Source organism: Plectropomus leopardus, chromosome 22, assembly GCF_026936395.1.
Source record: "Plectropomus leopardus strain MGB_pleo_1.0 chromosome 22, ASM2693639v1, whole genome shotgun sequence".
In the NCBI taxonomy this organism is placed as follows: Eukaryota; Metazoa; Chordata; class Actinopteri; order Perciformes; family Serranidae; genus Plectropomus; species Plectropomus leopardus.
Window position 1 is genome coordinate 13,376,358 of NC_142197.1, and position 128,270 is coordinate 13,504,627.

The 128,270-nt window shown below is 39.2% G+C and overlaps 8 protein-coding genes and 2 long non-coding RNA genes across 15 annotated transcripts; 7 read left to right on the forward strand and 3 right to left on the reverse strand.

Moving 5' to 3' along the window:
* Nucleotides 1-9,825: 9,825 nt before the first annotated feature.
* LOC148185877 (uncharacterized) lies at nucleotides 9,826-11,657 on the forward strand. The gene is made up of 2 exons (XR_015775573.1): nucleotides 9,826-9,894; nucleotides 10,456-11,657. It is a non-coding gene; the product is annotated as an uncharacterized LOC148185877 (long non-coding RNA).
* A 1,370-nt stretch (nucleotides 11,658-13,027) lies between these two features.
* On the reverse strand, nucleotides 13,028-36,848 carry LOC121961640 (uncharacterized). 4 transcript variants are annotated; one of them, XM_042511694.2, is made up of 24 exons: nucleotides 36,742-36,848; nucleotides 31,023-31,225; nucleotides 29,756-29,860; nucleotides 29,263-29,358; nucleotides 28,582-28,692; nucleotides 26,949-27,072; nucleotides 26,054-26,525; nucleotides 25,322-25,389; nucleotides 24,611-24,857; nucleotides 24,306-24,484; nucleotides 23,073-23,295; nucleotides 22,837-22,985; nucleotides 21,879-21,970; nucleotides 20,896-21,053; nucleotides 20,663-20,808; nucleotides 18,552-18,804; nucleotides 18,348-18,463; nucleotides 18,040-18,271; nucleotides 17,561-17,700; nucleotides 17,201-17,450; nucleotides 15,850-15,968; nucleotides 14,925-15,177; nucleotides 14,691-14,797; nucleotides 13,028-13,859 (listed from the first exon to the last, which is right to left on the reverse strand). In XM_042511694.2, the coding sequence occupies exons 1-24, from the start codon at nucleotides 36,749-36,751 to the stop codon at nucleotides 13,852-13,854; spliced, it is 3,861 nt and encodes a 1,286-aa protein (XP_042367628.2). In that variant the 5' UTR covers nucleotides 36,752-36,848; the 3' UTR covers nucleotides 13,028-13,851. The 4 variants fall into 4 exon arrangements, with proteins under 4 accessions (XP_042367628.2, XP_087929057.1, XP_087929058.1 ...); XM_088072931.1 differs by lacking the exon at nucleotides 36,742-36,848 and adding an exon at nucleotides 33,335-33,643 and having other exon boundaries at nucleotides 17,561-17,697; XM_088072932.1 differs by lacking the exon at nucleotides 36,742-36,848 and adding an exon at nucleotides 33,335-33,643 and having other exon boundaries at nucleotides 14,925-15,168.
* On the forward strand, nucleotides 36,430-41,870 carry LOC121961642 (uncharacterized). Of its 2 annotated transcripts, XM_042511695.2 has the most exons (8): nucleotides 36,430-36,924; nucleotides 37,856-38,070; nucleotides 38,252-38,356; nucleotides 38,442-38,537; nucleotides 39,110-39,220; nucleotides 39,511-39,628; nucleotides 39,723-39,992; nucleotides 40,712-41,870. In XM_042511695.2, the coding sequence occupies exons 1-8, from the start codon at nucleotides 36,507-36,509 to the stop codon at nucleotides 41,617-41,619; spliced, it is 2,241 nt and encodes a 746-aa protein (XP_042367629.2). In that variant the 5' UTR covers nucleotides 36,430-36,506; the 3' UTR covers nucleotides 41,620-41,870. The 2 variants fall into 2 exon arrangements, with proteins under 2 accessions (XP_042367629.2, XP_042367630.1); XM_042511696.2 differs by lacking the exon at nucleotides 39,723-39,992.
* Nucleotides 37,856-43,247, reverse strand: LOC148185878 (uncharacterized). Its single transcript, XR_015775572.1, has 3 exons — nucleotides 42,262-43,247; nucleotides 38,425-38,514; nucleotides 37,856-37,995 (listed from the first exon to the last, which is right to left on the reverse strand). It is a non-coding gene; the product is annotated as an uncharacterized LOC148185878 (long non-coding RNA).
* Nucleotides 43,248-44,122: 875 nt separating this feature from the next.
* Nucleotides 44,123-64,535, forward strand: mapk11 (mitogen-activated protein kinase 11). Its single transcript, XM_042510938.2, has 12 exons — nucleotides 44,123-44,412; nucleotides 54,483-54,612; nucleotides 54,729-54,787; nucleotides 54,969-55,080; nucleotides 56,475-56,504; nucleotides 57,464-57,511; nucleotides 57,591-57,705; nucleotides 57,842-57,913; nucleotides 58,863-58,942; nucleotides 59,163-59,241; nucleotides 59,432-59,605; nucleotides 61,251-64,535. Exons 1-12 carry the CDS (start codon nucleotides 44,300-44,302, stop codon nucleotides 61,322-61,324), a joined length of 1,086 nt encoding a protein of 361 aa, XP_042366872.1. The 5' UTR covers nucleotides 44,123-44,299; the 3' UTR covers nucleotides 61,325-64,535.
* Nucleotides 64,536-65,470: 935 nt separating this feature from the next.
* Nucleotides 65,471-71,868, forward strand: mapk12b (mitogen-activated protein kinase 12b). The gene is made up of 12 exons (XM_042511142.2): nucleotides 65,471-65,813; nucleotides 67,168-67,297; nucleotides 67,483-67,541; nucleotides 67,621-67,732; nucleotides 67,880-67,909; nucleotides 68,586-68,633; nucleotides 68,722-68,836; nucleotides 68,935-69,006; nucleotides 69,123-69,202; nucleotides 71,115-71,193; nucleotides 71,284-71,457; nucleotides 71,686-71,868. The coding sequence occupies exons 1-12, from the start codon at nucleotides 65,695-65,697 to the stop codon at nucleotides 71,748-71,750; spliced, it is 1,083 nt and encodes a 360-aa protein (XP_042367076.1). The 5' UTR covers nucleotides 65,471-65,694; the 3' UTR covers nucleotides 71,751-71,868.
* Nucleotides 71,869-71,999: 131 nt separating this feature from the next.
* LOC121961588 (uncharacterized) lies at nucleotides 72,000-77,501 on the forward strand. Its single transcript, XM_042511647.2, has 6 exons — nucleotides 72,000-72,826; nucleotides 73,963-74,043; nucleotides 74,461-74,706; nucleotides 74,818-75,075; nucleotides 75,722-75,970; nucleotides 76,455-77,501. The coding sequence occupies exons 1-6, from the start codon at nucleotides 72,748-72,750 to the stop codon at nucleotides 76,544-76,546; spliced, it is 1,005 nt and encodes a 334-aa protein (XP_042367581.2). The 5' UTR covers nucleotides 72,000-72,747; the 3' UTR covers nucleotides 76,547-77,501.
* Nucleotides 77,502-79,242: 1,741 nt separating this feature from the next.
* Nucleotides 79,243-87,186, forward strand: LOC148185879 (cell adhesion molecule CEACAM5-like). The gene is made up of 13 exons (XM_088072387.1): nucleotides 79,243-79,314; nucleotides 79,444-79,494; nucleotides 80,168-80,416; nucleotides 80,499-80,765; nucleotides 81,499-81,795; nucleotides 81,893-82,162; nucleotides 82,627-82,875; nucleotides 82,959-83,222; nucleotides 83,632-83,877; nucleotides 84,001-84,315; nucleotides 84,743-85,018; nucleotides 85,153-85,401; nucleotides 86,638-87,186. Exons 1-13 carry the CDS (start codon nucleotides 79,266-79,268, stop codon nucleotides 86,658-86,660), a joined length of 2,805 nt encoding a protein of 934 aa, XP_087928513.1. The 5' UTR covers nucleotides 79,243-79,265; the 3' UTR covers nucleotides 86,661-87,186.
* rpap3 (RNA polymerase II associated protein 3) lies at nucleotides 87,185-95,110 on the reverse strand. Of its 2 annotated transcripts, none has more exons than XM_088072389.1 (17): nucleotides 94,953-95,110; nucleotides 94,609-94,769; nucleotides 93,429-93,584; nucleotides 92,473-92,583; nucleotides 92,255-92,382; nucleotides 92,050-92,171; nucleotides 91,729-91,799; nucleotides 91,511-91,645; nucleotides 90,757-90,884; nucleotides 90,546-90,667; nucleotides 90,045-90,115; nucleotides 89,722-89,814; nucleotides 89,068-89,267; nucleotides 88,760-88,931; nucleotides 88,222-88,319; nucleotides 88,043-88,143; nucleotides 87,185-87,945 (listed from the first exon to the last, which is right to left on the reverse strand). In XM_088072389.1, exons 2-17 carry the CDS (start codon nucleotides 94,759-94,761, stop codon nucleotides 87,860-87,862), a joined length of 1,947 nt encoding a protein of 648 aa, XP_087928515.1. In that variant the 5' UTR covers nucleotides 94,762-94,769; nucleotides 94,953-95,110; the 3' UTR covers nucleotides 87,185-87,859. The 2 variants fall into 2 exon arrangements, with proteins under 2 accessions (XP_087928515.1, XP_087928514.1); XM_088072388.1 differs by having other exon boundaries at nucleotides 93,429-93,587.
* Nucleotides 95,111-96,103: 993 nt separating this feature from the next.
* On the forward strand, nucleotides 96,104-99,219 carry atp23 (ATP23 metallopeptidase and ATP synthase assembly factor homolog). The gene is made up of 6 exons (XM_042511464.2): nucleotides 96,104-96,359; nucleotides 96,582-96,627; nucleotides 97,469-97,550; nucleotides 97,637-97,774; nucleotides 98,342-98,425; nucleotides 98,518-99,219. Exons 1-6 carry the CDS (start codon nucleotides 96,212-96,214, stop codon nucleotides 98,719-98,721), a joined length of 702 nt encoding a protein of 233 aa, XP_042367398.1. The 5' UTR covers nucleotides 96,104-96,211; the 3' UTR covers nucleotides 98,722-99,219.
* The last annotated feature ends 29,051 nt before the right edge of the window (nucleotides 99,220-128,270 follow it).

Here is a 128,270-nt window from a genome sequence, read left to right on the forward strand (position 1 = left end):
AAATGTCTAATAGATGATGTTTAAGCGAAGAAAAGGTGATTTTTTCAGGTTTTTTTCTAGTGAGATCTAAAATCACTAATAATCTTTTATACCATTATATTGGTGAAAATAGGCTATTGATTTATTGATTAATTGAGGAACACTTTAAAAGCAGCAAAACTATCTCAAAACTCTATTTGCAAACTTTCACACAACTCATGCTATAAATTCCAAGTCTCATTTATCCAGCTGTATGCTCAGGACTTAAAAATGACCTGAAAGCGAAACTTTTCTTTGCTGTCTTTAAAGTCAAATTCCACTTTAAAGTTTTTAGTGAAAATGCACGTGTTTTCATGTTTTTGCAGTCTATAAACATGATCCCCAATCAATCAATTAATCAACATGTTCACTGTTTTCGGTGGAGCCATGTGAAAAAAAATGTTTTCTTTTTTTTTTATGAATTCAAGGTAAGACAGCATGAAGAACTGATTCACAAATGGTCAATGTGTGGGTAAAGTATTCCTCCAAGACAGTCATGTTCATAATGTGGCCCTGGGGGCCAATTGTTGCCCAATTTTAAATGGCTCTCTGCTTGTCTTTTAAATATGTGGCTTGCCACACGATATTGGTTTGTCAAGCAAGATCCCTTTGCTGTGTTTTCCTCATCAGACGATAAACAACACAGCAAAGAAGCATCGACAGTGAGGACTGACGCTTTCAGGAGCGACGAAAAGTTGAAAACATTTTCACTTAAAGATTAAATTGTTGCGCCTGTCTCATTTGTTTGTATTTTTCTAAATAATTCATTTGATGCTAGAGGCAGCTGCCACCCAAGTATTTTTACATCATCTTATCTGGCCCCCACTCAAAAGAGTTTGGAGACCCCTGTTTTAAGAGATCACTGGAAGTAAACCAAATTAATCATACATGTTCATGCATTTAATTTTTTTTGTGTGTTATGATTTTACCAACATATTGTATGCTTTTATTAATTGACTTATAGTGGCTTATTTATGACTTTTTCATTTGGTTATTCCTGCATTTTTATTTGAACATGCCTTTATTGATTTAATCTCTTCGTAAAGCACTTTGGTCAAAGTTTGTTCTTTTAAAATGCATCTGACTTGATTTGACTTAACATTGCATTGCATTTTGTTGTACTGTCGCTGATGCTGAAGTATTGCCTTAATAATAATACTTATAATTCATAACCTGCCCAGGGATCACAGTTGAAAATTAGCCACATGAACTCTTGCACATTTACATTGAGGTTGAAATGGAAATAAATATGTGAATATAGATTTATTAATGATGATACTGTTACAGAAAGGGGCAATATGTGCAAAAACAAACAAAACAATGACTTTGAAAGAACGATAAACATTGAAGATGTCATATTTTCTGAAACTAAAAGTGATGATTGAAGCTCTTCTCATAATGGGAACAGTCTTAGTGATTTATTGTGTGTTTTAACTGTTATTTTTGTCACAGTTATTTGCATTTATTTTCTGTTTGTTTTTAAACCTGCTGATTGGGACTCAGTGGAATGTGGAATCAGAATGTACACATGGAATGGAATGTTGAGGGTGAGTTGATTCCACAGCATCCCTATCCTGTGTAACCAAGATTAACACTTCATTACTGCACATTCACAGCCACCGAACACATCAAATCTGCAAACTGCATATTGATTGTGATTTTCTGTGAGAGACTTTCTGTGAGAGACACTGTACACTCTAACTGAAGCCATGAGTGACAAAAGCAAAGGTAAGAAATCCAGTAACGAATCTACAAGGTCCTAATCCTTCACCAACCTTTTACCATCTTACTTATGAATTACTTTTAAAATGTAAAATAATAAGCAATTTAACTATTTTACTGTGCTTATGTAATGTACAATGTGAAAAAAGACTATTTGCTTTAAGTTAAAAAGATAAAATTTTAGCTTGTCTGAATTGGAAGAGACAAATCTAGGTAATTTTGTAATAATTCAACTTGTCTTCTCAAATTCAGTCAACTTAAAAGTTCAAGGCACTAACTTTTTTTTGTTTTTTAAGTTAAAACCAATAGATTCATTTTATAGTGAAACTTCTCTAATAAGTGTTTTAAACTGGTCAATAAGGCTGACATTTTTAAAAACATGAATTTCTAACTGTTGCACTCAGATTTGTCCCAACAGCTTTGCTGACCCGCATATTTTTACTTGGTTATTTTTTACATAAATATTAAATATGGATGTAACCTCAATAGTATTTTGATTAGTCAAATACAAATTACATATTTTTTTGATTCAGTAACTGTTACCAATAACAGTCAGCTAGTTGCTCCCTAAAACTGACATCAGTATCAGGGTTGACCTCTCTTAACTTTCTCACCAGGCGACTGCCGATACTGTTGAAAAACGAGAAAAAAACCAGGATGGAATGGATATGAACCGAAACAAGGTATGCTATAACCTTCAACACTGTAGCTCTCTGTATTTCATCTGACCTCTGTCTGAAAATGTCCCACCTTTTCAACATACCTTTTATCTTGTGTTGTTTCTTTAACTTTCTTTTTCTACATAAGTTTTTACTCATAGTTTCAATATAGAATGGGTTTTTCCTGGAATATTTTCCCCTAAAATCCATAATTAAGGCCAATTTGATCTCTGTCTTTTGAAGCAGTAAATTATTATAACACACAGTAACCTTAGCTGTGTAGGTGTAACTCTTTGAAACCGGATCTATTTCAGTTTTCTTGTGCTGTGTAGTACTGACACTTGAGCAAATCGTTCTGATTTCCTTTGTAAACATGAAAAAAAGACCTAAATATCTAGAAAACTGATCATTCAAATTAAATATTCATTTAACTTTTTTATTTTAGCTTTATTTTTCTTTGTTGCGCTATAATTTGACTTCGAAAATTGGCCTGAATTCTTCCAAGTGTTTTAATTTCGTGAAATCTCACTCTGAAAAATATTATATTTTGTGACATAGGTTCGTGCAGGAGGTGACCTCTTGACTTCACAGAAGTCCAAGCCTGCTTATGGATGCACTCTGCCACCAATTGGCAATGGCCGGATGATGAGTCAGCACACTGGTGAACAAGATTCAAACCACATCCCCCCATTACCACGTGTTGCCTGTAAGCAGGTGAAGCTGCTGAACAAACGTTTCTCAGCCCCTGGCCCCAGATTTGACTCTGAACATCCACAGCAGGACAGACGTGGATTTGGGACACTGCCCAAGGTGTCTGCAGGTAAGATATCTGAGCTGTTTGATTATACAGTACTGTGCAAAAGTCTTAGGCCACCATAGATCTCTTGCTTTAGCAAAGTTGTAAAGAGGATATATATATATATATATATATATATATATATATATATATATATATATATTTCTCTGTCCTTTATTAATGAATCCCTTCACTCTTTTAATATTAATATTCAATATATTTAATATTTTAATATTGCATGCATATATCCTCTTTCTGCTGGTTGTATTTTAGTAAAAAGATTACTGAGAAATAAATATGTATGATTATTATAACCGTACCAAATTATCAAAGCTTAAGGTGGCCTTAGACTTTTGCACAGGGCTGCATATCAATCTGAGGCACATTTTTAACAGACACAAACCCAGACTGCCTCACCATCTTCAAATAGGCTGAAAAGTTACAGGTGGACCACTGAAATGAAGTAGCATTTGCACAGGCACTGCAGTTTTCGGCATGTGCACATCAGCTTCATTTTTGCCGCTTGATTATTTGCAGTATCTCACACTTCAAACCTTTAAAGTTGTACTGACCTATTTTGTCTTAATTGTCATGCAGTTGTCCTACAACACCTCGGCAACAAGGAGGACAGTCAGCTCAAACGTGACAGACTGGCTGTGCGTCTGCCCCCAGTTGACAACAAGCCCCGTCTGGCTGCTGCAGCGACTGGTTAGCAGGACCCAAACATCAGCCTGCTGTCCCCACGAAAATCACAGAGGTGACCAATGCCTTCAAGCTGCCTGACATCAACAGCGCCCCAGTTATCAAGCGCCCCAGGCCGAAAACCGGAAGGCCGCAGCGACTGCTTCCAGTCTTTGCTAATGGAGAGGACAAGATCCTCAATCTGCCTCTACTTATTAACACCAAGAGGGCACTGAGTCCCATAGTGGACAAAACAAAGAAAAATCGAATGATGTAAACATTTACATCATCTCTATGTATATTACTGTATTGTTAGTCACTGTTTTTGTTGTGTATATACACTGATCAAACACATCATAAAACCACCGACACAAGAGGAGACTAACAGCGATCATCTCATTACGGTGTGATGTTACGCGACAAAATCTTGGATCCTGCCATTCATGTGGATACTACTTGACATGCTCCACCTACTCTAACACTGTAACCTCCTCTATGACAACAGCAAGACGATGCACCATTCTACATCCAAAAACTGCTCATGGCCCGAGCAACATGACTTAACCCTCAAGGAGCCTTGTCTCTACATTCCCTCGATCCTAATCTGATCAACACCCCCAGAGGTCCTGTGTCCATGTCTTTCCAAGCTTGAAGCTACACCGAATGTGGCTCTGACCCTGCCAAGTCAGAGACCACACCATGGATCGGACGTGGCTTTGACCTGTCAAGGCATGGACACAGGCATCAGGACGTTGTCCTCTGAGTTTGAGGTGGTGTACCAGCACATCACACCGATGTTTGGATCAGGATCTTGGTAATTAGGTGACCGATTCGGCAACTTGAGCTTTTTGTCATGTTCGTCAGGCCACTCCTAGGCAGTCATTACGGTTGTGGCATGGTGCATTGTCCTGCTTTGGCATACTCCAAAACAGTGTTTAGGTGGGTGGTTTGTATGAAGTGGCTCTCCATGAATGTCTGGACCCAAGGTTTTCCAAGTGAACATTGCTACGTAAGCACATGATCAATGTTTTTCACCTCACTTGCTGGTGGTTTTAATTTTGTCGCTGATCGGTGTGTATCCAACTTAAACCTTAATAAATTTGCAAACCTTACATAATACAGCATCATTATTTCATTTTTATTTTTATCCATAAAATGTGATGTTTGTTTGCAGTTTCCTATATAAACAGTCTTTTTTGGTTTCTTTTAAAGGGGCAGTTCAACCACAAATCAAAAAGACCTATTTTTCTGTTTACTTGTGGGGCTGTTTATCAATCTAGAGTATTTTGGTGTGAGCTGCACAGTGTCGGAGATACCTGCAGCTAGCGGTGGGCCATATGGTCGAAATCGTCTATCACAGTATTTGGAACTTTATATCACAGTAACTTTATGCATCATGATACAGTAACTGTTCTGTAAATTCAGTTAAGAAATTGTTTAGAAATGACCATCGCATTTGATTATTTTCTCCTTTTTTTAAACTAACAAACAAAAACAACAAATGCCTCACAAGAGACAACACAGTTAAAGACAAGACTCAAAACAGTAAAACTAAAATTCCTGTAAAATGAAAGCTTTCAGGTTCCTGAGAGCAAATATTTCAATACAGGTTTCTGTATTTGCAACTTCACTCTCCTCCTCCATGTCTGCCCAAAACATGCCAGCTTTTGAGGCAGCTGGATTTTGAGAAATCACAAGATCATGTGAAAATTCAGCCCTAATTGGCTACACAGCCCGCCTCCAACAGCTACTTCTAGCAAGTTTCTTCTGGTGGACAAATTTCTGCCATAGCACGACATGTATGTCATTTTACCCGAGCTGCCAGCTGTGGAAAAGTCTGTGTTTCTTCAACATAATGAACTAGATGCCGCTCTGCTTGTGGTGCTAAAAACAAACTAAACTAAAAAACAAACTGAAAAATGGGGAAAAAAATGAAAAAAGGGGGAAAAAATGTTCTTGCTACCAAATTACACCCACCAACCATATCACGGAGACAGAAGACGTACCAGGTAAGTACATGATGCTTGCTTTATGGTATTTGGGTCAATGCACTGAGTTACTTTCCAGTTCTGTACGTCTAGATCGAATCTTGATTGATCATCAGAAAGCACCAAGGTGTCAGAATTCAGACTGTCAAAGCATCATGATTTGGTAAAATTACTGCCTGGCAGGTTTATGCTTCTGCAAACTGATCAAGTTACAGTTTATATCCAAAACGACCCAAAAACATGCCTTCAGCCACAGCTATCGCTGGCACAGAGGCATAAAAACAGATAGGACACTCTGGTAAAATCGCTCCGTTCCTGTTATTGCTTTAGCTTGACCTTATCTCGACTTTTAAGCATTTTTATTTTACTCTTATTGTTATTGTTCTGTTTCCATTATGGTTTTTGAGTTCAGATAAAACCCTACTAGCATGTCAATGAACCTTTCACATGCAAAATAAATAAATTAATAAACAAACAACAAATCACAGAAGTAAATCCTCAATTAAATATTTCAAGTTTGTTTTAATGGACGTGATAAAACCTTGACTAGTTTGTGTGGAAAAAAAGTGCTTCAATAGAATTTGAAGAGTAACAGATTTAAAGTAAATATTAAAACTTTGGAATACATAGGAAGACAGTAATTTAAATAAATAAAATTCTGGACAATATCAACTCACATCGTGTAAAAAATAATAATTAGCTTCATGAATCCAACTTTTATCATATCGTAAACAAGTGCAAAAACAAGATTTAACAGAGACCTGAATTTAAAAAAAAAAGCAAATGTACACTGTGGTCACAGTAGGAGAGGCCTTGCGTGTATTTCTTTTTGCGTGTGCTTTGATTCACTCAAGTACAAAATAACTAAACGCTGGCAAAAACATGTTTTCTGGAGGAGCACAGCTTTTTTCTGTGACTCCCACCGGGTCGAGATCAGAGATTCATTTTTGTCCCCCGAGCCCTGAGCTGCCTGGAGTTTAGTGTCATGGCTCTATTGTAAATAATACAAAGACACTCTGGTGGAGGGACGCAAACACACACACACACACACACACACACACACACACACACACACACACACACACACACACACACACACACACACACACACACACACACACACGAATGCACGCACACAAACGCACACACACTACCACATCCAGTGTGTATGAAGAACGTAAAAGAATCTGAAATATGTACTGAGGCAAACGTCATCTGTAAAGAACTGCACACCACAGCCATTAATGTAACAGTTTCTGCTCAATTGTCCTTGTTTTTTTCTTCTGGATGTCCCCCCTGTCTCTGCAGCTGCTGCGTCTCTGTGATTCGACTCAACAATGATGGATAGTTTCAGGTCTCTGGATTAGAGAAAGTAAATTTTAGATATTAAATTGTGACTATGACTTACAAGCTACTGTGTATTGTTTAGTGTTAGTACAAAATGGGAATTTAAATGAGCTGGTTTGGAGTTGATTTTTAGCATCGACAGTGAGGACTGACGCTTTCAGGAGCGACGAAAAGTTGAAAACATTTTCACTTAAAGATTAAATTGTTGCGCCTGTCTCATTTGTTTGTATTTTTCTAAATAATTCATTTGATGCTAGAGGCAGCTGCCACCCAAGTATTTTTACATCATCTTATCTGGCCCCCACTCAAAAGAGTTTGGAGACCCCTGTTTTAAGAGATCACTGGAAGCAAACCAAATTAATCATACATGTTCATGCATTTAATTTTTTTTTGTGTGTTATGATTTTACCAACATATTGTATGCTTTTATTAATTGACTTATAGTGGCTTATTTATGACTTTTTCATTTGGTTATTCCTGCATTTTTATTTGAACATGCCTTTATTGATTTAATCTCTTCGTAAAGCACTTTGGTCAAAGTTTGTTCTTTTAAAATGCATCTGACTTGATTTGACTTAACATTGCATTGCATTTTGTTGTACTGTCGCTGATGCTGAAGTATTGCCTTAATAATAATACTTATAATTCATAACCTGCCCAGGGATCACAGTCGAAATTTAGCCACATGAACTCTTGCACATTTACATTGAGGTTGAAATGGAAATAAATATGTGAATATAGATTTACTAATGATGATACTGTTACAGAAAGGGGCAATATGTGCAAAAACAAACAAAACAATGACTTTGAAAGAACGATAAACATTGAAGATGTCATATTTTCTGAAACTAAAAGTGATGATTTAAGCTCTTCTCATAATGGGAACAGTCTGAGTGATTTATTGTGTGTTTTAACTGTTATTTTTGTCACAGTTATTTGCATTTATTTTCTGTTTGTTTTTAAACCTGCTGATTGGGACTCAGTGGAATGTGGAATCAGAATGTACACATGGAATGGAATGTTGAGGGTGAGTTGATTCCACAGCATCCCTATCCTGTGTAACCAAGATTAACACTTCATTACTGCACATTCACAGCCACCGAACACATCAAATCTGCAAACTGCATATTGATTGTGATTTTCTGTGAGAGACTTTCTGTGAGAGACACTGTACACTCTAACTGAAGCCATGAGTGACAAAAAGCAAAGGTAAGAAATCCAGTAACGAATCTACAAGGTCCTAATCCTTCACCAACCTTTTACCATCTTACTTATGAATTACTTTTAAAATGTAAAATAATAAGCAATTTAACTATTTTACTGTGCTTATGTAATGTACAATGTGAAAAAAGACTATTTGCTTTAAGTTAAAAAGATAAAATTTTGGCTTGTCTGAATTGGAAGAGACAAATCGAGGTAATTTTGTAATAATTCAACTTGTCTTCTCAAATTCAGTCAACTTAAAAGTTTAAGGCACTAACTTTTTTTTGTTTTTTTTTGTTTAAAACCAATAGATTCATTTTATAGTGTAACTTTTCTAATAAATGTTTTAAACTGGTCAATAAGGCTGACATTTTTAAAAACATGAATTTCTAACTGTTGCACTCAGATTTGTCCCAACAGCTTTGCTGACCCGCATATTTTTACTTGGTTATTTTTTACATAAATATTAAATATGGATGTAACCTCAATAGTATTTTGATTAGTCAAATACAAATTACATATTTTTTTGATTCAGTAACTGTTACCAATAACAGTCAGCTAGTTGCTCCCTAAAACTGACATCAGTATCAGGGTTGACCTCTCTTAACTTTCTCACCAGGCGACTGCCGATACTCGTTGAAAAACGAGAAAAAAACCAGGATGGAATGGATATGAACCGAAACAAGGTATGCTATAACCTTCAACACTGTAGCTCTCTGTATTTCATCTGACCTCTGTCTGAAAATGTCCCACCTTTTCAACATACCTTTTATCTTGTGTTGTTTCTTTAACTTTCTTTTTCTACAAGTTTTTACTGATAGTTTCAATATAAAATGGGTTTTTCCTGGAATATTTTCCCCTAAAATCCATAATTAAGGCCAATTTGATCTCTGTCTTTTGAAGCAGTAAATTATTATAACACACAGTAACCTTAGCTGTGTAGGTGTAACTCTTTGAAACCGGATCTATTTCAGTTTTCTTGTGCTGTGTAGTACTGATACTTGAGCAGATCGTTCTGATTTCCTTTGTAAACATGAAAAAAAGACCTAAATATCTAGAAAACTGATCATTCAAATTAAATATTCATTTAACTTTTTAATTTTAGCTTTATTTTTCTTTGTTGCGCTATAATTTGACTTCGAAAATTGGCCTGAATTCTTCCAAGTGTTTTAATTTCGTGAAATCTCACTCTGAAAAATATTATATTTTGTGACATAGGTTCGTGCAGGAGGTGACCTCTTGACTTCACAGAAGTCCAAGCCTGCTTATGGATGCACTCTGCCACCAATTGGCAATGGCCGGATGATGAGTCAGCACACTGGTGAACAAGATTCAAACCACATCCCCCTATTACCACGTGTTGCCTGTAAGCAGGTGAAGCTGCTGAACAAACGTTTCTCAGCCCCTGGCCCCAGATTTGACTCTGAACATCCACAGCAGGACAGACGTGGATTTGGGACACTGCCCAAGGTGTCTGCAGGTAAGATATCTGAGCTGTTTGATTATACAGTACTGTGCAAAAGTCTTAGGCCACCATAGATCTCTTGCTTTAGCAAAGTTGTAAAGAGGATATATATATATATATATATATATATATATATATATTTCTCTGTCCTTTTATTAATGAATCCCTTCACTCTTTTAATATTAATATTCAATATATTTAATATTTTAATATTGCATGCATATTTCCTCTTTCTTCTGGTTGTATTTTTAGTAAAAAGATTACTGAGAAATAAATATGTATGATTATTATAACCGTACCAAATTATCAAAGCTTAAGGTGGCCTTAGACTTTTGCACAGGGCTGCATATCAATCTGAGGCACATTTTTAACAGACACAAACCCAGACTATCTCACCATCTTCAAATAGGCTGAAAAGTTACAGGTGGACCACTGAAATGAAGTAGCATTTGCACAGGCACTGCAGTTTTCAGCATGTGCACATCAGCTTCATTTTTGCCGCTTGATTATTTGCAGTATCTCACACTTCAAACCTTTAAAGTTGTACTGACCTATTTTGTCTTAATTGTCATGCAGTTGTCCTACAACACCGCGGCAACAAGGAGGACAGTCAGCTCAAACGTGACAGACTGCCTGTGCGTCTGCCCCCAGTTGACAACAAGCCCCCGTCTGGCTGCTGCAGCGACTGGTTAGCAGGACCCAAACATCAGCCTGCTGTCCCCACGAAAATCACAGAGGTGACCAATGCCTTCAAGCTGCCTGACATCAACAGCGCTCCAGTTATTAAGCGCTCCAGGCCGAAAACCGGAAGGCCGCAGCGACTGCTTCCAGTCTTTGCTAATGGAGAGGACAAGATCCTCAATCTGCCTCTACTTATTAACACCAAGAGGGCACTGAGTCCCATAGTGGACAAAACAAAGAAAAATCGAATGATGTAAACATTTACATCATCTCTATGTATATTACTGTATTGTTAGTCACTGTTTTTGTTGTGTATATACACTGATCAAACACATCATAAAACCACCGACACAAGAGGAGACTAACAGCGATCATCTCATTACGGTGTGATGTTACGCGACAAAATCTTGGATCCTGCCATTCATGTGGATACTACTTGACATGCTCCACCTACTCTAACACTGTAACCTCCTCTATGACAACAGCAAGACGATGCACCATTCTGCATCCAAAAACTGCTCATGGCCCGAGCAACATGACTTAACCCTCAAGGAGCCTTGTCTCTACATTCCCTCGATCCTAATCTGATCAACACCCCCAGAGGTCCTGTGTCCATGTCTTTCCAAGCTTGAAGCTACACCGAATGTGGCTCTGACCCTGCCAAGTCAGAGACCACATCATGGATCGGACGTGGCTTTGACCTGTCAAGGCATGGACACAGGCATCAGGACGTTGTCCTCTGAGTTTGAGGTGGTGTACCAGCACATCACACCGATGTTTGGATCAGGATCTTGGTAATTAGGTGACCGATTCGGCAACTTGAGCTTTTTGTCGTGTTCGTCAGGCCACTCCTAGGCAGTCATTACGGTTGTGGCATGGTGCATTGTCCTGCTTTGGCATACTCCAAAACAGTGTTTAGGTGGGTGGTTTGTATGAAGTGGCTCTCCATGAATGTCTGGACCCAAGGTTTTCCAAGTGAACATTGCTACGTAAGCACATGATCAATGTTTTTCACCTCACTTGCTGGTGGTTTTAATTTTGTCGCTGATCGGTGTGTATCCAACTTAAACCTTAATAAATTTGCAAACCTTACATAATACAGCATCATTATTTCATTTTTATTTTTATCCATAAAATGTGATGTTTGTTTGCAGTTTCCTATATAAACAGTCTTTTTTGGTTTCTTTTAAAGGGGCAGTTCAACCACAAATCAAAAATACCTATTTTTCTGTTTACTTGTGGGGCTGTTTATCAGTCTAGAGTATTTTGGTGTGAGCTGCACAGTGTCGGAGATACCTGCAGCTAGCGGTGGGCCATATGGTCGAAATCGTCTATCACAGTATTTGGAACTTTATATCACAGTAACTTTATGCATCATGATACAGTAACTGTTCTGTAAATTCAGTTAAGAAATTATTTAGAAATGACCATCGCATTTGATTATTTTCTCCTTTTAAACTAACAAACAAAAACAACAAATGCCTCACAAGAAACAACACAGTTAAAGACAAGACTCAAAACAGTAAAACTAAAATTCCTGTAAAATGAAAGCTTTCAGGTTCCTGAGAGCAAATATTTCAATACAGGTTTCTGTATTTGCAACTTCACTCTCCTCCTCCATGTCTGCCCAAAACATGCCAGCTTTTGAGGCAGCTGGATTTTGAGAAATCACAAGATCATGTGAAAATTCAGCCCTAATTGGCTACACAGCCCGCCTCCAACAGCTACTTCTAGCAAGTTTCTTCTGGTGGACAAATTTCTGCCATAGCACGATATGTATGTCATTTTACCCGAGCTGCCAGCTGTGGAAAAGTCTGTGTTTCTTCAACATAATGAACTAGATGCCGCTCTGCTTGTGGTGCTAAAAACAAACTAAACTAAAAAACAAACTGAAAAATGGGGAAAAAAATGAAAAAAGGGGGAAAAAAATTTCTTGCTACCAAATTAAACCCACCAACCATATCACGGAGACAGAAGACGTACCAGGTAAGTACATGATGCTTGCTTTATGGTATTTGGGTCAATGCACTGAGTTACTTTCCAGTTCTGTACGTCTAGATCGAATCTTGATTGATCATCAGAAAGCACCAAGGTGTCAGAATTCAGACTGTCAAAGCATCATGATTTGGTAAAATTACTGCCTGGCAGGTTTATGCTTCTGCGAACTGATCAAGTTACAGTTTACATCCAAAACGACCCAAAAACATGCCTTCGGCCACAGCTATCGCTGGCACAGAGGCATAAAAACAGATAGGACACTCTGGTAAAATCGCTCCGTTCCTGTTATTGCTTTAGCTTGACCTTATCTCTACATTTATGCATTTTTATTTTACTCTTATTGTTATTGTTCTGTTTCCATTATAGTTTTAGTGTTCAGATAAAACCCTACTAGCATGTCAATGAACCTTTCACATGCAAAATAAATAAATTAATAAACAAACAACAAATCACAGAAGTAAATCCTCAATTAAACATTTCAAGTTTGTTTTAATGGACGTGATAAAACCTTGACTAGTTTGTGTGGAAAAAAAAGTGCTTCAATAGAATTTGAAGAGTAACAGATTTAAAGTAAATATTAAAACTTTGGAATACATAGAAAGACAATAATTTAAATAAATAAAATTCTGGACAATATCAACTCACATCGTGTAAAAAATAATAATTAGCTTCATGAATCCAACTTTTATCATATCGTAAACAAGTGCAAAAACAAGATTTAACAGAGACCTGAATTTAAAAAAAAAGAAGCAAATGTACACTGTGGTCACAGTAAGAGAGGCCTTGCGTGTATTTCTTTTTGCGTGTGCTTTGATTCACTCAAGTACAAAATAACTAAACGCTGGCAAAAACATGTTTTCTGGAGGAGCACAGCTTTTTTTCTGACTCCCACCGGGTCGAGATCAGAGATTCATTTTTGTCCCCCGAGCCCTGAGCTGCCTGGAGTTTAGTGTCATGGCTCTATTGTAAATAATACAAAGACACTCTGGTGGAGGGACGCAAACACACACACACACACACACACACACACACACACACACACACACACACACACACACACACACACGAATGCACGCACACAAACGCACACACACTACCACATCCAGTGTGTATGAAGAACGTAAAAGAATCTGAAATATGTACTGAGGCAAACGTCATCTGTAAAGAACTGCACACCACAGCTGTTAATGTAACAGTTTCTGCTCAATAGTCCTTGTTTTTTTCTTCTGGATGTCCCCCCTGTCTCTGCAGCTGCTGCGTCTCTGTGATTCGACTCAACAATGATGGACAGTTTCAGGTCTCTGGATTAGAGAAAGTAAATTTTAGATATTAAATTGTGACTATGACTTGTTTAGTATAAACGTATTGTTTAGTGTTAGTACAAAATGGGAATTTAAATGAGCTGGTTTGGAGTTGATTTTTAGCAATGGTTTAGCAAGCAGCTGTATTTGCCGGTTGAGCCAGTCACTGAGGTGTTTGTGTTACGATATTGAGAAATCAAACTGATAAGACGTTCCCCCATTTAGGCAGCAAGTTAGCTGTGACCTTGAGGTATGACATCAAAGGGATTTTCATTGGCCACAAATGTATTTCTGCTGATCTGCTAAAATCGAGAGTATTTTCCCTCTCATACACTGTTCCAAACGGGTGTGCAAGCATTTATAAAAACCCAAGAATCAGTTTTTTTATAAATATTCTTGTAAACTTTTCAGAAAAATCCATGCTTAAACAGCTTTATACCTCATCTGTACAATAAACCTAAGTAAGAACAATGATACATAACTCCCTGTAAGACCACATGGTCATGTTTTTGAACTACTGACTATGACTAAAATACATTTTAAATAAGGCTATAAGTTGTTAATTACTGCATGTTTAGGTTGTCAGACACGATACAGTTGACTACAAAAAGCTCCATTTTCTTAAAATAATAAACCTTAATTATTTCTAGCTTTTGAAATAACTGAAAGATCTTTTCTTTTATTCACATGACAAAAAAAATGAAAGAAACTAAATATAACAGTAATGTAAACCAGTCATTGCTCACTAGCTACCAGAAGCGTTATCCGGTGTATAAAGTCATTGCATAACACTAACATGATGGACAACAGTGAGGCAATGTGACTTCTTACCTACGCTATCAGCTGTGTCGTCGGCCAGGGGGTCAGAGTTTATTACATACTTGCTTCCAAATATTTGCACCAGCTGGTCAAAGAACTTGCATTCCTGTTTATCTCCTCTGGAAACACGAAACAGAATTTCAGAGCGTGTTATGGAGACGATAGATGGAGATAAAAATGTATTCAGATGTTTGCACCTGCAGCGGGAGCTAACCACATCTCCTAGCAACAAACAAAAGTACTTACTTCCTGCCCTCTAGGAATTGTCGGAAATTGGCCCTCAGCCTCTTTATTCTGGTCTGACACTGTTCAGGAGTTCGCATGTAGCCCTGGCTGGCCATGACCTCAGAGATCTGGATGAAGATGTGTTTGTTCTTGGTGCAGCCCTTCAGGTTCTCCTGGATCTCCTCGCTCCCCCAAATGTCCAGGAGGGCCTCGGTCTCCCCATCGCTCCAGGCCAGCTTAGAGCTGTCGGCCATCCACTGGGTACCTGAGGCAACTAACAGTCAAAGTCTCAGAGTTAAAAAAAAATAAAAAATCTGGTTTATGGCATTATTATAATATGAGAAAAGCTATACTGGCATATGTATACACTTGTAGATCTACTTTATTGCTAAAAAAAACTGTGTTATCTGACAAAACACAAAGGTAAAAACATTCGGTAGATTCAAGTCACTTGTACATAAGAACCGGAAATTGAATGACAAGCACAAAAAGATGCGGCTCAAAATGTGAAACTTGAATGCAACACAAACAATACGGTCAAAAAATGGCTTTTTGACTATGATTTTTGGGGAAAATAAAAACAGACGACTAAAGAGATAATTGGGAAGTGGGAAATTTCTAAAGACTTTCCTCTAATGGAGCTCTTTTACTGTTAGTTTTTTAACACAGGCTCAAATTCTTAACTTCTTCTTAGATATGTTTATCAAACTGTATCTCTCTCCTGTTTTGATTTTGGCCTTAAAGTTAATTTATTTTGTCTGTTTGGTTTTGATTCAACTTTTTATGATAAAAACTAAATAAATGAGACATGAGAGCTAAGTCCTCACTTGATGCCACCACTGACACTCCTGCTGTGATGACTGCTGTCATGAATGAAGAATAGTTAGTTTGATGCAGCATTCCTGACATCCAATGGTGTCACTTAAGTGTTTTTGTGAAGTTTCACCTTTCTTCTGCGGGGGGTCGTCTGACTCATCTGTGACTGATGTGTCCGCGACTGAGCCGTCAACTTTCAGCTCCTTCCTGAAGATTTCGTCCATCTCACTGAAGAATTTAAAATCCTCCCTGAATTTAAATGGACAAAAAAAAAAACACTGACAGTTAGGCAGTGATTAACTATTAATTCCCAAACATTTCGCATGGTAATTCAGCAACGCACACAGCAATTTTAACATCAAAAATTGGTAAAATTCATAAATCATGTGGGTCATGTCAAAACAAACTCATATCATCATATAACTGCTACTTTATCACAGCAAGTGCCCATTACAGGGTTTGTTTTAGAGCAGACATAAATTACTGATGGTGCAAAGGAAAAGCTGAGAGATTTTGATAAATTGTCCTAATTTTACGAAGAAGCTAGATTCAAGGCCTTTCAATCTGTTGTATTCTGGAGATTTTTTTTGGCCTCAAAGTATTATCTCATGGTTCTGGCTATTAAAGGGTAAGCTCATCATTTTTCCAACTGGGAATCTATTTTCCCATTTTGTTTCGAAGTGACTGACGGAGACAACGATTTTTGAAATAAGTGCAGTATTGAGCAGGAACACTGCAACCTTCTGCTACAAAACAGGCTGCGAATAACCACTAGGGACTGTATGCGTCATCAGTTTAAATCTGCTTAAAATGCTTGTTTTTGCCACTGACATGCTCAGAGTGTTATTATAAGTGTTTGACAACATTTTGGGCAGGATTGCTTAAGAGACCAAACCTTTCGTTTTAGAGTAAGATCCTTCTTGTTTACGCTGAAACAGCCTCAAAATTGCAATAGCAATCAGACGCCATTAAAATTAACAATAATTGAATAATATAGTAAAACATACTTCATTCACAGTCGACAAAAACAAAATAAAACTCACAAGAGCCGTCTTGGTTTATATGTCCGCTGTTCCAACAATCAGCAAGTCTGGTTTGTTTGCAATAAACCCTTAATTCAGCCAGTTTGATGTGAAAATATGCTGGCTCCAGATGCTCTAAAATCACTGTTTATTTAAGTGGAGTCTGGTGAGTTTGGCGATGGCGTTTTTTGTGTGGTTTCTGGTTAAACAGAAAGGATCTTACTCCAAAACAAAAAGGTCTATTTTTGTAGGGATCCTTTCCATAAAGTTAGCAGACCCTTCTATTAACAATCTGAGCCTGTCAGCGGCAAAAACACTTTTAGTGGACAAACAAACGCAAAAAACATAGAAAATTAGGTCAAGGTTGAAAAAAAAAAACTTTGTCTTTTAACAATACCATTAATATAATTAATACATTTGTTTTGAGGAGAAAAAAATCTTTGTTTTGTCTTCACTGACTTTTCATGGAGGAAGCCATGTTTAAGGCGCTTCATTCGGGTGTAGCACTGCTCTGAGGTCCTTGTGAATCCTCTGTCGCTCATCCTCTCAGAGATGTACTCGAACACGTGGCGGTTCTTCAGGCAACCCTTCAGGGTGAGCTGGACATTGTCTTCCCCCCAGATCTTCAGCAGGGTGCGAGTCTCCTGGTCCGACCACGGCATCTTCCTGCTTAAGTCGGCCAAGAGGTGGCTGCCTGACGGCTGCTCGTCTATGTGCAGGAACAACAGATTTAGGGTTTTTAACCAAAATTATTCCTCAAAATAACGCTGTGCACAATTTTCCAAAAGGTGTGATGGCTCAGATCATATTTGAACCTACACATGTCAGGATCTTTGTCCATGAAGGGCTGCAAGGTGGTGTCAGCAGCAGTACTGTCCACGTCAGCATACATGGAGTCGTCACCGAGCACCGGAGCCAGGAGGTGGAAGTATCGAAACGCAGCTGGACGTCCTCCACTTCTGGGACACAAAAATGCAAAAGCAAGTTGTGAAACAGTCTACTGCGGCGGAAACTGTGGCCGTAATCTCAATCAAAATGAACAATGAAGCAATTTGAAAGATTCAAGGAAGCTTTGTTGTCACATGCAGCAAACACAGTAAAACTGAGTCGCCCTGATCCACCGACTGTGCTGATAGAACAGATTACATTTTAATAAATACACATAAAAAATTAAAAGCAGCAATACACGAGAAAAATCTCTACGAGTAAAATCTGCATAATTTAAACAAAACTGTGTGCAAAAAACACCAGGTGTGGGTTTTCTGTCCTACAAACAATCACTCAACCAATTTATTTACCTGCGGCTGTTGCAGTAGCGCCTGTAAGTCTTCTTCAAACGTTTGATGCGGGAGTGGCACTGCTCCGCCGTCCTCAGGTATCCTAAGGCGGCCATTTTCTCCGACATGTCTGCAAATATGTGCCCGTTGCGGACGCATGTTTTCAGGCTGTGCTGCACATCGTCTGCAGCCCAGATCTCCACGACAGCGGCAGTCTCCTGCTCCGTCCACGCTGTGTTTGCACCGTCTGCACCTGTTTTAGAAATGGATGCAGTCCTTAGAAAGACTGATTGTTGTGTGAACACAGTACGACGTGAACATGACTGTACCTGGATCCTGGTCTGCCTGTTCGTCTCTTTCATCATACTCATCGATAGAAACTGCCTCCTGTCCGAGTATTTGTTCCAGCTGGTTGTAGAATCTATAATCGACTCTTCTTCCACATCTGGAAGGCGTGAAAAGACGTGAATATGAGCAAATAATGTCATTCTGCATTTGAACAGAAAGCAAACTGATAGAAAGATTGATCTCACTTCTTCCTGTCGTAGCACTGTCGAAAGTTTGTCCTTAGTGATTTGACTTTCCAGCGGCACTGCTCCGAGGTCTTCAAGTAGCCGAGGTCCTGCATTCTCTGTGAAATGTCGGCGTAAACGTGTCCGTTGTGGACGAAACCCCTTAGCGCCCTCTGAACGTCCTCGTCGCCCCAGATCTCAATAAGCGCCAGGGTCTCGTCATTGGACCAGGAGCTGGATGTGTTTTTTTCTGCTGACATGCTGATTTCTCCATCTAACAGCAGAAACACAGCACGTGTCAGTGTCTGCACCGATTTGATTTGAACTTAGCGCACAGTTTCAAAAGTTAAAGCCAAGTAATGTGATTTGTCTCTGTGAAGCACAAAAAAATACTGTTTGCTTTCATGCTGATTGTTTTTTTTTTTCTGTCTCTTCATTTACAAATGCTTCATTCATCAACTCCACAAGTATAGTTTGTAGGTTGTTAATGAGTTAAATTAATGCATTAAAGAAAGCCGGTGTCTCTTTTGAAAGACAGAATGACAATTATTCCTCTTATAAACATAAAGTTACTCTAATAAGCAATAAAATGCACCCCTTTAAATTGAAACACTGCTTTGGTGCTACAGCCTCTCTTGGTCTGGTAGCATCTATTGTGAAAACATGCTCACTTTCACATGACGAAGCGGGCTGCCAAATTTTAAGGCCCCATGACTGGCTGCCACGCCGCTGAAAGAGACTGCTGCGAGCTCACTAACCCAATCCATGTTCCCTCCACCTCACTCCTCGCTGCTCGGAGACTACAAAGCCGAAAAGTCTGCTGATCCAGCAAGGAGCGGTTCATGATCAAACCTCTGGCCCTGAGGTTTGTACTGGCTGCATTTCAGTTGCTGCAGCCACTGAAGGTCTGTCTCCACTAACTGTGACAGCCACAACAGCTTGGAAATATAGCGATATTTGTAGATAAAGGAAAACCTTGGCGATTTTTAACCGGTCTATCGCTGCAGTGTGTGTAGATGAACGTTGTTTGGCCTCCCCCTGTGCACTGCAAAGACAGAGCTAGTTTAAAATCAGCAAAGTTTCCCTTTGATGGCTACAGCAACTCAAATTCAGCTGGGACTATTACAAACAGATATATACCAGGAGGCATTCACATGTAAACAAGACACACATTTATGACGAAGCACCCAACAAGGAGCTCCCTTGCGACTTCTTAGAAAATGGAACAACGATTGCAACACTAAAATCAAACTAATCCGCCTGTTGGAGTACAGCAATTACACATATTTTTTTACAGAAAATTAGAGCTGCAACTCGTGGTCACTTTCCAATTTATGGGTTAAATGTTTTGTCTGTTTAAAAACAGTGAAAAATGCCCATATGTCATTTATAAAATGTCATTAAATATAGACTTTTTTTTACTCACCTGAATGTATTAATAGATTGCATTATTAGAATCAATAAACATATATTTACTATCAATCACATATGTGTTTTGTTACCCTAGAGCTGAGCTAAAAGAAAACGGTGTGTGCGTTTGCCATCTCTGCTCAAGTAGGTGTGTGCCCTCCGGCGATGTCATGGGGTTTTCAAGAAACAATGGTTGCAAAAGTGGGGAGCAGTGATCAGAGGGCGTAACGACGGGGCTCTGCCAACAAGGCCCACGAGAGGACGGTGAAAGTAATGTCAGTCTGCTCCAGGAGACAGCTCAGTTTTTTGTGTGTTATGTTTGAAGACAGTAAACTGACTTGGATATATGTGTGATTAAAGATGTAATAAAACTGGCCCGAGGGAGGATTTTTAATCACACATCCCAAAACTTACGTCTACAAATCTGCAATTAAATGTGCAAAATTTAACAAAGAGAAAAGCAGCAAATCATCAAGCTCAAACTAAAAAATACTTTACAAAAAAAGTGATTCTAAGATTACTGATAACAAAATTAATGTGAAATAATAAGCTGCATGTTTCAGCATGCTTCAGCTTTTGAACTGCTTCAAAGAACACATCTGAAACGCTGCACATGTCAATCACAATAATATAAATGCTGTTATTGTAGCTATAATCAGTAATAAGTGTAATCTTGAGTGTTTCTGCCTTTTTAATCACGAGTTGATGATGATTTTTTTTACCTGTTTCCATCACTGATTCACCGTTGGAGTCTTCTGATATTTCGATGTGGTCCGTCACCACAGCGGAGGATGTGGATGGCTGCTTGTCCAGAATTTGTTCCAGCAGATCATAAAACTTAAAGTCGACTCTATCCGTCCCAGAGGAGCTGCGGACAGCAGAGGCAGCTGTTTTAAAAACACACATCCTGCCTGAAGCAGAGTGCACAACATGAATATACACATGCAGCCATCACCTCATGTTTTCCCGGCACTGCCGATAGCTGGCTTTCAGCCGTTTGATCCTGGTGTGGCACTGCCCTGCGCTGCGGGAGTAGCCGTTGGCGCCGAGTTTCTCTGATATTTCGGTAAAAATGTGACCGTTGTGAGGGTATCGTCTCATGTTCTGCTGGACCTAAATGTAGGAGAAGTTTGTAATAAAGGTGGCGATATAATTAAAATATTTAAAATTTGTTTATCAATCAAACTGAAGATGATATCACACATGCAATGTGCATTTTAGGATTGAATAGATTTCTCTTTTAATTTTTAGAAATATTATTCTTTTTGTTTGTCTGTATGTTCCCGGAGCTCTCTTCTTACACTCAAGAGTTTCACTTTTGAGCAGGAGAAAAAAAGATAACTTGATAAATTCATGTTTTTTTTTCTAACAATTGAAATTATGAAGGATGTGATGAAGAGAAATGAGGTGGCAGTTCAGCCTGATTATCGGAAAAGTTAAAGCTGTGGTGTGGTACTTTTACATATAACTCAACAGCTGCTGCATTCAAGCTCTTGAGTTCACACAATGCTGTTTCACTGCCAGGAAAAGCTCTCTGTATTATATATTATTTTGTACTATATATTGTGGTGACTGTGGTAACAAGAATTGAGGTATTTTACATCAGCCAGCCTAAGCTAAAAGGGGTGGGAAGGAGGGAGAGTCCAAAGAGACAAAGACGCAGCTAAAGTACAGCAGAAGCTGTGGTGTAAAATCCTAAGAAATGTCAAAGAGAAGATTCTGGAGTGGATGCTTGACATAAAAAAGAAACTCGGCCCTCAGAGGCAGGATTTAAACTTAACAAAATAAAAGAAAGGCAGAGATGCGGCAAGCTCTTCTGCTGTCATACATCATAAGCACATGTTGATGTTACTGTTTGTATTATTAATTTCACTTCAACACAAAAGTTACACACTGCAGCCCTAAAAGTAAGTCTACATATGGCCATTATAAAATTACCTGTGGGTCTCCCCAGATCTCCAGGAGGATGATGGTCTCTTTGTCAGACCAGGGGACTTTCCTGCTCTCTTCCTGAGCTCCCACAGCAGACTCTGAGGAGACACAAATACAAAATTAAACACCTTATTTAATAACTTTTGTGTTGATTCTGTCAGCATCTACTCACTGGTCACTACTAATAATATTAGCCAAACTGCATCTCTAGTTGTATTTTTGTTCTGAATATGATATGCTGTTAGTTTGTTTCTGCAAAGTTTAAAAGAACTATACTCATTGAAAAACACAACTGTTCATTATTTTCTTTTTGCATTACGGGGCACAACATATACTAACAATTAATTTCCAAAAAAAGACATCAATGACAGAATTTATTTGAGAATATATAATATTGACAGTTACAAAATATGGAGCAGTAAACTTTAGTAAGAGATAAAGGCATAAGTATATAGAGGACAGAAGCTGCAAAAAAACCCAAAAAATTCTTTCAATAAATTAATATACCATTAAATGTACCAAAATGGCTAATAAATAATAATATATACATAAATTAATTAATCAATAAAATAAAATAAAAATAATCAATCAATCAATCAATCAAAAACAAATGCAAAAAATGCAAGAATTTAAGTATTAATAAAAATGTCTAAATAAATAAAAGGGAAAAATAAACAGATAAGTAAACAAGGTAAATAAATCAAAAAGAAAAAAAGCAAAACAAATGAATTTCACAACTCATCAATAAATCTAAGCCTACATTTCTTTTTAAATATTGGTACATTTAATGGCATATTAATTTATTAATCAATTTTTGATTTTGGCATTTTCTGTCCTCCATATAAGGGTCAGTCAGTGTCTCATCATTAGGTGGAAGGGTGACTAAAGGTAATGTGATTAAAACCACCTCAGCTTGTTGTCTGAACTCCCCTCCCTGCTGTCTGTAGAGGACATTAGCGTTTACCGATATCCTGATGGGAGAAGGAGGGAAAGTCGTTGTCTTCGGGCTCTCCTGTTATTTCCTCCAGCTGCGGCACTGACTGAAAGTCCTTCACTAAAATTCTTCCCAGTTCATTGTAAAACTTGCACTCTACTTGCTCCAGTCCCTTCATGCTACATCAAGAAATAAGAAGAGAACAGATATTAAATTAACAAACATTAACGTTTCCTTTCACTATGTTTTGCTGTGAGCATGCTTACTTGTTTTGGTAGCACTGTCTAAAATTTGATTTCAGCCTTTTCAGTCTTGTTTGGCACTGCTCGGGTGTGCGGGAGAAGCCCTGCGCAGACATCTTGTTGGATATGACGGAGAAAATGTGTCCGGTTCTGTGCATTCCTCTCAGGTCCTGCTGCATCTTGTCCTCTCCCCACGTGTTGATGAGGGCCAACGTCTCGAAGTCTGTCCACGGAACACTTCTGGTTCCTAAAATAAAAATATGAATCATATTGTTTGTCCAGTATAATAATTTTACTGGAATTTGTTATGTAAATATAACTGAAAAATATGATTAATGGGATAGTTTGTTTTTTTTGAAGCATGTATGTGGTATATAATACTTATAATCAACAAGTAGTCAGTAATGAATACGTAAAACACACATACTGTAAAACTTTATTTATTTGCTATTATTTGCCTAATTCACTGACCTCAACAGGCTTATATTTGGGGTCTATATGGGACGGGCTTTTAATTCCTTTCACACAAAAGTGTTGCTCAGCAAGGACGTGAAATTCATCAAATTATTTATTTAGCCTTTTGAAACCTGGGCAAATCATCTTTCTTCATTCATTTATTTATCTAAAAAACATGTGAGGTAGGTGATGAGCAACAAAAGAAGAAATTACCCAAATACAAGAAAATTACCAAAAAAAAAACATTAAAAAAAGAAAATGAAACACAGTAAAAAAAAAACAAGAAAGAAAGAAAAGAAAGTGAGAGATGAGATAAAAATATAATAATTCTGTAAAATATTTTTTGATATATAATCATGACAATTATGAATATAGTTCACTGGACATTTTACCCTAACTTTAAAAAAAAAATTACATCTACTAATCTCTCTCTTGTTTTTGCGTCCCTCTTGTTAATTATGCCGGTAATATCTTCTTCTTTGGTGCTCATGGTGTCAGTTAATATGGAGAATCTTTACCAAGCTAATATTGTGAGTATTATGTCCATTTTAACAGCAGTTTTAACACATATACATATTTGTATCCATGATCTAAGCAGCTAACTGATGTTAACTCCAGCAAGTAGCCAAAAACAATAAAAACAAACTGCATGACACCAGACCAGGCCTCTGATTATTTGTGAAAGGGACTGGGCGTTTAACTGGGACTAAGCTTTTGTTTGAAGTTTTACAGTTTATTATAACAGACATAATTATTTTCTGTTGTAGACCCAAACTACACTAAAAAAAAATAGCACTGTACCGATTTCCAGTCGACTCGTCTGACCAAGAAACTGCAAGTCTTCATCTCCGTCTTGGGACTCGTCCTCATCGATGACCTCTTCAACATCATAGGTGACCTCAGGAACAGCTGAGGGAGCTGAGGAGCCGAGAACCCGCTTCAGCTGCTCGTAGAATTTATACTCCAGCCTGGAGTTCCCTCTGGGGTTTGACAGAAGAGGAAGAAAATGGACATTTTGCCTCTTTTATGATGTTATCAGAAATACTGTCAAACTGCAATGATTGGACAGAAAGACAAGCAGAAAGGACATTTCATGTAACACCCACTTGTTGTTCTGGCGGAAGCTCTTCTTCAGCCGTTTGATCCTGGTCTGACACTGTTCCACCGTTCTCATGTAGCCTCTCTCTGCCATCTTCTGAGCGATCTGTGTGAATATGTGGCGGTTTTTTAAACAGCCCTTCAAAGCTCGCTGCACCGAGTCCTTCCCCCAGATGTCGAGCAGATTGAGCGTCTCCTCATCTGACCAGGGAACTTTTGTGTCCGTCACAACTGGGAAAGAACCTTCCTGAGAGTCTGAAATGAAACGAGAAGAGTTCTTGAAAAGCTTAAGCTTAGACTGATATGCTAGATAGATACTTTTGACGATATGTTAATCTAAACAAAGAAAAGCCAATCTGTGCAATGTGCTGTCTAAAATATATAGATAATGATTCCACACTGTTTTCTATGGTACTTTTTATTGTGTACTATGCGATGCACTGTGCAGTAAGATAAAAAACAAATTTTTGTTAATATGTAAGATGCATAAATACTTAGTTAAGAGAAGAAAAAAAAGGTCTTTATCAAGATAATCTGTTAATATTTAGTAGTTACTCCTGTGGACAGCTCATTTGGGATATATACAAGACCAGAGGATGCATTAACATTATGGTGTGGGATTGCAAATGTTTGGCATGACACAGAAATAAAAAAAAAATTTAAATGAATAACATAATGCACCAAAACAATCTATTCACCCATATATAAACTGTACAAACCTGTATATTCTCCCCATATGGAGATCAGAGGAGATTCTCCTGAATTCTCATCGTCCACTGATGAATCCCTGCAAACATGGAAAACACACAAAGTAGTTAATTGACAGATTACTTTGCACAATTCTTTTCTAATCCAATCAAGGCGATTTCTTTACCCACAAATTGTTTAGCACGTTTGCATGCTGAAAAAGTAAAGCTGAGGTTGATGGAAATGTCTCTGGTTTGACGTCTGTGGGATTGGACAAATTCAACATTTAACCTGATGATGGTACTATATGGAGAGTCAGGTGATTACTAGAGTCATTAGGGTTGATTGTCTGGGAACGACGACTGCTTGGCTCAGCAGTAATGGTTCTTTAACTACAAATTCTTGAGCTTTGGTTGCCATCAGTGGAAACTGTTTTTTAGCATTTAAAAATAGAGGGAAAGCAAACAGTAAACCGTGCATCCCAAAATAATTTTATAAATATGTATGTTGAATTTGTGATATTTAAATATTGCTGTTATAGTCAGACCACACAAAGCTGTACGCACAGGCATCTTCTGGTACACTGTAAACCAGATATCGTGGAGGGACATATTATCTGATAAGTTCCAAATTCTATAAAATATCAGAAAAAACGAAGAATTTTGTATTGCTATTGTATTAAAGCTTTTAAACATTCTTTCACATTTTCATTATTAAGCCCACCTATAACTACAAATGTAAAAAAACATTTCTGGTAATCTTACAAGAAAGGTGTCGCCTCGGCAGGCTGTTTTGCAGGAATATCCACGCCTTCGCTCAGCTTCCTCTTCCTGAGAACAGGCCCTCCTCTCAAGCTTTGGCTGTTGTCATTGGCTGCTGAGTCTGTATCCGCAGTCTCATTAGGCGTGGTGAGGTCTATGGTTTCATCACATGGTCGTGCACTGACTGAGTTTTGCATCCTCCCCTCCTGAGAAGTGTTTCCGCCTCTAACCTGCAGCTGCCAGCTGCCCGAGTCTCTCGTCTCCTTCAGTGTTTGTCTCAGCGTCTCAGAGCTCCTCCTGATCGCCCTCTCTAGACGGCTTGTGCTGAAGGGAGCGTCGAGACTTCCTTTGTGCTCTGGAGGGTTTGACTCTTTGAGAGCAGGTGAGCATGAGGAGGTGTCAGTGACAGGTTTGCTCCCAGGAGGCAGAGACAGGGAGGAGAGAATGCAGTCATCCATCGGTAATAATCTAGGATCTACAATTTGGAAAAATATAGTTAATTAGACTCCAGCTGGCTTCAATCATAAATCAACAGGTAAAAACTGTCAAATTTAACAAAATGTAAAGACAACAATGACTATTTTTTCTCACTGCAGGTTCAACTTCTTCTTAAATACATAAATACTGAATATATAATAATAATTATTATTATTACTATTATCATTATTTTTTAAAATTCTTTTTATAATTATTATTTTATTATTTTATCATTATTATCAAAAAAAGTTCTGCTGTGTGATAAATAATATTTGCTTACAGCGTCATCTATCACAAATGTTTATTAAAGGCTACTATCCAGGATCACCATATTAATTTTGGTGACGACTGTCACTTTGTGGTCGCACTTATGTTACAGCGTATGATTTAAGTACACAACCACGAGCCTACAGTGCAGCACCTTTCTCTTCAAAATGACCGAGGTTCCTGTGGTGTTCCAGCACAGCCTTCACGTCGTCTGGCGGAAAGAAGGATTGTAAACAGTCATCGAGGAATGACGGCGCATCTCCGAGCAAAGCTGCCAACTGAAAAGAGAGATCAAGTTACTTGCTTTAGTAATCCCGCATCCATTCATTTTTTTAAAATTGCCAAATTAATTAGATAAGGTGTTGTGTTTTTCTTGACATACATGCGTCACTTTGCGTTCCACTTGTGTTACTGTCATGAATATGAGGAGCGTTACATAAAAAGTCTTTCTGACCAACAGAAAATGAGCTTGATGAACATTTTTTAGACTTTATTTTGTAGCATTTAACTGCTACTAATCTGATTTTGCTATATTACTACTGCGCCACTGTTCGGTACAGAAAAGGAGGAGAAGGAAACAGTCCACTGGGAAAATGTGTTGCACCTGTACCCAGTTAACCCTCCTCCATATCAGCCTCTGGGTCAGTGGTGCACACAGATGAGCCCCTGCAGTGAGACAGTACACAGTCAGCCTGAAAAAAGCAGCTCAATTTGGTATAATGCCAGAGCTATTTTCTGGTGATTCACTTCTCTGTTTTACATTCGGGTTATTCTGATGGTGGAATAAAAGGCAGAAGCAAAACAAGTAGTAAAGACCTCCCACAGCGCCTGGTTACCTCCCCTGGTAGCTTCACATCAACACCGCAGAGGGCAGGTAACACAATAGGGATGTAACCTTGGTCAAAATATGGCCTGTTACGTGAGTGTGAATGTCAGCAGCTCTGTGACTGTAAAAAACCTTGGCAGCAGCAATAGAGTAAAAGGTCATAGGCGTATAAAAATCAGTATGTTTTTCTCTTTAAAAAAATGGAGACAATTATGACTTATTAGGACCTTTGAATTATCATAAGTTGGTTTAAAGGAAGACTTCACCCCCCAAATGACCATTTGTATTTCAAACAGGGACTCCCACACAATCATTTATTTATGACGGCCTGCCATAATTAAAATATCTTCTGCTTTGTATGGACTTTTTTTTTTTGGAGCTGGACCATTCATTAAGAGGGCTATTCAAACACGGGTAAACCCACTGAGCATAGGCGATAGATTGTATTCCAACTGCCAGAGAACACACCACTGCAGCACACGAGTCTGCCTTTCTGTCAGCTTTTATGTGTGCGTGTTGGTTGTTTTTTTTTGGTGTGTCCGTGCAACATCACCAAGACAGGCAGGAGAGCAGGTGAACAGTAGACAGCAGCAGGAACAGAGGTCTTTGCAAACTTTTCAGTTGTTTCTTCTCTTTATATATCTCTTACTTATTCAGTCTCTCTTTTAAACTAGGTGCAGAAGTAGTTGGATCTGTGTTTTAGTGCACTTTAGGAGGAGACGGATGGTAATTAGTGGCAGCACGTCACCGGTTAAAGAGCTGAAATTGGCGTTTTCACCCGGTAATTTGTACAAATTTAGAATGTAATATGTATGTATGTATGTTTTAATGGGGTTGATGTTGTTTTACCTTAAGCTCTTGTAATGTATGGTTTGGTTTTGTGAAGCACTTTATAGCTTTAGTTTAGAAAAGCACTATACAAATAAAATTTGTTATTTTTATTATAAAAGAAACATGGCACCTGTGTGAAGTCTGGAACTGGCAGCAGCTCCTCCAGTCTTGATATGAACTCCCACACCAGCATCTCGAGTGCAGCATCATACTTTGGCCCAAAATATACAGGGAAGATTTCCTGCAAATGAGAAGACATAGTAGGGATGGTTTGTTGTTTGGAAAAAGTCAGAAATGTCACTGGACGTTCTTCTATCTGATGAACTGATGGTACAGCATATATTAGAGTATACGATGCAGTTAAATCAATGTGAGCACTGATGGATTGTCTTCTCTTTTCATTTTAATGTTCATCATTAAACACATTTTTCATTTCATTTTACAAGGAATAGTCCCACTGAGATTCAGAATTTCTTTTTCAAGGGAGTCCTAGCCAAGACAGCAGCATAAGGAATTTCACATAAAAGAACGAACAGACTAAAAACACAACAGCAAAAGTTCAAACGAACAGCATAAAAATTCACGCATGTGAAACAAGCAACAAACTTACAACATTCGCAAAATTCGCAGCGTTTGCAAACCAAACGTGTATTCAGTGTTCAAACAGACACTGTTTTGAAAATCTCCCAGGCTTAAAATAGAGTCTTATTTAACGTGACCCTGCAGCTGACACCCAGATAACATTTTAAAAGTTTCCTGCTCAGCTAAAAGGAAAGTAAAGCAACACAATAAAGACTGAGTGCCGTCTCACCTGGAAAAAATATTTTCTTTCAGAGGGATCCTCCAGTAATGAATGCACCAACTCCACAAAGTTCACCTCAGATTCCTCCACCTGGTTTATGGTTACCTACGGTTACACACACGCATGCACAGAGTCCTTTGATTAATCATCTTAAACATCCAAAATAGGAAGTATACTGGTCAGCATAGTGAATTTCGAGTTGACTGATTTACTCCTCTGCAAGATGGAAGCCTGGCATACGTTACTTCATATTAACTGTATGATGGACTGTATTTATTTTTTATGTATTTTTGTACACATTTGTCTTGTGTATGATTGTAAATGATATAGTTATGCATCATTTATGTTTTCTGAAATTCTAATCAAGTGTACTCTTGACATAAACACAGTTTTTTATAAGGTTTGAAGTAAACCAGCAGTCATGAGACTAAATCAATCAAAACTGTAAACTTCCACACCAGGAAGAAAACAGCTGCGTGTTTGCCAGCGACAGTTTACTTACATGGTGATCCTTGGCAGTGCTGACGGGAGCTTTAATTCTGTCCAGATGAGGCTGAATGGTTTGCATGTCCACCGGGTGCTCACCTCGACACATCTCCAGAACCAGCTGAATGTACACACACAAAGAAAACAGTCCTGGATTATGCATCACTGGACAACAACAACTGAGGAACTTATTTTCATCTTTGCTCTCTTTTCTACAGAAGAGTAATGCATTCACTTGAGACAAATCAAATCAAGTTTACTGTCATTTTACCATGCTGTACATTTCTGTCCACGGCAGACTGGCTGAGCGTTTCACTGGGATCAAGATGCAACATAAATAAAACTATATACAGAAGCATAGACATATATACAGAACATCATAGTACCTGAGCTTGCATGTGCAAGTAAAAATAATGCAATTTAATTCAGAAAAACAACAATTTGTGAGATTATTTTCTGCCTAATTCAGAAAAAAAGACAAGAGCACAATGTCGCGGAAAACTTTTCTTATAATTCTAAAATAATAATCTTGTTAATAAAACAAACAAACAAAAATAACAACAGGGAAAATATTTTGTGGTCAAGCGAATGCATTACACTTACACTTTTTTTGTGTTGCATAAAATTAAGCTGCCATATGAAAGTATTTGACCTGTTGCTAATCTGTTTAAAGTGGAAGAAATTCAATAATAACAAAGAAAAGTGAGAAAGAAAACTTACATCACTAATCATCTACCTATTAGCGACTTAAAACTGTTTATAAATTTGCCTCTTTATCCCTTTGAAACCTGAGCAAATTGGCCTTATTTCTTTCAAGACCATTAGAAGGCAATAAGCAACTTTATAGGAAATCCAATCCAAAACAACCCCCCAAAATCAGCAAAACAATTAGTTAGTTACATGAAAATTTCTTAAATTAAAATTAAAATTTCATCGAAGAAAGGTTTAAAAAAAATATTAAAATAAGGAAAATTAGATGGAAAACAGTGCTAAAATGATATATCTATTTTTATTTTTTTAACAGTTTTCTAATAATTTTCTGTCTTTTCTTTTATCAGTTTATGTTTCTTGTCACGTTTTATTCATTCTATTGGGAATTGCGGGACACTTCTTGCCAAGTTGCTCATTGCCTTTTTTCCATGTTTTCGAAAGAAATCAAACCAATTAGATCATCGTTATAAGAGAGTACGTTATAAGAGAGCGTAAACTTGTTAAAAAGAGACAAACATTTAAAATAAGTACAAGCGTTGCCTCGTTCTGGTTAAACAGTGCTTATTACTGACCCTGGCCCTGAGTCCCAGTATGAGCTGAGCCCTCTGACTGTAGCTCATCAGCTCTGGGACCAGTTCTGTCACCATGGTAACAAACTCCTCCAGCATCCCATAGTGGTCCACAAGTCCCTGCTGCACGACTTGCCACACTGCGGCTGACAGGAGCTGCAAGGGAGGGGCCAGGAGGCGTAGATAGTGGACTGGAAGATCATTACCTGAAAGAGAGAGGAAAAAGTAAAAAGACGTTTGAATGCTTCATGTAACAAAGACAATTAAAACTGTTTTGATTCAGCTGGTTGTCCACAGAGGATTACTGTGCTTTAACAGTGTTTCAAATTACCTGAGAGAAAACAGGAGCAGGTGTAAACAACCCAAGACAGGTAACCCAATAACCAGGTAACATGAAGCACCTGCACTACAGTTCTATGCTTCATATTCCTTATCAGAGAACTTTAGGCAGGTTTCTGATGTTATAAACACATCTATGGCTTACTGATCTGGCTACACCAATGAGCTTTTTTAATGGAAATTGACAATATTTAATATTAATATAACTTCTGCATTATTGCGATGAAGGGCTTTTATCAGGCAAAGGCAAAAAACACACATGATCAACTGGTTATTTTATGTATGAACAATTTCTCAAACTGTTTCGGCCCTTTAAAATGGTATCTCAACCCACTGCTACTTGCAAAAGGGAAACACTTCATTGTTCAAATAAAGATTGATGGTTAAATAATGAAGCTTTTCTAAAAAAATAAATGCAGTTCGGGGTGGGGGGAAAATCGATATGGCATAGTATTGTGATATTTTTTGCGTGGCAATATTGTATCAATACACAAACACCAAGTGTCTATTTTTTATTGTAGAGATTATTAGTATTGCAAATACAAATACAACTTCTGTAAGGATAAAACGAATTGCTTTTTCAGTCCACCAGACACATGTTGTTGTCGAGAATGAAAACTCTCATATTTGATAAAAACTGATTTTAAAAATAGGTAAAAAAAAAAAAAAAAAGCTGAAAAGAGACTTACAATGACTATGAAAAGTGGCAAAACAACAACTACAAAAAAAAACCAAGAGAAAAAAAACGCGTTTCTCATTTGTCCAAAAAGAAAAGCACGTAATACGTACGTATGAAATGCAGTGCCGAATTGTTGTTCATGTTTTCAACATTCAACATGCATCCTGTTTGCCGCTTGCTAACTTGTTTGGTAAGTGATGTCATCGATCAAACAGAAAAAGGTCTGATAGCAGCTGTGGTTCGATAGCTAAAGTGGGACATAGCGCCACCTACAGTTGCGGTGTCAAACATACTTCCACCAATAAATCAATACTCCTCCATTGCTTGTATACTGGGACAATGACAGTAGTCCAATAAAATGTCCTAATCGAGCTGTAACTGAAGCTAAACTTAACTGTACATGTAAACGTACTGTGTGATTTGGAGCTGTCACTCCCTCTGTTTCCGGTTTTAAGGTGAGACAACTCTGTCCTCGCATATCACAATAATACCTTTTTATAAAGAACGGCTAGGTGGCGTGATATTTCAGCCTTAAAGAGGCAGTGTAACAAGGGCTTGTGTGCTTTGCCCTTAGGGTGGTGGGGCCTTTTGCACATCTGTGCCCAGGGACCCATTATTTCGAAATCCGCCCATGGCTGCAACCGAAGCAAACCGTTTCTATACTACTATCTGTTGTATTAGCTGTTGTGTTAAAAACAGACCTGCTTTTACATGTCTTTTTATTGTTTTGTACAGTAAATAGGTAACATTATAACTGTTGTTCAGACAAGGACAAATGAGCCAAAGCCCCCTTCAGAAAATGCAAACCAGCAGTGGCAGCGTACTTATTACAGTTCATATAATTCATCAGCACTTCAGAGTCGACAACATCCACCTGACACTTCACATGCCGGCCAAGAGCACACTGTGCATAAGTGAACTTGATTTATCGATGCAAAGTGCCTGCAGAAATCATGACATGACAGTGGTGCTCTCAGGTGCTCTGACAGCAGCATCCATCAAACTCACCACAAACTCACATCTTGTTGAATGCTGCACAACCGAGCAGCCCACTGATATAGGAAGCTACAGGAAAATAACTATTAATAATGTTCAGATCAATACTGAAAGCAAAGTATTCTAGCAGATCAATAAGTGGAGTGATGGAAATAAAGCAAGCACTTGATGCTACAAGAACACGCTCATTGTGGATCAAGTCTATACAGAAACACTGCAGGAATATTAAAATCAGTTAATGTAAGGTCCCTGTAAACTGACAGCACACACATTATTATATACGTGATGTTTCATTACACACCTCGACTGCCTCCACTTTCAGCTCCCCGTTTTATTTCCATTTAGCAGCTGACAGGAAAAAAACGAGCAGATGTCCCCCTCGGGTTGTAGCGATCGGGAAAAATATCAGAAAGCCTGTTAAACAAATTCAGCTAATTTCTGATTAATAAAACGTCCATCAGCGATCGCCGACCCGCAGAAACGCGCAGTTTTGCAGGAAGCATGGACAGGCTCTTGTTTTTAAATCTCGCTTCGGGAGGAGAGACAGAACAAAGGTTTCTGGTCCCATCCGCCTCAGTCCAGATCACGGCAAGCCCTCTTTCCTGGTTGGCTGACGAAGACCGGATCAAGCAGATCTTATAGATTTTAAAACACTAGATGGCGCCATTTACCAAAGTCTGACCTGTGTGGAGCAAAGTGGACGTGTGTTTGTATCAAGGTAAGAAAAAAAATATATTTTGAATTTCTTTTTTACTTATAGTTGAATTTGTATTTTTTTTTAATATATATTATTGATATATTTATTGTTAGTATTAATACACATACATTTATTCTTAATGAGAACTTTGAAAGTAGAAACAAACAAGGCCCATTTTCAAATCTTGTCCACCAAATATTTTTTTCTCAGGTTGAATAACAAAAATAAAATAATAAAGTATGCTTGATGAATAGTAACACAAACTTGATGATTAATTAAATAAGTTCGATGAGTTATTAAATAAACTCTGTAAGCCTCAGTTGTCCTTACTTAAATATATCTTTATTACATAAATCTGATCAGAGAAGCTTTTGGAGCGACACAAGTACGGACGGAGACATATCAAAAACTTCCAAGTAACACAAGAATCACTAATTTAAACAGTAACATTTCACAGGTCAGTGTAGTCTAAACATCTACAAGGTCTTGCTCTTGTAGTACCCTAACACTCAGACTTCCTGGAGACAGGGAAGGACTCTAAGGTCCTAAATAAACTCATTACATTAATGAATCATATAACTCCATACCATTACTCATGATATATTTACATGATTCCATAATATAAAATAATAATTTTCTACAACAGCAGATAAGAAAATGTACACAGTATAATAATCTTTGCCTTTATTATAACTAGGTGTTGATAGATTATCGGCCTGGCTGATTATTGGTGCCGACATCTGGCATTTTGCCGATTATCTGTATCGGCGTTTTATTTTAATGCTCGCCAATAAAGTTAATTAATTAAAAAGTGCAAAGAAAGTGTCAGCATGGGAGGAACTTTTACTTGTCAAACCCCAGTGAGCTATTTTTATTTATTCATTTTTTATTCAAATTTTCACTTGCATTTATTAAACAAATAATTCAATAAATTTGCTGGTAACTTGCTGTATATGATGTTAGAAGTTTTTAGTTCTGATGAAACATTTGCTAATGGTATTTAAACAAAGTTTTGTGTTGGAGTTTGTTATAGTCCAAATTCGAAACATTGACAGAAAGATTTTCAATTCTATTGTAAATGTAGATTGGTTGTAAATATCAGTTACTGGTCTCATTAACCAGTGGTTGGTATCACTCCAACCATCAAAAACCAATATCAGTCGACCCCTAAATATACTTTTAAACTGGTATATCACTGCAACCCCAGTGAGGACACATTGTGTAGAGTGAAAACTGAAAATAAACTAAACTGAGCTGGAACACTGAAAGCCTCTACGAGGGCAGCCAGAGTTGTACTTTCTGAGGAGGCCGAGGTCTTTCCATAGGGTCCTCAAACATCTGCTGGACAATGCAAAGAGTCATTTCTGAATCTGATGATCAGTGCTATCCGGTTTGCTGTTGCATGCTGGGGCAGCAGGTTGAGGTTACTGGATGTCAACCGACTCAACAAACTGATCCACGGGGCCAGTAATATTGTGGGGGTGGAGCTGGGCTCTCTCGTATCAGAGAGGGGAGTGCTGTTTAAGTTACGTGTCATCTTGGTCAATGTCTCCCACCCACTCCTGGTCAAACACAGGAGCACATTCGAGCACATTGTTTCCTCTGAGCCGAACCACAGAGCGCCAAAAGTTATTCCTGCCTGCAGCCATCAAACTTTTCAACTCCTCCCCCCCGACTTATTTACCCGTAAGCAGCTGCTATCACCAATAATTTATTTTTTGATGTTTTAAACTGTGCAATACTTTACTGTTTCAACTGCAAACTTTTCCACTATGCAAGACGGATTTGAATCCCTCTACATCACCGTGCAATAATAATTAAACTGTATCATACACTGTGCAATATTTTATTTGTATAATATTACCTATTCTACTCTTGTATTTATATTTTGCACACTCTTAGTATGACGTGCATCTTTGTAGTTATTATTTGTAGTTATATATCTATATATAAAAACATATTTTTTTACTTTTATATTTTTATATTTACATGTATATTTTGTAGCAAAAGGCATACTTTTTTTTTTTTTGCATACTTCTTATTCTCATTTCCTCTTGATTTCTCTATGCCTACTTATATATAGTAGGGATGCATGGTAATATCCGCACATCATGGACAGACAGATAGTTGCTTTAAAGTTTCACATCCAAAAGAAAAGATGGATGGACAATCAGACTTTGGACTTTTTTTTAACAAGAACTTAAACTATATGGCATCACAATAAGAGGCCTTAAAAACAAAAAGGCGGTTAAGATGAACAATATTTTTGAAAAATTTCTCATGAACTAATATTTTGATTTTGCATTAGGCAACATTTTTATTATTTATGTTAATTTTGGTTTTCTTTCGCTTTTTTTCTGTATACACGTACCCCTGGCATGTTCAGTTTGTTGTATGTATGTATGGTTTTAATAAAGAATTTAAAATAAGTAAGTTAATGTAAACTTTAAATGAGCTGACTGATCTCTCAAAATGTACACTACCTGTGTGTTTTCATACTTTTTGGGGGGGGGCATCAGGTTTGTAGCTACATGTCATTATTGTCATTTGTAAATTTAGGGATTGACCATTAAATGTACTGGTTTCAAAACTGTTAAAGGGTTAAAAAAAAAAATTTAAAAAAAAGTCCGCGTGGACTGTACGCGACGCCTGCCAAACGCGCGGACTGCGCGTCATCAATGTGTTATAGGGAAGTCTGCGCGTGCTCTCCAGTCCAGTTGGTGGCGTAAAGCTCTTGTAACGGTTTTGCGAATAAGTAGTAGAAGAAAATAACAAAATGGATTCTTGTTTTGAAGAAAGATTGTGCGAGGAGATCCGCCGTCACCCACATTTATATGACTCGTCTTTAAGGGAATACAAAGACGGCCAAATGGTGCTAAACTCTTGGAGGGAAATCGCGCAGTCGCTTGGGAGAGATGAAAACCACTGCCGGTACAAGTGGAAATATCTGAGGGACAAATATGTGAGGACCAAGAGGAAGCAGAAAGGCAGGAGAACAGACATTGGCCTACCTTCAATCATTTCCAAGTTAGACTGGCTCTCCAGTTTTATCAAACATCGTGAAGCACCGACAGGAGCGGAAAGTGAATCCGGACATGCGCATGCGCGGAGCGCCAGACCAACGCGCACCAGCAGCGACGCCGCGTGCGCGTCCGCGCGACCAGTACAAGTCCGCCGCTGTCCGCGTTCAGAAAGTATGTCCGATTACCGCCACCTTCTGCTGCGGAGTGTATACCAGAAACTACCCATTAAATCTGTCTGTCCAATAAAATATAATGAAAATATACTGCATGCACTATTTAACAAGTTAATCATCGTTATATCATGTTTGTTGTCTTCACAATAAAATGTATTTTCAGCTGTCCAGCATACCTAAATTATGACAGCCTTAAATAATTTGTATGACAGTTCTTGAATGTGAACAATAATTATGCAGCTTTTTTTAAACCTACAGTAAAAAAGCTACAAGAAAATTACCTGAAGATAAGCAAAAAAAAAAAGAAAAAGAAAAGGATGTAATGTATATCATGTTACACATAACACATTTTTCACAAAAGTTAAAAGTATTATAATTTCTAGTTATGATATAGTGTTCTGGACATTTTCCCTTTACCCCCCTTATTAAAATATATTTTTTCTTGAGCCTCCTGAAGTGACTGGGGGAATATGAATGACCATCCCTCTACCGCAAATATATATATAAATTATTTGTCACTCCCCAGTGCTTGAAAATTGGTAGGAATGTCTCCCCTGTTTTGCCTCCCCCCATAAATGACTAACAGTCCCTTATACCAAACAGCAATCAAAAGTCACAGCAACATATTGCATAGTCTATGACAGCACTGCACACCATATGAAACATAAAAAGTTGTAGAGCCATAGACACATTAAAACACGTTGAATGTAACCAAATTATTTTTCACTTTGCCCACTTCAAACACTGAGTCCTGCATACTAGTACAATTTTACAATTTTAGTACTAAACTGTGCCTTTTCTGCATCAATTTATGGAGTAAATTTCTTTAATCATGATAAAAGTCCTCTGCTTATTTTATGTTTTTATTAAGTTTTGAGACAGTACAAGTTAATAACACAGCATTTCTTTGTTTGACTGCTTGCTTTAAGGCCTGCTGTCTGAGCCTCATCTTCCTGTGTCATCTCTGCACCTCCTGGTTCCTCCACTGAGGCTGATGTCAGCTTGCATGTGGCAGGTTGCCCAGGAGCGAAATGTAGACCAGTATGACAAACTGGCTGAATTCATCACACTGGTGACAGAGATGGTCCCAGAGCTTCTCAATTACAAACAGAAGACTCAGCTGATCCTGGGACTAAAGGCGCGGGTAAGTTAATGTGGGTGTCAGGACTATTTGTGGGGCATGTTTTTCTGTTTATCATTTATTATTAAGCAGTCAAGGTCCCCCAAGTGAGGCTAATATTTAAAGAATTATGCATCACATTGTCTATTCTGTCAAAATGCCCTTTTTTAAAGTCAAGCCTAAAAGGTTTGACTGTGTTTTTCAGCTGATCCTTGAATCCTTAAAGAGGACGGATAATGTTGATGATAAAACTATCCAGTATCATCTGAACAGTTTCCAAAAGATGACAACAAACATCATGCATGAAGAGGTGGGCAATGTAGCTTGAGTATTTCTTACCCTGAAATATTTATCCTTAATGCATGTAAATAAACTTACCCTGGGCTTCACGACAGGACGAAGATGAAGAGGTAGAGATTTCAAAGTCGGCATTTGTGGAGCTGGTTCAAACACTGCTGACAGACCAGTCTGAAAAAGAGCATTTTTTCAAGGTGAGTGTTACCACAAGTTTTTAAAAAATGTCGTTCCTCTTAATGCTATTTCTCAGTCTAGATTGTTTTTGTGTGAGTTGTCAAGTGTTAGAGATATTAGCTGTAGAGATGTCTGCCATGTTTCCAATATCATGGAACTACGTGACACTTGGCTTGTGGTGCTCAAAGCGCCAAAAAATTACATCTCTTTCCAGAAATCATGACTCACCTATTCAAAATAGTCCACTGACCTTGTTGTCTACAGTTTCATGAAGGAACTATTCCATGATTTCTGGGAAGAAACATTGCTGCTGAGTTTTTTAAATGTATTTTTTGGCACTTTGAGCTCCACAAACTGAGTGCCATTGAGTTCCATTATATTGGAGAGAAGGCAGATATCTCCAACACTCGGCAGCTCACACCAAAACAATCTAGACTGACTAAAAACCACTAAAGGTAAGAGGAAAGGTATGCATTTTTGATTTGGGGTGAACTGACGCTTAAAAGCCATTAATATATGCTTCTAACTTATTAGTTTATCTTCTGCATATATGACACATTTACATGTTAATGATATTTTTTCCTTGTCATAGGAGATTTATTTGGTGCTTTATGGGGCTCGTTTTGATACAGTGCTGCAGATCCTGGTGTGGGAGTTCTTCTGCCGCCTGGAGGAGTTCCTCCCAGTACCAAGTTTTTCACAGGTAGGCAGCAGGATAACAACAAACTGACCTTCCATCTGCTCAATTCCTTCATGCTGGTTGGCGAATTATGTTTGTGTAGTTAGTCGTTGTGGAGTAATGGCTATTAGAGTAAACATGTTTCTGAATAACAGAACTCTTGTGGCTTTTTTCAGCATCACTTGTAAGTTCTTTCTAAACTTCATGTCAGCGTAGATTATAAGTGTAGATCCAAGTATTAAAGAAGAAGTATAGAGATAGACTTAAACTTATACGATATGCCTTTTGTTAAATATCCACCCTTTCTTTTCCAGGTATTCTCCATGTTTGACGTTTCTTCCCTTGATTGTGAGTTTGAGCAGTTTGTCTCCGACCCTGAGGATCTGAAGAGGATTTTGCAGCACCAACAAGAGCGACAAAAGTTGAATAAAAGTAAGAATCTGTTAACAATTAAAGTCAAGGTGTACTGAACCCCCTTTTCCCCCACTCTAATTCCTCTAACAAGAACATTGTGTCTGTTTCTCAGGTGAATTCACCTTCATGTCAGACACTATCCTTGCCACTCTGGCATCTAAACAGACTTTAGTGGCCGCTGAAGATCACGTTGAGCAAGGTGGAGATGGGAAAATACAGGAAAGAAATCAAGAAAAGCTAGAAGAGGACGTTTGTGGGGATGATGAAGTAACTGACGACAGTTCTATTGAAACTAACCTGAACTCTCGGCTGCACAAGTACGACTTGTCACCGCTCACTTCCTCTCTATGTTCTGAAGAAGATGGTGCGGCAGATGATGGCAGTGAGCATCTCTGACTTCATACATGATTTTATGGAAAATCTGAAAAGTATTCTTAGGTCGGTGGCGGTGCAAGTGTTTTCTTTAGCCCCCTCTACACTGCTTGTTAAAGGCGGAAATATCGCGCCGTTATACCACCCCACCACTCTGTACGATCGTGGATTGGGGAACAGAGTTATTATTTGATGTTAGTAACAGCACCGAAATGGTCCATGGAAGGGACCATGAGCAGAAGGGGTGTGACGCAGGAGATTTAAAAAGCAGTTAGCAGCAGTAAGCAGCTCAGCTGCCATTTAACAGAGACAGTAAATAAATATTATTACCATGTTAATGCCATTGTTATTGTTGAGAAAACATTTCTGAAACATACATTGTATGTCACACTGGAAGCAGACACTGTTGTGATAAAAGTCACACCCATCAAGCCTCTTTGGCTTCCATGATGCCAGCATGCTATCTACAATCAGACACAGGAGCAGCACGATGCCACCGTCATTTGGTTCTGTGTAAAAATGCAAACATGGGACAAATTAGGTGCCAAGCAGTGTGATCTCTGTGTTAAAGGGCTACAGACTTTACAGTTGTTTAGCCTCTTTTTGTTGTTTTGCATCACTTTTTACTCTTTCTACATCTGTGTGCTTTTGCCTCTCTTTGCTGGGAAGTCATAGTCATGTAGATTCTGTTGAGTGATTTTATCATTTATTCTCGTTTCCTGTTTGCAGAAACAGCTGATGAAGCCACGTTACAGCCAACCAAAAGCCCGGTGGAAAGTCTGAGGGAACATCTGGAACTAAGTAGAAAGAAGGAGCCATCAGAAAAGAGCACGATGCAGTCCTCAACAGGAGACAGAGCCGATGTCTCTCTTGTCTCAGATGATAACACCTGCTCGGAGTGTGGCAAGACTTTTGCAAATCGCTCCACTTTGAAACAACATCGTGCTGTTCACTCCTCTGCACGGCCGTTCAAGTGCAGTCAGTGCAGTAAGACGTATAAAAACCAGAGAGACCTGAACCGGCATTTGCTTAGTCACTTTAACCCTAAAATCCTGTCTTGCAGCCTTTGTGATAAGAAATACAGCTCTCAGGCTTCGCTCACAGTTCACCTGCGTCATCACAGCGGAGAGAGGCCGTTTGCCTGCTCATACTGTGACAAGAGGTTCTTCAGGAATGAAGTCTTGAAGTCTCACATGCGCATTCACACTGGTGAGCGCCCGTACGCCTGCAATTATTGTGACAAGACATTCACACAGCCGGGTGTGCGCGCTGTGCACCAAAGGGTGCACAAGAAAGAGAAGCCGTACCTGTGCAGCACATGTGGGATGTCATTTTGTAGCTCTGGGGAATTGCTGGTGCATTCACGCACTCACACAGGAGAGAGGCCTTATCAGTGCGACTCCTGTGGAAAACGTTTTGGCAGAGCAGGACAACTGACACTTCATCGGAGATCCCACACGGGGGAGAGACCATACCCTTGCTCAGAATGCGAAAAATCGTTCCACTGTAGTTCAGGACTGAGGAAACACATGAGGACACACACAGGAGAGAAACCTTACCAGTGCGTGACATGTCACAAGACATTTTCTGAAAAATCCAACATGAGGATACACCTCAAAGTCCACAAGAACTTCTAGCTTGCTGTTGTGTGTTTTTGGAGAAGATTTTTGCATATTGCTGTATCTCTGTGGTAGATTTTTGATGCATCTTCATGTCAGTAAATCACCAACATGTATGTTTGCATGTAAATGTTGCCTTTGAACACTTGGAATATTACATGTGTGAAATAATGGTTATCTCATGTTTTGAGAGACCATAATTAAAGAGTATATGTTTACAATACACTAAGGTTAAAGTTTTCTCAATAAAAATACATACCAATATTAAAGAGTGCTCGTGTGTGAAATAGTGACAGACTTATGTGACTGAAAATAATGATCCTTTTTACTGTAGAGTGTGAATATGTGGGTGTGGCATTTGCTGGAGGATACTGCTTTTCTTTACACAACCCATAACTTAAATGTTTTGATAAGATTCCTGTAAATTCATTTTTAAATTTTCAACCAAGAAATGATCTGGACAGGAGATTACATCAGAAAAAAATCCTAACAAATCTTTGGCCTTTCTGCACTGTCATATTTTAAGGTATTTTGAGTCCATGAGGCTGCAGCCCCACTGTGTGGCCTGCAGTAAAACAACAATCACAGCCTTTAACTTTTACCAGAAACAATCCTAACTAAAAGTGAGAAGTACAAAGTATATTTAGATTTAGATACGACCTTAGATTACTGTAGAGGAATTGAAATCACAGTTGTGCTCATCTTTGGTTCCTCAATACTGATGATCAGGAAATAAACTGGATGAGTAGCAGAGACAAGAATCTGTGGCTTAGGTGTCAATGTCAGTGTTGACTGCTGTTTGTTGGACCAGCAGTTCTCAATCAGAGGTGATTGAGTGCAGAGGTGTGTCCCTGCTGCACTTGGGGCTGGGTTTGGCTAAGACAGAGCAGCCAGCAGAGACAGAGCTGAGCCTTTCCAACATGTGGTGGCACATAAGTTTTCACTGAATGGGAATCGAACCCGGCTGTGGCAGTAAGAGCACTAAATCCTGGTATCAATGAACGCTGAAGGAATTCCAAATGGGAGTTTCAGCTGGTTGCAATAAGCAATCCTCACCACTAGATGCCACTAAATCCCATTAAATCTTACACATTGTTCTATTAAGTAGAAATGTTCTTAACTAAAACACTACTACAGTGTACACTATTTCATTCATATTCAACAATATGTTATAATTCTAAACCCATTATTTATAATCCAAAGCAAGGATAGGCACAGCCCGTGATATAACTTTAAATAAAGTACATCAGTCACACTTCAATGGGCATAAATACCTCAGAGTTATGGCATGTGTGGTGAAGTCTGTATTCACCACAGTGTGTGCTCAGATGGACAGAGCAACATCTGAAGCCAAAATATGAGAATTCAAGCTCTCCTTTGAAAGTTGAATGGTTTAAACAGCAGTGCTGCTTTTGACACCTCTCGCACTGGCAGATGTCAACCACCAGATGACAGTAATGGATTTATATCAAGATATGTTTTGTTTCATCAGAAGCAGATTTTCCTATAGGCAATGTATGCAGCTGCCAAGGGCGTCAACCAGAAAAAAAAAATAGATAAATAAGGGAAAAGTGATCCACACATCTAATGCTAACGGTTGTTCTGTAGTAGGAGAACCACCTCTAGTTCTCGCAAGTTCACCTTAATGTGAACATCACAATCTGATGCTTTAGAATTCATATGGTGAAGCAAAGAGTATGTGAAGAGCATTAGAGTAAGAGGGGATGAAAATGCAAAAGGCATCCATTCATGTCTGTATACAAGTGCATATGTGTGTGCATATATATATATATATATATATATACACACACACACATTTATATATTGATGTATAAATATTTGTTTACAATTACCTCACAGTTTTTTCTCTTGCTTGACTTATCTGCTGTTATTGTTTTGTGAGGCACTGTGTAACATTGGTTTTGAAAAGTGTTGTATTAACAAATGTATTATTATTATTGTTGTTGTTGTTACTTTATTCTTTCTTATTTTATTTTACTTATTATCCAGGGTGCAGGAGGAAAGGAATTTTCAAATTTGCACATTTTATTGTTTTTAATTTATTATTATTGTTTGTTAGCTTGGTTGTTTATTTGTTCTGATTTCCCATTAGCTCTTGTTTTTGTTTGTAAGACATACGACAGACTTTTTTTAATTTTGTGGTGGTTGGGGGGGCACCAGGGGATGCTTGTCTGGGTGCCGAATGTCTTAGGTCCAGCACTGCATTCAACATAAGAATTTTCTTTCTGTGTCTAGTTTCATGTGTTTTTGTTGTATTCATGTTACATAATTTTGCATGACACTTTATTCCTCGACATCAAGGGTCTTTACATAGGCTTTTGTGTATGTTAACTCCACATGTACCTGCGTATATAATGAAAGTATAATATGCCATATTTGTGTTATCTCTGTTATAATGAACTTTTTTGACAATGTATCCAGAGGGAGGGGTGGGGGTGGTGAGAGAGAGAGAGAGAGAGAGAGAGAGAGAGAGAGAGAGAGACAGAGAGAGAGACAGAGAGAGAGGGGGAGACAGGCTGTCACTGCTCGGTCTCTGTGTGCAACAGCAGCTCGGCTCAGGCAGCAGACGGCGGCTCGCGCCTCCGGTCCCATCTAGCGTTTTCCTCCGTTTATTCCCATTCTCCCTCTTTTCCTGTTTTGCACACTCCTTTCTCTGTTTTTGTTTTTGTGTGGAGAGATGTCCGCCAGACCAGGTTTTTATCGTCAGGAGCTGAACAAGACTGTGTGGGAGGTTCCGGAGCGGTACCAGAACCTGACGCCGGTGGGCTCCGGCGCCTACGGCTCGGTGTGGTGAGTGTGTGTGTGTGTGTGTGTGTGTGTGTGTGTGTGTGTGCGTGTGTGTGTAGGGCGGGTGGAGGGGCGAGGCTGCACGGCCACAATATTTACCGTATGTTGGTCATGATGCATCAGAATAGCGATGCGTACGTGTCGGGATGAAGCAGCTTCCGTGGGTTTTATTGTTGTCATTGCCGGTGTATTATTATCATCCAACTGGCTTCATCGCTTGTTTGTATCATTATTAAAGGGAGGAAAACGTTTTATAACAATAGCATTCCTGTGTTTTAATATGCAGATTAATGTTCTTTATATGGTCTGCCATACAGAAAAAACCCTCAGCCTGTTTTAACCCCCCAGCTCACTGTCTGCTGTCCTATATTTGTGGGAGGGAAATAAAGAATGAGACAGCATCAGCGCAGGAATTTCCCAAATAACCACCCTGCATACACGCGCACGCACGCGCACACAGTCTGCTCCTCCAAATTTGAGGAGCAACTCTGCAGAGGCTGGTGTAGCGGGACCCTAAAGATGGCATGTCACATCTGGGAAGGGGAAGCCCAGCTGCTCTCACACAAAGCAGGTCTGACACTTTGAAGCCTTCAGCAGCAGCAGCAGCAGCATGCATTATCATCATTTAGCATATATCATTCACCTGCACACACACCCTGCTCTTTGTATGTCCCTCTCTGATGCAGACATATCCTGTCTTTCAACATGCTTTAATTTTGTTCCAGTTTGGTATCAGCTAGTGGGATCACGTTGCCATGGTGATTTGTCATGGTGATAACCACCTCCAACAGTCAATATAAATTAAGCTGTAATAGCCAGCTAATGGTTACCCAAGGAAATGTGGAGTGAAGGGTTTTCATGTCTTATTTTCAAGACATGAATAATATATTACAGCTTTTTGATGCAGCATTGCATGTTGGCAGTGAGAAGTAGGGGTGACTGGGAATGGTTGCAACACTTTCTCCGTTTCTCTCAGTTGCTCAGAGACTATTTGGAATAGAACAACTACTTTCATACCGCCAAAACATTTTTTTTTCAGTAAATGCAGCAGCAGATTTCAGTATGAGTAGCCCTTTTTACACAGAGATTGTATCATTGGGCTGTTACAGAATCCATTCTTTATACCTTTTTGGCATTTTTACTCAGAACCAAACAACAGCGGCATAATTCTGCCCCAGCGTGTGATTTTAGATAGCATGCTGGCACCTCAGAATCAAAAGAGAGGCATGACATGTGACACAACAGCATCTGCCTCGAATAATGTGTCGGCAGTACTTTCTAAACAAAACCAACAGCATAACATGGCAATAACAATCATTTATCATCCTTGTCAAAGGATGACTGATCTTGTCCTCTGTTTGGAGAACAAGATCAGCAAGATATTTTTTTATATAGAGAGATTTTCAGTTTATCAGACAAGATATTAAAATCAGGTATAATTTAGAGTCTAAATATGAACAGAAATGTAAAGAGACATGGTAGGGGAAAAACAAAGGAAAAAACAAGTTGAAAAACAACAAAATAAGATGTGTGCATCATAGTGCATTTTTATCACATATTGGACAGACTGCTTGTGGAGGAATTAATTAAAAATTCCAGGCCAGTTAGATTATTCACATAATATATCAGTGGGTCCCAACTTTTGTAAAATCTCTTAATGGAGCCAGCTTGGAGCCAGCTTGGAGCCAGCTTTTCAAGTTTGATGTTCTGCATCACATTTTTGATCCATTGGTCGTGTGATGGAGGGGTTATATCCATTCATTTAAGAACTGAACATCTAGCTAATAGGGAGGAAAAGGCATTGACCTTCTGTAAGAGAGCAGGGATATTGGAATTATCCGTAATAGAGAGGGTGCCAAAAATAGCTAGCAAGAAGGAATAATATTACAGCTGTAAGCCTTGGAGATGGTTTCAAAAAAAGGAACTTTCACAAAGATTTGATTGATCCCGGCAGCTTGGCCAAATATAGCTTTGTAGATGTAAAATAATCTCTTTAATTAAAATTCCAGTTGAAATGCCCCCTTATCCTCTCACCTGCAAAGTAAATTCAGACTTCCTCAATGACGACAGCCCTTAAATCTTGATTGTGATCATGAAAATCTAAATTTGTGGGCCAGCTTTGCTTCACTGCATGTTCCAAAATTCTGCAAGTCCAAATTCTGTGATGCTTTGTACAAGGAAGATGAGAGAGGCGAAAGATTTAACGTTGGTGAGTCCAACTCTCTCCAGATGGAGAACTCACTCTCTGCAGTTTAGGACAGAGTCTGGAATTGGCTGTTAAATTTTGATTCATTGTGTTTTGTTGTCGGTGTCGGCAGAGAAGTATCCCTAATCGACGTCTACAATTCGGGCTGCTAGGCTGAATTGACTGCATCTTATTCTCTTTTGTCACACCTTTCTTGTCTCAGAAATATTGATGAGTGGCTTTTTTTGTAGAAGGATCATTCTACTGCCACATTTTTGGAATATCATCAAGAATGTGTGCATTACAAACTAAAACGCTCTGGCAGATTGGCCTGTTAAGCCACACCCCTGCATCCTTATAAAGAAGGTTTTATCCTGACAGCTGATTTCCTGTCAAGTCAGGTGTTAATTTAGACACTGACTGAATGTGCTTGTTTGGGGCTCCAGTCTATGATTCGGGCTCCCACAGGAGTATTAAGTGCATAAACATCTTGCCTATATTGCAGCTTTAAAGCTCAGAATAGCACAATAATAAAAATGTTGAGAGCTGAATGACGAGCTTGCTTTCAGCTGTTTCACTTACCCTTAGGAAGATTATATGCACACGGGCTGTTTTGGAGCAGAAAATAGCCAAGGTTGAGGTTTTATTCTCATTGTGGGCACTCATGCTACATTTATAGTGTTATCAAAGCATTCATTCAACGGTGCATAAAGCTCATCTTTGTTGACAGAAATAAAGTAATATGGTATGATCCCTAAAGGTTTAGCCAGTTTGTGTAAACATGGAATTCACAATGCCTGATCTTTGTAATAAAACACTTATTTATTGCTCTGAATAGTGCTTTCTGGAAAATCTCTGATTTTATAATAGGATTATGAAGGAGGGTATTTTCCTGAGAGTGTAGTTACAATGAGATTTGTGAGTGGAGGCTCTTTATGACCCCTTGATGACAAGAAAGTGGCTTTATATAAGACCTAACAGTGATCAGAATATGAGTTTTCCATTTGTGTACCAGTAGCCTCCTGTCATGTCCAAAATGTGGTCATCTGAATATATACACAATTTTTTATTGTATAAAAGTGGATATTGTTACAATATTTCTCAGACAACTGTTAACGTTTTACTTCATTATTTTTTTTATGTTTAAGCGAACTAGTCCATAATCTGTCCATGTACCACTGGTTGAGGATCAGTGCTCTAAATCATTGGTGTCAAGAGGCTGTTTGGATGGGAATGAATAAGATCGTATTGATACAGATAAAATGCTATTATCGAGTCTGCGTATGGGCTTGATTCGTTATCGATTCCCTTATTATGGTCAGTTCTCTGTGTGGAAAAAAAGTCTGTTTTATTATCTCATTGTCTACAATGGATGAAATGAGAGAATACATGTCCAGCATATCTTTTCATTTAGATTTTAAAAAACAAACAAAAAAACACCAATGGCATTAATGCTATTAAAAACTAGGATATTTACCCTTGGTAACGTACCTGCTGTTTAGGGCTACAGTACTCATATATAGAGTTTCAAATACATGGCAAACCTGGAATTTAAACCCAGGTTTTAAAGAAAGCATATTACTGGTGTTTCTACCCTGATCACTTTACAGACATCACAAATGACACTGTCATCTTTCTTCATGAAATGAAGCCACACTTTGGCATGCTTTTTTCTCTCTTCCATGACTCCTTCTTGTTGCAGATTTCCTGTAGCACTGACGCATCGTTTGACATCACTGTTTTGCGCAACTATCAGAAAACCATGCCAGCATGAAGTGGTAGACACATATTAGGGGATTAGCAGGTGTTTTTCTCCTCCTGTTTTATGAACTGAACTTTTTAAGATGTTATATCATATGGTGAGTGCATAAGTTGAATGACAGCACTGGTGAAATGCCTGGACTTGACTGAAGCTCTTACTTAAACTATACACACACAGACACAAAGGACATTCCTCTACACACCACCCAGCATTGCCCTGCATTGTTAATGTCGATCTCCATCCATTGTCAGTGACTTTCTCATGGGAAGACATCATTAGAATGGGGGATGGGGCTCCAGAAGACGACATATGTATGCTTGTCGTGATGGGGGGTTAGGGTAGTCCCACCTCTTGAGATGCACAGTAAAACAGCTCTCATCATTTATCTCAAAGAGTGTCTTGTTCTCTCGGTGAACCCTCTTGAGGCTGCACGCCTGAGGTCAAGGATCCAACAAGCTCATATAATCCTTTATAGCTAGAGATGAAGAACTTATACCCCCGGCACCCATGGGAGATGGAGAACCGAGGACACAGACAGATAGTTTAGAAAGAGAATAGTACAGTAGGTGTGAGGGAGGATATTAGACAGTAAGGAAGGAGGGATTTTAGACGCAAGAGAGCGAAGCATCAGAAATACAAATCTGCTTTAAGACTTTAACATGCACTGCCTCTTGAATTTTGATAAGTCATGAGAGAAAAAGTTTCGGAGGACTGTCATATTCCCAGTCTAATCCAGACTCATTGTATTCTCAGCTTCTCGCTGTCGAACCCTAATCCCATTGAATGTTCTCTTCCCTGCGTCTGGAGTCAAAAAGTGGGCCAATTTTGGTCTGGCCGAGGCTGAACATCAAGTGAGAATATGCACAAAGCTGATCAAGGCTGCTTTCATCTCATGTCCCCATATGTAACATCTGTTCAGTGAAGCAGAACTTTGGCATGAAGCCTCTCATTTGGATGATGATGAATAAAACATGACTGCTTCATTTTCTCCTGTCAAAACTGCTATGTTTGTGCTTGTAACATTGTTGATTGGAAATAAGTTGAGCAGAAAACGAGATTGGGGTTTGTTGCTGATCTTGTTTTGGTAGCTGGGGGTTATCATGTGAGTGCAGCACAATTTAAAAGAGACAGATGCATGTGGGCTGTAATGATAGAGTGCATGTTTGTGTGGAAAGTGTGTGTGTATTAGGGTGTGTACTGCTTGAAAAAAAATAGTTTGACATTTTGGGAATATGTTAATTTGTTGTGTTGCAGAGAGTTGCATGAAAAGATCAATACTGCTCTTAGTCTGTCAGTCAGGACACAATTACTGAGACTGGACACAGGGGGGAAATAACCAGTTTAGCCTTATATGAATGTAACAAAAATCTATGGAAATCATTGCATCTTGCCAAGAAATAGTCCATCATGTGACCCCACATAAACTTGTAATTTTAACCAATCTTGTTTTAGTCATTTCAACAAACAAGATATAATTATTAATTAGGTTTAGTTATATAAAAATTCACGCCTTGTACGGTCGTCATGAAGGGGGAAAATAAGCTATAGAGACGACACATGTTTTTATCAGGCTGTAAACATGTTTGATCATTTAAAGTTGACATTTTAGCATGGGGTCCTGTGGGGACTGACTTGCTTCTGGAGCCAGCCTCAAGTGGTCATTTGTGGAACTGCAATTTGTGGCACTTCTTTGTTGGCTTCATTTTTCAGCCTTGGAGGTCGCTGATTGTTTTAGACAGAGCATGGCTGGCTGTTTCCTGTTTCAAGTCTTTGTGTGAGGCAATGAAAGACATCATTTTGGGTGCAGTGTTGGATGGAAGAAACAAACCCTGTGTACAAAAGTCTGGAGAATAAATCATAATTTCCTCTCTGCATTTACAAGAGTCAATACTCTACCCCTGTTTAGATATATGTAACCATAGAGGTTGTCCTCTTGATTTATTCAGAATGAATCACAACAACTGATATGATCAGAAAATATGCATAAAAACAGTTTCCTCTGTAGATTAACAGTGTGCTTGAATCATCTTACACTGAATATTAGCATCCCCTTCCCCCTCTTCCTTTGTGAAACTGACAGTGCATTAAGAGCTCAGATATACATAAAAAAAAAACCTGAGACAAGAGACGAGGAGTGAAAACCGATGCCTTGGCTGCGGTGTGTGTGCTGACAGCAGTGCAGTCAGAGCCATGTATGGAAGATGGCAGGGAGGAAGGTATGTGTGAGGTAGCAAGGCCTGCTTCATGTCAGAGATGGAGGAGACTGGCTGCTGTCCCGGCTTCAGCCCGGCAGGGACATCCGGTCTGACAGCAGGTGATTTCAAGACACATGGATGCACGCAACCATGCAAGAGTGTAGTGTAATCAGGCGTGTCAGCATTATAGGTTACCATGAAGTGATACAGTAATATTTACAGTGGGTTTCATCCTGTGGAAGAAACAGGAAACATGCATCATTTGTTGGGCACTTCTGTTAATTGTCTGAAGCTGACCATAAACCAGATCCTGTACCTGCTGCGAACTGAAGTATTGCAGGTGTTTTGGAAAATGGAAAGCGAAGGTTGGGTTGATGGCTTCTTTCTAGGGCTTTTTACAGTAGTGCAGTCACTGAGCATTGTACAGGGAGAAATCCATAGATGCAAGAGTCAGTTATTGCACCCACATTAATAAAACAGATCAGAGTGCTGCGGCAAGACAAGTTGGGTTTTGAGTAAGCAGGCTTCCAGTTTTAATGCCTTTGAGCTGGTGATAGCCTGGGCGGGAGGCATTTTGTTTTCCCATCCATCCCATTTTCCCTGGTGTTGGTTGAGTTTAATACGCACACTTTTTCATTATTTAATTTAATCGACGATCATCAAAATACAACACTGACATAGTTAATCAGCAAAATGCCAAATATCAGCCCCATTAATCGTCCAGGCCGATTATCTGTTGACCTCTAATGTCTGGAGGGAATTTATTCAAATTTGGCACAGATGTTGGACTCATCAATGAACTGATTAAAATTGAGAGGTCAAAAGTCACTGTGACCTCGTCTCTCACATTTTTGTGATTGCAATAACTCAAGAACGACCTCTAGCTTTCCTGGTGGAGTGTGCAGAGGTCTTAGCAGCGGTCTGGTTTTGATACCGACTCCCATGGCTCTCTGCAGCATCTCAACCCCTGTCTCTCTCCCCACTGTTTCTGCCACCCTTCAGCTGCACTATTAAGAAAAGCAACAAAAGGCCCAAAAAGTAATCTAAGGGAAAAAAAGCACACCATGATGGAATTTCTTCAAATCTGGCAAAACTGAATTTTGGTCACTGTGATATCCCGTTTGTGAATTTCGTGAATTCGATATCTTGCATGCACTCATCATCTGAATTATATCCAGAAGGTCAAAGGTCAACTTCACTGTGACATCATAATGTTTTCTGTCCATTATTCACGGACATAACTCAATAACTCAAGAACAGAAGGGGGGGTGTTTGGTGAGATACTGAATCAGTGACACTAATCTTGAAACTGCGCTGACTGTATAAATCTTCTGTGCTGCTGGAGAGATGATGCATGTGAAACAGTGGTGTAGTGGAGGGTATTTGCAGATAAATGGGGTGTCCTCTTTTCTAAATGTTTTGAGTATAACCACATATAGGACAAAAAGGCCCCCCACCACATCATCTATCATGTTTTTTTGTAGCTTCTTTGCAACGACATCCATATTTGAAGCTTTGTTGTCTGTCGTTGCTGCATAGAGTCTGGACAGACATGAATGTGAACTGAAACTACAGCTTGACTGCTTAACTCAAGAGGCGGTAATCCTGCTTTTATTTTATTTTTTTAAAAAGCTCTATATTGCATTTAATATACAGTGTCACTATCTCTGCCTTCATCTAAAACTGACAGCTGGATACTACATGTGAAGTATTTTGCTGCACAGACTTCAGTAAAAGATGACAAAGCAGGTTATGGTCTCCCCAAAACTACTGAGAAATTCCTGAAATAAACATGATACATTTTGAGGAACTTCAAGTGTGAGCAAGAGGGGATTCTCCCTTTAAGTGATCAGAAATCAGCAATAAAAACTAATGGGATTTCCATATAGCAATGAGTTTTATACCCTATATTGAGTAAGTTCTACATGTTATTGTACAGTATAAATCTTCTTTTCAGTGTCCTCTGTTACTCGTTTTTTTCAGTCATTGTTTCACTTCTTGCTTTTGGCTCTGTTTCTGCAGTGTTGCCTGGTATTTCACAATTCTCGTTTCCTTCCTGTTTGTCTGTTCCTCTCTCTGTTGTTGGCTGTATTAATAATACTACAGTGAGTGTTGAAAAGCCAGCAGGACTGAAAAGACACTGGCACCACAAAGACAGTGGCGTCAGAAGCTGCAGGGCTCAGTGTTCGATGTACGGAGTGGCATTAACGGAGTGGCATTTACATTTCAAAAGAGGCAGATGAAATGAACCGCTGCACTTTTACAATATCCGACAACCTCACTTCTCTTGTTCTACCACATCCTCTTTCACACTCTCCTGCTGTCTCTGCATTAGTCTCTGTCTATCCCTTTCCCCACTCCCAATCATAATATATAGACATACTCTCAGTATCTCAAGCTAATGCCAGTTTTTTTCCAAATCTGTCCACCAACACTTCTTAAGGTCACTGAGACAAACAGGATTGAAAGGCTTTGACACACCTTTATAGGTCTGAGCAGGTGATTAGAGTAATGAGGCACAGATGGTTGAATAAATGACTTGCAGGTGACTGACTTAGTGGGAGAGAGACGTGTGCTCTTGTTTCTGAATTAGTTAAAATACCTTTATTGATTAACATTATTTTTTTAAAGTGTGTTGTTTTTATTTTTATACAATATAAAATACACAAAATGAAAAAATAGCATAGTATACTGTGCCGTGAGAGGCAACAAATGAGTAAGTTTACTTGAAGCCTCCACCAAAAAAAGGTTTAAATTTCAACATGTTATTATAATGATAAAGTTTCTTAATATAGCACTTATCTAAACCAATGTTTCAAAGTGCTCTGCACTTAAAACTTCAAAAAACACACACAGGAACAATGTTTAAACACAACACAAAAGAAAAATATATGAGCAACACACAACATTTTTAAATAGCAAAAATTGTTATACACAATTTAACACTAAGAGATTGAAATGATAAGTTAAAAGCGCTCAGCAAGCCTAAGTCCTTTATGAAAGTGGTAAAGGTGACTGCTAGGAAAATTGTCCTGTCTCCTTATCCCTCTGACCTGTAGTGCTATTTAAAAATTATAATAATACAAATAATAATAAAAATTGATTTAAAAAGTCAGCAGCAATGTCTTTTTCCAGACATCATGACCCTGTTACTCAAGATAATCCACAGACCTTGTTGTGAACATGTCTGAACTAGTTTCTTTCCACCAAACACTGGCCAACCGTATCGCTACACAGAAAGAAGTGTGCATTTACTGCCACCTCATGTAGCACCACTGAGGTATCTAACGTTACAGCTCAGCTGAGGAGGATGCCATTAATGTTAACAAGTAGGAGCCTCCTGTCCATGAGTAGATGCACTCTTCCTTCTGCACAGTGATACAGCTGATAGGTGCAGTTTGGTAGAAAGAATCTAGTTCCTACATGAAAATGCTCACAACAAGGTTTGTGGATTATCTTGAATTACCGGGTCATGATGTCTGGAAAGAAACATTGCTGTTGAGTTTTTCAAAAGTATTTTTTGGTGCTTTGAACACCACAACGTGGGTGCCATCTAGTTCAATTATACTGGAGAGAAGGCAGACACCTTTATGTCTGATATCTCCAACACTCACTCACAAAACAATGTAGGTTGATAAATAGCACTACAGGAAAGAGGAAAAGTGTGTATTTGTGATTTCGGGGTGAACTGTCACTTAAGTAAGCTGTAAGAGTGGTGGAAGGTGGATTTATGCTAAGATAAGCTAACTATTGGCTGGTTTTAGCTTCATATTTAAAAGAATAGATGCAAGTGGGAACAATGTCATGATTTAACTGTTGGCAAGAAAATTAAATTTCCCACGTGTCAAACAATGGCTTTAAAATGGCAAACAACTCAGGTAAACGGACAAGTTTTTAACAATTATTAATTCTTTCTGTTTTCTCTCTCCAGCTCAGCGTATGATGTCGTCTTGCGGCAGAAGGTTGCAGTGAAGAAGCTGTCCCGGCCCTTCCAGTCTCTGATCCACAGCCGCCGCTCGTACCGCGAACTCAGGCTGCTCAAGCACATGAAACATGAGAATGTTAGTGATTCTCATGAAAATACTCAGAGACAGACAGACAGACAGACAGACAGACGCAGCTCTCTGCATGTTTCCGGCCTGTTATTGATCGTCTCTCTCTGTCTCTGTCTCTGCAGGTAATAGGACTGCTGGACGTCTTCACACCTGCTGCAACATTAGAGGACTTCAATGAACTGTAAATCTGTTATGTTTACTACACGTTATATAGCTGTCCACCTTTCACTGATGATTCTGTTATTGGAGGGCAGGGTGGTATTGCAACTGAATCACAGACGTCTTACGGTTGCCATGGCAGCATGTTCTCCTCTAAGTGAGACCCCCCCCCCCATTCACTCATACATTCTCCCCTTTTCCAGCTACCTGGTGACGAACCTGATGGGCGCAGACCTCAATAACATCGTTAAATTTCAGAGGTTGTCAGACGAGCACGTGCAGTTCTTAATTTACCAGCTTCTCCGCGGCCTCAAGGTAATTTGCTGCAGTGTGATACACCTGCTGCATGCCATACATACATAATATATGAGTTAGCATGCAGATAGTACACCCGTGATTCTTTGTCTGATGTTGTACCCTCACAGCCACTGACTCCATCTGCCATGGCTGAAATGTGTGATTTGAGTTTAAGCTGGATGTTATTTAACACTATTGATTATATAAATATTTTTTTCACACAATTGAACTGTCAGTGTTTAGGTTGCAATAGTCAAGTTTGCCTTCATACTGCTAACTGGGAGTGACAGAAAATGGTAATTTAAAGCATTTATCTATTACTTTTATCCATCTGTTTACCTAACTATTCAGCCCATCCTCATTCCTACATCATCGAATACAGACTTTTTGTCACACCACTCGGCATGAGATACTGACGTTAATGTCACAATTTGGCGTCTTTTTGAGCTTTGAAATAACTCCAATGCAAATCCATCTGGGGCAATATTTGTTGCTCAGGGAAACTGACGTAGTATAAAGAGTGAAAAAGAAAAGTTGTACATGATTTGGCCATTGTCAAACTGTCTTCAAAGTCCAGTGCAATTCTTAGGGGGCTGTTTGTGTCCTGTTTGAAACCAAGGCAGTTTTGATGTAAAGTCAATGCTATTTCAATTTAAGGTTATATAAATAATGTCTGTCCATCAGATACTAATGTCACATATTTATGTCATATTATGTTGTTATTTTAACTTAAAACAAGATGTTTTTATAATCTTTACCATGTAGTTTTGTTGCCTTAACCTGACCTAACCATGACCGTTTGACAACTTCAGCCTCATGTTACAGTTGGTTTCACCCAGCATGCAGCTGTGCGTCATATATAGACGTTAAAGGGTGTGTTTCGTAATGATGCCAAAAGTGGCGGCATTTGACAACCTGGAATGAGAACTCATTGAACTATTTAATCTTACATTCTTTACTTTTAGCTATCTGTTATCGTTTTTTGTAAACAAATCAGAGTTTCTATTTTTCAAATATTTCTTGAGCTACAATTTTTCCATGTATCTTCCTAGCATCTACTGACCACTGGTTGGGAATCAATGTGGTATACTATGCTTAAAGTGAACACAGCCTGTCAAAAATCTGAATTTGGACTCCACAGCCTGTGTTTAGCAAACACTTGCTGTATTTATATTGAGTCTGACATGCTGTTATTCTGTCTGAAGTTTGCATGCTCACTGAATCAGTCCAGCAGCCGGCAGGACCGGCTGTTCGGCCTTCATGGTTACTATGGGACAGACAAAGGCAGTCTCCCTTTTGGCAGGGGCTAATATGGTTAACTGCACTGTTGACCCCTGTCCCCCTCTATGTCCTCTCTCTCTCTCCTCTCTCCTCCCCCATCGTCCTGCCCCATCCCACCGCCTGGCGAACAGTACATCCATTCAGCCGGATTGATCCACAGAGTGAGTGCCTTCTCTTTGCCGTTCTTGTCATTTCTGACCATCAAGTTTGAGGAAAACAGAACAGCATTCGCCTGGTTTAAGATAACATACATATTTCCCCTGTGTATTCAATGTTGCTCCAACTCGTCATTAAAATAGGTTAAAGCTTGCTCATCAATCTCTTTAAAAAAATGGATTGTAGCCCTTTTTCAGAGATTTTTGATTGACAGCTCTGATTAAATTATAAATGCAACAGTGAGGTTGTAGACAAGCATGCAGGTAGCTGTACATTGAAACTTTAAATAGAGTTTTATAATAGTTGTCCAAAATTGTTTGGTGGAATCCAGTTGTCTGGACAGAATTATTCATTAGTCCCATTTAGAAAAGTCAGGGCGATACCTGACTTAAAATAAATTTTGCAGTGGCATCAAAAAGTGTAATTTTGACACCATTTAATAGCCATGAATTTTGTTTGGTGCTCTTGATATCTATCCCAATGAGTATACTCTGTAAGAGCTGTGAAAATAGCTAAAAATGGATTAGGCTAGTATGGAAGCTGAGTAATTTATGCCTTTTACTTACAGACTGTATGAAATAATGGTTGAAGTCACTGTGATGTAACAAGGTGGTTTGTGGACTACTGTTTTTTAGCTTCAAGTTTGGTATTTTGGCTGTTTGTTGGTTTGTTGGAGCCAAAAATGACCATATTTGGACGACAGCGTAGAGCTAACCTTAAAGCAATGGTTACGTAAAGATGTTTATTTCTGCTGTAAAGGTCAGTATTTTAACATGGAGGTTTGTGGGGATTTACTCGCTTTTGGAGTCAACCTCAAGTGGCCATTTAAGGAACTGCAGTTGCAGGTTAGCTTAATTTTTCAGCCTCAGAAGGTGCTGCTTGTGTTTTGTATTCATATGGATTCCTCTCTCTGCATACACTGTATTCATGGTTCTCTCCTCTTTGTTCACCTTATCTTTCTCAGGACCTTAAGCCAAGTAATGTGGCAGTAAATGAGGACTGTGAGCTGAGGGTAAGACTAACCTTCAGTTTAAAGCTATTAATCCTTTACTCCAATTTATAAGTAAAAGACATGTCTTCCTGTCTTACAGATCCTTGACTTTGGATTGGCCAGACAGACAGATGACGAGATGACAGGGTATGTGGCAACTCGCTGGTATCGAGCGCCAGAGATCATGCTAAACTGGATGCACTACAATCAGAATGGTAATCTATCTATCTATCTATCTATCTATCTATCTATCTATCTATCTATCTATCTATCTATCTATCAAGCTGTAGAATAAGAATATTTTTCCCAGAAGCAAACTAAATTGTAAAACCTCTGGTGTTTCTCTTCCAGTTGATATTTGGTCAGTGGGATGCATTATGGGAGAGCTGCTGAAGGGAAAAGTCCTCTTTCCTGGCACTGACTGTATCCTTTATCACCATGGCGAGAGTCCACAGCAATCTGCATCTTTTTTTTCCCTCTTAGATAGCATCATCCCTCCATTACCTCTTTAAAGTGCCCTGTGGATGCTGAGCTCTTGTGGATTTGCATCACAATCCCCTTTCTGAAGGGGAGGTGCATTAACAGAGAGAAGTGGGGAATGAATAGGAGCAATCACAAAAGGCTGAATTATCTAGGTTGTTGTATTCGTTGTCTAGGAGCAGACCTAAAATAAAATTGATTTACTGATCTTTGTGGGACGTTGACAAAAAAAGAACCTTCAGCAGTGATCAGCAAGGAGAGACTCTGTCTTATACTGGCCTTATATGACTTTTCAAATGATGTCATTGTCACAGACAAATTACTAAAATTGGAATAAAATCATAAGAGTTTTACCTCAGTTGTTTTGCGTTCCCATGATTTTGATTGTTTGCTGTTCGGTGGTCATAAAATTCAGTCCAAGCTCTCTTAAGGTAGTCTTTTTTACATCTTGCCATACCAACAAAATTAAACATGGTTAATGTAACCATAGGTATTAGTCTTGGCTCATGTAAATATGGGACGTCCATGGGTATGTATCCTCAAGTGAGGTCAGGGCTTTATAATCGGTAGCGTCCAGGTGCCAGGCCGTAAGCAGAGACACAGAACTGAAAAAAAATAATAATAATAATTTTAAAAAATAGTAAGGCAAAAGGCCAGACAGGAGTGAATCTGGGGTTGGCTTTTACTTTCACTTTCACTAGAGAGTTAATTTACTAGGGTTGAGCCAAATACTCAGCTGAAACAAGTATTGATTGCAAATTGTCAATCAATGTGAGAAGGTGTCAGACTTTAGCCTTTAAAAGGTATTTTAGAAGTCTTCTCGCGTACAATTGGAATTAGTTGATTATATGTGATAAGATAATACAATGACAGACCTTAACTCCTCCTGAAGATATCGACCAGTTGAAGAGAATCATGGAGGTGGTTGGGACACCGTCACCCGAACTGTTAAAGAAGATCTGCTCTGAACATGTGAGAGGGGGAGGAATGAACAGAGTGATTGGGGAAAAAAATCTGTACTCACTGTAATGTTGCTTCTGCCAACACAGGCAACATGCTCCAATCGTTAGTCATTCTATTTACAAGGCTGTTGACTGAGAAGTCAATATGTCTGAGTGTTGGGGTGATAGATTGCTAACAAATCATCCACATTGTCACATGCCATGAGCTGAACTCTGTTGTCTACTTGCAGGCGCAGAAATACATCCAGTCTCTGCCCTTCATGCCTCAGCAGGACCTCGAAAAAATCTTTAGAGGAGCAAATCCACTAGGTGGGTGATGCACCACAGATTTGATTACCAACTTCTTAAATTCAATTGTAAGGCTTCGGGAGGCTGCTGAAGCTCAAGTTGTTCTCTCCATATTGCAAATGAGTAATTCAGTTACGCAGGTTTGGCCCTTTGGGTTTAAACTGGTTTCCAACCACCTCCCATATCCCTCTTTCCCCTCTCTGTCTGTTAGCTGTCGATCTGCTGAAGCGTATGATGGTTCTGGACTGTGACGGGAGGATCTCAGCCAGCGAGGCTCTGTCCCACCCGTACTTCTCACAGTACCATGATCCCGATGACGAGCCAGAAGCCCCACCTTACGACCAAACGCTGGAGAGTAAAGATCGAACTCTAGAGGAATGGAAAGGTAAAGATATCATTTGAGAGGAGAACTACACATGTGGGTAGCACAATAAAACACAGAGTGAAAAAATGATTGCAGCTTTTGCATGGCATGTTAAAATGTATAGATAATTGTCTTCTTCTCGGTTTCTTTGAAAATAATGCTTTCACTTCCCTTTATAAACAATTTTAAAAGGGCAGTTTTTGATTTGCAGAGGAAGTTACACAAATTGACTCCACACAGCTGCAGATTTTTTAACACTAAAGATTATGGCAAATAATAAGACAAAGATCTACACACTGTATTAAGAGCTCCCAGACATTTCAATTGTTACTAATCAAACAGAGAACTTTGTGAGACACTGGCAAATCCACAATTGCATAAACTGATGCCACAAATCCAAGGGGAGCTTCAAGTTGCAGAGCTTTTAACAGTGAAGGTTATGCAGTACTGATTTTAAGCTTGCTTGGGTGTTGCAGAAATGTCGACTACACCACCAAAGTAATATCTGAGATATTTAGAGATGCTGTTCATAAAATCATGAATCATCATAATAGATTATGTTTGACTTCAGCAGGAAGTTCTATTCTTTTTGACTTGCCCCAAGGCAGATCTGCCATGGTGGTTTATTGTATGGTTTGCATCCTAATTTTGAGCTCCTTTGACAGATCAGGCTGATCAAGCAGCATTATGATAACACTGAATAAAAGCGTGCACAAGTATTGGTTTCCATGTGACATTAAGAGACTGTCATCCCCCCAGAAATGACCCTATAGGTCGTTTGTACAAGCAGCTTAATACGACCTATAGTTTATTGTTTGGTGGTGACCCTCTAGTAGCCCTAGTAATTATGAGCAAAGGAGGAAGTCAGGTGACATCCATGGAAAACAATAAAGTCCAGGCTGGGTGAAAGGTTGGGTGGTGCATGAGTCAACTTTCACCCACTAAAATCTAACTACACTGACCAAGTGCTCAAAATCAGACTCTTGACTGTCAAACATGTTCAAACTCCCAACTCCGCAGATGAGGCAGCTTGGTCAGTGGCCCTACGCTCTAGGTGCCCCTAGTGTCAGTTCTGTATGTGTCATTTCTGCTCGTTACATGCTGCAGTGTCTTTCCAAATAAACCTTACACGAAAACTAGGTTTCATCACCAAGACTACTTTCATTTTAAGACACAGCCCCACATGGTTAGGTTTACAAAACTGGTCATGATGTGGGTTAAAATAAGTATGTTTATTACAGTAATTTGACAAGTATGTCAAATGACATCTGTGGCACGACACAACTATATCATGCAACAAATGCCAGTAATTACGGTATGTTTGAAAAAACTTTACCTTTGCTTTCACGTGAGGCACAATCACTGGTCTCTTCGGTAAAAGTTGTGTGTGTTTGACCCAACCACCACCCCTCTGTCTTGCCCTACCCAGAGATTCTCGCTTGTTTGTTTTTGGAGTCACCGGAAAACGACCTAGTCTGTCATGTAGGCATGAGGATGTGTGGGAAATCGACGTATGTTGTGACAACAAAACTTCAAGGAAGTAGTTTAGGACATTGTGTTTTTTTAACCTTAAGATGGTGTGAAGTCTCTAGACATTGATCATATGCGATTCAACACTCCTAACGTATTGTGTTTTCTTTTTTTTCTCTTCCATGATTGTGCACAGAGTTGGTATTCGAAGAGGTGAACAGCATCAGAGCATCCGGCAGCAAGACTGATAGCCTTCAGGTGGAGCAGTAAGCGTTTGCTCTGCCTCAAACCCTTGACCCTGAAGAAGGAGCACACACTCAAATGATGAGGAAGGACTGTGGCAAGCCAAGTGAAGAAAAACTGCATTTCCTCTGCTCAGCGTGACTGTGTTTGACTGCCTGTCATGGGTTTAAGTGAGCAGCAGGGCAGGATGGTCTCCATGGAATCAGATGCACACATTGCAATTACAGGGAGCAATTTTAAAATCCGATAGAAAGAGCTTTCCAGTCCAGAAAGTTGCTTCCTCTTATGTTTCCATTCAGTGAGGGTAAAATGTGGAACCGTTTGACATGACTGCGTCATACGAGGGAGCAACTTTGTGGGACTGAATTGTGTTTACAGACTGATAGAAAGGTATCGAAGGATGAAAAACAAAACGCACACTAGGATATCCAAAGCAACGACAGAGTGCCGTCTCATCATGACAAATGCCATAAGCAGTCAGAGATTTCATATATAAAATTCATGTTTAAATGCTTGCAGCAATGCCACGTCATGTCACAGAACAGCTTAGCATCTAGCCTGCTTACTACTGCATGATTTTTGTGCATTTTATTATTACAGATTATGGTAGTGTAATTATATAACCATTAAGACTGCTTATTGCATCTGCCACACACTGATGTAAAACAGCCTGAGGGTCAGAGAGACGCATTACCAGGAAATGTGACCAACTATTTATCTTCATCATTTCTGTGCAGTAAAAAAAATAATAATACAAAAGCAAACAAAGACGACTGTTCTTCCTCAGATGAGAGTCATCCTCTCCCGCTTACAGAGTAGTAAACACCAACTGTGCTATTAATTAGCAAGGTAATAAATATATGCCAAAGCTGGAGCAGAATGGCTGTGTTGCAGGTCTGTGTTTACAGTGCGGCCTTGCCTCTCATATACAGTTTCCGCTGATGGCTGATTTCTGATCACCTGTTGGTGTTGGCAGCGCTCCATCAGGTTTCCATAGTCTTTTACAGTCCCCGTTTGTGTTTACAATAATTAAGACTACGGGCATTTTGCAAACTGTTAGGAACATGATTCTCACAAAGCAGCCATATTTGGCTCATTAGTGATATTTCATGTTTCCTCATCTTCTTTATGGTTTACATGATGCTTGAGTGTTAAAATAAGCGCACACATTCATTAGTGACCGCCGTGCTAAAGTACTGGGGAATCACTGGTAACGTTTGTATAAACAGCATGAGCTCAGTGCAGATTATCACCACAAATGGCTGATTTCCTCACTAACATTGTGTCATTCAGCTTGCAGCAGACTGGAGTTTTAGTTCAACAAACTTTTTGCTGAGGTAGAAATAATCTGGTAGTGTCAAACCACAATGTGCAGAGCTAACACATCACAAGTTTTCCAGCATTATACTGAAGGTCAGTGAAAATCTCAAGGGGTAAAAGAGGACAGCACCAATATAATGAAATCTAGAACTCTGATACTTGAAGAAAATATATTCAGGAGAAAACTGATAATTTCAATGGGATATACCTCAATGTTAACTGATGATGCATTTATAAAGAATAAAACCTGTGTGGTATTTTGCCCAAATTTTTAGTAAAGTGGAGAATTCATTGACTGATATCAGATGACATTTTGGGAGATAAAAGGCTTATAGATTAGGCATAAATCCAGGTAATATCTGCAGATGCATTCTTGCACTTAATCTGTATACTCAGTGGTGATACACTGTTTACTGTCATTAAGGGGCTGTGGCATAAAGGTGGTATAATTTTGTAAAACTTGACAGCCTAAGACACCTATTGGTACCAACTTTGTTGACATAGCTTGTCAGGGAAGGGAGCTAAATAAGGATAAATTTTGGCAAAACAAAAACTGGCATGGCCATTTTTAAAGGGGTCCCTTGAACTCTCATCTCATGATATCTGAATGAAACTGGGTTCTGTGGGGACCTACAGGTCTTCCCTAAACTCAAGAGGGTTAGGTTCCGGTAAATGTCTTACATTATATGTACTCAAATTTAAGCTGAACGTTATATAATGAATCTCCTAACATGTACAGACACAGAACACATTAAAACTGTTTTTTTTATTTTACAGTTTACATAACTTATTATCTGGTGTACGTAAACTTAAATCATACAGTTAAAACTTTGAGTTGCACAACAATCCTACGTATACCAGTATGAGATTCTTTAACTCTCATATTGACATAGTTTTCAGATAGCCTATATACTTCAACAGCATAAGCAAGTTCCTGAAATTCAGTTTTGGCTTTTGGTTTTGGTGCCACCCTAAGATTTTCTGTGGCCCCATTTGGCCACCCTTATGAAACATTTTTTGACGTGCCACTGTGTATATTATCTGGATAGAAGTTTGATACTAATGGCAGGTATATATGTGTTCTAGGTTAGTTATTTAATTTAGTTGACTTCCTAATGCTAAGCTGCAGCTCGAGCAACTCTTTAGGTTGCCTGAAGAGTTAAGCTAGTTTTTGATTTTAACCTAATTATAAGTTGTAATACTTGCTAGATTGTAAAATTTATATAGTTTACTAGTATAACTGTAGTATGGAGTATACCCAGGTTTGGCATTAAATGTAATCTGAGGTTTTATTTGCTGCAGATAGCCTATGAGAATGGAACAAGAAGAAAACATAGCTAGTGAGGTTAAACATCTGTTAGCTAATGTTATATTTTAAGTCAACGCTAAGTCAGAGTGAGTTTATTTCTGCCTCAAAGAAACATAAGTACAACTAAAACATCAATTTACCATTCAGGAGTCATTTTTAAGGAGCACAAGAAAGGAAATCTACTCTTAATATCCCCCTCTGTAATGGTTCACACTGGAGTGCTACATGTAGCCTGTTGTGCAAGTCGTCCATTAACACTGGATGCAAAGTGTTGAATTTACAGTCCAAATGAATCAAACTGTCTGTCTCAGTCAAAGCTTGTTAGAGCTCTGAATGTTTCAAGTGTTGTGTGCTTATGTGGATGTTGTATATGTGGTGGATTTGAATAGCAAACCGCAAATCGAATGTATATGTAAACTGTATGTGTGTTACAAGTTAGACATGTCTTTTGAATACATGGTGGCATGTGATTCAACGGTAGCCATGAGTTTCAAATCACTAAACTGAATGTCCGCTGTCAGTTTTAAGATGATTCTGATGATTTTCTCATTTATCATCAACGGGTAACATGACTTGGCTTCAACAGAATAAACACCATCAGTTCTGTTAGCTCTGTTTGTAAGTTTCTTGCCTTATATTCTCTGCAACAATTAGACTTTATAAACACATACATTTTGTAGGCAAATATTATTTTTTTTTATATCTGTGGCTTCCCTGTTTCTATCAAGGGAATTGTGTGTTGTGTGAATAATGTTTCCACCTATGTGGAAACAGTTTGGGAAAGGCCCTTTCCTGTTTCTGGAAGCAAGTTTCATAAAGAAACAGTTAGTCCAGTCTGGTGAGAAGAAACATGACTGGCCTTCACAGAGCTTTGACCTCAAACAAACACCTATGGGATGAATTGGAATTTAGGTTTGAGATATTAAAAAATTATCATGGAATAGAGTTGAACAATATGAGCTAGCATTGCACAATAGACTTAATATAACCTATAGCACAATATAGATTTGAATAATATACTTTAGTATAGTATAGCAACGACCACTATGGTTCTCCTACACGTTTGGCACACAGGTAAAGTGTAAGTTCTGCAACTTCACCAAAAGAGGCCGCTAATCCTACACACTGGACCTTTAAGACCAGTATGAATAGATTATTAAGCAACATGGACAGGCTGAAAATACACCAAACTACACTCAAACTTTTCCAATTGACTCATTGTAACAGCAATGAGGATTTTTTAATTAAAACCATCAAAATAAAAATCAGTAAGTAGAAAAAGTTTTCAATGACCTTCCATGGTGACTATTAATTGAAAGTGACAGGCTAGTTTGTCAGCTTTGCAGGATTATTACAGAAACATTATTGGGATATTGACAGAGATATTAAAGTGGTATTTTAACCTGAGGGTGGGCAGATGTTTGGTGGCTTTATTCCCCACATTGTAGACACACCCATGGACTGCCCTGGGCGACCGGAGCCATGACTAACAGCAGAGTTTGTGTGTGTGTGTGTGTGTGTGTGTGTGTGTGTGTGTTGGGGGTGTAACTGGCGACCCCTCACAGCGTACAAGCGCTCCGCTGGTTCATCTGAAGGAATTTGCGCCGGACTAAACTCTTCTCTGCGCGTCTTGGGCATTTGGAAATTACAATAATCAAAGAATAATAGTAATAATCTCATTTTAATTCACATGAGAGGACGGAGCTGACCTGACACTAGAGTCGAGTGGACCCACATCCTGACCTCAGCCTTGTCTAGTCGGTAGGGAATGGCTGTGCGGTCCAGGACGGGATACTACCGGCAGGAGATAAACAGAACCGTGTGGGAGGTTCCGGAGAGGTACCGGGACCTGAAGCAGGTCGGAACAGGAGCTTATGGGACTGTGTGGTGAGTTTAACATCAGTTTTACTGTTCAATAGAGTATCGATCAGTGTCAGCTGATTGGAGCCAGGACTATTTACCAAAGCACTCTCACCCAAAAAAAATAACTCTTCTTTTGTATTTTCAGTATTTTAATTTGCATTCCGCACATGGGCCCTGTATAAGTTTTTAGTCTGGTAGTATATTACAAATTTATAAACAACTCATAAGAAACTTTGATCCTTTTCCCAGTGTAGGTGACAAAGAGGTAAAAGTACAATGTCTAGACTGAGCACTTTAACTCAGAGGTGGAATGTAACTGTGTTTCAAGTATTGTACAAAAGTACAAATATGAGGTACTTGTACCTCACTTGAGTATATTATTCTCCTGCCACTTTCTAGATACTTCTACTGGACTGCATTTCAGAGGGATGTACTGTGTTTTATACTCCACTACAATTATTTAATAAACAAAGTTGCTGTTACATTCAGGATTTCTGCACATTAAACATATGAAATATACAAGTGCAGCTGAAACTGACAGACAGTTGATTGATTTGATGACAGAAAATTAGTTGGCAACTATTTTTTGCATGCAAAACATTTCATTGTTCTAGCTTTTCAAATGTGAGGATTTGTAGCTTCTCTTTTAATTATTTTTGATTGATTATATTGAATTTAATTTTTATTTTATGTTTAATACGTAAAGTACATTTTGCTGATTTCATACTTTTACTTTAAGGTTTTTTAAAGTGGGACTTATACTTGTAAACATTTTTTTATAGTGCAGTATTAGTAAGCTACTTTTATGTGAAAACTGAAAGTGATATACTGAATCTGAATACTTCCCCCATGACTGCTTTTACCTTGTGGTATGTATGTAGACTTTCCCCTCAGTACTTTTACTTGTACTTGAGTATACTATAATATTCCTGCAGCAGCACTCCTGCTTGTGTGGGATATTTTGGTTTCGGCAGCGGATCCACAGCTGGCTCTGCAGGGCCTCTCTTTGCATTGTGTTGTATGGATGAGGGTCAACAAAAGAAAACCACCCCCCCAGTTTCATTGTTAGAAGAAGTCAAAGACCCCGAGTTAGAGTTAGAGAATGCACCACTATATTGTCTTCAGTCTCAAACAGACCTTTTTCTCACATCCCTCCATGACTTGTCATAGCAAGAAGAAAGGCACAGGTGTAATTAATATCAATAATGAGGCTGTGTTCCATTTAGATGCTGTTAATTAAACTTCTAGATCTCCTTATGATTAAATGTCTGCGGTGAAAATTCCTTAAGTGATAGAATTTGAGTTTTTAGAAGTGAGAATTAAGATGTTCAAGCTGTTTAATGAAATACATAATATACTTATATATTGTCTGTTTCAGTTCAGCATGGGACCGCCGGATGGGAATGCAGGTGGCCATAAAGAAACTTCATCGGCCCTTCCAGTCCAAGCTTTTTGCCAAAAGGGCGTACAGAGAGTTGCGGCTCCTCAAGCACATGAAGCACGAAAATGTAATAACGCTCTCCACATAGAAAAGACAAAAGAGGGGCACATATTTTAAAGCTGTGGTTTTGAGGTAGAAGGAAATAGGACTTGAAGGCGAAAAAAGAATTTAAAACATCTGATTACAAAATAACTGCAGTGAGTAAATGTTATCTTAATCAGATTGTATTTGTGCTTTTGTTGTTCTGATCAGGTAATTGGGCTGCTGGATGTTTTCACAGCTGAAATCTCATTGGACCGTCTGCGTGACTTGTGAGTTCTGTGAGAGCTGAGTATAAAATGGGTCGTTCCTCCCACTGTTGTGATACGACTCCTCTTCTCTTGTCCACAGTTACCTGGTGATGCCGTTCATGGGCACTGACCTCGGCAAGCTGATGAAGCTGGAGAGATTATCAGAGGACAGAGTGCAGTTCCTTGTCTATCAGATGCTGAGGGGACTCAAGGTGAACACCACGACCAGCACAGATACCTGCATGTTACTCGTTTCCTTCTGTTAGAACGGTTTAAATATTATAATTTCCACCAACTATGGTTCATACATGCTGGAGTGAGTTGAAATTGCTGATGTTGTCCGTCTCCTCTGTCCTCAGTATATCCACTCTGCAGGGATCATCCACAGGGTGCGTGAACTTTGGCCTTTCTGACTATGAGCTTTGGGGGTGGGGTTCTTGCTCTTTTTCACACTCAATCCCATTCATCCTGATTCCCACACAGGGAGCCTGTAGACAGAATGATACGCTGTCCATTAACAACCCAATCGAACTCAGAATAATTGTTGGAATGGGACCGTTTCTGCAAACCACAGATATTGAGGCCTATGTTGTAGATACTTTGACACTTAACATGTGGTTAGATTAGGGAACTAAACCATGGTTATAGTTGGGAAAAGATAATGATTTGGTTAAAAATACCCAGTTTTAATGGCACAATCCCCACTGGGAAAAAAGCAATGTCTCTGTAAAAAAACGACCACTTTTTGTGGCACTGTGACTAGTGGGAAAACAGCCACAGGTTGCTAAAAACATCCATGTTTGTGGGTCTTAAAGATGCTGGAAAGCAGCCATGGGTCACTAAAAAACACCAATGTCTGGGAATTAAAAAGCCAGTGGAAAAACAGCCACAGGTTGCTAATAGTGTCTCAAGAAGCAGAAATATTTATTTATATGATTAAAATTGAAGTATATCATAGTAAAATTATGTTTATCATTTCTTTAAAATATCTGAAAATACAAATGTCTTTTGATGACATCTATCATTAACTTGATTTCTTTTTTCTCACACTTCTCCATCCTACAGGATCTTAAACCTGGAAATTTAGCCATTAACCCAGACTGTGAGCTAAAGGTACGCAAACCTACATCAGGCCTTTTTGACATGAACACTGCATACACCTACACATTTCCATTTCACAGTTCTACTTTTTTTGCTTCAGATTCTTGATTTTGGCCTGGCGAGGCAGGCCGACGCAGAAATGACCGGCTATGTCGTGACGCGCTGGTACCGAGCGCCCGAGGTTATCCTCAACTGGATGCACTACACACAAACTGGTAAACTCTTCTCACATTTTGTGTCAACAAGCATGCAGAAAAGGGAAAAAGGGATCTGTTTCATAATGTGAAAGCTGAGTGTTTGCTCTCTGTTGCAGTGGATATTTGGTCGGCAGGTTGTATTATGGCAGAGATGCTGCTGGGAAAGCCGCTGTTCAAAGGAAATGATCGTATCCTTAACTGTTGTGCACAGATTGTGTCAAAACTGTAAGATGTAACTATGTTATAATGTGTCCGAATCATCAAATCCATGCAACAGTTAATACTTGACCACAGATACTGCCAGACCTGGACCAGCTCAGAGAGATCATGAAGATCACAGGAACTCCAGGTGCTGACTTTGTTGTGAAGCTACAGAGCCAAGATGTAAGTCGAACCCAGGGGTTAGACTGGCAGACTGCTATTAGAGATACACTTGATGCACTGGATAAAAAAACTGTATGAAACACTCACTGGCTGTAAAGCTGAATAGTAACTGCAAAAAATTGTAGTTTGCTTTCTTAGACTTTGAAGAGAACAGCGGCTGTGGTCAGTTTGCTTTCATAGTTGCTGCAATGCATTCTGATAGTGAGTTTCACTTTATTCTCATGTCTTTTTTAGAGAAGCTTATGGGTGATGCGATTGAATCAAGTTTCCAAACTTTACTGAAAGAATGTTGTCTTTGGCTGGTAATATTACGTCGGATCCCTCTCACATGTTATTTAAAGAATATCAGCTTTTGCCATCATGCAGGAGATTTAGAGTCTCACAGACTCGACTGAACAGGTTGAGAAATTCTTTCTTTCTTTAGTCTGTCAATCTATGAAATCAGAGTGTGACTTCTAAGCCACCTCAGTGTGCCTGAGGCCAACGCTGAATGCAATAGATTATGAGTAATATGTTGCACTGCATCCACTTTTGTAATGTCAGTGTTAATGCATAGCATTTTTTGTATGATTTTGTTGTTTGGGAAAGTGCTGTTTATATTTTTGTATTTGTGTGTATTTGTGTGAAACAGTTAATGTCCTGGAATACAAGACTCATTTCAGAATTTATTTATTTTTTTTACTATAAAGTCAAATCAAAATGACCTCAGATGCACAAAAGACTAAAAAGAGACTAATTTAAAAATAAAAAATAAAAATAACCCCAAATGGAAAAACTGATTCCCCAGACTTTATCTGGCTGGACAGAAGTCTGAGAACCAGTTTTCCAACCACATAATATGAAAATATTCACTTGGAGAAACTAATCTTACAAGGTGCCAACAATGAAGAAACGTCTCATTAATTAAAAATTAAATATGTTTATATTTAGGGGTAGGGATTATATTGTGTTTCCATTAAAATAAACCAACAAACAAAATAAGAAATTAAAGCTTGCAGGCGTTGGGTGATTGTTAGGAAAACAAAACTCTTGCATGGAAAACAGAACTGCCCAGATGCAAGTAATCTTGTGGAAAGGTGCTTTTTCATATTCCTTACACCCATGTTTTAAAAAAACCCCTCTAAAACAGGACAGCAAAAGCCTTAAAGGGGCCTGAATAACAGAGTTTCTGACTGTCAGTATTTGCTAAGGTCTTCCTAAGGTTGAAGAAGCATCAGAATGTCCTGAGTGTGCATTTTTCCACCTCTCTTATCCCTTAGAAAGTGAATCTTCACACCCTGACTGTCTCAAAGGCCAAATGCACCAAGCTGCTCTCAATTCTTAATGAGGAGTCAGCACCCACAGCCTGTGCAACAGGTGACCCAAATCACCCTCTAATCAGAGACTTGAATTATGACACTCAGCTAAAATAAGTTGGGTAAAGGGAAATGGCAGCAAATACCAAAGAATGAGGAACTGTTACAAAACAACTACAAGTGAACACAAAATTACAAAAGATGCATAATGATTGCAAAGAGACACAAACAAAAACAAAGTCTGTGTGTCCAGCTTTTATGAAGGAGAAGTGGTGGTTTTGCATTGTCTCATAATCCGCCCTGGACTCAAGTGCTTAATATTGACATATTTCACTTCGAATACCTCTCTAGGGTTACTCTGCGTCGCTGCTGTAGATGCTGGTGGATCATTAAAGACACAGAAAACAGCCTGAAAACTGTCAAATTTGTATTTCACCAGAAGTCTGATTTTTTTTTTTTTTTTGTTTATGTTTATAGCAAATAATGACTGATTGAATTAGATTTGGCCATTGTTTCACTACCACTGACCCCAACATGTTTTGTGCCCTTTAAGTAATTTGTCATTTGTGTGTCACTGAGGAGTGTCACATCCTTCTCACAATTTCCTCTCTCAACAGGCCAAAAACTACATTAGAAGTTTACCAAAAGTCCCAAAAAAAGACCTGCACTCAGTCTTCTCCAAAGCGAGCTCAAATGGTATGAATTGATCTCCGTTCTCCAGTTTACACAAACGATGCTTCATTAAACTCTGTCATGCTGAATTTGGTTTGTGTATCTGCAACACAGCAGTGTGCATCCTGGAAAAGATGCTGCTCCTGGACCCCGAGCAGAGGGTGAGTGCTTCGGAGGCGCTCGAGCTGCCGTTCTTCAGCGAGTTCAGAGATGTAGAGGAGGAAACTGAGGCACTGCCTTATGATCAGACCATGGACAACACGGACCTGCCGCTGGACCAGTGGAAGCGTAAGAGAAATTTAAAGCTGTGTTGTCACAGTACCTGCTGTTTGTCAGAAGAGGTCACTGAAGATCTCAGATTTACTTGATGCTACTTTTAACATGAAGAAGAGAATTAACGGGGGAAATGTACGTTTTCATGAAAGAAAAGTTTAAGATGTTAAACCCTGACGCCTAGGTAGGACACAGATATGATGTAGCTGACAGCTGATACATTATTCTTTTTTTTTTGTGCAGGTCACACTTTCACAGAGATACTGACCTTCAGGCCGCCCAGGGACTCCAGAGAGACGTCACTTTAAGACCACACACACTGCACACACATACACAGGAAATTGCATATGCCCAAACATACACATCTGCACCCAAAAATGTGATTTTCTTGTTGATTATTTGTGTAGAAATAAAGTAATAACAGTCTTTTGTAGTTTCATGGCTTTCAAAAAATGTGATTTGCTCAGTTGTGTTTTAGTGTGTGTGTGTGTGTGTGTGTGTGTGTGTGTGTGTGTGTGTGTGTGTGTGTGTGTGCCAGATCCATACACAGCTTGTTTGAAGTCGTACTGATAAAGTTTCCTTGAAGTCTGTACATCCATTAAGCAGCAGGTTTTTTGGTCTGTTTGCATTTTGATCATTTATTCTGATAGTGATGTTTTTGTGGAACTATGGGCGAGGTCACCTATTGTACAAATACCAGGGTGAATGCTGGGAATGCAGAAGTGAATATCGTCATACATCATATTGCACCACTGCAGGTCCCACAAATGATTTATTATCATGTGCGGATGTGTTTTTAATCTCTGTAGCTGAGTTATGACAATGTCATTTTAAATTTTGTTGTATATGTATGTGCTTTCCAATGTGAAATCCTTTTTTGTTTGGGACATGTACACTTTCACAGTGGTCAGACCTGTGCCTGTCCCTATTTGGATCAGTCTCCGAACCATTACACCATCCTACAATTGCCAAAACACTCCCTTAAAGTGGCTCTGAGCCAGAAGCCCAAAGACGGGAGCGCTGCTGCTCCGTACTTCTATCTCATCTGGAAAACTCACCAAAGATTCACCAAAGTAGTTTTCTGTTGACGAGGGACGTGCAAACTCAGGGTGAAACCTCATTTTAACCGCTGTGGCTTGGACTTTGATCTGCCATCATATAAGAGCAATGCATTTCTCATTAGAGTGACTAAGAAGGCAGATATGTTTCTTCTCAGATCTGATTAGAGCCGTTTCCTGGGGTCTGACGATGCAGCGACACTTTTCTATTTCCTAGTGGCTGAACACTTCACATTCTTACCGGACAATGGATTATACCAACATATCTAAACAAAACCGAGGACGGTCAAAGCTCAGCAGACTGTTGTTGCTGCTGTTTCTGGCAGGTAATACAAATATTTTCTCTCTGACAATAGTACAAGATGCAAAGAGAGTCAGTTTTAGTTGTGATAAAATGGTCCTGTGTCACAGTGAGTGAATGCTGTCATACTGATTTCAATGGCTTTTGTGTTTTCACTACAAAACTCTGTACTTGTGTGTGTATATATTACCTGTTATAAATGTAATAGATCACAAACTACAATAAACTTTTGCAGTAATTGTACTTTACCTAAGTTTTTCCATTTCAAGCTATGTTATGCTTCTGGTCCTCCTGAAGTAAATATGATACTTTTTACTCAGCTACACATATGAAATGTGTAATGAAATGTAATACTACACACTAACATTTTTTTTCCAGTATGAGTTCAATGCATAACAATAACAGCTCAGAACAACTGATAAACTCCATAACTGATCCATATAGTGAACGCAATGACTGCAGGAAGTGATTTGGATTAATTTTGAGCAGACTGTTTCGTGTGAATATTGCCTCAGAGATTTTTTTTAAATCATTTTTTTTAAAACATAGAAGGCGTTTTTGGGACAATTAATAGTTTTCTTCTCCCTGACACTTTGTACTTGTTCTATTATCTCTTTGGTTGTTTTAAGTTCGAACATTTCTAATGCAGAACAAGGCTGTTTAGCAGAGTGAAGGTGCTGAAGGTGCTTTTGTTCAGGTCCTCACTGTTCCATGAACATTGAACTTTACCGTGAAAATAAAAAAATAAAAAATAAATTTTATATATATAGATATATATATATATATATATATATATGTGTATGTGTATATATATATATATATATATATATATATATATCTTAAATCTTAAATAATAATATAAACTTTAAAAATCACAGTATCATTCAGTTTTCTGCACAGAAATGAATAAATGCTGAAATAAATACATTTTCATGCATCCTTTAAATCAAGAAAGCTTTGTGACTCCAGTGAAGTTTTGGTGACCCCTCTAGAGATGTGAAGTTATCAAACTCAGACCAACTCAGACCCCAGAACCCCACGGCAGACTTAACCCCCCCTCCCACCCTAAATTGTATTTTGGGATTGTAGATATATTTTCAAAGCCCAGAATGGACTTTGATGCATAATTCTACTAATGAAATATCTTCATTGACTGTGCAGGCCTTCAGCCAGTACTGTCCACAGATGGTGACAAACTAGATGAACCAGGTGAACCAGATGAAGTAGATGATGATGATCAGGGTAAGTGATATTACGTTAAAAAACAAACATGCAATGAAATCAATGTGAGAATGAGGTGGTGGTGTGCTCGATGACTGTCTTTATCATATGAAAATCAAGAAAAAAAACACAGGAAAATTAAACAAACTCGAACCCTAATGAAAACCTGAGGGTCGAAACCCATTGGTGCTTTAATGCAAGTAGCCAGAGTGACGACTTTAAAACTTGTGCATTTGTTAATGCTCCACACGAGTACCTGAAATTTGATTTTTTTTTAAAATAAATTCTATATTAAAGATTCTACCTGTATCAATTATAACATCCAGATACTAAAAGATTCACTGTGATATATTCCACCGTAATTACACAAAGACACTGTCTCAATTGTACAGTGTTCACAAATGTTGACATTTTCTGAAGAATTTCATAAATCCTCAGAATTCAGCTGTCAGATTGTCGGTCCGGACTACGTGACTGTGGGAGTGCCCAGCAGCGTTATGTGTGATGCCAACTGCCCTGCGTGTACCTACTCTATGTCTATGGATGGACAGAGTGCCCAGGGTCAGGAAAACGTGCTCGCCTTCACTGTTTACAGATGGATGGAGGCCTTAACAGTGACATGTACGGCCACAGATGACGACACAGGGGTGACTGCCACGGCAACAAAGCAGCTGCAAGTGTTAGGTAATGAAAGCTGATTTCTAAATTTTAAGACTTCGGTACCATGGCTTTAATATTAATTGACGTATAGCATACAGAGCTTCCCTTCTAATGTATTTGTCTTCCTCACCTCAGCTGGACCAGCAAATGTTTCCATCACAGGCCCTGATTTATTGAATCCGTCAGTGAGCCACACCTACAGCTGCCACGCCTACTGTCGGCCTTCTTGCTCCTACGCTTGGAGGACCGATAAAGGCCCGTGGATAGGAAGTCTAGGAAATGTTATCTCTATCACTCCTCAGGAGATGGACAACTCCAAAATTCTCATCTGCAAAGCTATCAATACTGTGTCTGGGCTGTTTGTCGCTGCTACTCGAAACATAGCTATTACATGTGAGTCAAGAGCTTCATATATTTGCACGTCGGGTGAAAGGTCCTAAACTTGGAGAGTATGGAGGGTTTTTAGGGCCATAAAGGCATTAATAATTATATAATTAAATGCTAAAATAAATAAATAACTATATAAATAAATGCTAAAATAAATATAACAATAAAATTTAATGCTTTAATAAATTAATTACTAAATATGTATGTAATTTTAAGTGAATAAATAAATATAAGAGTAAATACACAAATAAATTTAACATTTATTTATCGACTGTCTTATTTAATGAATTGTGATTTATTTATGGTGACAATTAAGCATTAAATAACATTTATTTATTTTTTAAGCATTTTATTGTACAATTTTATATTTATTAAGCATCGACTTGTGTAATTATTTATTTATTTATTTTTTAAACATTTATCAATACGGTTACCTGTGTATTCATTTATTTGAGCATTTAATCATACAATTATTTATGTATGAATATATTTTGTCACAGCCCTGAAAACCCTTCACAGAAAAGAACATTTTCACTTTTCAGTATTTGTTTATTTATTTATTTATTTTAACAAATAGAGAATCGTGAAACATTGGTATTTTTTAATCAAGTAGTAGCTTTTTCTGATCAGTCTTTACTTTTATTTCTTTTAGCTGGTCCATCAAAGGTTCAAATCAATGGCACCGACATAATAGAAATTGCAAAAACGTACAAGTTTGTGTGCACTGCTGAATGTCTGCCGTCTTGTCGCTTCGTGTCGTCAATGGGCAGTCACACTGTGAGGGGCAACGTGATCGAGCTGACAGTGGATTATCCGCTTAAATCGGTCACTCTCAAGTGTGAGGCGCAAAACACCGCTTCAAGGAGGACAGCGACAGTCTTAAAGACTGTACAAATAAAAGGTAGATAAGCAATAAAATGGTTTAATGTACATAATGTTTCGGGCTTTCAAACGATATTTTTTAAAATTACGATTAATTGCAGAATACCAATAGTTAATTGTGATTAATCAAATTTCTTATTCACGTTCACAATGCCATTATTCTGCATTTCAAAACACTTTCGTGGTCCTTATTGACAAGGTGAAGCAATTCTTACCTGATTGTCTTGATTAGGAATCAAATGACAGAAAAAAAAACTGCATGGGACGAGAATAAAGTAGGCACATCGCTTAAAGGGAGACTCATGGGTTCCCATAAAACCCCATTTTAATTCAGATATCTTGAGGTCAGAGGTCAAGTGCCCCCTGTGAAATGGCCATGGCATTTTTCCATTGCCAAAATTTAACCTTACTTTAGAGCGTTATTCAACCCCATTACTTCTTGTATCATAGTTACACTTTAAATGTTTATTTGACCTGCATTTTTGCATTTTCTTCGTGTTCAGGGTCAGACCGAAACCTGTCCACTCGTCCTGAAGAGACTTCAGCTGTGCTTCTGCTGGCTTTCATCATTTCTGCTGCCTTCACACTCATATGATCCCACTGAGGACGGCTGAAGCTTGCTACTGTATGATCCCTGCAACATGTGGTCTTTGTGGCTTTTTACTTAAAAAGAATAACTTCACTATTTTTAATGGTAATATTATTAATTGTAGTTTTTATGGTTTATTTAAAAAAAATATGTCTAATTGCTCTCTTTGTCTTCATCTGTCAGATCTTTCTTCGTGAATAAAAGTGTGTCGAATGAATGACTCATGCACCGGTAATCTCACTCTGCATACTGTTCTTTTCTATTTGATATGTTGACCGTAGGCTGAACTCTGTTTGCACTTTCTGCTGAGAGGCAAAAGTTTGAAAATATAAACGTGTGCACATGTAATGTCAGAATTTGTTCACTTGTGAAGATACTTGTAATTAGCCTTGACTAGAGACCTGTATGCATTGCATCAACTTTGTATTTTACATATGAAGCGATGTTTCATACATTTGTCCTTATCAGATAAATTATAAAGTGCATAAATAAATAAAATCTTTGTCGGGTACTTCTGCAATAATATATTTGAAATGTTGTATTTCTCTACACACAAATAAAGTGCACTGATGACTTTTAGATGACTTTTTCAGTTACCAAATGTGAACATGTTGATTTGCGACATGCTGATTGACCTGATGTCCACACAAGAGACATAAAACATGAGTAACGTGTTTAAGAAATGAGGACGGTGGGGGAGATGCAAGTCAAAGATAGTTTGTACACAACTACAGTCTTGGGAAGCAGGTTTAAATGCACTTTATCTGGGAGGAACCAACTATATGTTAAGAGTGATCACAGCACTTCAGCCTGCAGGTGGAGTCAAGGCTGAATCAACACCATCAAATCAACGTGAAAGACTTCTCAGGAGTCCAAGACTATTTACAGCCACTTCACTCACCCTCACAGGTGTTCTCACTTGTTAAAGCCTGATTAAAGAGCACTTAATGTTAACACTCTCGGGACTGTCTCAGGAGTCATTCTTATGAGTTAATATAAAATGGAAAAGCAGTTCAATACTTCCTCATAGCTTCAGTGAGGTTCATGTTTGTGCTAATCTTATGTTGGACACACCCAGGGTTCATATCAGCCCACTGAAAAACACTTTCTGAAAGTGTTTTGCTGTGGCTCGTTCCTTTTTCCAACATCTGAGATTTTATTCTTACATCTCAATCATTGGCACTGGGGGATATGGTAGAAGAAACGGTAAAGGGCCTCTGACAGTAACAAAAAAATTCAATCAAACTAATATACAAATGTGCTTTAAAGAATAAAAAAAAGCCTTTTCTGTAATAAAGAAATGTTTATATATGGGGTGGGGCTTATATTTGGTTTCAGTTAAAAATAAATCAAAAACAAAAAAATAATATAAAGCCTGCAGGTGTTTGGTGATTGCTATATAAACTGGACTTTTGTACAAAAAAAACAACAAGAAAGAAATGCCCTGATACTGGTAACCTGGTGGGGAGTGTTAATATTCTCCACACTAAGATTTCTAAATGCACAAAATCATCCTAAAACAGGACAGCAAAAAAGAATAACAGCAGCCCGAATAAGAGAGCTTCTGACTGACAACGTCAGTCAGAACGTCAGTCAGAAGCATATGCATAATATGACATATGCCTCAGGTTGAGGAGGTATCAGAAAGTCCTGAGTGTGGATTTTTCCACCTCTCTTATCCCTCAGAAAGTGCGTCTTCACACCCTGATTGGCTCAAAGGGAAAATGCACCAAGCTGCTCTCAATTCTTAACTAGGAGTCAGCACCCACAGCCTGCACAACAGGTGATCAGAATCACCCTCTAATCAACTCCAGAGAATTGTGACACTCAGCTAAAAATGTATGTGTAAAAGAGAAATCATGCAAGTCCCAAAGAATGAACAACTGCTACAACATCCTGAGTTAAAGCTGTATTTAGTCAGTTTTGTAAAAAAATAACTTTGGTATTTGCAAGAATCCACTGCATGGTAGATTCTTGCAAATTCCATTGGAAGTAATAGTAGGAAGAGGCACTGTGCATTTTTTCACATATTATCTGTCTCATGGACTACTGTCAGGATGTAATAACAGTTTCATCTAAATAAAAACTCAAATAAAAGCTACAAACTACAGCTTGAAACCATTTCAGTCCAGCTTCAAAAATTTAAATAAAATAAAATCCCTCTTTGACTTGCCTTGCAACCCATTGCCAGAATACATATTTTTATTAATAATAACTCCATATATATTTATTTCAACAGAAAACACAACATTAGAGCAAAAATGCACACAAACTGTAGTTTCAACTTTTTTCTGGTTAAGAAGAAGAGGAAAAACGTGCTTGTTACTATTTTCATTTAGATTGAAAATACATGACATACTGTGTGTATGTGTGTGTTAATAAAAGGTATATAGTAACAGAACCACAAGGAAAACATAAAAACATATCAGATCTGGCAGCAGCTGAAGTTTTATTCTGTCAAAATGTGATAAATTAAGTTTATAATATTTACATCTGCAGCTGCAGGCTGATATAAAAGATGCAAAAGAAACCACAACCCACTGAAGACAAAACAACACGTCAGCTGAATAAAGCAGCTGATAACCTTTGCCAGGAACATTCGATCATTTGCTGTCTGTGTCTCTAATGAGCGTGTGATAACACTAGGCGAGGCCTTTCCCCCGATGGATTATAAGAGGGTGGATGATCACAAGTGTGCGGATAGTTGTTCTGACTGTGCAGCACCATGGATCACTCAGCCCCTCTGCTGCTGCTGCTGCTCACCTGCCTGGCAGGTAAGAGACATCATCATCTACTCATGACATTACTTATTGCACTGGACATTTAGATACATTATTTTTAGGATTTACTTGAAGGAGCTGCAATGAATGAATTATGTTAATTTATTCTTTTCTCATATAAAGGTTTTTCTGCCAGTGAAACTGCAGCGGGTGGAACCGTGGGGGAAACCTCATGTAAGATTGAATTCAGATTCTTACACATAACTATGAGCTTCGGATACATAAAAACTGCTTTAAAGCAGCTCTTATATGATTCTCTTATTGTGCTGTATGCATGGATGGATCGGGAGACAATAGGTCTTATGGCACAAATTTTGTCTCATTGTGGTTGTTTTGTGTCTCTCTGTGGCAATTTTGTCTCTTTAAGGCATTTTGTGTCTCCTTTTGGCTGTGTCTCATTGTAGTTGTTTTGTGTCTTTTTAGGGTCTCTTTGTGGCTCTTTATAGTCATTTGGTGTCTCCTTATGGTCATTTTGTGTCTTTCAGGGATTACTTTGTGTCTCTTTGGTGTCTTTTTGTGTCACTAAGACATTATTTTGTGTCTTTTAGTTATTTCTTTGGGGTCTCTTTAGGATCTGTTTGTGTCTCATTGAGATCTTTGTCATTTTGAGTGTCTCTTCCAGGTCTCTTTGTTTCTCTTAGTTATTGTTTTGTGTCTCTTTGTTGTCCTTTCATGTGTCTTTTAGTTGTTTTATGACTCTTTATGGGCATTTTGTCTCTTTGTTGTCTTTTTGTGTTTCCTTGGGATAATCTTTGGGTTGTATATCACTCTTCATTCATGTGCTTCAGTTTTCTTAAAAAGGTTTTATTTGGAGAAAAATGTTGTCTGTTCTTCCTTCCACGTGCAGACGGGCCGTCCTCAGTGGAGATCAGTGGGGTTGATGTGGTGACAGTGGGAATCCCATATGGTTTCCAGTGTACTGCCAGTTGCTACCCGGGCTGCAGGTACAGCTGGACCAGAGGCAATGTGACCTCTCAGGGGCCCGAGCTGAGCCTGCAGCTCCTGCACATAGTGCCAACACAGACCCTAACCTGCACGGTGATCAACCCGACAACAGGGAGGTCAGCGACTGTCAACAAAATGCTGCAAGTGACAGGTATGAATGACCCAACAGAACTGAAATTCATGAATCCCACAGCACAACTTCCTTCAACCAAACCTGTTTCCAAACTTTCCAGCTGGTCCGTCAAACATACACATCAGCGGTCCAGGCTTTCTGACTGTAGGAACTGAATCCACCTTTACCTGCTCAGCCAACTGCTACCCCTCGTGCAGCTACTCATGGCGTGTTGTCTGGGAAGGGGAGACGCTCCGTACTGCAGAAGGCAATACCATTTCTGTCGCTCCAGCTGCCAGTACTGTCCTCTATGAAAGTCTGATCTGTGAGGCTGAGGACACCGTCTCACATCTCTACATCTCAACCACTCTGACACTGCCAGTGGCAAGTATGTAAAAGAACCTAATGAAAATGAACAATCATCAAGTAACAATCATTAGAAGTCATCCCACTGTGTTTACTGTTAAAACAGTTGGCATTTCATCCATTTCTGTGACCGACTACCTTAGTAATAATACTTAACTTAGATTTGTGATTAGATTTTTTTGGACAAAAGGAAGCATGCATCCACTCATGGATCGAGTCTTGTGCTCATGACAGTAAGAGATGTAAACATTAACGTTGTAATGTTAGCAAGCTCATTGGTGAGCTAGCAACAGATGCACGCTGTCTTCTGCGTGGTGATTCGGCTGGCGTGTGTAGTTCAGTAGAGAGAAAATAGTTCCTACGTGAAACTGCTCACAACAAGGTCTGTGGATTATCTTGAGTAACCAGGACATTAATCCTGGGGACAGACATTGCTGTTGAATTTCAAATGTATTTTTTTGGCACTTTGAGAACCACAGGCCGAGTGCCATCAAGTTCCTGATGGCTGATATTTCCAACACCCAGCAACTTACACCAAAACAATCTAGACTGATAAACTTCACTTTTGGGGTGAACTGTCCCTTTAGCATTTCAAGTTATCAGCCGAGCCAGTTCAAATTGCTGAAAGACTAAAAGATGCAGTCACGAGATATAAATAAAGTTGCACATGGACTTTCAAATCAATTCACTTTGTGCTCTGATTGGGAAATAAGCACAATATATTCAAACTTCTCTTTATCAAACTTCTTTTTCAGGCGTATCTGACATCAGCATAACTGGTGACAGCACAGTGACGATGGGGACACAGCACCTGTACAGGTGCTTTGCTCTGTGTGTCCCATCCTGCAGTTTTATATGGAAGTACATGGGCAAGACTTTCCATGGAAAAGAAATCCAGACACCCATCATGCATCAGGGGAACAAGAAAAAGTCTGGCAACCTGGTGGCGATCATTTTCAGTGACTACTCTAAAATCGAGCCTCTGACCTGTGAGGCAACAAACACTGCGTCTCATGTCACGGCCACCACCACTCTGGAGCTCACTGTCATTGGTGAGTTTGGGGCATTGCTACTACCTTGATGTTTCATTCAGAAAAGGGTATGAGGTAATCACATCATGCTGTTCATATTCATATTGTCTCTGCACAGACCCATTCTCAGTGCGTCCCACCTCCCAAGCCCTGCCGGTTGCAGGCACGTCTTTCTCCGTGCAGTGTGTCGGCCCTCAGAACCCAGGCTCTGTTACATGGCTGAAGAACAAACAGCCAATGCCAGCATCTGAAAGAGTGCACTTCTCCTCTGACAACATCACGATGACCTTCAGTCCTCTCCAGCACGGAGACGACGGTTTATACCAATGTGTGGTGACACAGGGGGGTCCTCCCATACAGTCTGTTAGCTACGAGATGCAAGTAAATTGTGAGTATACAAAGATCATCACATGGTCATGCTGTGGAAGACGTGTTGCACCGCGTCCATGCCCCATGTACTCTGAACAAAAACTTGACCGCAACACTTTGGTTTATGCTCCCATTTTTCACAGGTCATAGATTTGAGACTTTTTTTTCATGCACTCAACATATATTTCTCTCAAATGTTTGTCACAAATTTGTTAAAATCTGTGTTAACAAGCATTTTTCATTTTCCAAGATAATACATTTTTTAAGGTAAAGCATGTGCTCAGGTCCAGGCAAGGTTGCTTAAATTTGTTTAAATGCAGATGTGTCAGAAATGATAATCTCAAAACACAAATTGCATTGTCATCAACAGGATCTTTGGCTTTCTATCCTCCAAAAGGGGGCATGACCTTGACAATTTACAAAGTACTTGCATGTGCCGGCCTGATTTATCTTTGTATCCATCTGTTCCTCTTGCAATCACAGACGGGCCGTCGTCAGCGGAGATCAGTGGCGTCGACATAATGACTGCTGGAATGTCGTATGATTTCCAGTGCTCAGCCAGCTGCTACCCGGCATGCCAGTTCACCTGGACCAGGGGTGGTGTGACCTCAAAGGGCCCAAAGCTGAGCTTGCAGATTAGGGAACTACAGTCGACACTAAACCTGACCTGCACGGCAGTCAATCCTGCTACAGGAACATCAGTCACTGTCCAGAAGATGCTGCAAGTCATAGGTAATACTTTGTTTAAAAATAGAACTTTAGCTCAGATGTTGTTTTACAGCAGAAATACAATAAACCAGTTTCCAACTTTTCAGCTGGACCATCTAATGTACAGATCAGCGGTCCAGCCTTTCTGACTGCAGGAGCTGTGTCCATGTTTAACTGCTCAGCTGACTGCCCCTCCTCCTGCAGCTACTCATGGACCGTCTCCATTGATGACGAGACGATCAGAACAGCACAAGGCAATATCATTTCTGTCATTCCTTCTAATCCTGTCATCTCTGCAACTCTGGTCTGTAAGGCTCAGGACAGCGTCTCACATATCTACATCTACAAGGTTCTGCAGCTGCCGGTGGCAAGTATGTGAAAGTGAATTTGCTACTGCCGTGACACCTTTGACTGTATAAAATAAAGACATTATTAAAACCGGTGGCCATGGCGTAAACTCATAGGATTGTTACATCATCTGGAAGGGCAATGTGGTATTTTAAATAACACTTAAGTAATCATTTAATGAAAAAACTAAAACAGGAATCTGGAGTAACACTTCACCCCTCCTACTTTGCAACTCTGTGACTTTAAGCCATTATTAACATTGTATTTATCCTTTATTTTCATGACTACACTCATTAGAGTTTAACTGTAAATGACTTTTTTACTGCAAATTTACCTGTTGGATTATTTGACTTTGATGACATTTCAACTGCATACATGTTCTGCTGTAATTTACCAAGTGAGCGCAATATACATTGTCATCTTTTTCTATAGGTTTATCCAACGTTGCCATTGATGGGGACAGTCAAGTGGCAATTGGAAAACAGTACACATACATGTGCCTCGCCTCCTGCTCTCCATCTTGTGCATTCACTTGGAAATTCATGGGGAAGAATTACAAAGGCGAAACACTGACGATCACTGTTAGTGACTACGCTAAACAGGAGCCTCTGACCTGTAAGGCAATGAACACTTTATCTAACGCCACTATGGCCGCCACGATGAACGTCACTGTCGAAGGTGAGCCTGTGGTATTGCTCACGCAGATTTTGAACAAGTTTGAGATCTTTTATGTTGTAGGTCTTTTATGTTGCCTTAGTAGACTAGCAATGTTCCTCACTTTTTAATATTCTCCCTGCACAGATCCATTCTCAGTGCGTCCCTCATCTCAGGCCCCGCCGGTCGCTGGCAAGCCTTTCTCTCTGCAGTGTGTTGGCCCTCAGGAACCAACCTCCATTACATGGCTCAAGGACAAACACCAAATTCCAGCGTCTAAGAGAGTGCAATTCTCCCCTGACAACATCAAAATCACCTTCAGCTCTCTCTTGCCAGAGGATGGAGGGTTGTACCAATGTTTGGTAGTAGAGAGTGCAAACAGCACGGTCGAGTACAACAGATTGCTCAGAGTTGAGGGTGGGACCCCCATCCTGTCTGTTGGCTACCTGATGCAAGTAAACTGTGAGTATTACAGAGTCATGAAACTCAATGTATTCACTGTAATTGCTGGGCGTTAAGAGGATATGCAAAGTCTTCATTAGCATGCAGACAATAGAAAGTGGCATCAATCTTCTCATATCAATCCTCCCAAAATGGCAAAATATTTCTTCAAGGGGGTTCTCTGTGGACATCAGAGCTTATGATTTGTCTGGTTCGCAACATGGAGGTGGCTAGAGTGGTGGCTAGCAGCTAATGGGGCTAACTCCATTATAGGACTGCAGCAATATACCAGATTTAAGTTATTGTAATATGAAAGTTGACAATTATCATACCGGGTACATTTTTTCTCTTTATCTTAGTTTCTCCACTATATTTTTCCGTAGCAAAGTTAAAGTGTTGACGATCCAGTCAGTACTGAGTTTAAAATAGGCTGTCTTATCTTACTCAGATGGGCCAGATGAGGTGCTGATTGTGAAACCCAACAACGTGCCGGTGGGTGAGGTGATGTTCAGTCAGCCTGGTTTCACAACGGAGCTCCAATGTTTAGCTGACTGCGTCCCCATCTGCTCCATCAACTGGTTTTACAACCGCGAGCTCCTGACTACAAACGCCACCATGTTCTTCACGCCTGTAACACCTCCATACGAGGCTGACCTCACCTGTGTGGCATCAAACTCAGTGACAAAGGAGAACAAAGAGGCGAAGACCTTAGTGGTGGTGCCTGGTAAGCAAATATTATGGGACGAAGTAAGACATTATTCCTCTTTTGTGATGTTTTCTGCATAGATGCACGTGTTTTGGCAGGTTTTTGTACAGTTCAGAATGCTTTGGCTTAAATATGTGGCTCTTCTCTTGCAGATGGACCACACAATGTGATCATCCAAGGACCAGATTCTCTTGAAATCGGGATCACAGCGAGCTTTACGTGCTCGGCCGACTGTACTCCTCCCTGCAGATTCAAGTGGACTTTGTACGGGTCGACTTTCACGGGTAGTGAGATTGACATCACTGTAAACCGCCACGTGTCCAAAGAGTCCATCAGCTGTCAGGCTGAGAACACATACACCGGGAAGACGTCAACGTTTAATGAGACGCTCAGTGTCTCAGGTAGGCTGTTGTTGGGTGTTCTTAGACATACTGCCCTCAAAAGCAAAGAGTCTTTCAGCTATATTTGGTTGAATTTTGGTTGTGACGTCAGGTGACCAAAATTCAATATCATGACAGACGTCTGATGCCAAAGTCATCTTGACATGGAATACCGACATTTAAGTCGTAAAGTTCAGAGAACAAAATCCAACGTCAACGTAAAATGTAACAATGTTAACATCCACACAACAGAAACGTCATCAGACACAACCTGATATTTATTCCAATCAAAATTTAACGCCCTCCCGACTTAAAAGTCACACGTCTCCCGACGTCATTTTGACCACAGCTGCCAGAGTATCTACAGCGGCAGTGAAGCGAACTGTAAAACAAATAAAAAATACAAGGCGGCAATAGCCAAAATGCTAAACGTGAGGCTTTTAAACAGCAGTCCACAACTACAGGTGACACCGCTGCAGCTCATAGGGGTGGGGAAAAAAATCAATACAGCAACGTATCATGATATTTGTGCGGCAATATTGTACTGATACACGAACGGCAAGTATCGATTTTTAAATTTTTTTATGTTGAAAATACAAATAAAACTCCTGGTAGCCTACTAGGATAATAAAATCTTTTTTTTTCAGTCAGCTATATACATTTTTGCATTAATTGAATTGATTGAAGTGAGAAACTTTATAAAACTTTCTACTGTTAGATAAATCAGATGTTGACAAAGTTTTCCATTAAGGACATAATTTACAGTTGAACAAAAGGGCAATAAATAGCAATATATTGCAATGTGTGTTATCACATAACTCAGAATATTACAAAACAATAAAAATCTTAACATTGTATTGTGACTTAAGTATTGTGATAATATCCCACCCCTAGCAGCTACGTTCAATATTTATGTAGTCTATAGTATCTTTTAAACTGCCTATTACAGGTAGGTGTATTATGGCTTTATGCTGGCTGGCTCTTCTGATCAAAGGCACAATTGCAAAATACGGGGGCAGACTTAGCTAGCTGTTAAGCAAGACAGCACTGAAACAGTGTCTTTGTAAACGGCGTCTATTGGGAAGTGAAAGCTGTAGTCAGCACAGCATCACGGTGATTCAGTGTAGTAAAAAAGATCACAATCAGTCAGTGAAAAACTACATTTTGAGCAAACATTTAGTAAACTAAATTTTGTCTTTGAATGGCGGTGTAATTGTTACCGTTACCTGACTCTAATTTATGTGCTTTTCACTGCAGATCCTCAGTGGTGCGGCTGTTGAGACACTCGAAGAACTGCACTCATTCTTCAACTACACCCTCCTGATCTGCTCAAGCTCTGCACACAGTGGAGCACAAAGTTTAAGTTTGATAATCTTCTTATTAATGACACTTAATGTATGTGTATGACTGTATTTGCTCAAGCATTGCGTGCTCTGAATGTGATAGACTGGCGACATGAAAGGGGTGTTTCCCTGACTTTAGCATAATGCATGCTGGGACAGGTTCCAACCTCTTTGTGACCCTGAACAAGATTAGACAGGTAGAGAGAAAAGATAGACGTATTGTGTGCTTGAGTGATGAGTTTTGGGGTTTTAATTGCACAAGGCTAATCTCATTCTCTTTCATGATATATTCCAACTTGTCTTGCCAAACAATGTGCACTATTATTCTTTATTAAACAAGGAACTACTGCAAATTTGATAACCTGATGCTAATCCATCACCTCTGTGACACATCTGAGATTGCTATACGGACTCTCTTTGATCTTCTGTAGTGACTGATTCAACAACAGCCCACAAACAAATTAAAAAATACACCTTTATTTGTTGTGTTTCCTAAACATCTGTATTGGCAGAATACTTGGGACTCCTCTCTCACATTGTCAAACTGAGCAAGTTTAGCCAATAAAATGTTTTTTTCTTTTTTCAGGCAGAATTTGGGGAACATTCAAACAGGGCTGAGTACTCACAGAGACTAATCCATACATGTGCTGCATTCAAAAACGTCTGAAAAATCTGAAAACTTCTTACAAAAATTCCTTGTTGAACATCCCTGCTGTTTAGGGTATAATCCTCTATAAGATGTTTTTTTATCCTTGCATGCTCATACATTTGTGCAGTAAATGGTTGAACTCATACATTCATGCAGCAAAGTTGCAGATTTTCTGAAGCATCATAAATGCTGCTGCAAAGGAGTCTACAAAGGAAGTCTCTATTTTATCAGCTTTAAAGGGACAGTAAACTGTCACTTAATACTTAAACACAACATGTTCTCCATTACCATCTGCAATATGTGAATTTCCAGTTTTAATTAAACGCGGTGTTATGAATAGAATCTATTCAGGGCTGTAAACACAGCAGTCCAATTTAATAAAAATGAAACATTTATTTAGTATTAGAATATAACTATGGGGTCTTGTTGGCTCTGAAAATAATGTAGCACTTTGTGTTGAGCTTAAACTTCTAATGAACTCGCGGCATCACACACCGTATTTCTTCTGTAAGGCCGCGACAGATGATCCCTCCAGCTCAGCTCGGCGAAGGAAGTCAAACAGTTCTTTAAGCACTGGGATAAAGAAAAAAGACACAGAAATTATCAATAAGATGGGATGTGCGGGTGAAAAGTATGAGTCATCTTCAGCAGCACATCAAAGAGACTCAACCTGTCTTCTCCGGGGACGACAGGAACATAACGGCCATGTCAAAGCGCCTCACACTCGCCAGACTCCTGAGGATTTCCAGCGTGATGGTCGGTGCTTCATTCCTAAACAAGACCGGTGTTATTGTACAGAAGTAACAGTACAGGATTAATTACTTTCCATGAGCATCTTTTAAAACTTACTTGATATAGAAAGCGTGCAGCGTCCTCAGGATCTGATTGAGAATGTCAGGTTCCAGGGAGTTGTGGAAAATGTTTGCATACACCTCAGGCTTGATTTGCTGCAAGATGAGAAGAAAAATGAGGCTGAGAGCCTTACTTAAAACGAAACAATGCAGAGCGACGTTGACATTTAGACTGTTTTCAAGCACCAAGTCTTATGTGTTTGTCAAATTCAGTGTCGTTGATTTATAAAGAGATTTTGTCTGTGAAAATCAGACTAGGTTGACAAAGCGATGAGATAATTGCATCATGGAAATCAAAAAAGGGTTAGCGTCTGCAGAATACCACTTGAGAAGAATAAATAAAAGATCTAAAACACAAAAAATAAAAGAATAATAAACTCCACTGCACTCAGAGCTGTTAGACATGAAATATAATCTGCACGTGAGTGCTGACGCTGTGCTGACAGCGTATAATGATTCTGTCTGAGCACAAAAATATGATCTTGTCACCAGTAAGTGACCAGTCAGATTTTTTTTTTCCAAACACACAACCTTACCTTCAGATATCTGTAAATCACTTCAGGCTGGTTTCCGATCTTTCGGAAGTCGGCCTCTAGCTGGAAGCTGTTGTTGGGTGGAGGAGGCAGGTCTGCTTCTGTCGGAGAGGGGACTGCTGAGGGTTCAGGAACAGTCCTGATGTTCTTCTGCTCGGGTTGTTTGGTTTGACTGCTAAAAAAAAGAAACAGAACATTTGTTTACTGGGAATAATCAATACCATATCCAAAAAAATAATGCAACATTTATTGAGTGCTTCACAGACTTTGTTCAAATCACACAAAAACAACATGAATATAAAAGTACTAACTACTCAGGTGAATGTGAGGAGATTTCTGCTATCTCCTCAATCTTGATCATTTTGGCGCTGGGTGAAGTCGACAGTGGAGAGGATCCACGCTCCGCCTCATTCATCACCTCCTGGATGAAGGATTTGGACCCACCAGACTCCACCTCGGACACTGTCACCTTTCCACTTACTTCCTCAATATCAATCCTCCTCAGAGGTTTCTGCAGAGCAGCACAATCAGTCGCATATCGAAATCTTCAGATCAGTGATTACACAAAATAAAAATGACTGACTACAGATGTTAAGGTGAGACATTACATGGTGAAAGCAAGTATTTCATGCACTGGTCAATTTTGAGAAGTTTCATTGTGATATCTGTCTGGATTGCAGCGTCACCATATACTTTGATGTCTGTGTTGCCACCTGCTGGACAAATAATGTTACAGCATGCTGTGAAGAGTCCACTGTAAAAGCACGTCCGCTTATATGATGCGTTAATCAATTAAAGGATCCTTTCAGAAATTAAAATATATTATCCTGCTTATACAGTAAACCTTTTTCCTGGAATTGAGTCACATAACTTCAGTGTTTTAGCATCAGAGTGAACTTCTTTCCTGCCTTCTGTGAAGCAAAAACATCTATTTAGTCTGCACTGAGGAAAAACTTGCAACTCACAGTTGACCGCAGATGTATTGGTTTGTCTATCGGCTGAACTGTCCTCCGCTGTGTGCTGTCTGGTGTTTGGAGAAGGCCGCTGGAGGCCACATCCTGTCAAAAAAAAAGGATGACATTATAAAAAGAGAGAAATGATGTCTGTAGAAGATCAGACCTAATAAAGTCTGACGTGTCAATTAGTCTTTAAATTAGATTGGAATTTCAGCATTTATGTTGTCGCTGATTCTGAAACACAGTAGATGATTCATTTCTAAGTCAACATGACAACTTCATTATTTATGAATTAAGATAAATTAAACTGAAAACTGGATTTTGAAACCTACTATCTGGAGTTTCTGGAGCTCGTTCAAGGCCTGCTTGTTCCCTGGCTCCAGTTTCAACACCTCCTGAAAATCTGTCACACACACACACACACACACACACACACACACACACACACACACACACACACACAGTGTTTTAATGGGCTAAACACTCAATAATAGAGCACAAAAATCCTCTTTCAGAATTTTTCAGCACAATTTTCTGTCAATTTCATTTTGTGACAATTGTTGTTGAGTGTTTTCATGCTAAGTTAAAGCTGATAAAGAAATAAAAAAAGGCCTTAAACCTAAATTGTAAACTTGCTTAAAATAGAATAAAAGCAGTTTTGTCACATAAATAAATTTGAAAATTAAAGCATATATAAACACAGATTATTTAAAAGAATATAGCTAAATACAGTATTGCAAAGCTTTCAGGTCATCCAGGTGTTAAAAAAACAAAAGGATAAATTGTAGTTGCGGCTGTTTGCCTTTGGAGGAAAGTGTTGTTCGATTCGGCACCTTGTTTGGCCTCCTCCAGTTTCCCTAAAGCCACTCTGGCGGTGGCACGACGGGCAAAAGCCTTGGAGTAAGTTCTGTCCAGAGAGATGGCTTTGGTGCAGTCCTCCTCTGCCTCCTGATATCTGCAGCAAACAGCAAAAAAAAAACATTTTAACAGACGCCTTTTCACTCTGACAAAAAAAAAAACTGGAGAAATAAAAGCTGTGCTGACTTTTCCAGCTTGAGGTAGGCCATCGCTCTGTTGGCGGGCAGCAGGACGTTCATGCTGTCTGCCTCCATGCCTCTGCTGTAGCACTCGACAGCCGCTTCATACTTTCCCTCTTTGAAATAAGCGTTCCCCTGAAACACACAATCAGAGCACTTAGGGAAACTATTTTTAAATAAACACAGCTTCATTTATTTTCAAACCTGTTACCATCAGGATCTAAAAATGTTCTTTTAAAGCAGACATTGCAGAAACTTCATCTTTGATGAGTAAATCTGGCAGGGTCTCATTTTTGTGACAATATAAATTGAGACCATCGCTCTTTTAGCCTGTTCTTAAACACCTTGTAGGCCACTGTACACTGTCCCTACAAAATAAATAAATAATTTTATTTATTTATTTATTTATTTTTTTTACTAAAAATCATAATACACAACAAAAAAAATAATAAAAAGCTTCCCCTAAACAAAAATAAAGTAAAATACAAGTAAAATTACATAGCTAATATATATTTTAAAAATAGATAAAAACATTGAAAACAATAAAATACAATTAAATTTACATCAAGACTAAAAAAGACAAATATTTAAATGGTCAAATTTAATTAAAAAAAAGTCTCCCTTACCAGAACAAATAAAGCTAAAAAAAAGCAGTGGCAAAAAAACCCAATAAAATTATTCCTCATATGGACATTTGGGCACATTTTTAATTTACCAGCCTATAATGTGTGAATGATTGAGGATGCTGCAGCAAAGCTTACTCTGTCTTTTTGTACAGCCGCCTCCTGTCGTCTCTGCTGTTCCTCCATCAGTTTCTGCTGCTCAGAGTCCGCTGCGGGAGCCTCCTGTGGCTGTGCGGCTTCACTCGGGACGGCCGGCGCCTGCTGTCTGAGAGTCTGAAACCATCCAGAGAAAGAGATGAAATAAAGAGAAGAGGAAAAAATGAAGCTAAACTCCAAAATGTTCACATCACACTCACCTCTCCGATTTTCTTCACTTCATTCTGTGCTTCCACATTCCCGGGGTCGAGCTTGAGAACCATCTCGTAATCTATTCAGGAACAGATTCATGTTGTTATCTCAGTGAGTTGTTGCTATTATTATTATCATCATCATTATTATTGTTATTATTATGTATTTATTTATATATCTACTATTATTATTATTAATTATTTTTTTATTCATTTTTTTATTTTATTATTTATTTAGTTTTCCCCTTTACTGAGATTTATCAACAGAAAGTTCTTATCTCAATGCACTCAAATAAAAAAGAAGATTTGATCCTGTGAACAGTTAGTCACCTTCTAACGCAGATTCATATTTCTTCAGTGCAAACCGTGCTGCTCCTCTTCGTGCGTACGCTTTGAAGTAGTTGCTGTCCAGAGCGATCGCCAAGTTGCAGTCGGACTCTGCCACAGCAAACCTGCACAGAACAAAGTCTCAGTGATTTACAGCGAAATAAAACTCCATCTTTGGTGCAATACGGCAGCCTTGTGATCTGTTTACTTTTTGAGTCTGAAGAAGGAGGTGGCTCTGTTTGTAGGGAGCACAGGGTTGTAAGGATCGGCACCCATCCCTCTGGTGTAACACTCAATGGCGTCGTCGTACTTCCCTTCTTTGAAAAAAGCATTACCCTGAAAATGAAAATATAATCTGCTTAACGAAAGAGTAAATTCTTCTTCTCTTTAGTTATGTCACTGCAGTACTTCTCATAAAGTATCTACCTTTTCTTTCTCAGCCAGCGCTCTCTCCTGATCCGCTGCAGCTTCCTCAGAGTCCGACTCGTTCGACTCTGCGGGACTCTCCTCCTTGTCCATCTCTGCCAGAGCCTTGTCCTGAAACCACAGACGCGTAAATCTCTGAGTCAACTGCTCCAAGACTTAACTGATCATGTCCAATCATCATGTTTTTAAAGAATTGATTCACTGGAGGAATATTCAAAAAGAGATTAAAAAGGTATTGACTTCATCAAAAAACAACTCTTTAAGCCTCCTGGCTAAAGCCGCAAACCCCCAGCATTAATCAATGCAGAGGCAGGGTAAAATGGAAAAAATACAAAAAGATGACAGTTTAATAACGAAAATGAGTGCTTCTACATGGACATGAATAACCCGTTTATGATCGTTTTTTGGAGTGTCCCGTTTATGTGTTTAAGCATGTAAACACCGTTTTATGCTTATGAGAAACTTAATGTGCGAGGTGGAGGACTCTAAAAGAAACTGGGATACATACGCAAAATGTGAATAACCCGATTTCTCTGTGCTCATGTAAACACAATATCCCGATTATGGTCATAAACAGTATAAGCCTCACAAACTGGTTATTCATATCCATGTAATCGCACTCAGTGGCCCCTCGTCACCTCTTTGTCGTTATTGTGATTATTATCATTTTAAGCTTCATTTTATCACTTTTTTCAATGGTATTGTTTTTACTGTTTTGTATATATATATATATATATATGTGTGTATTTTTCTTGTGGTTTTTTTTTTATTGAATTATAAATTGTAAAGTTTGGGTTGTGTGCTCATCTTGTAGGTGTATTTTGGAAATTAATATCCCCACCAAAGGTGTATTAAATATTGTTGAATATGGACATGATAAATAAAAGATTTAAAGTATGGATGAGTATGAATATGACTGTAAACATATCCTCCAGAAAAAAGAAAGAATTAACTACCACGTCAAACTTGTCCCACGATCTGTAGTCGTATGCTTTTATCCTCGAAGCTTCCTTGGACTCCTCTGTCTTGGCGTCTCCGTTGCCCTCCTTCTTCTTCTTCTTCCTTTCCCTCATCTTTGTTTTGTAGTCTTTGTTGCGCACTGGTGGGAGCTTCTTCTGAAACACAGACACAACACGCTGCTCACACCTGAAGATCATCCACAGGTGCAGTGGTGTAATGTAATGGAGTAATAATACCTTGTAACAATATTTGAGTATTTTGGGAGTATCTGTACTTGGGTTTTTATATTTCTGTCAACTTTTACATTTACTCCACCACATTTCCTCAGAGCGTTTTCATTACTTAATTACTACAAAAAATCGTAACATAAAATTGTAAGGTTTGGCATATCAGTGGTCCTACCTTGCAAGTTAGATCATAAATTAATCACATAAGAGTTATAGCAAAGCGTCATTCAAGTGTAACGTATTCTGTATTTTTAAGACTTTATTAATCCCGCATTTGGGATATTCACATATTACAACAACTCAAGAACTAGAAGTAGAAGAGAGAAAAAGGGTGCTGATAAAGATACAAATATTACAAAAATACAAATCAGATAAAATTAGAAATATAAAATCTATAAACATCTTTCACTTATACATTTACTGTATCCCCATGACTGACAGTTGAATAGGACAGCTTAAAACACACAGTGTATTTACTGTACGTATATAGAAATATAGCCTACAGACATTATTGCACAGGTGGTGTAGAAGACGAAACAAACATCAAAATTCATCTATAACTAAATACAGGAATAAAGAATTCAATATAAATACAGGAATAAAGAATTCAATATAGATACTAAAACAATGAATGTATAGCTAAATACAGGAATAAATAAGTAAAAAGGTAAATATAAAAATAATGTGTACCCAAATACAGGAATAGATAAGTAAATTCTTAATTTCTTTAATACTAACATGTACTTGTACTTTTACTTCCAATACTTAAGTACATTTAATATAAAGAAAAAACTTCTGATACTTAAGTGAAGTAAATATCAGACACTTTCGCTCAGGTAACAATCTAATAGGTGATTTTAACTTCTACCAAAGTCATTTTCTGGTCAGACATCTGTACTTTTACTCAAGTATGTCTTTCAGGTACATCATGTGTGCAGCAGGGACAAACCTGGTCCTCCTGGTGTCCTCCTGTCCTCAGCTCCTCGTCCTTCTTCTTGATGTCCGTCTCCCAGCTCTCCAGCTCCCTCATGAAGCCGTGCAGATCCTCCGCGTTTTGCCGCATCTGAAGCTGTAACTCAAAGGCTTTGTTTCCCCCGGACATGTTACTGCCTGTGAAAGACACATTTGTTTTGGAGAAATTGTTGTTGTTGCAGTTGTGGTCTTGAAGTTTCAGCCGAGAGGAAGAATCACGCCGTCATGCGTTTGAGGCTAACAGCTAGCTAGCAAAAAAACACTTCGAGCGGATAAAGTAAATATATGTAACTCTGTAACTACATGAACCTTGTAAAGTACCTGACAACACTTCCTCCTCCGGCTGATAATTACAGTTATAACGTAGCAGCAGTTATTTTGGCTAATTACGACAACTCAGTGTGTCGGTATTGATAGCTTTCTGTTTACGTTGGGAGCCATGACAGCAGAGTACCAGCAGCCTTTGCGCTGCTGAGCGTGCGCAGGGCGTAACCAAAGATCGTCTATTGTTTCTACAGAAAACTTACTGTAACTATAATTGGGTAGCCCATACAGAGAAAAAAAAAAACAAAAAACAAAAAAAAAACCAACTTTCAATAAATAAATAAATATTTAAATATGGAAATAAATAGATGGATGTAAAACTAAATAGGCAACATTTTTGTACTGCATTTTTTTTGGTATGATTCTTTACCTGTATGTTAATGTTAACCTCTGCATAGATTTCTTAATTTGTTCTTGTAATTGCTTATTATTTCAGCTTTTATTAGTATTTTCTTTATTTATTTCTGTATTTGTTTATTTTATTTCTATTATATTTACTGGTACTTAGTTCGTTTTTTCCTCTTTCATAAGCCAAATTAATTTCTGTGTTTATTTATGTATACATTTATTTCATTTCATTTACTGATACTTGCCATTTTTTTGTCCTCCATTTGTCAAATCAAGTTCTATTTATTTATTCCTGTATTTATTTATGTCAATATTTATTGAATTGTATGTATTGGTTCTTATGTCATTTTTCATCTTCCATTGGCCAAATTTATATATTTCTTTCTGTACATGTTTAATGTATTATTGATTGTCATTTTCTTTCTTTATTTATTAATACTTTTGTAATTTTTTTTTTTATCCCACACTAAACAAATTAAATAAACAAAATATCCACATAAAGATTTCCCCTGGGCCCATTTTCTTTGTAATGTTAAAAGCTAAACACTGTTCCTCCAGGTTTTGTGACATGCTTTTAGTTTTGGTCTACGCATTGGAGTGAACGACTTTCCTACATGTTCTCAATAGACGATCTCCTGATTATAGCAGTCTAACAAAGCTGCATTGAAAATAATATATATTTCTTACATTAAATTAACGTGAGTTACATTTCTTGACTTTTTTTGGTATATAAGAACGATATAAACAATATACAAATTTGCGAATAAATATTCATTTCATTACCTTTGACCTTTTGCGACCACGTGATCTACAAAACAGCGATGACCTCTCTTGCTGGCTAGCTAGCAGTTAGCTAAACCAGAGGAACCGATGCTCACATTTCCAAACCGCTGACAACATTACACACGATGGATCAGCCGAAACAAGAGGAGGATTATGGATACGGCTTATTCCCGAAGAGAAAAGCGGATAAACACGAGGGGAGCATGGTCGGACAGAGTCTGTTCACTTTCAACCACAAGTGTCGGGTCATGTTGCAGTTCGCGATGGATACTAGTGAGTGTTGCAGCTAATAAATAACCCCTGCAGAGAGGATGTCATGACAGCAATGATCAGAGGATATGTTTTATTGATTTAAAGCTCTCAATCAGATGTCTATGATAGTTTAAATACCAGTGCAATGGTAACGTTTTGACCTGTCAGATTAGCAGCATGTAGCTTTAGCTAATGTAGTTAGCAGTGGTTTGTGTCAGTGTGTCATGTCTCTGTGCTCCTCAGGTCCATATGCCAAACTCCTCCTCAGTGCCATGAAAAAATCAGGATGGTACGTGTCTTTTAATATAAAACATGAGTGTGTCTAGAGTTGTTGGCCTTCTTCTTTAACCTTAGCCTTTTGAAATCTGAGAAAATTTCTAGTTTTCTTCCAAGCTAAGCAGCTAAGTAAAAATGACCCAGAAATTAGTTAAAAAATTACTAAAAAAAAAAAGCCCACCGAAAATGTTATAATAAAATAAGACACAAATAAAACACAAATAATAACAATAATAATAATTATATATCTATCTATCTATATATCTATATCTATATATATATATAAACGTTTAAATATAGAATTGTAATAAATTTAGTTTTCCTGATATTTTCCCCTTGTTATTTGCTAATTTACTAATGATTTTCACTTTTTATGTTCTTGTTATTATTATTATTATTTTTATTTTTGGCTAATTTTCTGGTCATTTTCTTGGCACTTTTTTTTTTTAACAATCTTTTTCCAATTCCGGGTCATTTAATCCTAAATTGCAGCAAAAGAAAACTGATGTTGATCCAGGGTTCAAAAGGTTAATATTTTTTCAACAAATCCTAGGACTGTTTTTTGTTTACACAGACATTATTAACAGATTCAGTCTTGCAAATACTGCTATTACTATTTAGTAATAATAAGCTGTAGAAGTGTTGGTATACCCAAATAATCAGTTTATGAAAGAAACAGAAATTATGACCTTAAAGGTCCCATATTGTGCTCACTTTCACCTTCCACTGACAGTTTTTGACACTTTTGCAACAATTTAACATTTGAATTTGAGCTGTTTATAGATGTGAAAAAGCTTTTAACTGTTGTTACACCAAAGAAAACAAACCAAAACAACGGTCTCCTCTCTTTGCAGCCAAGTGTTCAAAGACCGACATTTCTCCTGTGAGGATTGTGACGGGTCGGTCAGCGGAGGCTTTGACGCAGCTTCTTCTCAGGTAAGAGCGAGATCTTGGCTACAGTGAAGATAAAGTGGAACAGAATTTGACTCCTAAACGTTGATGACATTTACGTTTGCTTCCAGATCGTTTTGTGTCAGAACAACATCCGCCAGCAGTCCCATATGAACCGAGTGGTCACGCATGAGCTCATTCACGCCTTCGATCACTGTCGGGCCCACGTGGACTGGTTCAGCAACTTCAGACATCTGGCTTGTTCTGAGGTGAGCCCCGGCGTGTTCCACAGCCTCAGCCTCGCTCCCTGTCGCTGTGAGGTAAAGCCGGCAGCAGCTCGGCAGACGAACCTTTGGATGGCGGCTCAAATTCGTCCAGCGCAAACCTTAAGCACCACAGACTGATGGTGGCCAGCTGCAGCGCCGGGTGTGTAACGGCAGCAACAGAAAGTTTGCTGATTGAGCGAGCTGCGGTTTTCGCTGGCTGGATTTGGGATGCTGCGGCAGCTGAGTCAGGGTCCGTCTGTGGAGCTGCTGCACTTTCTCCTCCTGGCGTGGTGATCTGTAGCGGCGGGGAGAGAGCAACTCCTACTGTATGTTGGGAGACCTTCTGCACTTTAAGTGAAAATGCAATCTTTCTTAAATTCTATTTATTTTTTGTTTTGTTTTTATTTTAAAGTTTTATTTATCCTCCAGCTAAGCTATGTTTTGTGTCTTGTAAATGTTGGTCTAAGGGTGCGTATTGTGTGTTTTGCACTGTTTAAATATTGTTTTATGATTTGGTATGTTTTTCTATCTTCAAAACCCAATCAAAATATATTATTATTATGATTTCAGATTCGTGCAGCTAACCTCAGTGAAGACTGCTCCTTTAGCAACGAACTCTCCAGATTCAACTTCGGCCTGAAGGAGCATCATCAGGTACCTGCTCTGAGATAAATCTCACTGTTACAGGCAGGATTCAGCTTTGTGTCGACAATCTAACGCTTACGTCGGGATTTTTCCTCCAACAGGAGTGCGTCAGAGGCCGCGCCCTTCGCTCCATCCTCGCTGTGAGGAAAATCAGCCGAGAGGAGGCGGAGAAAATAGTGGACGAGGTCTTTGACACGTGTTTCAACGACCACGCGCCGTTTGGACGGATCCCGCACAGCAAGAGCGATGCTAAATTTGCCTACAGAGATTATCAGAACAGAGATCGATATTACGCAAACGTTTAGTGTCATTGCATTGAACTCACAAGGGTGCTGCGACTAGCGGTGACAGTAGCTCGGCGGCGTCAGAGCCCTGGTCAGCGTTAAAAGGCCTCAACAGAATGACAGGGTGTCAAAAACAATCAAATCCCTTCAGAAGGGATTTTGGAAGAATAATTTGTCCTTGAAACAGGGAAGCAATGGAAGGAGCTGCAGTACATTTCATATTCTACCTTAATTTTTATACTAATTCTGTATAAAGGGATTGAGAGGAGCAAGTTTGCTGTGTAAGTAAATTATTAGATAAAGTCCCAGTGATTTATTTGTCATGGTTTTATTTGATCAACGGGTGCTTTTAAGGATTTTCTGCATTTATTTGCCATGATAGTCCTTTGTTGACAATGAGGATGTTTTTCTGTTCGTTCCTCTGTTTGTCGCCACATTGACCTCCACTCATTTCTTGTAAATAGAGCTGATTGTGCTTAAATTAAATCGACTTGTATTTGAATTAAAAGTTTGACCTTGGCTCAAAATGTTTGTGACTCGCCGAAGACGCGCAAGTGCGCGCCTCGCTGATTATAACACTTTTAATCCCGAGAGAGGATTCTTCAAAGTAACATGTGAGGCGAGTAATATGAGTAAAGTGAGAAAAGTTCTTCCACAACAACACCGTCAACTTTGTTCACATCTGCGCCGCGACTGTAAAATGTCACCGCTGACATCTTTATTGGACATTAGCATTTAAAGAATCTCGTATCCCTCCGCAGAGATTAATGAGGGAAAAAGTTATAAGGGAATTAGCCTCATAATCCCCCTCCCTTCCTCCTCCTCCACGTCTGCCTATCTCAAAGACAACACCCTCTGCATCATAATCAAAGTCACTCGGTGCGTCTGCTGTCGGGGTGTAATATGCCACTTATCTCAACACTCTGCGCTTAGAAAACACTACAAAAACGCAAGATGAGCGTGGGCTCGCGCAACAAGGCGAGTGGGTGGGATGACAAGGGAAGAAGATTAGGTTAATTTTAGAAGCTTAACAGAGAAAATGATGAAAACAGCTGCGAGGCAGTGGGATTAATGTGATACAAATGAGAAAACAAAAGCTGGGAATGATATTTGGATTTGCGCGCTGTCATACACACGAGTAGGCTAAATAAAGAAATCACTCCAAACAATAGAATTATTTCTGGAATTGTGTACGTATCAAATGCCAGCTAATTAACACATTTGATACAGTTAGACGTGCGGAACGAGGCTGCAAATATGTAAGTTGAGTAATTATTTCATGCTCTTGTAGTGAATTCAGGGCCAGGATTTAAGAAAGACCAAGGTCACGAATCCAAGTCCTCAAAAACAAACCTACAGTTAAGTCTCACAGAAAAATATTCACTCTAAAAGCACTGGATTCAGAGCTGTTAAACAAAAAAAGAATAATAACTCCCCTAAGATTGCTAATTAATAATATAATAATTTACTATTATTTTTGCTTAAAGGGACAGTTCACCGCAAAAATATAAAAATAAATATTTTTCCTCTTACCTGTAGTGCTATTTATTAATCTAGATTGTTTTGGTGTTGGAGATATCAGCTGGAGACATCTGCCTTTTCTGCAGTGTAACAAAGATAGATGGCAAAAATAAAAGTAAATAAAAATAATTTTAAAACCTCAACATCATTTCCCAGAAATCATAATCCAATTACTCAAGATAATCCACAGACTTTGATGTGAGCAGTTTTATGTAGGAACTATTTTCTTTCTACCAAACTACACCTGCCAACCGTATCACTCCACATCTTGAGCTGTCACGAGCACGAGCATCTCGTCCATGAGGAGATGTACGTTTCTGTCTGAATGGTGATACGGTTGGCAGGTGTAGTTTGGTAGAAAGAAAATAGTTCCTACATAAAACTGCTCACAGTGAGGTCTGTGGATTATTTTGAGTAATTCGATTATGATTTCTGGAAAGAGACAACACTGTTGATTTTTTCAGATGTATTTTTTGGTGCTTTGAGTAACACAGTCTAGTTCAATTATATTGGAGAGAAGGCAGACACCAAAATAATGTGGATTGATGGATAGCACTACAGGTAAGAGGGGAAAAATAATAATTTTCAATAACATAATTAACACATTATCAACTTACAAAGGTTATGGTAAACTCTGAGAAATGTGTTTCTGGCCAGAAAATTAGTGTAAATCCATCAGAACTCTAATTTTACATACCGACGATTTACTAGAGCTTCTTTTTTAAATTAAAAAAACATCTACTTGCTTCCTTGGGAAACACATTAAAAAAAACAAAAGTGTCAAGCTGTGAAAAGTGAGATCAAAAGTGCTAAAAACGCCCAAATTACTGTTGATAAAAATGCAATAATTAGTGCAGATTCAAAGTTATTACATCAGATTTTAAAGGGGCTTTATGTGAAATTCAGAGCGTATGCACGCTGTATGCATGCACAGCCAGGCCGTCTTACGACAACAAACCACAGAGAAGCTCGGCGTGTCACTGAGAGGTACCATGACTTCATTCTCAGGATGCCTTTGCTCTGCTATATTTTTATACAGCAAGGAGAAGTTTTCTGCTAAATTAATGCTCTGAATGTCACACACAGAACCTTTAAGTTCAACACATGCTTTTTACTTAAAGGCCAAACTCCCATCAAAAATATTTCAGTATATATTAAAGCAAAGAAATGCAGTTATAGCTAAGCTTTTTTTGCAACATCCACTTGACAACATTACCAATGCAAATCATTTTGTGTTGTGGAGAAGTTAATATTTTCCTCAGTCAGGCCTGCAGTACCATCTCAGTCCTTTGGATGGCAGTTTTGGCCACTAATCATCATCAGAACATCCGAACTTGAGAAGAAAGTGCTGCTCTCCTTTTATTGATACATAGAATTGAATCCATCTCATTGAGTCCTGTTCCAGGTGAACGCTGGGCCTTTTATGAGCCGAGATAGGGCGCAGTAATGAAGTTTGCTGCTGCGAAGAGTGACGACTTTCATTATTCCATCTATTTAAGCAGGCAGCACCCACTGTGATCTAATTAGGATGCTCCGGCAACACTGAAATCCCTTCACTAATCTGCTGTAGGACAACACATTAACCCTGAGAGCACTAATGAACTCGTCTCATTAATTAGAATAATGCCAGAATTAGTTGTAGCGCAGAGAGGCGATGGAGTGCAGGGACACCCACTTGCCTTTGTGAAGTTTTAAGGTGTCTGCTCTTCGTGGGGGTGGAGCTGATAATGAGGGAGTGCTGAATTATTTAGCTGTGACTTTTTAAAGTTTGGAGACATTAGTGTTTTTTGGCCTTATTTCATGAAGAACACCATGTATGTTTCTGCACACTGCACCTTTTTCAGAGCAAAGAGCTTCGGGGGGAAGATGTTTGGTTTCTCAAGGACTTTGTAATGAACATGACGGAGAGAAAGAAGCTGACCTGGGGAAAAGCCGGTCGACGTGGCATCGCTTGGCCAAGATGGTCTTTTTTTCTGTCCCGTCTCCAGCACTCTGGGGAAACAATTGAACAAAGAAAATATATTGAGTCCAGCTGCCTGTTCTTTAGCCCGAGGAGAACAATCATTTTTGGCTGATTGAGGACAAGCTCTGAAGATGGCCGCCATGAACCTTGTTTTGTCCGTTGACATAATATCTGATTATGAGGATAAAAGTCCAAAATGAGGAGATGTTACACTGAAGAAGTATATTGTTAATGTAACATGGGACAGTGACATAAGACTTTTCTTTTCTCATAAAAACAAAGCATAATTTTACACATTTTTGTGCGTAGTTAAACCACTTTATTATGATCTGGTAGTGTAGGTTATTATCAAATTTAAATTTCATTAACGGCCACATCTTGGAGAAAAAGAGTGTCATGTTGCTGAACTTACCATGTGCTCGTCCTGCTTGGACTTCCTGTAAAGACAGACCACGCCCTTTCCGATGATGTCAGACCTATCAAAACCATTGATAAGGGGCAAGAAGTGTTGAAAAAGTCATTCAGGATCAGTTTTGATGATCGGCTGTTGATTTTACACATATGAAATCATTACAATCGTTTCCACTTCACCTAATGTCCCACTTTACCCGAACTCACCCTACTTTTTAAATTAAAATCCAAAGACGATCAGTGAATATCCATTTCTGCCAACAGATGGCATGTATGGCATTTATTACGGTGCATGTGGTGCTTTGGGATGTGATATAATTCATTAGGCAGTTAACAGGGACACTGACAGTGGAAGAAAAAGTTGAAATCATTATAATTCAAAGCACAAATCCTCTGGAGGCAAACCTTCCAACCTGACAATTAACTTCCCCAGCAGGGAAGCGCTGTCTGAGACGCCTTGGGGGGGGTGGGCAAGTAAATCAATTAATTATGTGTGAAAGTTGAGGATTAATTAAGAAGGTTTTTAAGTTTGGCAGAGATCATCTTAGTCATACTATAATTTTGTGCAATTTAAACAACTTTTTGGTACAGCTATACTCTCAATGCAAGGCCGTCCAAACCTGAATAAATGGTTGGCTGACTGAGAGATTTTAAAAGTAAGATAAATAGTTCTTAGGAAAATTGCCTGTTTTGTGGATGGTTTTGGGTAGCAGGGACACTGTCTCTCAGTCAATATGCTAATATTATGTGAGATGAACATTTGTTCGTTTCCATTGTGCTGGGGTGGAAAAAAAGTTTCCCAAATTACAAAATGAAGTCCAAAGAAGTTTTTACAAGTTCAAAGTCTGAATGGCTTGAGACATATTGTAGATTTAAACCCCAAAGAATGATTCAGAGTTATCAGCGCAGTAGAAAAGTGCTGGCACTTTTCAGATTTAACCTAAATGAAATTATTAATTGAGGAGCAGTCATTATAATGATATAGTAATAAAAATATTCAAATCTGCCCTGACAGTCTGTATAACTTTAATTTTGTCTGGGCTACTTTGATAGCTTCTTTTTAATGAGTACGTTACAGAAGCTAAATGCATTCACTTGAGCAAAAAAATCTGCTCTGTTTGTCCAAAATTATTATTATTATTAATTCTACAACGTAGTACTATTTCAAAAATAAAAACAGAATAAAGAATGATGATCACCACCTTCACAAACGGGTGGATTCAAAAGGCCGTGGCAGAGATAACCTCCTTTGCATTTCCTGATTATAATGACAAGCTAATTGTAACATTTTGCCAGTATAGAGAGGAAATCTAAATCCACTGTGCACAGGTTTGTGTTTTACGATTCTTCACACACACAAAAGGTTATGTAGCAATTAGTGGCCGTCATGTTTCCAGTCTTTTAAAGTCAAACAGAAAAGGAAGGAGGTGGTGAGTTGTTTGGCTTTTTCCCACGATGTCTCAATAACAGCAGTAAGTAGAGGGATTTGTGGCACACTGAATGAGGTTTATTAGCAATGAAAGGACTGGAGATTATATCAGGAAATCCCCCTGAAAAACACACACACACACACACACACACACACACACACACACACACACACACACACACACACACACACACACACACACAGAGTAGATCATGTTGATACTGCTAAACATCCTATATAAGAGTTCAGTACTGGCTTAGCTGGACAGTCAAACAGCAGAAACATAAAATCTCTGAAACTATTATTTCTGAAAACTTTACCACGATTTTTTCTCATTTTCCAGCACAGATGAGAGGAGTTCAGGTAAATTAGCACCGGCAGACGGTCACCATTCACTGTAGAAATGCAGATGACTTCTACAACAGTAATTAACGCATGCTGGCATTTGAATCTTCATTTTGCTAATGATATGCATGATATTAATTAGGCCTAAGTGATTAACATAACAACCGCTGGACAATGTCCCGGGGTAAGAACAGGGTTGTTTTTCTTTTTATTAACTCTCCCTAAGGGCACAGGCTCATTAATAAACCCTAACAGCCAGCTCTGCTAACCTTGGCAAGTGCTGTGAGTCATGTCATTTAGTAAAACTCTGTAGACTGAATTAAAAGCTGAGGATATGCCAAGAAAGTAAGGACAGAACAGAAAAAAGACAAGAGAATAAGAACAAACACAAGAGAAACAAATAAAATGAAACCAAAAAGAGGGGAAAAAGATGACAGCAAACATTATTAAATTATGAAACACATCAGAATAAAAGACCAACCTGAACAGAATTAAACAGGAGATAAAGGAGAACAGAACAATAGGTTTTGGTTATTAATAATCCACTATCAAACTCTGTTTCGGAAGGAAATTGTGGCTGATGAACCTTGAGACACTGGTTTCTCTCAGTCAAGTAAAAAACTACCACTAGTAATTAGCAGTGAGCACTGACCACACCGTACAGGATAAAAATGTTGTCTTACTGGTATCCTAATAGACAAAAGATTTGTATTATTGCTGGAGTTGACAGGAGTCTAAAGAGTTCGGGGTTGATTTTCTGCACAGACGACACCTTTCCCATTAATCGCAGTAATTTTTCCCAGGTTACTACAAAAATATCAATCAGCGCAGCTTTAAGAAAAAGGTTTCAGCGTTAATAAGCATTGATCTGATCCAAATAGCCTTTGCCATAAGAATCACAAAGTCACACACCGAATTTAATTCAGGAGGTCCAATCGAGATGTTTTGTCTACAAGTCATTTGGGATGCTGGGAAAAAAATGACGAATGCATAAAAAGAATGAACGTGTTACTGACAGTCTAAGAGGTCAGAGAAGTGGTCAATTGGGCTCAAGTCCTACAGACTAAGACCAATATCTTTCCTGCCTTTGAATTCTTTGTCATTCAAAACTCCAAGGACATCGAAGGATCACCTCGATTTCCTGTCCGCCCCATTTGTGCGATGTGGCCGGCCTTCCCCGGGCCGAGCAGGCGGCCGGTGGGACTTCCAATTCATTGAAGGGAGGAGCGCAAGATTGCCTGAAGGGTCAACTCCCCTCTCTGGTGAGCCAATTTAGTTTGACCTCTCATCCCGTCTCCGGTGTTGCGAGTCCAGATAACTGTCCTCCAATCTGGCGGCTTTGTTACGGTTGAGCTCCTGTAGCCGCGAAGCAGCTGAACCTGAACACCCACAACCGGAGGGATTACCGTGTGTTCACTGAGGACCTGTGTGAGCGAAGGATTGATGCCTTTTTTGCTGACATTCACCTGTCTCTAACACAGTGGATAAGAATTGGGACAGCAAAAAGAGAGTAGAAATAGCCCTTTAAGTGGATGGTCAAGGGTTTGATCCCTTAAACTGCCAGGGTGTCTGAGCAACGTGAAGATTTGACTACAGCTACAAATATATTTGATTTTATATTGTCAAAAATCCACCTGGGAACAGTTATACACTAGAAGACTTTACGCCAAATAGTCAAGATCACACGAGCACGAAACAATTGGAGTAAAACTCTCATGATGTTTTTCCGACTTAGTCTGCAAAAATGAAATCACTTGAGAAGTTGTTTTGTGCAAGGCCGGCATTGGTTGAGTATATTTTTGGTTCTTTGAGTTTCAAACTGTTCAGATACAAACAGACGAGGTTATAAATGAAGGTCAGATTAGAAATTCTGATCAAGCCATATTTGATTTCTGGTACCAATCAAGTGTTTGGGTCCTGAGATGAGCGCGAACATAAACAAACTTATGTCAAAGTGTCGCCATTGATCATCAGAGAGAAACTTTAAATCTAAATGAGAACACGTCTTGATCCCTTGCAGCATTCTGTCTAATTATCTTTCCCCAAGTTAACCTGCGCCGGCTGTACCTCAGCATGGGGTTCATTATTCAGGAGGATGAGGACGACTCTGACCCTGTATCTTCACCGCACATCACACTCATTAGTCACCGGTGGGCGAGGCAGGATCTGCCCGCCATCCAGCTTTTAATGTCACACCCGACACTATTGATCAGCCACTGGCTCGGGCCCTTTTTGCTGCCTGAGCCAGGAGGCAATTAAAGAATAAACTTAAAGAAAACAAACATAGAATATAACCTGAGGACAGTCTAGTTATCTCACATTGTCAAGCAGAAGAAACACATTGATCTTTACGTGATCTTTGGTGACTTCAATAAAGAGAGAAACCAAAGTGAAGTGAGTTATTTGCATATAAAAAAGCAGATGGTTTGCAGTGGTGGCCCAGCCAGGCTCCTTTCAAATCTTCAAATTCACCAATGCAAATGTCGCCTGGGACCAGACCTTTGAATCTGCCGACTCCACCAAGATCGAGTTGACTAATTCTTCTGGAATTGTGATTGAAAATGACCAATGAGCGCCATGGGGGGACTGGATTCTGGCGGGACTAACATCATTGTCAAGTGCTGTCAAGCAGCGTGTAGGAACCAATGAAAAGTAATGGCCACAATGGCGAGCCGAATAAAAAAGATAGATGCTACTATAATGTCAACATGGTAATTTGTTTAATTTTTTCCTCAGCACTCAAAAAACAGTCCCTGGTGAAACACGTATGTTGGCATGGCTAAGCTTCATTATGGGCAGCAAATTAGCCCTTTGAAACCAGAGCAAATTTCTTTCAAAAACATAGAAGGAAGGCAATGAGCAATGAAAGAAGAGATGATCAAGGACATTTGCCAGAATAAATAAATAAATTGAAAATAAGTTTAAAAAATAATTTAAAAAATAATTTAAAAATAATTCTCTGAAAAAAGGTGCTTAATTTAAAAAAAATAAATAAATATATATGAGTTTGTAACATAAGCTGATTTTGAAATTACGACTAATATAAATGTAGTTTTCCCCTTGCTTTTTCCTTTTTCCCTACACATTTTTCCCTAGCCTTTACAAAAAAAAATCTAAATCTACTCAGTTCTCTTAGTTTGTGAAACAGTTATTACCAAGTTGCTCATTGCCTGGATTCAAAGGTTTAAATATTTGTGAAAGGCATCTGAAAGCAGCACAAGAAAAGTGATGTCACTCCAGGTTTCAAAGGGTTCAGAGTTTGATGCTGAATGTTTTTTGGAGGACCCCAATTCTTGTGTAAGCCCCAAAGTTAAAACAAAACATACACCCTTGGAAACCACATGCAAATTTAATGTTCATTCTGTGACTAGAATTTATGAGATAGAAATGTTGGTCTTTCATTAATAAGCCGCTCATGTCTTCCCTCACTGCAACAAGACAAAAATAATCTGTAAAGCCTGCGACCTATAAAAATGCACGTCTGCATGTTAGAGTAGTATCTGTCACAGCTTATTCTGCATATGGTGGATTAAATGCCCTGCTCGGGGCTGCACATATCCAAACTGGATGTGCATATAGAACCACTAGAGGTCACTCTGATGCTGCTTCCTGTTTCACACTGTCTCACCCTCTGGGTAACACTTTGCTTCACACTGGCCTTAATCCAATTTATTAACCTGTAAATTAACCTCAAGAGCTGACAACAGTATCATAATGTAAATAAACATGAAATCCCGTATTTACATACCTGTGTTCCTGTAATAAACACACAGCATAAAGGAACTGTGGCAATACAGTAGAATGAATGATGTCTTAACCCTTTGAAAGCTGAACAAACTGGCATGATTTCTTTTAAAAAAGGCAAGGAGAAATCGTTAAAAAAAGTGCAAGAAAATTAACTGAAAATTAGAAAAATGTAACAAATAGGTAAATAAATAAACAAACAAATAACTTAATGAGCTGAACTTAAAAATGATAGTAATTCTATAAAATCCTTTTAAATATATAATTATGATCATTATAAATGTAGTTTTCTGGACATTCTTGACTAATTTAAAAAAAAAAATCCAAATCTATTCATTTCTTGCAATTTGTGGAACATATCTTGCCAAAAATTCTTCTCACCTTCTCCCCGTGTTTTCAAAAAGAAGCAAATAAATTTGGACAGGGTTTGTAGGTTTACATACTCGTGATGGCGTCTGAGCGCAGCCCAGAAACAGTGACGTCGATCCAGGTTTCAAAGAGTTAACAAACTGCACACATTTAGGACCGAACCTGAAGGTATAAAAAGACAAAACATTTCTCACTATAAAGTCATTATTTTAATGTGAATTTAAGAGACTCATCTCACAGTTCATTAGTTAAGAAAACACTCTGATTGGGTTTGCCCCCACAGGCCGCAGCGACCGTCTTCGAGTTGGCAGTAAATCTTCGTCTGCATGATTCAAGACTTTGCTGCTAATAAACTTTTGCATGGACGGTACCGCCGAGTGCGAGGCACATCTCAGTTTTATCTGCAGCCCTGCCTTCCAGTCCCCCTGATCCTGTCACTCCCCCCCTCCCCCCTTAGGAAGAAAAAAAAAAACACACATCTCCAGAAACCACTTCTGATGGAAAACGCAGCTGTTTGCAAGTTTGCTCGCTGAGAGAGCATGGAAACGGCTTGTAAGGCATGCTCCGACAGTACTGTAGGCCTCCTGGCACACTCACACAAAGGGCACAGAGCTGTGGTTTCACATGGTTCAACATGCTGCATGAGTCACTGACCAGAAACATGTCCCATACAGCACGGTGAGGCTCGGTGACTTAAACTGTGGTGGTAAGGGCCAAAGACAATAAGCCAGGGGGCTGAATTATAACATATGTGAGTGATGGCTTGCAAAAAAAGTATATCAAATACATGTGAATACCAGGAAAGACTTTTAAAAATGTCATAAGGGATGAAAACAAGAAGCTGATCCTGGCTGTTAACACATCCAGAAATGGTACTATATATATGATGCCCACCGTATCAAAAATTATTATTTTTTTTTTCATCAATACAAAAGAAATACATTTTTCAGACAAACAACCCAATCGCCAAGAAAAATGTTGGCACTGTGCATTTCTGCAAACCATGAATATATTAAATGTGCATGGTATTATGGAAAGGACACATTGATGCTTTCTGCTTTTAACCCTTTAAAACCCGGGAGAATGATAAGCAAATTCCCAAAAAAAGTTCCCTAAATAATCCCCTAAAAATAGCAAGTAAGAAAATAACTATATATTTGATCCACAAGTTCCAATAAAAAATTAAAGCTGCAATATTTTAACAATGGATGAAAACAGAGGGAATGATGTAGAAGGGCTCACTTGAAGCGACAAACCAACAGAGAAGAGACGTCCAACTTTTAAGTTCTTCTCAGGTCTTCGGAGAGTTTTAGTGCCTTTTAGCTCATTGTGTTTGTTTTTGGACAGCTCGGCCAGTTGTTTTCAGCAAACATGGTCTAAAAACCCACTGCACATGACTCTCCCGGCACCAAAACAGCACACGAAGTTAGTGAATAGCTATTGAAGATAAAACATTTAGCCGTTTAATCCTGCAGTCATGTGGTGTTGGAATAATTAGAAAATGAGTTTCTGACTGGGAACATTGATGTAAACACTCCCTCAAGTCCGACAAAGACACGTAAAATTTGCAAAAATGTTGTACTGCAGTTGCCAAGTTAATGTCATACGTGCAGAAACATTGCAGACGTGTAAGTGTAGTAAGTGTTCAGTTTTTTTTGCTCATGTATAATTTGTTTTACAGTATTAGGTTGTAACCGTTAATTGCTGTCCACAAACAGCGACCTAGATTAATTAGAAAAGTTATTTATTAGCATTATTCAGGTAAAGCTATATTTTTGTAGAGGATTTACTGTTGCAGCAACAAGTCTGGGACAAAATCATTTTGTAATGTAGAGCTTCAGACTGTTACTGTGTTGTTTAAATGCTTTGAGCAGCTTAACAGCCATAAATTTACCCCAGGAGTTGGTAAATACCAAAACAAAGCTAAAAGTAAATTGAATATTGGATTTACATTGATGGAAACATGACGTTCACAGGTGATTTCTGGGAAGTGCAGTGCAGAAACACCACAATTTACAGATTAACTGTGGTTGAAAAGCATTTCATCGTGGTCAGGTCTAAGAATCCAGATTGTCTCCCCTGAAGCTAAATGACATTTTAATGATTTTATTTGTGGTGTTGAATAAAGACTTGTTTTCATGTGATGTCAGTGCCCATTTATTGACTCAGTGCAAGAATTAAAACAATGTATTCGTGTGAGTGTGTTTTGTAATTTCTAAAAAACATTGAGAGCTGGTGGCTGTCGTGCTTTTTCTCTGAAAATTATAGTTTTTAATATCCTACTTTTCCTCTTTCAGGCAGTTAGCTCTCAGCTATTTTGTGGGTGTCAAAACGATCACTGCAGCCACGGCGAGGTGATTAAAATCAGGTGTTTCTGTATGATTGATGCAGTGTGCGCCACATATGTGCTGCTTTCACGCTGGTAATTACAACACTTTCAAAAGATGTGGAATTCGCCGTTTGATGTATGTTCGCCTGCGAGGACTTTAAAGAACTCGACGAAGGACCATCTGGGGCTGAAAAGAAAGTTGCTGGTGGGAAAAAAAACTCTAACATTAATCTCTGAAAATGGAATGCAGCAGGCAGCAGGTTTTTGTGGATACACTGGATAACACTGCATTATGTGTCCACTGTATGTAGTCCTACAGAAACATAATGCATTCACTTCAGAGAAAGAAATTCTGCTGTTTTATCAAATTAACTGGATAATAATCTTGTTGTTAAAGAGACGCTTATGTATTTTTAAACCTGGACCCTGTTTTCCCATGTTTTTGTGTCTATGTGACTTATGGAGACAACAATTGTTGAAACTGGTCTAGTATTGAGGGAGAGTGCTGCAGCTGCATTGGCATTACAGGCTGCAAATTAATCCTAACAGGAAATTTTGTACTGTGACTTCCACTAAAAGCTTGTTTTTACCACTGACAGGCTCAGTTTGTTGTTGAAAGTGTCTGACAGCAATACGGAAAAAAAACCCGACAGAGAAAATGAAACTTTTCTTAACCTTCTGCTGTCTGTTTGGTATTGTGACCAAGTCCTGCTCTGGGGAAGTCGAGGTCTGAAATCTCGTGAGATGTGACTTGTTGCACAGAAAATCAACAGTGGAAACGTTCAAAACAGTTGGGGATAATAATCTCATTAATTCAGAAAAAAAACAGCATCCTGTGTCCTGTGTAGCTGTGTTAAGACTGTGACATTTTTGGCCATATAGCAGATAATGTCCCAGCAATCTAAAATATAAGAAGTTAACCCTTAGAAACCTGGAGTGACGTCACTTTCCTTGTGATGCTTTCAGACGTCTTTCACAAGTTTTTAAATCTTTGAACCCTGAGCAATTTGGTGCAATTTCTTAAAAAGGAGGGGAAAAGGCAATGAGCAATGAGAAATGTTTCATAAAACACAAGAAATAAGTACATTTAGAAAATGATTTTTTTGCATATTTTAAATTGTAACAGAATTATCATACACTTTTTTTTCTATGTTTGCTTGCTCATCTGTTTTTTTTTCCTTTCTTTAATATTTTTTAGGTAATCTTCTTCTACTTTTTACTAATTCCTTGCTAATTTTTGGGTGATTTCTTCTTTCATTCCTCGTTGCCTTCTTCTCATGTTTTTGAAAGAAATCAAGCCAGTTTGCTCAGGTTTCAAGGGGTCAATGTTGGTGTCAGGACATGTGAATCGAAAGGGGACTGCTTCTTTATAAACCCTCCACTTTGCAGAGGAATAAAGAAGAACAAAATGCAACCAGAAGACATGAAGACGTGACAAACTTATTTTTTACTTACAGCAGTCTTCTTCTACTGATGTGTGTAATGCAGCTGTCATCATTTTCTCCTCCTACTCCTGAAAATGCTGAGAGCAAGTCCAGACATGTTCACTGGGGGGTAGTTGAAAGGCATTCTGGGATATGTAGGAACACTCTGACCTAAGTGGAGAGAGGACAATAAAATGAAGACACTTTATTAGAACCATGACGGATATTTTTTATAAAACATTTTGAAAAACCTAAATCTTTCCATTATTTTACTAATTAGGTTAGTTTAATGAGATATCATTTGCACACAGTTTAAAAACAGTCCTGTTCTCTTTCAAATCCTCTCACGTCACTGAACTAATTTGCTCCAATTTTGTGAGTCCTTGTCATGAAACCGCGTAGGAATCCCAAACTTAAAGCAACATCTGGCTGGTTTTAAGAGTCATGGACAGTTTGCCACAGGTGGTGGTGGGCGGGGGTTCATATGGGTTATATGGGCCGTGGAAGTTTAAAGGGTCAGTACATGCAGAAACAACACAACTGTGGCTCATGTGGAGGGCTGGAGAAAGTGGCAGAAGTCTGCATTCTTTCCATATTCCCTCAAATAACAGATCTGTAATGATCGTAAAGATTTATGAAAAAAAAAATCTACAGGAACATGTAAACTTGGTTGCAGATGTTGTAAATTTCTCCCTGATTTCGGATCATATTCCCGCTGTAACATGTCCAGTACTGTTTACAGGCTCGCTATTGGTGATGGTAGAAAGTGCCGCTATTTTCTGTAACTGTTATTTTCCAGCTGCAATGAATGATTTTTATTTAGGCCACTGGATGCCGAGATGGCACCTATTTATTCCAATAGAGTTGTTCTCTCGCGGACACGCCCAAAACATTTTTAGCTTTCGGGTTTACTTCCGTGGCATGTGGCCCACTGAATACGCGCTGGGATATTTCTCCTGCTGGCGCTGCCTGTTTGTTCTCGCTCATCTCATTTTTACTATGATGATGTCGCAGATTTTTCTATTCACTTTTCTCAGCTCCAGGACAGTTTTACAAACAGGAAATTACTGCACCAAACAAAGGACTTCAAGTATCTCTGCGTCTTGTTTACGAGTGAGCGTAAAATGAAGCATAGACAAGCAGTTTGGTGCGGCATCTGCAGTGATGCAGCCGGATTGTCCAACGCGTTCCCGTCATCACATATCGTCGCTTTGTTGGTGGACTTCTGCATCTACATATTACGCTCTGGGTATATCCTTCTGTGTCTGCTGTTGATGTTCTGTAATGCCGCTATCATCGCCGGGATGTCAACAAAAGCATGTTAAGGATTACGCAACAAAGGCAAGGATGGTTTGGTTTAGACAAAAAGAAACATCACATTCAGACAGGAAGTGCACACTGACCTTCCAGACACAACAGGTTCTGTCCAGCTACGCTCAACTGACGCCACCTCTCCACGTATCATGCTGGCGTGGAAGGTGCCATCCAGTCCTCTGGTAGTGTATAATAACACCGCAACCAGTTCTGTCCGGCTGCGCTCTCTGCTGGTGCCGTCCAAGGGCATGTCATGCGAAAGGTGGCTTTTGGCATTGGGATCGTATGCCAAAAGCACCTTTCAAAGCAGCGGTTTTTGACGACTTTGGAACGAGAACGGGCTGCGTATTCATTTGGCTGCATACCGCTGAAGGAAACCCTAGAAGCCAAAAAACTTTTTGGGCGTATTCAGAATGAACAGGCATCATCTTTGGTCCAACAGCTAGTTATTATTCAAATCTACAACAGAGACACATAAGACCCAGACATGCTGACCAATCAGAGCAGACTGGGTTTTCTGCAGAAAGGGTGCCTGAAGAGATGAGCACAAAACCAGAGCGTCTCAGACAGAGGGTGAATACAGGTCTACCTGCACAGACATTATCAGAAAATGTTTTTTTTTTTTACCATTATAGCATGTAAGCATGTTCGTACAAAAGCCCAAAATACATGTATGAACCTAAATATGAGCCCAGCAGTTCCTCTTTAAGGTCTCTACAACCAGTTTCAATGGAGCTGACAGTTTTTTTTGTTTTTGTGCCTCAGAAATGTGACGTTGTTCATACTTTGTTGAATGAAATAGCCTCAAATTCCAACAGTTCGATCTAGAGGGGGAAGTCCTGCTTGGGGCCTGGATGAAGGAAATGATTATGTTCCCCTCGCTACGATGGAAAGTAATGCTCGGCTGCAATTTGTCCACCTGCACCTCTGAACAGCGGGCTTGGTAACAATTACTGGTCCAGGAAAGAAAACATTACAGAGTCATTACAATAATGATAGTAATTCAGGCCAGGATCGACGTAGCCTCTGCAGGCCTTCTCTCCTCCTTCCCCGCCTTCTCTTTCTGTCCCCTTTTTCTCTTTCCCACCTTTCCCCTCACTTTAAGTCTTTCTTTTTACACAGTATTTTCTCCTTTTGCCCTCCTTTAAGGTCATTTCACTTTGAGTAAAACGCAGTGACGCACAAATATGCTTTGCTACGATTGCGTAAATCTCACATATGGACTGACCGATCATGTTAGTATTACGGCGCTTGACAGTTTAAAAACCTTAAATGAAACCACCCCGCCAAAACATCCGGCTATTTTCAGCAAAGAGAGCATGTGAATGTCCCTCGTCCTGACCGGGGGAGGGGGCTCCACAGACAACAAGGCCTGCAGGAGCCCCCGCCCGCCTGCGAGGCAGAACTTCTAACAGCCTGATTTATGTTTCAGAAACTGAATCGACAGTGCCAAGACATTATCCAAGACGCTGATGCAGTCGCCACACAGCGGCTGCTGCCATCCAGTCTGGAAAACATTTGAAAATCTTTGTTATGAAAAGAGCGCAGAGATGCCCGTGCTGGCGCTGGAGGAAAGATGGCTCCGTTTTCCATCTGGAGCTCGCTGAGTCAGTGTGGGAGGACGTGTGTACGTTTCAGCACAACAGAGCAGATGATAAAATAGCTTATGAAAAAAGAAAAATGGCTGCAGTTACTCTTCTGGGTGGGCCCATGAACACATGACATATTAAAGCCTGTGAGGGATTATTTTTGTATTTCTCAGCACTTTTTTTTTTGGTAGAGTTAGACTGATATATGGGGCCATTAAATATCAGACATGATGGTTCTGCTTTGATATGAAGTTTCATGCTATCTGAAATCCTCATTATTTTTTTGAGTTACTTAAAGCAGTTTTAATGGCGTAAACATAAAAAGTGTAATGAATCCCAAAGTTCAATAACTGTAACGGTGTGTTATTATTACTTTGTTTGTATTTTGATTTAAGAACGGTTGGTTTCATGCTTAAAATAATAATTAATTTGCGTGCAATTGTGTCACATCTAAAATTCACCTCATGTAACACAGTTTTCATAGACTTCGGTAGATGTAAGCAATCTTCAGTCACAATCACAGACCTAAATAATACCCAGACATTGGACCAAAGATGGCGTCTATTCATTCCAACAGAGTTTCTCGCCAAACATTTCTTTTTGCTTTGTGTTGACCTCTATGGTATGCAGCCCACTGAATATGTGCTGCTTCTCCTGCTGGCCCCGCCCATGAATTCCTGCTCAACTTATAGACTTTAATGTAGACTTTACAAATATAAAGCCATCCTGGCGCAAAAATTCAGAACAGAAGGATTTATCATTGACCTTGTTTGCCAATGGACACTGGGAAAAATTGTCTGCAAGGCTGAGCGGCTTTCCTGGGGACCTGGTCACAATAGTTCTCCAAACCAGTTAGCTAGCTAAGCTTTGTTGGTAATGGTACAATAAGCAAGGCACAATGAAGTGATTTAAATGCAAAATTCAGACACAAGGCAATTGAAAATGCAATATCTGCACATGATTAATTCAAAAGAGGTACTATTAGTAACTCCTGTCTAATACACTGACAATAGTAGACAAAAAAATTACTACAAAATGAGCCCTTTAATGATGGGATATTTCATCAGTCTGATTGCAGCCGAGAGATTTAGTGTCCAGTGATAGTCTAAAGGCTTAACCGCTCTGACATTAAAACTCTTTTTATGCACTAAACACAGTATAAGCTATCAGCAGCTTCAAACCAAAAATATCAGCATAGCTTTCAAAAGCAAAGATTTTTTATGGCTCTTGAATTTCAAAGAGAATCAACCAAAGACGAACTATCCATCAACACTGAGTCTTTCAGTGCGTTGATCAGGCTCAGACAGCGCTGGTCTGAGGGGAAAGTGGGAAATCCCCCCTCGCAGAGCTGCTCCTATGCCGCCGACTGATGTCGTAATTTCTCACTGAAACCTTAACCAAACAATAAATATTCGACAGCTCAGTTGTTCTAAAAAGCAGCGCTGTTTGCACAACACTGCCTGCCAGGACATGCTCGCAGGGTTCACTGTGTGTGACGGCGTTGGGCGTTTCGATTGTTGGAAATGCAAAAGACGTCTTTTTACATACATAGATGCTAAATTAGGTTTTCTTTTGGATGACAAACACACAAAATGCCTTAACGTTTGCACATGAGCATTAACATCAGCCTGGATGCTTTGTTGGAGTTTAAAATCCTGGATCCACATGAGGGAAAAGCCAAGATTGAATTCATCGCATGTGGAGGCACCGGCCATATTGTACTCATTAATGACTGGCACACATGAAGAAAGTATGAGTTAATTGCTATGACATTCCAGCCAACATATAAACTGCGGCGGTCCAAATGTTCGTTCCCAGAGAAGATTGAAAATCCAATTGAGATGTCGGCCAATAATCAGTACAAGATGAAACATTTTGTTTGGAAGTGTTACTCCCCTAAGTGAGACTCAATGTGGCACAGCAGGTTTCACAAACACCATTTTGGCGGCTCTGGGTCTCAGTAAATAGTGGCGAGGTTAACTTAAGAAAACACTCACACCCTGTTATCAGATTAGGTCTCTACAAAGAGCTCTCAGCATCAACAAAAGAGGGGCGATATTTCTTCTTTTTAAAGAAAGAGGCTCGATTAGCGCTGTGTCGTGTTAGTCTTTCTCTTCACTGTTTCCCCCCGTCCTCATTCCTTCCTCTGCTTTCATTTGTTCGAGCTGTCGACAGGAGGCTTGGCCTGAAATTAAAAACCTTTCGTGTTTGTTTGCTTGATGTCAGCACGAGGCTTTTCCCATCATTCCCAGGGACAGCATCACTCACGCCTTTTGAAAACTGCTTTTGGTGGAGGCTCCAACAATAAAGATAAAAATGTATCACAATTATGTCCCGTTTAACCCCCATAAAAAGGAAGCTACATTTTTCACTTTCAGTGTTAAAATAATACATTAGGCCTTTTATTAAAATAATTATTTAAAAACTTGCTTTCCATGCATATGGTTTCAGATGAACTTGATGTTTTAATTTCTTTCAAAAAGTTTAATTTCGGCCCGTTATTGATGTTTAAAAAGGGTCAAATTTGAAAGTTGAACTTAATGTTTGCTGAAAGGAATTTATATTTTATTGGTCTTTAAAAACAGTTACTAGTTTAACAGAAAAACTACACTTCCCATGATGACCACTAGAAGCTGACTCCAGAAGCGAGTCAGTCTCCACAGACCCCCATGTTAAAGTTAGACGTTATACCACAAATAAACATGTTTACAGCCTGATACAAAAACAGTTTGGGTCTCTGTATCTAATTTAAACATTCATGAAAACTGCACAAGGGATGACTTTTACTCACTCATTTACATTTTATTAAGGCTTAAAGTCATGCATATTTAAGGGCGGGGTCACTCATAACAGGCTCTCTACAAGGCATCGCTGCAGACTGTGAGTTAAATCCACCCCTCACTCCTCAACAGCTCCACCCTCTCACCCAAATATGGCCGCCTCTGGCTCCAAAAAACCAAGGTGACAATGGCCAAAAAGCCAAACTCAAATACAGTCTATCAGCCATAAACACGCAGTGACAGGGTTAACTGCTCACATCACCCGCCTCAAGTTACCTAACTGTTATTAACAGGTTTAACAGCAGAGTCGAGCTGTTTTGGTGTTTGTGTGAGATTTTTTGTACCGTTTAACAGCTGCTAGTGGGCAGACCTGCTCCTGCAAGAGGAGAGGGACCCCATCATAGGTCCTACGAGCTCTTCGTCTGTGTAACGGCAGCAACAGAAAGTTTTCGTATTGGGTGTTGGCATCAGATGATCAAGAACATCAGCTGAGTAGGCGGCCCTTCACTGAGGCCCATGTGGACATGTTAGCGTACACAGTGCTGAAAGAATGTGGCCACACACGGCCCAGACCACCTCTGAATGTGATCGGATCTCACACTGCGGGTCATTCGGTGCATTCACACCTGTACTGATAGCTTTCCACTTGGACAGGTTTGTGTGTGTTTGTGGAGGTGTTGTCTCTTGGCTCATAGTCAGGGGTCAAGCATACACTTGGTGCCAGTGTGTTCGGACCCAGAGTGTCTGAAGTGTTGATTCTCCAGAAGGTCAAATGTCAGGTGGAGACTGATGAGTGAGTCGACCAGCTTTATTTAGACTGGCGTTTTAAATTTGTCTACATACAGATCTCTGCAGCTGCAAAATTAAAAAATGTTCTATTCACTTGTGGGCCTTCTGTATACTTGATATATTCTGATGTTATCAGTGACATTTACACTGAGTCTCTCTATTTCTCTCTGTCTTCTATCACTGCAGTGCCCCCCCCCCCAAACGCCCCCACAAGGATCAATACAGTTTTGTGCAGTCTTTTCAATCCAGCTTTCATCAGCGGCTGCCAGCAGTGTGCAATGCCTATTGATGTTACAATATTGAGACATTCGGTAAAAGCTTCTTTTAGGGTCAGTCAAAAAGAAAACGCTTAAATTGAGAATATACAACTTCTGAAGGGAGAAATAACACATGTCATCCTAAAAATGAAAAGCTGAACTCACCAGAAACAACATGCAACCTTGAGGCTCATTTGTGCTCAATGCAAGACGGACAGAGCCTCCTGACCGTATTGTGCATTCATGTTGTCTGTATTTGTGCACGTTTTCTGCACATTTAGGGGATATGAATGAAACGGAGAACTACCACCAGAAATTGTGTTGGCACTGTAGTATAGTTCAAGCAAAACACAACTGTAGGAGACAACAAAGACTGCCTGCATTAAAAGCTACACCGTAGAGTGGTGCAGGGATTACATTTTTTGTTGGCAGACCTGGAAGTTAGCATCGCCCCGGCTCCAATGGGATTTTTCCATCGGATTTTGGATAATGGCAGAAAATAAACTCTTAGGCAAATAAAATTTTATGATGCTTATGTGATTTGTTCAGCAGGATAATCTTGTTTTTTAAGCGTTAATGGTGGCAAATATTGGCAGAATTTAGTTCTTCCTGACTGAAAGAAGAATCACATGTAAGTTTCGTGCAGCCATTTAGAGAAAAGGAGACCATGACAACCAATCAGTGAGCAGCGTTTTAGAGAGCATAGCGATCAAGAGCCCACGTGCAAATTACAAGACGAACATTTGAGTCACAGTTTTTGCACATGTTGAGACACTTAAGTTTATCTGCGTTACTCACATTTGTGGATCGTCGTTTGTGGTTTAGTTTTAACTCTTAAGGTTCTCATTATAATTTATGTGTCTGTCTCTTTCTATCTGTTTGCACTTGTGCAGCTATCTGTGCATGTCTTTGTGTCTTTGGTCGTATCCACTCTGACAGGGCTTTCCAGAAGCTGTCAAATCGGCTCAAACAAATTGAAAAGATAATTGCAGGCTGCCAGCAACACCAGCCACCATGTCACAGCTCTCTTTGCACACAGCGAAGGAATGCAACGAGGCCGGAGCGTCAGATAGCGTTGACATGATGAGCGGAAGCCACCTGGAGTTTAAACTAAACTCACAAGGTCACCTTTCCTCATTTTTCTCCTCCTGTGGCTCGTAAAATATCCCCGGGGGTCAGCGCTCCACCAGCCTGGACTCATCCAGGCTGAGTGTTTGACTTGTGCTTAACACTGAGACAATTTCCTCCTTATTTGCAATTTGTTTAGGATTATTCCTAAAGTGTCTGACACTGGAAGCACAGGCAGGCTTTTTAAATGTGCTGCTACCAGTTCTGCGTTTGTACACATTCCTGAAAATAAGTGTTTGAGAGATAATAAGTGAAGCTGTAAATGTGAAACAAAGAATGGCTGAGTGTCCCAGGTGCGGGGAAACAGCTTAGCCTCTGGCGGTTTTTGTCAGAGTCTGTGCTCATAAATCTAAACTCTCATCACTACAAGTCCTCACACCTAACCTTCAAAATACACACCGCAAAATACCTCAAAAGCTGGCTGGAAATGTTGATGTGTCCGTATCAAAAGTCTAGTTGAGACAGTAACAAAGATTATTACAGCTACGATTATATTTTTGCAGCATTGGGTCAAATGACTGTCGTTTCTCCCAACTCTATACGGAGCATTTTTGCATCTTTCAGCTCATCGTTTTGTTTTACTACTTATCTTTTACTGCCTCTTCAAGGCAGGAATTTCACGCTATTATGCTGCCTCGCTGCTCTGTGTAAGAGGTATGATCGTATCGAATGTGGGGACACAAGTAACAGTGTCTGTATAAAAGGGACAGTGAGAAACACGAGGCATCAGAAACAAACAACAACAAAGCAACAGGCCTTTTTTCACAGACGACATTTTGACGTTACAGTAAGAGGAACAAGCACATTTACCTGCTTCGATTTCAGGATCCTTCTGTCCTGCGTGCTGGCTCACTGTCACTCTCACTGAATCACTTTGTTAGTGTTATTAATAACACCTGTACTTCTCCCACTATGACAAGATAAAATCCACAGTCCACGGGTCCAACAGTCGGCCTCCCTCCAACGTTAAAAACACCAATAAACATGTTTCTTTGATCACAAACAGAAATGTTGAAATGACATCTTGTATTAAGAAGTGAGCTTTAGAAACCAATTTCCAAAATAAATAGCGGCATTGTGGCAGATACATTATATTTCTATATTATTATGTAGCGGTCACGTTAGAACTTTAGGTTTCTTTACGTTTCTGCAATGCTGTGTTTAATGTCGGGGAGGGTTTAGGCACAAAAATTACTTGGTTCTGGTTGGAAAAAGATTATTTTTGACTTAAAATACTCTCTTTTGATACTCTCTTTGATTTTTGTCAGCGCCAGGTGACAAAAATGACGGAAAATGAAAATGCAGCAATGACTCGCTAAAAACACTGGTTTTGTTGTTTGTCGGTATCAATGGTTGTCTTGCAGGTTGCAGGTGTCTCACCTCGGTGTCGCGTAATCCACAATCCCCTCCACCTTCAGAAGACCACGTCAGCTGATATACTTTGTCTCTGCAGTTTCTGACACAAAGGTGACGAAACAGCCCACATTCTCTCCATTTATATATAAAATATCCGTCCACATGTACAGTCAAACTACAGTTAACATTCAGTAACACCGCGGCAACCTCAAAGGCTGAAAAATGAAGCCAAAAAACCTAGATGAAAAAGAAAAAGCCAAACTGGCTTCAAAACTGCAGTCCACAAATCATTGGGTGACATCACAATAGTTATGTCCATTATTCATCCAGTCCATGAGTCACACACACAGATCACTTTACACCAGAATAGACACACCAAGAATGATTCATGATGTTCTGCACCAAAATACTGCACATTCCTCACAATTAAAGCCACAATATCAAATACTGCACCGATGCCTGACACCAGATATTGCACACATACTGTATATTGGCTTTTGACTCTTTTCTGCAGCTTTGGGGTTTTATCATTTCAACTGTTTCATCAAACTTTGTCATCCATCCGTCACATCAGTCCCTAAAGACTGATATAACCGGCAGAAAAGGGAAAATTGGACTTCAGCTGTCCGCTTCATGCTATCTCTAATTGGCTTTTGCTCCTCTCAGCATCCGTGTAAAACTTTTTTTTAAAGTTCACGGCTGAACATCCGAAAGTGCCTGCAGACAGCATCTTTCTCCAGAACCTCAGAGACTGTGATTCACAGCCCGGTCTCTTTCTCAGCCATTATGGTTGTGTCTTTTACAGGCGTGGGGGTGTCGGTTACTGCAGACACACAAGCAGCCCAACTGATTTAGCTCTTTAGATTTGTGTGGAATTAGTCACAGTGGAGGGCCGGCCGGGACAGCGGGGAGTTTAAGACATTGTTGGGAAAGAGAAAGCCTGGAGTGGGCGGGCTTTTTTCTCTCTGGTTTTACGACCCCTCAGGTTTCCACCTGTGCTGACATGGCTCAGACTTTACAATAGTCCTGAAAGAGTTACAAGCAGCCGGGTAGAAATTCCAGGCTTTTTTTTTTCTTTCTCTTTTACCCCTTTGCTTTTTTCCCTCTGTTTTACTGGAAGGGTGGGGTGGGGGCCCCAGTTATTGTGGAACATTTGTCAGGCAGCCAGTTGCAGAGGCAGGGCCAACCGGTGATTTATGGCAACATCTGCAAGATGCAAAGCCGTTGTGTATGCTTTTAATCATACAAAGAGCCTTGGCTGGATTGGAGATTGAAAAGAGATGGTCTGATGGGGTCTGAAGGGGTTTTATGGAGTCCGTGCTGGGATTCTCACTGATGGCAGCTCGTGTGAACATGTTATATGACCGTGGGATTTCTGCAGCTCAGTCTTTCCAAGTTGGTTGGTGTTTGCACCAAGCGAACGTCGTTACTGTGATTCGATATGGTCAAAAGATTCTCACTGAGCTTGAAAGTAATCTGCGAATTATCGAATGTTTTTGTCACATAAGAGGAAAGCCCAAAATTATCAGCTGAGGTGAGCGACCATCCATGAAAGCAATACAACAGAAATTTTGCTGGATTTGTCTGTCAGCAGTTGGGACCCAAAGTCAATGCGACCTTAGATACCAAAATCTGGGGTCACTTCATTTTTAACTGGAAGAGTCTCTGTAGATTTTTTTTAGTACACCTGCTCAGAAGTCTCACCACTTCCAGGGAGCTAACCACTAGCATTTGTTTTCGGTCTTCCCAAAAGTAAATGCATTTAATGCAGAACTAGCGACTATATTTGGGACGACTAATAGATTTAAGCGGGATGAAATCCCTTTTGGTCTTTTACTTTCAAAACCTACAAATATTAAAACAAAATGCTTTTTTGTAATACTGAGTGTAGCTAGAAAAGCAATAACAAGGATATGGCTTCATTTGTAGAGAACTGGTATGATATAATTTATGAAATCTTTGCAAGGGAAATAATTACCTTTTTAATGAGGGTTTAGGAAAGTAAATTTGAAGAAATTTGGAAAAAGTGGAAAATGCAAATATCCCCAAAACGCCCTTCCTTTGGTTAAATATGTCTATTCCGCTCCTTAATTTTACATGTATTATTGCATATGAAAAACACGCCATCTTCTGTTTTTTTTTTGTTTCTAAATTCTCAAAAAGAGAAAAAAAAAAGAAAAAAATGGGTCACTGTATAAATGTACTTGACCAACAATAACTATGTTAATAGTAAACAAAACCATTTGAGGAAAAATTGCCAAAAAAATCCCCCCCAAAATTTGTATTTTAAGCATATCTTATGTAGGAACGAGCTCAGTGGTCATAAAAGTCAAACACCCACTCCAGCAGATTTCCTGAGCTTCATAACAGAGGAATAATAATTTCTGTGAGCCGCCTTCAGCTATTTAATATAATAAACATCTGTCTGCATGTCACCACATCTGGCAATAATGACGGCAAATTAGCTACAAAATTCAGAGTGTCTGGCAATGAGATAAGACCGTGGCATGCTAAATTCATTTTCTTGGCTCAGTCTCTGGGGTGTGGAGAGCAGAGATCGCCTGAGGAGCTGACCCCGGATCAGTGTCTGTTAACGTGAACACTCTGAGGGTCAGAAAATGGAGATCAGACGCTGATCTAAGACCAGGGGGGGAGCGGACTCCCTCAGCTGTCTGCCAGTCATTGGTGGTCTGGAGGAATCGTCAACTTCCTGTCTCATTTCTCTGGACACAGAATCAAAGAGGGGAAATTATTCTGCAATCTGGCCGGTGTTTTCTTTTTCCCCCCGGCTGGAAATGTGAAGGTTGTCGCTGGCTGCAGACTCGGCAGGAGACTCCTGGATCCACAGCGCCTTTTAAAAAGTGGAAACCCTCTACGCCTCAGTCGCTTGTTAGGCCACAAATTGTTTTTTGGTTGCAGCAATTTCAGAGACTTTCCTTAAGGAGTAAATAAACCATTCTGAGGGGAATTACATCTACCCGCTTAATTGTAACATGCATAGTTCAGTAGAGTGTAAAACCTACAAGAAAGAGGCTCATGTATTGTTGAGGAGAGTGTTTGAATCCACCACACCAGCTGCTTAACTCTGGAAGGGGAAGAAACTTTCTTCCCACAGTTGCACTTTGGTGACCTTGAGCAAGGCACTTTTTCATTGTGTCGACTGAAAACTCTTGAAATATGTGTGAACTTACTGTAATCAGCAGGTGTATGGCTGCATAAGAAAAGTTATACTGTGTAATAATGCTTTTTTTCTGCAGTTCATCTCAGTTCTACTGATGATTTTAGCACCTTTTAGCTCATTGTTTTGGTTTGATAATACACAACTTGGTACATTTATCAGATAGAAAGATTATTGACCTCCCTCAGGACTACGTTTAAAAACTGAGAAATAAATCTTCCTTGTACCTTGTATTATACAGTGTTAAAAGTTGCAGACTTTTCGTGTATTTCTGTGAGATCATGCTGTTTTAAGGCGATATAATGTGTCCAAGAAATCAACTACTGCTGGTTTCAACTTTACCCAGACATATCCTGCCTTTAGACCAACATCAAACTGCTAAACATTCAAATGTATGGATTTCTAACCCAAGCTGGACTTTTTGGATCATACCACACCAACACCTGAGGCAGCATGACCCCATCAATGCAGCCTTTTTCAGTGTTTTTCCTTAATGTCATGGCCTCTGTGTTTGGCCAATTATCAGCAGGAACAAGGACAACAAACTACTGTGGATTGCAAGAGACACGACCAATAGGTGTTTAATAGCAATGCTTAAGTATTTCAGGTTGGCTTTTTCCCCTTAAACTCTTCCCAGCTCCAGGAGAGCTATTGTGAAAACTTCGACTCCTAAAAGCAGCCCTTCTGTTCTGGTCTGACATCTGTTAATACACATGCATCACCGGCTCATCATACATCATTATGGCTGCACAAAGGTTTGAAAATTTACTTCCAAACAATACAGCGCTATAAATATCACCACATCGTGCTCAACAAGAAGTCCAAACAGAGCCCACTGAGTTCATCATAAATCACCCGCAGGCGTCACTTATCCATCCCGGAGGATCGGGTTTGTTCGACATGATTTCTGCTCTAACCAGACACGACTTTGCACTGAGATAAGGTTATTAGGCCGAGGTGGACTGGTTGTTGAATGTTGCCTCAGCAGCAGCAGCTGTTTCCCAGGTGTTTGGATGTGTGTGGCTCCACCATCTTGTCTTAATCGCAGCCTCCTCAAAGACCTGGCAAGACTTCCAACAAACCCCCTCATTCCTTTACAGTGGGGTAAAGGCATAGAAACCAGCGCGGCGTAGCCAACAGCCAGGTGTACTTAAACATTAGTCAGCCAGAAGGATGGGAGTGAAATAACACAACCTATGAAAGCAAATCTCATCATCAGCATTTCCATACACAAAGTGAGTGGGAATCCAAACACAGACCTTTAGGGTGCATGAGATTATAACAAAAAGTCCATTTTACTGCTTTTCACTCCAATTCTCTTCACGCCGGCAGACTGAAACAACTGCCCTCGAATAGGGGATCTGACTAAATCCCCTCCAAACTGCTGGCACCACCATCACGAATCTGCCATTTCGTAAACATAACTCCACTGTGGCAGCCAGGGAGCCGCAAGACGCTTTCCAAGTGCAAGTTTCAACAGCTAGCCCCGGTGCACAAGCACACCTTTTTCCCTCATGTTGGAGAGGAGAGGCCTGAAACAACAAACCGACAGGCGAGAAGGGCCGGGGCGGTGAGGGAGGGAGGGATGAGTCATCCAGCAAACAGAGACAGTTTAGTTTGGGCTAACTTACATTGTGCCATACTAAGTTGTGGATTTAAGATGAATTATGTATAATTATTTATTTAGAATTTTATTCTGAACGTCATTATTAATAGTCATTATGCATGATGGTGGTTACGGCAGTTAACACTGACAGTGTTGGTAATTCATAGCAGGCTGCAAGTTTCAATGTTCATATGCGAAAAATACTACTATTACTACAGCTATACTACTCCTACTATTAACCACAGGTGGGACCAAGTCATTGTTTTTTAAGTCACAATTAAGTCTTTGAACTCAAGTCACAAGCCCGTCGAGGGCTAAACAAGTCATGTGCTCTTCAATAAATGTAATGCCATTTTAACACAGAGTAATAGTTACTACATTTACAAAATGCTTTTTATTATTTGATCTTACTTGTTGATGAATTTGTTGGAGGTTGTTGCACCTGCATCTGTATTTTTTTTACCTGCACCTTTTACATACTGCATTTTTTTATTGACTCCAGGGCTGTTTTTTCTAAACTCCTACTCTCTCAGCTACCATTTTTATTCTACACTGCTGCTTCTGTTAGCAGCAGTGTAGAAGAGGCTGTCAACTACTGCAAGGCTACAAATGATAGCGTGATAAAGTGGAGACCAATTTTAAGTATTAAAAGTAACAGTATTAGCAAAGTTAATAATATAAGGAATAAAAATTGTTGTAGAACTAGTAGTATCATGTGTAAGCAGTACTGGTATCTCCTGTGTTTTAGTGCCAAATTACCTGCCAACGGGACAGTTCACCCCAAAATCCAAAAAATAAAAAAAAGTCTTACCTGTATTGCTGTTAGTCTGCCTTTCCTCCCTTATAAGGGCACTCGGATTGTAGTTTGTTACTCAGGATAATCCACAGAGCTTGTTGTGGGCAGTTTACTATTTACTTCCCACCAAACTACACCTGCCAGCTGTCTCACTGCTCGGAAGGAAGCGTGCATCTACTGCTAGCTCAGCTAGCACCAATGAGCTAGCTAACCTAACAGCTCCAGGAGGACGTCGTCAGTGGTCACATTTCCTGCCGTCACGAGTGTTACGCGACGACGAAAGGAAAGTTAATAATAATTATGAGAGTGAAGTAATGTTTCCTCTGTGAGAGCTTCACTCTAATGAGGAAAACATCACTTGCGGCCCAGGTTTGTGTCTGGAGACAGAAGCAATTGATGTCAGAATCATAGATTGAGACCACCTTGTAGAGCACAGAAAATCACCTTTACAACTTTTTTTTTTTTTTTTTTTTAGCATTTAAACCATTTTAAATGTGACTGATTTCAATTATTGCAACCACTTCACTGCATTTTGTTCAACCTCTATGAACTATTACTCAAAATATGTAATGATGGCATGAGACCGCTTCTGAAGCGTCCACCATGGTGTCCTGCCAGCCAAACATTTGTTGATGTCCACCTGCCTACCTGCTCTGCCTTTGTGTCTTATGTATCGATACATGTGCTGGCTTTCTGTCTCTGTAAATTGTATTATTTAGACCCTGACCTGAGCTTAGTTTGGTTTTCATTCAGACTGGAGCCTCTGGTGCTGTTTGTGGGAGCAGTTGCTTGAATTTTGCTTTTTTATATGAGTAATGTGTATTCCCTGTTGGTTTTACTTACTTTTTTGTCATTGTATTTATTGAATCTATTGTACTATTGTATATAGTGGTTGTCTGTTTTTGTGTAGTGTGCTATGGACCTTCTTCATTCTTCATTATTATAATTACTATTAATGTATATTTTTAACCATATAACAATTTTTAACATTACAAAACATGAACTCCCTTGGCTTTTTATAAACAGAGTATGTGTATTATATTTGAACATGTCACACGAGCATGAGCCTCCTGTCCATGATTAGATGCTGAATTATCTGAAGTAACTGAGTCACAATTTCTAAAAAGAGACATTGCTGTTGAGTTTTTCAAGTGTATTTTTTGGGCTCTCTGAAATCCACAGGCCGAGTACCATCTAGTTCAATTACGTTGGATAGAAGGCAGACATCTCTACAACCAATAC

What these genes read in the sequence shown, in the direction of transcription:
- LOC121961640 (XM_042511693.2), bottom strand. Translation starts at nt 33,374, where the DNA reads ATGGAAATAAAACGGGGAGCTGAAAGTGGAGGCAGTCGAG. An exon ending in CAGTGCCGGGAAAACATGAG is followed by an intron (nt 20,809 to 20,895) that starts GTGATGGCTGCA and finishes TGCTGTCCGCAG; the next exon opens with CTCCTCTGGGACGGATAGAG. An exon ending in CGCTACTGCAACAGCCGCAG is followed by an intron (nt 17,701 to 18,039) that starts GTAAATAAATTG and finishes TTTGTGTCCCAG; the next exon opens with AAGTGGAGGACGTCCAGCTG.
- LOC121961642 (XM_042511695.2), top strand. Translation starts at nt 36,507, where the DNA reads ATGGATTCTTGTTTTGAAGAAAGATTGTGCGAGGAGATCCGCCGTCAC. An exon ending in CAAACATCATGCATGAAGAG is followed by an intron (nt 38,357 to 38,441) that starts GTGGGCAATGTA and finishes GCTTCACGACAG; the next exon opens with GACGAAGATGAAGAGGTAGA. An exon ending in CAGTACCAAGTTTTTCACAG is followed by an intron (nt 39,221 to 39,510) that starts GTAGGCAGCAGG and finishes TTTCTTTTCCAG; the next exon opens with GTATTCTCCATGTTTGACGT.
- mapk11 (XM_042510938.2), top strand. Translation starts at nt 44,300, where the DNA reads ATGTCCGCCAGACCAGGTTTTTATCGTCAGGAGCTGAACAAGACTGTG. An exon ending in AGCACATGAAACATGAGAAT is followed by an intron (nt 54,613 to 54,728) that starts GTTAGTGATTCT and finishes CTGTCTCTGCAG; the next exon opens with GTAATAGGACTGCTGGACGT. An exon ending in AGCTTCTCCGCGGCCTCAAG is followed by an intron (nt 55,081 to 56,474) that starts GTAATTTGCTGC and finishes CCTGGCGAACAG; the next exon opens with TACATCCATTCAGCCGGATT.
- mapk12b (XM_042511142.2), top strand. Translation starts at nt 65,695, where the DNA reads ATGGCTGTGCGGTCCAGGACGGGATACTACCGGCAGGAGATAAACAGA. An exon ending in GATGCACTACACACAAACTG is followed by an intron (nt 68,837 to 68,934) that starts GTAAACTCTTCT and finishes TCTCTGTTGCAG; the next exon opens with TGGATATTTGGTCGGCAGGT. An exon ending in TGAAGCTACAGAGCCAAGAT is followed by an intron (nt 69,203 to 71,114) that starts GTAAGTCGAACC and finishes CTCTCTCAACAG; the next exon opens with GCCAAAAACTACATTAGAAG.
- LOC121961588 (XM_042511647.2), top strand. Translation starts at nt 72,748, where the DNA reads ATGGATTATACCAACATATCTAAACAAAACCGAGGACGGTCAAAGCTC. An exon ending in GTTGCTGCTGTTTCTGGCAG is followed by an intron (nt 72,827 to 73,962) that starts GTAATACAAATA and finishes TTGACTGTGCAG; the next exon opens with GCCTTCAGCCAGTACTGTCC. An exon ending in AAAGACTGTACAAATAAAAG is followed by an intron (nt 75,971 to 76,454) that starts GTAGATAAGCAA and finishes CTTCGTGTTCAG; the next exon opens with GGTCAGACCGAAACCTGTCC.
- LOC148185879 (XM_088072387.1), top strand. Translation starts at nt 79,266, where the DNA reads ATGGATCACTCAGCCCCTCTGCTGCTGCTGCTGCTCACCTGCCTGGCA. An exon ending in AACCGTGGGGGAAACCTCAT is followed by an intron (nt 79,495 to 80,167) that starts GTAAGATTGAAT and finishes TTCCACGTGCAG; the next exon opens with ACGGGCCGTCCTCAGTGGAG. An exon ending in GATGAACGTCACTGTCGAAG is followed by an intron (nt 83,878 to 84,000) that starts GTGAGCCTGTGG and finishes CTCCCTGCACAG; the next exon opens with ATCCATTCTCAGTGCGTCCC.
- rpap3 (XM_088072388.1), bottom strand. Translation starts at nt 94,761, where the DNA reads ATGTCCGGGGGAAACAAAGCCTTTGAGTTACAGCTTCAGATGCGGCAA. An exon ending in CGTGGGACAAGTTTGACGTG is followed by an intron (nt 92,584 to 93,428) that starts GTAGTTAATTCT and finishes CTGTGGTTTCAG; the next exon opens with GACAAGGCTCTGGCAGAGAT. An exon ending in CTGCACGCTTTCTATATCAA is followed by an intron (nt 88,144 to 88,221) that starts GTAAGTTTTAAA and finishes GGTCTTGTTTAG; the next exon opens with GAATGAAGCACCGACCATCA.
- atp23 (XM_042511464.2), top strand. Translation starts at nt 96,212, where the DNA reads ATGGATCAGCCGAAACAAGAGGAGGATTATGGATACGGCTTATTCCCG. An exon ending in GCCATGAAAAAATCAGGATG is followed by an intron (nt 96,628 to 97,468) that starts GTACGTGTCTTT and finishes CTCTCTTTGCAG; the next exon opens with CCAAGTGTTCAAAGACCGAC. An exon ending in GACATCTGGCTTGTTCTGAG is followed by an intron (nt 97,775 to 98,341) that starts GTGAGCCCCGGC and finishes TTATGATTTCAG; the next exon opens with ATTCGTGCAGCTAACCTCAG.